The following is a 141,958-nucleotide window of genomic DNA, read 5'->3' on the forward strand; positions in this document are numbered from 1 at the left end:
ATGCAGTGATTAGCAATAAATCCATAATAAAAAATAGTTTAAAAAAACTAAAAAACGCGCTTTTATTGCTAATCGAACTAAAAAGTAGAAAATAAATTCTAATGACAAAGGGACCTATAATGAAGTAATAGCAAATCGAACGATCAGTCATAGTCAACTACCTCAGAACAGAATTATAACAAAAATTAAGATACAAATAGAGTAATTCAAATTAGAGTTAAAAGCGTGGGATGCTTGATATAGTAAATATTACAATCATTCTATTGGCAACTACTTATGTACAGAAGGTTATGAAAGTGAAGCAAAATGCATCCCACGCTTTTAACTCTTACAGTCATTCATACATACAACCCGAGCTAATAAAAGTGTGTTACGAAAATAAAATATTAATCCTGGCAATCCTAATAAGGATAATGGAAAATTTATCTCACATGTCTCACACTGAACTCGTTCTTCGTGACTATTTCGCCAAAAATTCCACGCATATCGTTCCGCAACCACCGTATTCGCCTGATTTCGCTCCGTGTGACTTCTGGCTATTCCCAAAACTCAAGAGACTACTCCGGAGAACGCGTTTCGAGTCGATTGAGGAGATAAAAGCTGAATCGAAGAAAGTGCTGATGGCTATACCGGAAATGGACTATTTGGCATGTTTCGGGGATTGGAAAAATCGTTGGCATAAGTGTATTTCATCGAGAGGGCATTATTTTGAAGGGGATGAAATTGATTTACAAGAATAAATAAAGATTTTTCATTTTACAACCAAATTCACCTTACTTTTTGCCCACAGGTAAAAAAAGAAAATATTAATCCTGGCAATCCCAATAAGGATAATGGAAAACTTTTATCAAATTATTGCATTGTCATCGGTCCTTGATATGTGTGCAAAATTCCAAGTCGATCAGATGTTTAGAAGCCAGTGAAAATTAAGCTCAAAGATTTCGTTACATACATACATACAACCCGACCTAATAAAAGTGTGTTAAAAATTAATTTACCCGTTCACTAATGGCAGATTAACTGGAAAATTTATAATCAGATTTCAAGACTGTTCTGAAAGGTTTTTCTCCATTGAAATTGGTTTGGTGGAATATTTTGGTGCTTTTTCTTTGTTTGAGGCTAAGGGAAGCAATATTTAGTTTAATTGCGTAATTTGCTGCTAGTAATAGACAGGTGGAGAAAATCCGCAGCGAAATTCGATATTACATTTTATAATAAGCAATAATAGGCCTAAGTGTCTAAGTAGACAAGCTTTTTCCTGTAATATAAATGAATAATTCAGAACAGAGAAGCATGTTTACAAATGAATATTTCATAATCTCGGATTTCGGGAGAGAAATTTTGTACGGGTAATATCGCTTTTTAATTATTGATTGAGAGTTAGATATTCTAGTTATATTATACATATATGAACCTATTAAAGCGTTCGATAGTATTAAGCTTGTTTATTATAAATGGCGTTTACTGTTTATATAACTCCCATGTGTACAAATGTGTTATATGAATGATCGTAAGTCAATGTTCAAAAAAGCTACTAACTACATATTTCGCATTTACCCATGTATATATGTATGTTCTTATCTATGTATATGTATGGGTATTTGAATACAGGCTGCATATTTTGTTTGATATATAGAGGAAAGCTTTCGGCGGAGGAAATTGCTATGGCACTGTAAAAATGTGCACTTATTTTTCTTTTTTCTGCATTAGTTCGCAGCAATTCATGTAAACCGTACATTCTTGGCCACCATTTTACCATTGTTGACCGCACCTGGCTTTACAACTCCATTACAATGAAGGGGGCTTACACTATCAGATCGTTTTTATACGCGCGGACTTTTGCCCAAGGGTGCTGTAATTTTGATCACATAACGGTTTTGTGAATCTGCATAGAGGAATCTAGATAGGTACATATATTCATGCGTACGCTATTTGAGGACAGCTTATGAAAATTATAGGTTTCTAAATCGGTGCGATTTGCACATGTAGCGACGATAACTGCATGTCTCTCCATTCATTGAGTTAAATTGTAGTCTCCCATGTCTTATCTGAGAAAGAGAAAAAAAATAAATAATGGTTTTGGGAAGTTATATCCGCACATATGTATGCCCTCACCCTACCGTATACACCCTGTATGTTAAGACTAAATTTTCGTCCGAACTTCACATCCCGCAGGCTTTAACTTTCATTGTGTATGAGTTTATTTGATTCCAAACTAAATTTGACTAAATGTGCGCGGGTGCATAAAGCTGGATGCGGTCAAAATTTACACCTGCTTACTTGTTATTGAATATGATTTTAATAAAAAAAGTAGATTAATACTTGCAGTTTTGGACTCGAGCGTATTTCTCTTTATTTATCTAAACGTTATTTACATATTTAGATAAAAAATCTTCGCCTTTAATGTTTGGCAGCATTTTACATTGCCCTCAAAGGGTATACTCCACATCAGACTGCACTTGCAATGCGATTGCACTCGTAAATATTGTGCCACCAACATCCGTAAGCGAGCGCCTTTAAGCTCTGCCCACAAACGGCGTTTGTCCAAATATTCTTTTTGTTCTGGCTCAGCAGAACTTCTATTTTCAAACATTTTTCAATTTCATTTGTTTTTCTTTTTTTAGCTTTTTGCTCTTTTAATTTTTTGTGTTAGGCACACAAAGTAGAGTTCCTCGCTATTTCCGCTGATGCTGCCATTTTGCGCATTTATCATCCATTTTCTGTTCGGCTATTTTTCATTCGACGCTTTTGGCTGTCGACACTTTTCACTTTGAATCCCTTGATGGCGTCGTGGTCATAACACTCTATTTACACGATCAATACCCTCGCCAAGCGATATTATATGTATGTATGTACCGGCGCATGCAAGCAGACATGCCAATTGCGCATATATACCTACAAGTAAGAGTATTTACATACATGCAGCCATATGTACAGCAGGCAACTGTATCTTTCCTCTGCAGAGATTCTAATACTCATCCGTTCGAAAATGTTCAATGGTCGTTCATATAGCTCATTGCATTCAATCGTTTGAACAATTTGAATCCATGTGTAAAAATTCTGACCAAATGAATTTTGCGGTTAATAATTGTGAGTGATGTGCGTGCAATCTGTGGGTTTTGAACTGAAATGATTGAATGAGCACAAAAGCCAAGAGAAAAATCAAAAATCAATATGAAGATACTTATGTAATGCTTTTTGAGGACGCAATAATTTTATGAAAGTTGGGTATAGATACACAGGGTATTCCATTTATTTAAATATAATATTTAAAGGTAAGACTTAAAGTAATTAGTTTCCAGCTTAGATAAAAATAGAGATCTAGGAAGCGCGAAATCAAAATCGAGACCATTAAAAATTCTATTAACTTCAGTAAGATACAAATGGTGCATAAATTAAATAATTTGAAAATGCAAAATACTTTGGGGAATATTAATCTTATCTCTTACAGCAGATCTGGGCAATCATTGATACCACAGGGAATGCCATAGATAAACATCAGTGCGCGTATATTCCTTGGGGAAAGTCATTTTAAATACAGGGAGAGCCATATAGCGTTTGCTTTTTGAACCACCTATTTTTTTGAGAATGGTAACACAAATGACATGTCAAATGTGTTCATAATTTACTTAAACGTTTGACATTTACGAAACGGGACGCTATACGCTGGAACAAAATTGGGAAATATTGAAAACCTATTTCCAAAGTGGTGAGTCTTCTTCTTCTTTTCTGATTTTCACATCGGTGGCTACGTCAATAAGCAACATTTTCGGATTTGGGGCTCAGAAAATCCACACGTTACTGTAGAGAAGCAAATGTATCCACAACGAGTCACTGTTTGGTGCGGTTTTTGGTCTCGCGGCATCATCGGGCCATTTTTTGTCGAAAATGAGCGAGGAGCTGCGGTGAAAGTAAATGGCGAGCGTTACCGTGACATGCTCAACGAGTCGTTTCCAAAAATTGAAGAGGATGACATGGACGACATTTGGACGACAAAGTTACACTCGAACTTTTGGCTACCGTTTTTGAAAACCGAATAATCAGCCGAAATTCCGATATCAATTGGCCGCCTCGGAGCTGAGATTTAAGTCCGTTGGACTATTTTTTGTGGGGAGCCGTTAAGGACAAATGCTATGCGAACCATCCAGAGACGATTGATACTTTAAAACACGAAATCGAAGTTGCCATTCATGAAATTGGAGTCCAAACAATCGAAAATGTGCTTAAAAATTGGGCAATTTTGACCTCACAAGAGAATTATAAAGCGTTTGCCCTTTCAAGGATCCTGAAAGTCTCGCGCATAACGTCGCAGGAAGCCCCAGTTGAAATAAATCTCAGGAATAATGAAACTAATGTGAACAACTAAATCTGAAAATTCATTTACTGAGGATGAATGAGCTATAGAGATGACTGCCTCGAATTTACGGCTTTATCGAAGATCGCATGAAAACATTTACTGATATTACGTGACAATTTGTTTCTGTTACTCCATTCGGATAGGTTGTTTCAATCGCTTTGAAATAACGAAATATCCGAAATACAGGTAATTCTACTGGCAATTTTCAAATCCTCTGCATAGAGCAGAAATTTATTGTGGTTAAAATATACAGAATATATTATTTTGAAAATAACTTTTCGAATTTTTTAACTTATCGTACGTACCGGCGAAAATACCGCAATCGCCCATCATCTTCCATAGACATATAAAACCGTTTTATGAAGAAAGACCTGTATTTGTTTCCCTATAAAGTGCAATAGGCTTAAGGTTTTTTTCTTTTAGATAGGTTTTTCTCCTTTCCTTTCAATGACAGAAAGATGCAAAATTAACGAGATTTTTGGAATCATCCTTCATTATGAGAGATGAGGTACATTTCATTCTCCGCGGAGTGGTAAATAAACAAAATTTTCAGTTATGGGGCACTGAAAATCCCCGAGTCGTGCATGAGCAACCGCTGTATGATGTTAAGGTCACTGTTGCTATGATGTGTGCACTACGAACATTATCGGGTTTTTCTGTTTTGAGGATGACGAAGGTTTTACCGTAAATGTCAATGGCGATCGATATCGGTCCATGTCCACCGAAATTTTGCTGCCTTTCAACGAAGAAAATTGATTTTACCAGGATGAGGCAACATGCCATACGGCGCTGAAGACGACGAATTTGCTCAAGGAAATGTTGCCTAGGCGGCGCATTTCCAAAAACGGTGATTGCGACTGAAATCCTTGCTCACCCGATTTGACACTTTCCTGTGAGAAGACTTACCTGTACTGAGAGATGTACACTAAGAAACCTCAAATACTCCATTATCTGAAGGCCAATACTCGCGAGAAAATCGACATCAATGGTAACAAAAAGTTCCAAAATGTTATGAAAACAGTCCACATGGGCGTCCTGGAAATTGCCGTCTTCTTGATATTTTTGACCCAATAAATTGCATTATACAAAATAAAATAGTACACACAATTATACTGTATATAAATATACGTAATAAATGCATATTTAGATGGATTACAGATTAAAAACACAAATTAAACAAAATAGATCTAGAATTTATTTAGTTAGCGCAAATATTCAAATCGATACTCATTTTGATCAAAATATTGTTGGTAACGTGAAGCACTAAATTGCAGACATGGCGAATCATTTCATCAATTTTCACCTTCAATTGATCTAATGTTGCCGATTTTGACAGATAAACCTTATATTTGGAAAGTCCCCACAAATGAAATTTAGTGGTGTGAGGACTGAATCCAGTCTGTGACACTTCTATGACCAATCCCTCGCCACCTTTTCATCGAAATAAGCTCTCAAATCACGTTGATAGCGATAAAAATAATATTCCTCTTCATCCTCAAACTGCTCACGAATATTTGGAATGACATTTGACTACAGTCACACTGTAGCCCCAGGTAAATTTAAGTAATGTTCTTCTGTAACATGGGGATTTACTGTTGTCCAGTAACTGCAATTGTGGCGATTGATTGACCTGCATAATTTAAATGTTGCCTCATCATTCCAAATAATCTTGAAATGCCTACCTTTCGCGCCGCTTGCCGAACCGATATTCTAAAAATTACTCAAACAATTTTTATAGTGCTTCTTCTCTGTCCGTGGCCGCCCACAGTGCTGTGTGTGGACATCTTGAACAGTCTCTGATGCGAGTGATGACAAGTTAAGTAGGTGGCCCTCTCTGAAATTCCCTTCTAAGCCGTATTGCCCTTCCACTATGTTCTCACATTTATGCTAGTATTATAAAATAAATTTGCGTTTTTTTCTTAATCTTTTCTGGTTTTTAGTAGGTATGCGAAGAACTACGTTAGGCTTTTGTAGTCTTCGTCGAACCGTTTTTGTACTTCATTCTATTCCGCCTTCACAAACACTGTTCTTAGGTCCTCCTCAATTCAGAACTGAATAAATTGTTTTTATCACACGATCTTTGTTTCGAACTCGTCTAGTAGACCGTAACCTAAACCGATCTCTGCCGCTGAGATTCCTTAAACTTAAGTTGTCCTTGCTTAGTGTAAAAATCTGCATCCATCATCTTTTATTACAACTTGGACTTTTTTCATTTAATAGACCAGCGCCATTAAAATATTTGCGAAACTTAGGATTAAGTGAGATATTTATTTATACCCGTAAAATTATTAGGTGTAGAATAAGCTAAGGTTTAATTTTGCTTAGTCTTCCAACGCGCTTACCAAACTTTTATACCCATCAATTTACATGTGAGGATATAGACGAAGATGTGCAGATAAGAGACCCTTTCCCGAAAAAAGAAAAAAGGGAGTTAGGGTATGGAACTCGAGCAACTTGCTAACTGAAAGGAAATGCCTCCAAAAGATCTTCCAAAATGAAAAAATTAGAAAGGCAATCTTCATTTGGATTATGGAGAGAGCTAACAGTATGTATTTTCTCCTGCATGATATCCGTAGTGAAATTAGTAGGTGAGATGAAAAACCGAACCTCTCTTTAACCGAAGTCACATTATCCGACTATGAGAAAATACAAACATTGGTTGCGGCGGTTTTTTCTGCTTTGAAAGGCACTTAAATTCACAATTAAATCCGTTGAAAGAAAAACTAAAATTTATTTAATACAATCATTTATTTAGATAAAGAGTTAACATCCGAGTTGACTGACGAACAATGCGTAAGAGCGATAAAAGAATAATGATACTGCAAATATGTATAGCGATGAAAAAGGTATCGATGTTGTTGAAGTGAACTCAACAAGAGGTATATCGATGTTGTCGAAATGAACCCAACATACCGCCACCCTTGAACTATCATGATATGTTCAATATGTAAATTACAAAGGAAATAAATTCGAATACAAACTTAAACAAAATAGGAATTTCAGACTTTAAATAAGTTAAATAACTAATATACATTTTAGTTTTCTTCGGAAAATACGTCCCCTTGAGTTGGTAGAAGACACAGCTTAGGTATTGGGCGAGTAAATTGTCCGTTTGCGGTTTTTATCGTTACGACACGTACGTGACCATCTCTACCAGGATGACAATGAATTACTCTTGCGAGTGTCCACTTTGTTGGAGGAGAAGATTCATTAAAGACAGCGACGACGTCTCCTTCTTGAAAATTTCGTGATGGACGAAACCACTTAGCACGTCGTTGCAAGCTAACGAGGTATTCGTCTCTCCAACGGCGCCAAAAGTGTTGACGAATAGAAGAGACCAACTGCCACCTTTGTTGCAGGGTTCCAGAAAACCCTTGACCCTCAGGTTCTGGAATTGCCCGCAATGGTTCGCCTACCAGAAAATGGCCAGGCGTTAAAATCGATAAGTCGCTTGCATCCGTCGAAATGTCGCATAATGGGCGGGAATTGACACAAGCTTCCACCTCCGTTAAGAGCGTACTAAACTCCTCATAGCTTAAAAGAATTTCTCCGAGGGAGCGTTTTAGATGATATTTTATGCGTTTGATTCCAGTTTCCCAATATCCTCCCATGTGAGGTGCGGACGGTGGATTGAATCGCCACTCAATAGCAGAGTCTGCAAAAAACGATTGAAGTTGGGAGTCTTGCATGCACTCTTGATATTTCTCACGGAGTGCCCTTTCTGCACCAACGAAATTCGTCCCGTTATCCGAAAACATTTCTTTACAATAGCCTCTGCGGTTGATGAATCGTTTAAAAGCGTTTAGAAACGAAGAACTTGAGAGATCTCCAACAAACTCGAGGTGCATTGCACCTGTGCACATGCAGACAAATGAAGATATATAACCTTTTACGGATTTAGCTCCTCTTCCATGCGTAAATTTGAACATATAAGGACCAGCAAAGTCTACTGCTGTACGAACGAAGCAGCGAGCGTATGTTATGCGGGACGAAGGAAGATCACCCATTGATTGTGTTGCGAGCTTGCGATTTAAAGCGGTACATTTTACACATTTGCGATAGATATTACGAATTAAGTTGCGGGCACCAACGACCCAATACCGGCGTTGCAGGATTACTTGCATTATACGGGGGCCTGCATGTAGCGTATAGTGATGTATATCCAAAACAACGAGTTTTGAAAGCGGAGAGTTTTTTGGCAGTATAACGGGGTGTCTGACATCATTTGCAACATCTGCGGATTTCAGCCGACCTCCAACACGAAGGATTCCAAACGAATCGAGAAACGGTTGTAATCGCAGCAAACTACTACGCAGTTTAACCGGCCTTTTTTCCCTGCAACAACGTATTTCATTAGAAAAATAGAAATTTTGTGTATACCTTATTAATCTTCGCTCGGATTCCAGCAACTCCTGACAATTAGGAAACCACGTTTTTTTGTTATTGATTCCAAGCGAGCTAGAGCGGGTATTGTGTACAAATCTCAATACATAAGCGATAATTCTTCTTAATTTCGAATAAGATGAGTATTTTGTGATGACCGACCAGTGAACGTCAGTAACTGCGATACAAGCCTTAACTTTTCGTAAGCCTATTTCGGTTTTATGCATTATTTGCGCGGGCTGCTTCCAGAACTGTTCCTCTTCGCGTAAGAAGTCAGGTCCGAACCACCATAACTCATGATGCATAAGTTGAAGCGGAGATATACCTCTGGATGCGCAGTCCGCAGGATTGCTTTCAGAGCGTATATGGTTCCAGCACTCGGGAGGCAGGACCTCGTGAATATAGGCGACACGGTTTGCGACGAATGTTTCCCATTTATTAGGATGTGCTTGCAGCCACGCCAACGTAATGGTGGAATCTGTCCATGCTACCAGTGGACAGCAAAAATCCTTCCAACTTTGCATGACGGCCTTGACCAATTTTGCGGCGAGATGTGCAGCACACAACTCGAGGCGAGGTAGCGTTGTTGTTTTTAGCGGGGCAACTTTAGTCTTTGATGAAATTAAGCCGATTGTAATGTGACCATCCCTATGTACAGTGCGCGCATATATGACTGCGGCATAGGCGCGCTCGGAAGCGTCGGCAAAAACGTGCAACTCAGTAAATGAGCCTATCGTCCCGACTCCAACCCAACGGTTGACCTTAAGTTCAGATAAAAGTTGTAATTGCGAACGATGATCAAGCCACACCTTGCCTATCGTATCTGGTACTGGGTCGTCCCATCCAGTGTTGGAACGCCAGATGTCCTGAAACAACATTTTCGACCTGATTGTTGCAGGTGAAAGTAAACTCAATGGATCAAAAAGTTTGCTGGCATCGTCCAGAAATGCTCTCTTAGTTAAGACGTGGGGCGGTTCTCCTAGAGAAATGAAAAATGTAAAATAGTCCTCTTCCATATACCAAATTAGTCCCAGAGCATGTACATTGTTGCCATCTACGGTGTAGTGTGATATGTTCTTGGATTCTCTAGCGATGGTCTCATTTAGCTCTGTACAATTTGACGCCCATTTTCTTAACTCGAACCCACCTTCCCGTAGAATATCGGACACATTTCGCTGCAATGCTTTAAGTTCCGACTTGCTAGACGCACCAGTGAGAAGATCGTCCATGTAAAAGTCTTTAAGAATTACGTCGACTGCTTTCTGAAAAGTATTGGAAGATTGTTTCGCGGTTTGTTGCATCGATTTGACAGCCAAATGCGAGGCGGACGCAATTCCATAAGTTACGCGTAGCATGCGGTAATCTGTAATAGGTAGAGATGGGTTAGAGCGCCAAACAATTCGATGTAAGTCGACATGTTTAGCTGAAACACAGATTTGTCGATACATTTTTGCAACGTCTGCAGTTACTGCGAATTTGTGCATTCTAAAGCGCAAAAGTATGGAGTACAAGTCTTCTTGTAATTGAGGACCAACATAAAGCGCATCGTTGAGGGAATTCCCCGTTGTGGTTTTAGCAGACGCGTTAAACACAACTCGCAATTTTGTCGTAACGCTGGACTCCTTTACGACAGCATGGTGTGGCATATAATATTTCGCATAGTTCGTTTTAGGCACGACCTCCATATGACCCATTTCAATTAATTCCTGCATGAATTCGTTATAGCGTGTCCACAGATCCTGATCACCGGCAAATCTGAGCTCCATGCGTAATAAGTTTCGTACGGCGAGACTCCTTGATTCACCTAATGGCACGTCGACCTTGAGTGGCAACTCCACTACAAAGCGTCCGTCCGGCTTCCTAATATGAGTTGATTCAAAATGTTCTTCGCAGTACCGCTCCTCGTGGGTAAGATATCGTGTTTGCGGCGCTTCTTCAAGTTCCCACAATCTAGCCAATGCTCTATCTAAATGTACATCACAGTGTAATGATTGTATATGGTTTGCGGGTGGAACGGATGTATCTACGTTTCCACACAACGTCCAGCCAAAGACTGTTTTCTGTATTATTGGCGTGCCAGGTGGGCCTTTACGCAGCTCAGTTAAAATGAATCGATCCATATAGTCCATGCCCACTAAGATGTCTACACGGCCGGGTTCCATGAAGTGCGGGTCAGCTAAGAACAGTCCCTTGATGTGAGACCATTCAGGAACGCTTAAACTCTGCGACGGCAAATCGCCCGTAATCTTTTGTAAAATTAATGCGTTGATGGGGTAGCATTCACTTGAATGTCGCGAAGAAAGGAATAACGTCGTTTCGCCTCTGCAACGGCCACCCTGAGAAGCGCCAATTCCCGTTACAAATATGGACGAAGATTTGCGAGCTAGACCTAGACGTTGTACGCATGCCTCAGTTATGAATGTGGCGTGAGAACCTGAATCGAATAATAAGCGAGCATTCTGCCATCGATCAGCAGAATCACGTACCTTTACTAGGGCGGTTGATAGCAACACAGCGTTTTGTGGTTTATGCATTGGGTTAACCTTGGAATTAAGGCAAGCGGAGGCGGATGTGACAGCGGTTTGCGGGAGCAAGCTAGCGGCGGGTAACGTACCTGCAGCGGTGCGGGGTGAGTCGACGACGTGGGAAGAGGTGGATGCCTCTGGCGAACTATGAAGCAATGTATGGTGGCGCTGCCGACATATTCGACAGGAAGACGCGCTATTGCAGCGTTCCTTAAAATGTCCGGTACTTAGGCAGTTTAAGCACGCCTTGAAATCTTTCACAAAATTGAGTCTAGCGTTTGCATCTAAACTACGGAATTTTTCACAAGAATAAATTCTGTGACCTGCGTTACAATACGTACAACGCGATTGATCTGCGGTGGCATGAAAAACCTTTGCCGATTTTCCGACCAATTTTTGATTGTTCGGTTTTCCTGGCCATGACTGGGTTGCCGGCGTTGATATCATCGATAATGAGCGACACCTTATTTCCAAAAAGGACGAAAGGTCTTCGAAGGTAGGAGGATCGTCGCTAGTGAGTGACAACTCCCACTGTTTGCGAGTTTCGTAGGAGAGTCTGGTTACAGTTTCATGTACTAACCAATCGTCCCAAAAATCCACTGGTCGCCCTAAAGCCTTAAGTTCCCTTATGTGTTGTTGGAATGCATTCAACACGTTCTTAATGGAGTCAGCAGTGTCGCTCGTCGATTTACGTATCTCTGCAATTGCCCGAAAGTGCGCTTCGACAATAACTCGCATGACTTTATATCGCGACTTTAGAAGATTCCATGCCTCCGTATAGTTGGCATCGCAAATTTGGAAACCGCTGATAATGCTAAGCGCATCACCCTTTAAGCAGCTACGTAAGTAGTGTAGCTTTTGACCACCTGACAATGAAGAGTTAGAATCTACGAGGGTAACAAAAGCGTCGTAGAAGGCGATCCACTCAGTGGAATTGCCCGCGAAGGATGGAAGTTCCATTTTAGGTAGTTTAATTGCTGCTGACACAGTGGGATGCGGATTTGTAGAATTCGCAACTGATTCGGTTCTACACTTCTGTACACGCCTAAATTGTGATAGCGCTGTAACGTACCAGGTCTCGGCCTGGATGCGCGCGGTCTGTTCGACATCGATGTTATCTGCACCACAAGAAAGCTCGACTTCATCTTGGGCTGTCTTAAATCGTACCCACTGTTCATTTAATAACTGCAGATAACTTTCGACATTTTCTAAATCTAACACAAACGCTTCGTCGTTGCTCTTGGTCATGTACCTTTTTATAGCATTTAGCGCGGAATCACGTGTTTTTACGAATGCGGACATTTTGCGGGTGCGGTAAAATAGGTTATGTTAATATAACGCGGTGTAGACTATATGGAATTAAATTATCGCGGTAATCCGGCTCGAAGGACCAGAAATGGTTGCGGCGGTTTTTTCTGCTTTGAAAGGCACTTAAATTCACAATTAAATCCGTTGAAAGAAAAACTAAAATTTATTTAATACAATCATTTATTTAGATAAAGAGTTAACATCCGAGTTGACTGACGAACAATGCGTAAGAGCGATAAAAGAATAATGATACTGCAAATATGTATAGCGATGAAAAAGGTATCGATGTTGTTGAAGTGAACTCAACAAGAGGTATATCGATGTTGTCGAAATGAACCCAACAAACATCAATATTAAATTTTACTTATTAATATTGAGTAAAGCCGTTAGCGTTATAAATAAACACTTTATAAATAAACTAATTGAACCTTGTCCGTATGACATTTGACCTGCTAAATCTACCATCGGTCATCTGCAATTATGTCAGAATTGTAGAATCACTTTCCTCAAAAAGTGTTATTTTGGGCTGAGTAGGAGACTGAGTGTTGAAGGATTGTCTCAATGAACAAAAACAACACTCTATTAGTCTCTCAGAATTGTATGACGCTGAGACATAAAATATAAATACGAGGATGATGATAACAATAAATGAAAGTATTTGATGCGGTACTTAATTTTGATAACAGAGTTTGAATGGCCAAAAGCAGAAGGACTTGACCCCACTTGGTATTTCTAAGCGGTGTGGGTTGGCTCTCAAAAGAAAAAAAATCTGAGCAGGTATTTTTGAAGTCTCGTTGATAGTTTAAGGTTGTGACATATCGGCTCGTAATCTAAAGGACTGTTTGTTAGTAAGGTAATTGAACTGTACTGTATTGGACATTAGTGATTATGTTGCTGTTAGGCAAAATTGTGTCTCTAGATCCGCCGTATTCAGAAGAAGCAAAGGCCATTCGTACAAGATATGACTATTCGCCCACATATCATCTAGGGCCTTCTTTCAGCTTGCTTATAAAAGCAATACGAAGAATGCTGAAAATGCTACTTATTTACAACAAATGAGGTTTTATATAGTTTGACCAAAGCTGCGTGATTACTGGGGCATGTAATTTCAGTTGTCCAGAGGCACATTAGTTTGCTAGCAACTCGGAGTTGGACAGAAAACTTACTGTTGCCTTGTCACGCATTGAAACTTAGTTAAGCCGATGGACTAAAATATATTACTAAATATAACACTGCGTTACAAAAACGAACTTTTTTTCTGTCCTATGTGTGTATCTGCGATTTTCATGTACACGTGAGAACTTTTTTTATGTATAAAGTATAGAGCTCGTCCACCTGTGTGAAAAATTTTAGATCAATTTTTAACCCTTTTTCCGTGATCCAATCGCGCTGAATTTCTGCAGGTAGACTCGTGGAAATGTTTTTATTATGTAAAATTAAAAAAAAAAATTTTATCAATTCTCAGATTTTGCTGAATTTTTTTCCTAAAAACAAAATTTTTTCTAAGTTTTCGGCATAACTTGAAGGGATTCCAAATTTTTAAACAACTTATTAACCTTTAATTTATTGTTTCATACAACACACTCTGTGCCGTTTGTGTGTTTGTTACAGTTCCGATCATCTGACAGTTGCGCTACTAGGAGACGTATACTTTGACAAATGTTTTAAGTTCTGTTGCGCGAAAACGTCTTTCTGTATATTTCATCTTACGAAACATGCAGTGCCCGACTCGAAATAACTTTTGTTACGTTTGTGGCTTATTCGCACCAAGTAAAAATTTTAAAAATATTACGAAAACAGTAGTTAATTCGTTTCAGAAAATATTCAAGACTACTTATGTTCCTTACTTGTGGTGTACTCCGGAAGTCGGAAGTAATGCGGAGTGAAATACAGTACGTTCTGTTTTTATGCGGTAGATACGTTCCACAAGAAACAGCATAAAAAAAGCTACTAGTTCTATAGTAAAACTATAGATACGTTTCAAATGCTAAAACCGCATAAATCTGAAATAATCGCATAAAAAAGGGCACTAGTCCCATATTATTACTATAGATACGTTCCATAGACCGCATGAATCTGAAATAATTAAATAAAATCGCATAAACAAAATATTGTATCTTTGAAAATTATATCTTTATATATCTTCCAAACTTGTAGGGTTAGCATTTCTGATGTAATCTGTGATGAGTTTTTGCTTAGCTGGTTTAGAATCTTGTTTATATGTACAATTCCCGATAGGTCGACATGCATTTTGTAATTTAAAAAAAAACCGCACTTTTTCAAAATCGCATAAAAAAAAGCCGCATAAAAACAGAACCTACTGTACCTTTCTTTTGATACCCATATCGGCATATCTCATGCAATTTTTGTTTTAATTTCGAACAGGTGGCGACCCTGTGAAAAATTGTCAGTGGCAACACCTAGGTGAAAAGTCTAGAAATGTGATACACTATCTGTGTGCCCAATTTCATTCAAATCCGTTAAGCTAATCCTGAGATCGTGTGGCTATACAGATATGCATACAAGAATAGCTCGTTTAAAGTTATAAAATACAAAAAAAAATAATTGTGACGTGTACATGAAAATCGCCGATACACGTGTATTTTTATTTATTATCCCCTTTCCGAAAAAGTATATTTGGTTCATAGAACAGAATGTGTGTAACGCGGTGTAATTAATAAAACTTGGTCATAGTTGCCGTTGTCAAGATATACCACTTACAAAATCGTGAAGATGATTCATTATTACAATTACAATTTGTTGAAAACTTATTTTTGGAATCAATTCAGCTACCAGTTTTTTCACTCCTCTGGCTTCGGTTATACACAAATAAATGCCATTATCGTTTTTTTTCTCAGATACTGTCTGCTTCATCAAAATAAGTACGCACATTTTAATTAAACCCATCGACAATATTATGTTTATTAACAGATTTGAAGTCGTTACCTGATTAGTGTCCAACCATTTGCTATAACCTCCGAAACAATTAAATGGGAATAAAATGACAATACATATGAATGGATAATAAAAAATTGCTGCACATAATTTGATAATAAATTTGGAATATGAGTTAGAATCGAGATAAGCACGAGTACCTGTTTCTGCTTTCATCAGCTGTCAGAATACTCGTAAGTACACGTTTTTGAAATTTATGTTCAGTTCAGAAAAATTACCGTAGAAAGGCTTCAATCCGCACAATCTTCACAAATTCCAAAGCCCCAAAATTTACGTACTGTACGACAAAATGGCAAAGCTCTTTGTTCTTCGGCTGTGATCATATAAACCAGCAACTTTTCTATTAAGTGGACACCTAAGGGACTGAAAAAGTGTGCGCTTAAGAGAGGTGCCCGTTGGGATTAATACATAATTGGCGTATACACCTCTGTGTTTGTGGTGTGTGTCTTGATGTTGTTGCACAAATAGAGGGACCATAATAGTTTTTATGAGTGTTTTTTCATGGCAGAAATACACCCGGAGCTTTGCCATTGCCTGCCGAGAGGCGACCGCTATTAGAAAAACGTTTTCACCAATTCAGTCGGCTACAGCGCCCACCCAATCCAGAGTCGTGTGAATTCTTTGAGGTATGTTAGAGGGATATAAAGGAATCGCTCGGAGAGATTGTATTTCTTATAAAAGTGCTGAAAGGGGTTCTAATTTCTTGCGTCAAATTTATGCAAATGTTCTTGTGCCAGCTTTCGAATGTCTTTACTAGTGATATAGCTACTAAAATGTAATGGTCCATGAAAGGCTTCTTTGGCCCTGTTGTAAGCGTATAAATTGCCTGCTATCCCAGAATGGCCAGGCACTCACATGATTCTTCTAGTGCTTTTATTTGATAGTGAGATGCTTCGAATGCCTGTCATGAGTGGTGTTTCGTTCGTGGTTGTTAATTGCGTCTAAAGTGGATTTGCTATCGCTGAAAATTATAAATTTTCTCCTTAGCTGTGAATACCGAGCAAAGCGTTAGCAATGATCTGACACCAAACTAGTTGTTACTACATTTTTAAAAACAATTCTTTCAATATTTATAGTATATAACCACGAAAGATAGTATCTGCAAATTACAAGCAACGAATGTGTGTATATATGTATGCTCATTACCTTCTATAACTGTCTGTATAAGCGGGTAATGCATAAAAATGATCACTTCATATCTCTTGGTACATCTTGGCTGAGAACGACCACCTGAAATTCTGGGCACATGAGCCATTAATGCGGAGAACGAAGCACAAAATTGATCGACGCTCGCTTGGTATCCGAGTCGGTATGCGTCATATTCTTAGGTATGCGATTTCGTAAGATATAAATTTCGTTTCGCGAGATAAAAGTCCGCGGTTAGGCCCGCACTTTTGCTATTATCAACTCATTTCCCGGTTATTATCTTTTGCTACTGGGACTAAATCTTTTTCGCGTATATACGTAAGTAAGCATTACTTGACTTGAACTTAAAAAACAAAATATTGGGTATGGGAATAAATTTCCTAACCAAAGTTACGAATTATTTAGACAATTAAACAATACATGATATTATGTGAAGTATGTGCGACTTAACTCCATCTTTCAGGCAGCATACGGATTTCTCTGATGAAAAATTCGAGTTCTTTTGACTGGATTCATTCATTGGCCAGTTTGTGATGCTCTCGTAAGAAGTGAACCGAACAGATGGTAATCCGAAGGTGCAATGTCTGGGCAATACGGCGGTTGGGGCAAGATTTCCCAGTTAAGTCCCTCTAAATATTTCTGGACCGATTAGGCAATGTGTGGCCTGACGTTGTCATGCGGCAAAATCAGTTTGTCATGTTTACCATCCCATTCCGGCCGCGTTTCTTTGGGAGTTCGATTCAAACGCATTAGCTGCAGTCGGTAACGATCGCCAGTGATGGTTTCAGATGGTTTAAGGAGTTCATAAATGACACCCTTCTGATCCCACCCGGCTCACACAATAACCTTTGAAGCATGAATATTTTTTTTCGCTGCGATGGACCTGGTTTATCTGGCTGGCTCCAACATTTTCGACGCTTTGGAATCACTCTTTACAAGTTGTGTTTGATTACCGTGAATATTGATCAATACACGGTATGTTTCAGCTGTATTTTCCTTTAAAAGGTAATCATGAAGCATGACTTCCCGCAAATGTCGTTTTTTCGGGACGAGCGTAGACATTTTTAACGTCAGATAAAAAATGATCTTTATGCTTCAAACGACTGTCAACCAGTCGAGTCACCAGTATAGTACTAGAGCGATCACAAAAATATATTTAAAAAAATGGGCGGAGTAAACAAAGAGAGGTTGGTTTTGATGCGGAAAATTTTAAATCGATATGCAAATTTTGTGATGCAATTTTAGGTAGAAGTGGAATATGAAAGTGATTCAATAGCGAATAATTGTAAAAATTAAAGTTGGCAGTTACAAGTACATACATATAGCCCATAAAGTCTGCATTCACCTTTCAAAACATATTTTGTTTATTTAATTCTCTTAAGTTACAAAAGCAAAACTAAAAAAAAAAAAAAATAACGAGATTCATGTTTACATACATAAGGGTAAGCGGTTGCAGTAACATGTAAATACAGGAACCAAAAAGTCTGCGTTCACTTTGTTTCTAAAATTATTTCTCGGTTTTGCTTATTTTTCATTCTTTATTATTATAATTGACCGGTTAGCTCAACGCGTTGTAAACAATTACAAGCAAATCGATATTTTAACATCTAACCCAGGTCTGGGCATCCAAGAACACTATCGGCCCGAGAAGTGCATAATCAACATGGAAAGGTTAACCCTCGAATTACATCATCAAAAATTGTTGAAAACGTAAACCAAAAATTAAAAAAAAATTATTTGTGGGAAGCTTCTAGAAAAGTTGTACGTGAAACTGGATACCATCGTAGAGTCGCTCCAAGAAAGTTTATTGCACTTGTGAACAGGCAAGAGCGCATTGGATTCGCTAATAATTAAATAAGTAAGCTTTCAGAGGTTTGGAAACAAGTCATATTTTTATACGAAAGTAAATTTTGTATTTTTGGGATAATAGGTCGTCAAATTGTATGAAGAGCGTTTGATGACAGACATACGTACTTACATGCACTCTAATTTTAGATTGCATCAAACAAAATTTAACCATAATTTAATTCCACTAAAAATTGTATTTAGTAGGTACTTAAATAGATATGTGTATGTGTGCAGCTATTTGTTACACATTTTATAAGCACGAATGAAATGTTCCTTCTATGGAGCGATGCCATCGACGATGAATAAATGGTAATGAATAAAAGCAAATAATGATTCTTAGCGTTGTAAGAAAATAATGGCCCAATGCAATGCCGTATAGGCGCACTTTCTGATCATCGCATACTGAATGAATCAAAGCATTGTTTATGGCTCAGATCACTTCAATATTCATTTGAGCATGATGACAAAACACTGTGGCTCGTAGGGGTGAAAAGGTAAACAAAAAACATTAAATAAATGAGATTCACGACCACAAAACTCGATACGGCTGAACGGAGTTGGGTAATAGAAAATTAATTTTCACGTTTTTTGTTCGATTTCGTTGTCCACATACCAAATTAAGACCACCTTGTGAGCATAAATAGCAAAGGCCGTGTTTTTTTACGTTTTTATTGAGTATCCTTCTTTGTATCCCCAAGCACAATGAATGAAACCCGATGGTGCGGGTAAGCAGAGGTTGCAAATTTTTTAAGTGCCGAAACAACAACCGCGGGAGGCCCGTTCGCTCAAACACATTATTAAGCATATTTATCTGTGTGTCTGTCTATGCGCAAAAGAGTGCAAAAGCAAGGCCAGGAAGGCGAGGACCTTCGTGCAAACAAATCTGTCAACATTAGACTTCTTGTGCGCATACAATGCAAAAGAAAAGAAAATTTCTGCGTAAGTGTTCTTAAATAGGTCTCGGAATCATTTAATCGGCTACAGTGAAGAAATGATAATCATCCCTTTCTACATCGATTCCCTCCACGTCAAAACAAAATAAGAAAAGGAGCAGAAAGCATACTCCCATTACCGAACCTCATGCTCCTGCTTTGTCCGCTGGGCTCCAGTGTTGTGGTTGCGTATTTTGCTAACTTTCAAGTGTTTAAATAAACCGATGGATTGACTGCTTCATATTTCTGTACGCAGCAGGCTGCGTTGTGGAGTAGACTAATTTTTCGAACCCCGACAGGCCGAACACTTGGTCGCCGCTGTTACAAAAGGGGCAAACAATTGGAACGTACCCTGTTGAAAGATTTACTCATGCAATGGAAAATAATAATTTCGCAGATGTTTAAAATGTTCGTGGCGTGTCATTTCGTTTGTGTTTGTGTTTGTGTTGTAAATACGGTGAATTGCCAACAAATTAGTGTACTCAGCAGACAAATCTGTCTGTTGCGCTGCGCTCGCATTGTCCGTCTGCAGCTATTGTCCGCATGTGCAACAAACACTTAACTCTTCAAATGCTTCCCTCTATTTGGCTTTGGCAGGAACCAAAATCGAAGAAATGCTGCCGAGTCTTATGTCAACATATCAATATATCAACGCTCTACGTACTACTTATTCAGAGCAAGGCAGGCGAGAGCGAGAGGTGAGAGAGTAGCTTGAGCGTGATGTGTAAATGGAATCCCGTGCCTTCTGTTTGTCCATTTGGCTAAGTCAATTATTTAACAAATGTGTGAAGAAAAGTGAAAGTGTGCTACTATGGGTGTTTTTTACAATGATTTTACTATAATTTTTTCTTTATTAATACACAAATTTGATTTTATTTATTGTTTACAAATAATTTCTGCCTCGTATGCGTCCTATGAAGACCTTTCGGGTGGTGACAGGCACATTTTTTCAGAGGCATCGAATGAAGTGAAGATTTTACGCGCTGAATGTCATGTCGGCTGACAAGAAGCCCGAATCAGTTCTTGTATCGCTCGGTATAGACGTTACCGGAGGACTTATCTTAAGTTTTGAAAAATTATATGTATCTGCATTGCATTTTTCGAAACCTAATCAGGTTTTCATCCATTCAAATTCTACAATTTTTTAATATTTTTAACTATAAGAGAATTGCGTTTTATATTTTGCGCTTTTGCAACATTACGTCTGATTCGATATTTTTGTCGAAAAGTTTAGTATTTTTCAGCGTAATCTTACATATAACGCTTTCATTTACGAGCTTTAATTTTTCGTTTTTCCGGCAGTTGAACAACTCATTCCGCCCAAATATGGTATTCACTCCTTGAAAATTTTAGTGTGATAATGAACTTAATTCGTTTTTCGACGTAGAAGCACCACTCTTAGCCACTTTGAAACGCTGCTGCAACGAGCTCCAACGGGGCTCTCATTGGTGGTTTTTGCAGGAGAAATATCGGGGAATGGTTTTAGTGTCAGAAACAATCGATACTGTGCGTAAATTGGTAATGCAAGCTCGGCATGTGGCATATCGCGAGATAGAAACATCCTTGTGCTTTAGGGGGACCGGCATACATTCAAGATTACATCAACATTTGGTCGTCAAGAATATTTGTCCTCGTTGGATGCCGCATTTTTTGACAATTGCTCAAAACAAGACTCCTGTCAATTGGTGTAAAGAAAAGCTGAAGAACTTCAGCAGCAGAAAATCTTAACATGTCGCAACTGTATCACTAGAGAAAGGTAAAACAGCCAATTCTAAGTGGTACAAAGCCATTTGTTTACTCCACGTTTTTGCAGAATTAACCGCCGAATACGAATCATCCTTCACCAAGACAATGCGAGCTCTCACGTATCGGCTCACACAAGAAAGTCTCGGAGCGCTCAAAAGATCGAATCATAGGTCATCCGTCTTACAGCTTTGATTTGGCACCTAAGTATTTTGATTTGCTCCTGTGCATCAGAAATGAAATGTGACGCCTGAAGAGGGTTTTGAAGCATTTAAACAGTTAGCTTTGGAGGTTTTCACTTCTGAGTGGCAAATGTGCTTAGAAAATTGTTTCAAGTGAATGCAGAAGTGTATTGACTTCCAAGGAGAACATCTTGAAAAACAATAAAGCCATTTTTACTAATGTTTTGCTGTGTTTACATTACTGGGCGCAAAACATAAAAGCCAACCCTCGTATTCCCATTAAGTCGCAACGTTTTTGATTCTTAGGGGATACAAAAACGTAGACGATTGCGAAGCGTATCTTAGCCAGCAGGGCTGGGCCGTACTTTATGAGGAAACTACACAAACAGCAAAAAACGGTGAGGTGTACGAAGTGAAGAAATCATAGCGTTACGGAACACTTCTGGTATCAGGTAACTAAGTCTAAATGTGACCAAATTTTTAAATTTACCCAGGAGTGGCCAGTTCAAGTGTTTCTGCGATGCAAATGCCCTGGTAATTCCACCAATTAAAGGTACAGCGCTTCGAAACAAACGTTTTCCCTTTCATCTCTCTGGTCAAGCTGCGCTCCGGGTTTTTGGAAAAGCGTATGCTTCTTCTAAGGTTACTATTGAAGTTGGCGTACCAGTGTCTTTTTTTATAATTTCTGGCACGCTTGGTTAAAAAATTTTTTTCTTACGTTTTTTGTTTAAAGAACTAAGACATAAAATATTTTTTTAACTCCATGCTTCAGCTCCGCTCCGGCTAAAGTCTTTCACTCTTTAGCTCTTTGTTATTTTGCTCCACTCCACTTCGAAGCCTGTTGGAAAGTATAACCAGTTCATCCTCGCATTGGTTTGGACATCTTTCCCCAAGATGTTTTAAATGAAATAAAATAAAATCGCCAAGAATTCTATTTTTAGCTATATTAGAAAGACGAAACGCTACCATTATTTTTAGAAATGTCATTTCGTTCTGAACATAGCTACTTGGACCGATAACGGAGTAGGGCAACCTGTTGTTTTCTGCCTCTATAGCCTCATAGTGGCTACTGAACAATTTCGTGCAAATTTAACCCTTAACACTTACTTGGAAGCGAAAAATCTGAGATTTTTCGTAAAATTCTCGTCAAACTGGTTTGAAAATGTTCTTCAAATTGCAACCTTTTTGCCACAGCAAATCTGGTATATGTATCTCGTCCAACGAGAGAGTTGGGCACTAAAGAGGAGTATAACGCATTGTGTATTGCAAGCGCGGTGCAGGGTGCTTTGTTTTTTATCAACAGTTTTTTTTTATTTAACGCTTGTATTTTCCAACTCTGTTTCAGAGTTAAGTAATTCATTGTTTTTAGCAACGAAGCCAGTCCAAGGGGGAGGGGTAACATGGTATAGTCTGTACCAATATGGTTTCCGTAAAACACGTTCCACCGCAGATGCTGTTACTGCTATTAAAGAGCATCGCTCACAAACGATCGAAAATTCTTCTATGGAGATAAAGAATGCTAGTCACAACGTGGGACATAAAAAACGCATTAAATACAGCGAACTGGAACAAAATCTCAAAAGCGTTGCAGAATTTCGGAATTCCAGTATACATTCGGAAAACTATCGCAAGCTACTACTTCTATTGAGTCCCGCAATGTGAAATCGATGAAGGCATTAAAAAGTACAGAGTAACTGGAGGAGTCATATAGAGCTTAGTGCTTGGCCTACTTCTCTGGAGCATAATGGACGATAGAGTCCTGTGCCTAAAACTACCTCCAGGGTCCTAATAGTGGTTTGTGCCTTGCATAACATAAAACGGAAGCAGTTATTTCCAGTAGCTGGAAAATAGTTGAGACGGCATATCCCATAGTAAGTGACCACGTACTTGAGTGTAAGCTGTACATCAAATATCTTGAAGTAGAGCTTTAAACAGCATCGAACATACGCCAGCGGTAAAGCCACGGAGGATGTAACTGCTGGAACTGCATTAACCGGACTATGATGAATACGAGAGATCGTAAGCAATCTTTTAGCAATCTATTTAGCAGTGTGGTATAGCAAGATAGATTGTCTTGTTATATACTGTTCCGGGGTCAAAGCAATGAGCTGCAGCTCCTTCGTGAAAGGCCGAGCGTACCTAGTACAGCTGACCAACCGAAAGACTGAACGGGAGCGAAGCATCCGTACGTGGCATGAAGAGTCGAAGAACTCTATGACCGGACGATGGACAAACGAATGATCCTGAATATCTCTAAATAGATAAATCGAAAACATGGACAGATATTCTTCTACCTGACCCATGCACTTATTGGGCATGGATGCTTAGAATCTTATCTGCATGGGCTTAAGCATGAGAACGGCTCGAAGTGCACGTTTTGTGACAACTTAGTTGAAGACGCAAAGCGTGTTTTCTTTATCTCCCATTTTGAATTTGAAAGGGAAGAGTTGAGTATTAAGCTTGGGAAGCCAATAATGGTTAATACCGTAGTCGATATTATGCTTGACTAGGAGAACATTAGTCCGCTGTCAGTAATATGGCAAAAATATGATAGTAACCACAAAAATGCGTCGCGCTAAACAACAGCGCAGATTTTCATGAAGAGGTAATAGGCCACTCTCCCTAGGAAACGGGGATGTGGTGGGTTTTTAGTGGGTGAGTAGAAAGACAAATCTCATACCTTTCGGCTTTCAATGCTTTTTGCCACCTCTATAATAAAAACATACATATCCAAGCAAATGCAAGTATTTACAAAAACAAGACTTGAAGAAATTTTATGAATGCTCAAACATTTTTGATTGTTATTTACAAATATCATTAAAGGACATGAGCGTAACATAAGTATTTTTTGTATGTTCTGAAAAAATGTAATTATTACGCTTGATTGAACCCTGCTCAACCTCAAGTACGAATACTGCCTACAAATAACAAGTACCAGTCAAATTTTTCCGAAGCGAAGTGCGGATGAAAACAAATTTTGAACACCCGTAAAGTGCGAAAAGTCATTCGCGGGGCGCGAGACAGTACAAGAGCTTTCGTGATATCAAGGCTTAATGTGACCTCAGTGTTTCTCGTGCTAATTAAGTTAAGTTTTAAAGTCTTCGAGCAGTATTAAGTTCTCTCCAAACTGAAAAGAATAAAGCCAGTTCCAAAACTTACCTCTGATCACAAAATGAGTCGGAAAACCTTTGCTCGTTACTATACGGATCGTTTTAAAATCTGTTAGTTTAAAATGAATAAAACAGCTTTTCAAAAATGTTGAAGTTTTTCAAATTTTACCAATTTTTTTAAGACTATCTTTTCTGGATTTAGTAAGTATTGAAGTGATTTTGCGTTTAGAGCCAAGATGCTTTTCAAAAATAAATTTTGGCAGTGAATCACTTGTGGTGTGGGGCGCTGTGAATTTATTTGGAGTCCCGAAGAATGCATAAGCATACTGTCGAATAAATTGCTGCCATTTCTTAATGTGCTTCTGGCGAAAATTTTGTTTTCCGGCAAGATAATGCGGTCTGCCATTTAACTCTTCGTACTTTGAGTTGGTTTGCTGAACAATGTATTCCCTTTCTTGAGTGTCCAGCAATTTCTCCAGTTCTCATTATCATGGGGAACGTGTGGGGTGATTTGATTCGAGCAGAGTATGGAGGAAATTAGCAGTGCTCTACAAAGGAAGAATTGAAGGATGCCATCCTTCATTCATGGAACTCTTTTAGCACGCAAATAGTGCAAAAGTTATTTGATTCAATGCTGGACATAATCTTTGAAGTTATTGGAAAGAGAAATACCACACAGGGAGAGCAAATAAAAATATTTGAAAGAATCTCCAAAGTCTGTTAATAATTTTGCAGTAGTTTTATTTTCTACTCTCTTCTTGTCTAGTACAAATGATGTTGTTTTTGTTGTTTGTTAAGTGAACTTGTTTCTCTCAAAACTCTTGTCGAAATAGTGCTTGTAAAAATATTTTCTCTAAAACACAATCAAAAATTGAAGTAAGATTATTGTGCGAGCAAATCATGTTTGATTGACAAAATAAATGGGACAACGCGCCCAAAGGCGTAGGACATACCGCTGCGTCCCGAAACTGCTAAATAATCAGAATGCACCTTGAAGTATAATTTTATCTATGTAAATTTTTGAGTGGCGCGTTTACTGCAAGGTTTTTTTGTTTTTTTTTTTTGGCGGTGAGGTTGGGTTAAAAATGCCTTCGCACCATATAGTAACCGTCGCTACTACGTGTGTGGTAATTCCACTAAAAATATCCCTCCTGTTCTCTTGGATTTTTCCCTCCACCCCGGGACTGCCTCCGCATTGCTTCGAGGTAGAGGGCCAAGACGGCGTCCTAAGAAGGACACTTACTTACTCACCCTGCGTCCAGGGTCGCCTGTTTTGAGAAACCTATGCTCAATGCTCTTCAGCATAGCTTTCCATTTCGCGCTTCTTTTTTCGGATAATATCCTCCACAAAATTTGCGACGGCATTCCATTTTTCTTCGTCTATCATCATTTTCTCGATAATTTCTTCAGGTGTAAATACACAAATAGCTCGCTGCAGACCTGTTCTCTCTACGTTCCACCTCTCGCATTTAAAGAAGGTGTGTTCCGCATCATCATACTCAGTATCTCCATATATGCAGTTTGGTTGGCTCACTTTTCCCATTCGCCACAGATACTTGCGAAAGGACCCATGTCCGGACAAAAACTGTGTGAGGTAATAGTTAACCTCGCCGTGCTTCCTTTCTACCCACTTTTTTAGATTGGGTATTAGCCTCGCTGTCCATCTACCATACCTTTCAGAGTTCCATCTTGCCTGCCAAAGTGTGAATGTTTGAACTCTATTATCGGAGAAGTATGGTACTGGGATTCCTGTGTTTTTTGCCTCCCATCTCCGTTTACGCTCTTCTGCTAGAATATCTATAGGGATGGTTCCGCTGATAACTAACACCCCTGCTTCAGATACTGTTCTGTATGACGAAGCCACTCTGAGAGCACAGGTGCGTTGCACAGATTGCAGAATTTTTTGCCGGCATTGCACTTAAGCGAATCTGCCCATATTTCGCATCCGTATAAGAGAATCGAGTTCGTCGTGTCCGTTAAAAGTTTGCACTTGTTCTGCGTTGGACCTCCAAGGTTTGCCATGAGCTGCAAGGTTCAATTATGACGTGATTGTGATATTGTGGAAACGACGTAGAATAAGAAGTCCACCATGTTTTCTTCGTGCCAGCGGCGCAACCTCCAGGGGAACATATTGAATGTAGCGGTTGGAGGGGAGTTTTCAGCGAAAGCAGTTGTTGGCAACATGTTGAGTGGCTGGAAAGACAGAGACGATGCAATACCTGCCGATAGCCCTGTGGAAAAGGCAATACTTCGGTTAGCGAGTTATCCTGGTATCAGAGAACTACTTGAGGATAGTGCGTTATTCCAACATCCATTAAAAGAAAAGTTAGCGAATGGTCTCATTTCAGTTTAAGCTAAATTTTTACTCTACTTAAAGCATGCATTTTTATAATCCATACTTGCTGTACGCTTTCAAACATATATGCATATGCACATATGTATGTATGCAAAAAATATGCGCTTTTGTAGTGTTTTGCTGTTGTCCCCAAGCAACAGCATATCACTCCAACCGTACATCTTCATAGTACAATACAGTAAACACTTGAGAAACCAATTGAAATCGTGCTCCTAGATGAATGGTTGGTTGTCTGGTTAGAAATTTAAATGGTTGCAATGTTAGCATTGCCAATGTTCTTAGAACCCTAACGTTGGCCCATGCACATGCCCATCCTTCCTTATTCATGTAGATATGCACACACACACGCACACACTTTGTAATACTCGTATTAAAAACAGTAAAAGTAAAAACAAAAGCAAACGACAAGAATAAATATTTCCACGCATCAACTGATCCATAACAGAAAAAGTCGAAAAAGTAGTGGTGAAGGAAACTTGGTACCAGCATAAAGGCAAAAGCCAAGCCAAACAAAATGAACAAAGGAAAATGGAAGAAACCAACTTTCGTACTCGTAGCAACGCCATATTTGGTTTGGCTTTCTAAGTAGACTCGATGTGGTTGTTATTGTAGTCGTTCAAGCGAAAAGTTCATTGAAAGGGTGCTGTTAACTAGCCCAATATATATGTAAGTACAATTTTTCTGTGAAAACTAGGTTTTATAAGCATAAAAGTGAGAATGTATCTATAAAGTCCTATAAAAAATTTGTTTTTAGTTTCTAACTTAAACTAATTGCTGTTGATAGAGTTTGCCATCGTCTACGAAGGTTTTATTAATGTCGCCTATGAGCAAGTTAAAATTCCAGTACTATCTAATTTCTATTTTAATTACCTTTTCTATTTAACAAACATTTTTCATTCCTTATATTCACATAAAATATAATATGTGAGTAGTATTTTTACAATTTTTACTCCAACTAACTTTTGTAATACCCTGTATTACCACCATTTCCTACAGTATATTTCTGTGCTATTTATGTTCTGCCTTTGAGACCACAAAGAAAAAAAAAATACGAATAAAAATTGAACAAGAACAACATAGCGTTGGCACGAACAAAAACAAGGCCACCATTTTTTCTTTTCAAAAGAAAGTGTCGTCCACTTTGTTTCCAAGTTAGCGAGGAAGTCTGCCTTCTTTTCACTGTTTTTTGCATCTTTGCCCATCCCCCTAAATGTTTTGCCTGCCCTGGCTTCCTCACCCGTTGGCACAGACCACACAAACATTCGTCACGCCAGTCACTCACCACTCAGTACTCGCCAATGCAGTCATTGCACAGAAAAGTACCATGAAGTTTGTTGCGGTAAGAAGAAAATACATTTAAAAAAAGAGCATGCTTTAGCTGAATTTATGCCGATTTTACAGAAATGTTCCCCTCTTGGAAGTTCCGATTACACAAGCGCCAAAAAATTTCCCAACGAACTCGGCAAATCGATTCTCTGCTCTCACTTTGGCATGATTGAAATGCATGGCAAGATAGAGAAGCTTCAGCCAATCAGCGCCCATGTGGGATGTGACCTCCTCTCCATTTCAACACAAGGAAAACTTAATCGTGCATGAGTAATTTCCTTTATGGTCACAAACACACTCACACAGCCATTAGCAGAGGGAACATTTCACATATACTCAAATGAGGGTTCAGATGGTGTCCGTAGTTGAGTAATAATCACTGGGACATGCGCATTGCGGGGATTAAAATAGCAACCCCTACATATTTAATGATATCGCATTGGTTAATCAGTATTGCCAAATTTTGAAATTTCTATTTTTTAGTTAAGCAACGATTTTTAAAAAGTTAGTTAGTAGCTCCTTTTAAATAAGTTATTCATGATATGCTCTTTTTTAGATATCTTCAAACAATTATACTAAAGTGTAGAAAGCCCCTGCGACCGCCAGCGTTGAGTAGCGTTTGTGCGTGGCTACCCTTCGGTTGGTCCGTATTCGAAGCTCACTGTGGACATGAAACATGAAGTGATAATAGCCGTTCGGACCTTCCATTTGTAAGTCCACATCAAAAAGCACACCAGAATCGGAGACGATGCTTTGCCTAACAAAGGGTTGTATGTGTGTATATGTACATAACATATGTAGATCAGCCTTGCAATAATAATTTTTTGTTTTAAATTTTTTTTTAAAAGCTGCGAATAGGATATTAAGAATCAGCCAAAGCTTACAATCCTTGAATTTTATAAAAAAGAGCTTTTGTCTCAAAGGCTTCACAATCGAAGCAATTAAAAACCCGTGGATGTGTATGTGCTTTTAAACACTAATGTTTTTATTTAACGGGTGGTGCATGAAATTTCATGTGGAGAAATTGCGGAAACCCTGTTTGAGAATTCGGTGGTTGTTCCAGTGTTTATCAGTGTTCACGTGTTATTATTGTGGAATCATAGTTGGTGCTTGCGCGAGTGCAGGCAGTTGCTTTGTAAACATTCGGAACGCACTCGAAGGGTTGATCCACTGACATTTTTCGCATGCTGTATGGTGCGGAATTCTCAGCGCTGACAATGCCAACGGGCGGCGAAAGAGAGTCATTGGTGTTGGCAGTGAAATGTTATGATTTTATCGTCTGCCAAATCACATGTGAACTGACAGCGGACGTTGACGGTTGTGCATGTAAAAAGAGTGAATGGAGTGAAATACCGAAATACTAACATACATATACAAAACATAAGTAATAGTTGTATCATAATTCATATTCAAACTACAACAAAAATATATAAAAGAAGAATTAAGTGTCGATGAAGTGAAAGCCGCCCGCGATAACCCATGATGTGTCAGAATTGAAAGTGTAAAATATGTTTAATTGCGTTTTAAGGCGTACTTTTTAAACCAAACCCAAAGCAAATGCAGTCAATAAGTGATTAAGTGATTCGTAAACAACCAACAAAGAAGACAACCCGTTGTCTCAATCGAAAATAGAAACAGTTGTAACTCTTTAAAGACAATGCTTGAATTCTATCCAATGCCCACAAATTTAAGTCGTGGCGCTGGTTTTTATCCTCACCATCAGAATCATGGAGGCACGCGTACATTTAATAATGCTCCCAATTCGGTCGGGACAGCAATTAACGCACCTGGATTAAATAGTAGCAATTGTGGACAGCAGCAACTCCAGCTCCAGCATCAGCATCAACATCAACAAAAACAATTGACTGCCTCTCCGACGCATGCAACATGCGCCCCAATTAATAGAAGCAACAGCAGCACACCCACAACCGCAGCTACTTCCACGACAACGTCTACATCCACAACGGTATCCGTATCGGCGTTGGCATCGGCATCGGCATCCGCGTCACCGACCGAATCTGTAACGGCTTTCACCGTAGCCACAAGCGAAAAACCAACGGTGGTAGCCCCTGAAGTCAATTCCAGTGCAACACTTGCAACATCCGTACCCGCGTGTCCCTCCACACTCTCCTCCGCACATATTTTAATGATACCCACATCCATATCTACATCGTGTTCGTCATCACCTTCGTCGTCGTCATCCTTAATGACCGTGTCAGCGTCAGTTTTAGCCCCAACACCGGCATCTTTAACACCGACGGCAATGACGACGGCGACTGAGCTGTCTTCTGGATGTAACGGTCGAACAGGTACACACAATAAGGCGTACTTTTCTTTATCAAAAAACTTATGAATATTTTAGAATAACAACAACAAGTTTCCGAAAGAGTATTTCTTAACATTCAAAGCAACGTTCAAACTCATCGTCTTATGCATATTTTCAAGAATCCGCGTAAATATTCGCACCTTTGGAAAAGTTGTAAGATAAAGAAAATTATTTCAATGCAAACAATAAATATGCGTTTATTAGTTAAATCAGAAGGATGTAGCCGAGCAATACATTTTTCTCAAAGCAACTGCATTGTGTCTCATCTTCTCCATCTGTTTGTTTAATTAACGCCTAAATACACAGAGGGAAAAAATATTTGTATTGCAATTTCTAATTTTTTTGCTTCGAGTTTAAAAAACCTCAAAAATCAGCTGGCGCAAAGTGTATCAATGCTTTGATTTACGGAAGTCATGCGATTTGATGATCCTGATATCCAATAAAAAGTGGCCCTTAAAGCATTTCAGCCACCAGTGGGGAGGCATATTTCGAAATTATTTTACAGGAGCTAACGAAGTCTATTAAATTGATCCATTCTTAAAGTTATAACAGGAAAGAGACTTACTTGCCTATGGCAAAAATGTTCACTGGCAGCTAGTATTTGTACTAGTCGAGTTTACCGATATTTACCTTGCACAGTAGTTTTTTACAGCACTCAGTTGGAAAGAAAAGTTTAACTGTACTCTCGTCTCAAAGGGTTTCTGCCTACTGCAACGTCCATTGACTGTTCACTAGGGTTAAACATTTTAAAGAGGTCATCATTCATTTTAATATTCTCTAAATAGACGGCGAAAATGGTACCATCAAACTGATTGCTCATACTAAAGAGACTGTGGTAGTTTCTTTGATAACCGGCGGCCTGCTAAACTAACACCATATAATGTGTCACAGTTCTTCTGGTCATGGGATATATGAAGGCTGCAAAAGGAGCTTCTCGAGCCTCTCTCTCGATATTTCGTTTATTTCAAGTCTAAAACATAATTATAGTTTTTACAGACCACTAGCTAATTTGAGATAATAGCTAATATGAGCTTAAATTACTACCAATAGTTAAATAGGTAATTGAAAAAAAAGAGTTTAAAAATTCTTAAAACTCATTCCTTGACACGCAAAAGTCGAGCGGAATACAACTCATTGTATTCTCTTAATTGCAGCAGTGCACGTATAATGCGTGTTAAGCAATTTAATATGAGTTCTAGTAGGGATATGAAGTGAATGCTCCGTAAAGGGGATGAACAATTAATTTCCCCTTTAGTTACACTAAAAAATACAGTGGGAGTATAGACCTTCAACTATCTAGAGACTTTAAGTGAATTAAAATCAAACAGGAACTATAGGAAAGGATATGATTTGAGAATTTCGACAAAAAGCTTTTAAGAAAAACCTTCTGTACACGGTCAATTCTCTCAATTGCAAATTGGTGGCAAGATCTCCAGATAAATTGCATATTCCAATCTAGAGCTAATACAAGAGGTAAAACGTAATTTGAGAGTGTAAGGGTGCGAGAACTTTGAGCTATTTCGCCGTATAAAATCTAAGATTGAGTAAGATGTAGATACAATAAAAATGGTGTGACCATTGAATGAAAAATCGGAGTCAAAGATCACACCTATATCCTTTAATTCACGAACAGAATTAAGTAAAGTATCTATTAGCATTACTAAATATAAGATGATTGAAAAACATTTTAAGTTTTGGTGAATGTAGCATGAAAACATGAAAACAATAGACATGCAAGAGCTGCTACACCTGCGAGCGTATTATTTTCCGATTTCAACATACGAACGCCCTCAATATTTTTAATCGCAAAAAATATTTTCAAATCGTCATCATATAGGAAAAAATTGGCAAACGAAAATCAGGTACTAATATCATTACACAGAGCGAAGAGTAAAATAATTAGAATAAAGAAGTGGTGCTTACACTTCTGGTACGTGTTTGCCCGAGCTCCTCCTCCTATTTGTGTCCTGATGTTGTTCCACAAATGAAGGGACCTACAGTTTTTCTTTTTCTTCCTTAAAGTCCTTTTATGAGGAGCTTTTTCATGGCAGAAATACACTCGGAAGTTTGCCATTGCCTGCCGAGGGGCGACCGCTATTAGAAAAAACTGTTTTCTCCTTTTTGGTGTTTCACTGAGATTCGAACCTACTCACTCTTGAATAGTACTCACGCACCAATTCTCATTCGGTTACGGCGGTCGCGACGAAGAGTAGAGAACCAAAAATTCTGTCTTGTGCACACCTGAAGATGCAATGAAAGATTCCGAACATTCACCCTCAATCACTACCACACATCGTCTATCGGATAAATAAGAAAACATAGGTTGGGGCTTAACCGGCTACTGGACAGAAATTGCTGCCATGAGACTCAAATAAGTCCCAGCCCCTATTGCTTCAGCTTTTTGAAAGACAATGAGTTTGATTGAAATATTGAGGGCTGTCTCCTTCTCAGTAACTTTGCTTACCAGGCTTTTGACACACTTTATTAACACCCATTATCCGCTTGCGAGATTTACGCTTTTTTCCAAACTCAAATGCAATGTATAGGTATGTAATATATGGTTCTAAATTTTAATTATTCTTAAATAAAATTTGAAAAAAAAAATCATTAAATAGGAGTTTGAAATATTTATAAATTCAATATATTGGTAATAGTCGGCATAAACGTTTTTGCATGTTTTTAATTATTTTTTGCGTATAATCTGGGCCAATTTTCGTCCATTCTTCGTATAACCTTTATTTTAGTTCCCTGGAAGAAGAAACTAGTCTCTGTCGCTCACGCCGCTCCAACTCGCCTCACAAGTTTTCTATAGGACTGAGATCGGGTGATGAAGGAGGGTAGCAATATTTTTTGGGCAATTATAGAGTTACCATTTTCGCACAAAATGAGTTTCATACTTTGGGTTAATATCCTGATGCAGTTAATAACTAATGGTGCCTTAATATATTCAAATATATTTCCTTATTCATTCCAATTGTTTCTGAGAAATTCTTGAAAATAATTTGTTATATTAATAGGACTATGAATAAGTTCGTGCGGTTTTACAACAGATGGCGTAACTTGATTATTATTCCATCGATCCACATTTCCAAACATTCATTGGAGAGCTACTGTCGTAAGGCACAAACGTCAGTATAAGTTTTTTATTTGAAGCGTAAACAACAATATTTTTACCACACTTGAAAATGTCGAATTTCGTGCCAAATAATGTGTTTTTGCGGGGAATTCTTCTTCATTATTTTAATATGAAGAAAAAAGCAGCCGAAAGTCATCGTATCTTGGTGGAAGTTTATGGTGAGCATGCTCTATCTGAGCGAACGTGCCAGAAGTGGTTTGCACGCTTTAAAAGTGGTGATTTTGGCTTGGAAGACGAAGAACGCGAGGGTGCGCCGCCAAAGTTCATGGATACCGAATTGGAGGAATTGCTCGATCAAGATCCGGCTCAAACGCAAGAAGAGGTTGCAAAAACTTTGGGAGTTGATCAATCAACCATTTCCAAACGTTTAAAAGCCATGGGAATGATCCGAAAGGTAGGCCATTGGGTGCCGTATGAATTGAAGCCAAGAGACGTTGAACGCCGTTTTATGGCATGCGAACAACTGCTTCAACGGCACAAAAGAAAGGGTTTTTTGCATCGAATTGTGACTGGCGATGAAAAGTGGGTCCATTACGACAATCCAAAACGTTGGGCAACGTATGGATACCCTGGCCATGCTTCAACATCGACGTCGGCGCAGAATATTCATGGCCTGAAGGTTATGCTGTGTATCTGGTGGGACCAGCTGGGTGTTGTGTATTATGAGCTACTGAAACCGAATGAAACGATTACGGGGGATGTCTACCGACGACAATTGATGCGTTTGAGCCGAGCACTGCGAGAAAAACGGCCGCAATACGCCGATAGACACGACAAAGTTATTTTGCAACATGACAATGCTCGGCCACATGTTGCACAAGTGGTCAAAACATACTTAGAAACGCTCAAATGGGATGTCCTACCCCACCCGCCGTATAGTCCAGACCTTGCGCCATCCGATTACTATCTCTTCCGATCGATGCAACATGGCCTGGCTGACCAGCACTTCCGTAATTACGATGAAGTCAAAAAATGGATCGATTCGTGGATTGCGGCAAAACCGACCGAATTTTTCACAAAGGGAATCCGTGAATTGCCAGAAAGATGGGAAAAAGTAGTAGTAAGCGATGGACAATATTTTGAATATTAAATTTGTAACCATTTTACGTCAATAAAGTTTCAAATTTCGAAAAAAACCGCACGAACTTATTCATAGTCCTATTACTTGTACAGAGCAGTGTGCAGACTGTAAAAATTGTTTGGTACGTAAGCCATAAAAATTGTTGGGAATTCCAAAATACTGCGCTAGATTTTTTTATTAGTTTATTAAAAGTGCAACACTTTAGAATTTATTACTAATGAAAACAAAACTACGCATAGGAATACCAAAAACATTGATACTTACTTAAAAAAATAAAAAACATGCATATGCAAGCTTTTGATACCGTAAATGACAAACTACCGTGGCTAAAATTTTAATTATTTCAATTTTCATTATCGGTGGTAAACCTAAATAGCTTATATGTATATCATATTTCGGTCGATGGCCAAGACGTCAGCAAAAGCAATACAATAACTAGATTTCTTTCCATATCCAGAGCAGTTCCTCAAGCGCTATTCTCGGTCCCTTACTGTTTGTTTTGATATCAACTATCTGCCGAAGATCGTTTGAAGCGCAATAAAATGCAAATATGCGCTGATGATTTTCAATTGAATTTGAGTTGACCTTTTCATCATGGAACCTATGCATAAATAACTTACACATTGACTTCGACCACGTCAACGAGTAGGCCAGTAACAATGGGTTGATCTTAAATCCAAGTAACAAACAATGTATTGTTTTTAAAAAAAAAAAAACATAATTTTCACCTTAACGTTTGTGAAAAAGTTTTATTGAACAGATCTGTGATGCCATGTGTTTATGTAACTAAGAACCCGGGCGTACTATTCCACAGAATAATAAGATGGGATAATCATGTTTATATCACAATTGGCATACATATATGGTCAACACAACACCTCACACCAACACCCACTAGACTACTAATCGCGAAATCGTATGTGCTTCCAACGTTGTATGATGTCGAACTCTACGCCACAGTGATAACACAGGTCTGCAAAAAAATGGGTTTGGAATGTTCTATAAAAGTGTAGTGTCATTTCCGAAGTAATTTTTTGCGTAGAATCCGAATCCGGGGTTTAAATTGCTCTATCACGTCAGGACTTTGAGATATCCTAACCTAAAAGTGCAAAAAACGCTGTTTTTGCCCACTTTTGAGGTTATGTAGCTACGAAGATTTTGCTCTTCATAAAAAAGTAGACAGGGTATTTTAAATTATAAGTCTTCCTCTTTTAAATGCCGTTGAGTTTGCTCAAATATCTTAATTTTTCACTGAGATATCGCATTTTGAAGTCTCCATGTTTCTTCCTTCGAGCGAAATTTCTTACCGGCGAGCATTTTTTACGTCTGCGAACAGCCAGTAGTCGCTGGGAGCCAAATCTGGCGAATTCATATCGTTTTGCCTTTGCTCCTTTAGTGTGGTAGAACGCTCTTTTTTTCAAGTGAAATTTAAAAATTTGCAACACTACATCGGGATGAGCTCGTTTGTAAATTGATTGTACAATATATTATTGATGTATATTTAAGCTTTATAACCTGTGGGGCTCAGTGCGTGCTTAGTGTATGCTCTTAATTTAACATGACATAAGTTATTCGAGAGATGCGGCGATTTGCAAGGTAAATGAAATAATAAACAAAAATTCCAGTTTTCTGTGTAAAAATTATGCGTTTCATGACTATTTTTTATTTCAAATCTACTTGATTGATACTGTAGCCGCTTAAGTGATTTTGGTCGAGCTTTTTATTCTCTTGCAAACCTGAGACATTTTCTCTAGACTTGTGTAGGTATTCTAGTTCAGATTCAGGCCTTTCTATTTCTCTACTACGGCTGGCAAGAATTTCATTGAATATTTTCAGAGACAGAATGCATGGTCTAACCAATGCCACGAGACCAAGCCACTGTTAGAAAAAATAAATCTTCGTTGGATTTTAGGTAGACATTCTTATTGAGGTTATCAAATAAGCGAAATCACCAATACTTAAATAGCTCAAAATACATTTGTCAACTGCGTCTTGTGTGCTAATATGGAGGTGCGTGATTGTGTTACCTGTTTACTTGCTCGACGACAGAAGATACATTTTTTTGTCCTCATTCGCCACCAGTCGCACCCACTTTGCTTCTTTACCCCATAAAGAGCAAGTGGCGAGGATTTTGGGGCTGATGCCAGCAATTGTACGAAAAGGTGGTACCTGAGCGATTTACTTACTTTTTAAGCTCAAAACTTTTTTTCCGCATAAGATTAAAGAAGTCGCACGCAGAGTCTACTCGTTTGAAATTTTGCTTGATATAAATCTGCTCCGTATTATAATGTAGGCCGCCGTACCCGAATGGACTTAGTGCGTGACTACCAGTCGGAAGTGCAAAGTTTCAAAACCTCAGACATGAAATTCCAATTGCTGGAAAAGGTTTTTTCATATGGCAGTCGCTCTTAGGCAGACAATGGCAAACCTTCGAGTGTATTTCTGCCATGAAAAAGCTCCTCATAAAAAACCATTTGCCGTTCGGAGGCGGCGTAAAACCGTAGGTACCTTCATTCCTCCAATCAAACACCCAAAAAAGAAGGAGTGTCGGCGCCAGTTATATGTATATACACATATTACAATGTAAATATGCATATATTATAAATCTCTCATCATGCCCGTTCTATCGTATGGCGTAGAAGTTTGGACGATGACAATATCCGATAAGACGTCCTTTGAAGGGCTCAAGAGAAAAATTGTGTAGAATATTCTTGGGCCTCTTAATTTGTATCTACCTATGTAATAGTCTGTAAGCCTCTTGTTTCTTGATTAAATAAAAAAAAATAATCAAGTCAAAAAGACGAAATTCGAAGATGAGAGAAGACTTATTAATATAAATTCGATTCAAATATAGCTATCGGATATTCAAAGATATGCTTGGATCAGTTTTAAAAATTCATTTTCAATACGTATTCCAGATAATTTTCTTCTTTTATTTGATTTCGAGTTGGCATTATTGTAGTAATTAGCTGGCGCCCATATTTGTCGAATGTGAAAGATAGAAGTATCTGAGTTCGTTTTCCACCATGGATACAAATCATAAATCACCATTGATCAGTTTCATTCGGAAACAGTTTGAAAACTGTAGAGCTCGACATTGTAGGTCTACCTACTAATTGATCTACGAGTATATATACGTACTTTTTATTGGCACAGTTTCCAGTGTGAGATGTAAAAGTAAAAAATTACAAATGGACAAATTTCACGCGAATTTTTATTATAGAAGCAATTTAAAGAAATAAACCAAATGCAAAGCTATGGTAATGATCATATTTTTTTCGAATGAAATAAATTTTAATTTATATAATCAAAAAATAAATATAGCAGGAATAACATCAAGACGTACGCCCCAAATAGGAGGAGGAGCTGGGCCAAATACCCAAAAATTGTGTACGCGCCAATTATAAGTATATATATAGCGTATATGTATATCTATATGGCGTATCGGTTAATAGCATCCCGAGGAAACCCTCACGGACATGCATCAAAAAAATACAGAACAAGTATTTTTTCCAATAGCAGTTGATCTGTCGAAAATAGTACCTAATCATTTGAAGTGACTTCAACTTAATCGTATAAAAAAAACATAGATGTAAGCAATTCGTGACATGGGCACGTGTGTCTACGATTATATTTAATGCCCATTGGCTCCTACGGCATTTGGCCTAATCTAAAAACATTCGCTTATTTTATTATTTATGTGCAAAAATAAAAGCAAAACCCTAAATACCTCACAAATTGTAGCTATCTGAAGATATCCCGCTAATGCACATGCACATACATCCATATATATACTCGTGCATGTGTACGTGTGGGTATGCATGTGCGGCCGTGTGCGCTGCTGGGTGGAATGCGACGCACGTAAGTTGACCACGAAATTATGCCGACAATGAACCTGAAAAGCACACACACCAATTATATTTCCATGCTATTGGGCAGCTACTAAAAAACTTACTTACACACATACTTAAGTATATACATAAATTCATATATGTGCATGTGTAGGAGAATCAGGCATTGCAAATAAATTCTTCATACGTGTGCTATTACATCGGAGGTGCCCACATCCTTCGGTTGATATCAAATGCCACCTTAAATTTTTGAAATAAACACAAATTTTTCTTACTAAATTCCATTTCCATAAACTCCTAGAATTTTGCAAAATTTGCCAACAATGCCAGAGAGCTAGAGAAACGCCTGCAGCTTAATAAATACTCTTGCATACATACGAGTGTAGGCTTGGCAGAATTAGTATGCATACGTGCATATATTTATTCATTTAAATACACCTACGTATTTATGTACTCGTGTATGCATATTGAATTGCATGAGTTAGATGTGCAGTTATGTAAGTATGTATAAGTGTACGCAAGTACGAACATATTAACTCATGCACATGTCATTTGTCGCAGCGTTGTGCCTAACCACAAATATTCCTGTTGACATGTGTGGATGCACATGACAGGCCATCGCCAAATTCACCTTGTAGTTGAGTGCGTGTGACGCCCCTCCCTGGCACCAAAACACATGCCACCCGCATATGCTACCCTAACAAACATTTCTCAAGCCTGAGATACCAGCGATATCCATCTTATTGCGTTTGACTTGCTACATATTGAAAATAACATATAAGTTGATGAAAGTTTTGGCAACTAGTCTACTATTTTAGATTTCAGAAATTGCATATGGATTGTTTCCCATTTCCAAGAAATAGGATTAAAAATATTTTTCAACTTTCAACTTAAACACTCCTTGTTTGCTTTTTGATATTTAGGAGAAATATGGCAAATTTTCATGCAAGGGAATTATTTATATGGAACCAAAGAACATTTCCTCGCAATTTTATAGAATAAATTATTCTTTGTAATTATTTCTCTCTACCCCACCATAGCCAGCAACAACAAATGGTGGCACATGTTTACTTTAATAGGGGTTGCTCCTCATATTGCAAAACCTCCGAATGCGTTTCTGCAATGATAAAGTTTCTTACCTAAACCAGCTACGGTATACCAAATTACCGGTGTCCGGACTATACCATTTTTTTGGTGAATTACATCTACCACCGTAGGTTTAAAATCTATCGTATTTTACAACTTCCATTATTAATAAGTTTTTAAAGGTTGTAATGAATAATAAACGAATAAAAAACGTGATAAACTTAAAAAAGTGGGATTTTAGAATGTATGTAAATCTACCACATTGTTTTAGAATCTCCCGCCTATCTACCGCAAAAAAAAAAATGTGAGTCATCATACTGGCTTTATAAAATCTATAATTAAAGCGTGCAGACGTGTTTTTGATCGCTCCTGATTTTTTTTTTTGTTGATAGCCAACAGTTTATACTGCTAAAGTGATATGCTTGTCAGATAGTGACTCTACATTAATTTCATAACAATAACGAGCTTTCATATCAGTATTACCACAATGCCCTGCGTATGTGGGCAAAAAGTTGAGCGATCGCATCCTAAAGTGCAATGTACTGCAAAGTGCAAAGATTTCTTTTCATTTGGATTGCGTTAACATATTGCCCAAGGCGTGTGTTTATAGAAAGGCTTTGATATTGCCGAGCTATGTTGAATTCTTACTCAATTCTGACAAACTGTTTTTAGGTTCTTCTTGCGCTGCTATTCGACGCGAACCTATTCGCTAACCTATCCTCCAATTATATTAGATGAGAGTGTGAACCAGGATTTTAATAATTATAAACTGCCTACGGTAAATTCATTTGCGGAACAACAACAAACAACGTTGAACCCATAATAAATGAGATTGCTTCTCTTAGAACTTATAATGCGCATATGTTTGCTGTGATCAATGCACTGCGTGATGATAAAGAGCCCTTAATAAGCAAAACTGAACCTCTTCAATCAGAAATTCACTCGCCGCAGAGTAAGCTTCGCATTGATGAGCTATCCTCTGCAATTTCTCTGAGTGTTGCGGAAGTGAAGTGTTTGCGCGAAAATGCAGTACAAAACAATAACTGTATGTGCATAAATCTACAGCCTAATGCAAAGAGTCAGGTGGAGAGCGTTACTGCTCCTGCTTTTACCGCTGACTTTATTCACTCAACGTCTTCTGCTGCTATAGTTAATGCAAAAGGCTCTCTTACTTTGCTGCTGCTGCTGCCGTCGCCAAAGATACCAATAATTCGCCGACTGCGGAAACTGCATTGTGCGCTGTTCCTGACTCTCGCACTAGTGTAACTACTAAGAGCTCTGCCGTTATGTCCAACATTGGCCAAAATCAGATTGCCTGCTTCAAACTCGTTAAAAAGATGTGGATATAAACTCTTTAAAAAGGATTAACTTCAAACTAGGAATCCCGCCGTCTCTTTATGATCAAGTTATGAATTCTGTGCTCGGGCCTGCGGACATTAAAGTACGCCCCTTTAATGTTTTTTTTCAAAAATAAGACGTACCGCAAAAAAGTATCCTAGCTACAAGAGCTAGCTCATGCCCATATTTTAATGAGTTAAAGATATATATTATTTTCAAAGTATGAGAGGTATGCGTATTAAGTGTGATGCTATACATATGTATATGTATACTCGTAGCGCCCATATGGATTTTGATGTAATAATTTTCGCTGAGACATGGTTGAATGCAAATTTTTATGACAATGAATATTTTGATTCAAATCTATATAATGTCTTTCGCAAGGATTGTACCTCTTTGAGAACTGGATGCATTTTGGGTGATGGCGTCCTAATTGCAGTTCATCGGAGGCTATGAGCAGCTCAAATGGCGGCCGCCGTAGCCGAATGGATTGGTGCGTGACTACCATTCGGTATTCAGGGAGAACGTAGGTTCGAATCTCGGTGAAAGACTAAATTTTTTTCTAATAGCGGTCGCCCCTCCGCAGACAATGGCAAACCTCCGACTGTATTTCTGCCATGAAAAAGTTCCTCATAAAAAATAAATGCCGTTTGGTTTCGGCTTGAAACTGTAGGTCCCTCCATTTGTGGAACAACGTCAAGACACACACCACAAATAGGAGGAGGAGCTCGGCTAAACACCCAAAAAGGGGGTACGCGCCAATATATATATATATAACATATACATATATGATTCTGACCACATGTTGGATCAACTGTGTATACGCGTAAAAAGTTCAACAGATTCTTTGTATATATTACATATGTATATAAAGTAGGTACATACAGATAATATTGTATTGCTTGCACATAGTGATTTTATGGATGATCATTTATGTGTTTTTGGTGACTTTAACCTTCCCAATGTTATGCGGTCAAGTAGCTTCTCGAATCATGGTCTTATTCCTAACAATGTTACCTCTGAACTGGAACTTTACTTTATTGATAATCTTATCAGCATTAATTTAGTACAACTAAATAGTTTTGTGAACAAACTAAACAGAATTCTAGATCTCATTTTTGTCAACGAACAACTGTTAAATACTACCTGGGATGGTTTCTTCTCGGATTCTTTTTCAGCGTTTAAGTCTCATGTTTTCGAGATTCGTTTAGAAAATATTCCTTTAATTCGAAAAAAGCCTTCCAAACTTCCGTGGTACAAAAAGAACTTAGAAAGTTAAAAAACCTATGAAATAAGCTATTTGAAAAGTTAAAAAAATCAAAGGATCAGTTGTCCTAAAACAACTATAAGCAGTACCTCACGTAATTCAAGTGCTTAAATAAATTTCTTCGCAATAATTATATTCTAAGTATTGAAGACAGTATTAAATCTAGCCCTAAGACTAAGAAATCATGTAGTAGTGGTCCATCTGCTATTTGTTATGGTAGTAATCTGCTAACACGCCATTAGCGGCTGTGAGTCCTTTGGCAGAATTTCTCCAATCTAATTTCGTTCAGAATGATAGTAAAGATATCACTTTTTAGATCGGTCTAGAAATCAATATTCAACTCTGAATTTTCTTTCATGATGTCGAGCTTGGAATATTAAGCTTAAAACCCTCCTCACAGACTGATATCGATGGGCTTTCTGTAATATTACGCAAGAAATGTCTGGCAGTTATTTCACTTTTAAAAATTTTCACCTTTCGTCGCTGACTGGAATTATCGCCCAATTTCCAAACTGTCAACAATTTCTAAACTTTTTGAAACCATTGTCAGAGAAAACAAGTCCTTTGCCACTAAAAGCTTAATTTCGTGCAATCAGCATGGTTCCGTCACTGGACGGTTCACAATGTCTAATCTCGCTGTTCTTAGGTAATATTGTATTAGAGCCTTCTCAGCAGGGCAACAAGTCGACTGCATTTACACGGATTTTTCCAAAGCTTTCGACAGAGTCTCTCACAACATTTTACTACATAAATTATCTTCACTTTTGTTGCACTCTGTTTTCTTGCCATGGTTGAAATCCCATTTATGCGGAAGGCGTTGTGTGGTCACAATTGATGGTATTTCCTTTGAAACTTTCGTTGCCTGCACTGGAGTGCCTCAGGCAAATGTTTTAGGTTCGCTACTCTTTACGTTATTCATAAACGACATTAGTAAATGCTTCTCATTTGCTAATTTTCTGTTCTGTGCTGACGATTTAAAAATATTCTCAATTATAAATAGCACAACTGACGTTTGCAGACTTCAAGCAGATAGACAAATTGGTTATGTGGTGTCAAAAATCTCAACTTTCTTTAAATATCAAAAAATGCTATCATGTCAATTTTTCCAAAATCCATATTGCCTTTCATACTTCTTATAGCATATCCAATATCGTACTTCAATCTGTCAATGAATCTATGGATTTGGGTGTAATTTTTGACAGTCGTTTCTCATCTAATAGCCATATTATTTTCATCTTATCAAAATCATTTTCTGTCTCAGGCCTTAAGCGATGGAATAGCTGAAATTTGACGGACCCTTTTACCCTGAAATTATTATTTACTGTATTCGTTCGCTCCAGGTTGGAATATGCCGCCTTTATTTGAAGGCTATACCATACATTTTTGATTGACAGGATCGAACATGTACAAAAGGTGTCTTTGATATTTATACCAAGGTCAGTAAAATTTTCTGATCCTATCCCATCTTATACATCACGTTTGCTTTTGATCAACCTGCAGTCCTTGGAAAATAGAAGATCAATTCTGTCTCTCTCGTTTGTTTTCAATGTTATTAAAGGCGACATTGACTGCCCCTTTCTGCTTCAACGTATTAATTTTCTCACACCTCCCAGAATGCTTCCTAAAGTTCTTCCTTTCTATTTAAATAAGTTCAATACCAATTATGCTCGCAAGTAGTCAGCCCGAAATTATGTTTTCTTGACTTCTTCAAATAAATAAATAAATAATAGTTTACCCTGGTGAACACCAGAGTTCGGCCCAAATGCATTGGAAGAGATTTTCACCAATATCAGCAAAACTTTCCCTACTTCACAGGTACGATTTAATCCACTGCAAAACAATCATAACTGAATGAAATCCTTGTTTGAAAAGTTTAATCAAAAGAATATGAGAGAGATCACGTAAAAGGCTTTTGAGAAATCCGTATAGATGAAATCATCAATCATCAAAAAAATTCAGAGGTTGATTATAATACATAGATCTTCCAGTTACGAAGCCATGCTGATGAATACAAATTGCTCACGATTAAAAAACAGTTTATTTCTGATACTTCAATTGAAACTGCAGATAGCAGCTTTGATATGGGCCTATAATTTCTAGCTTCACTTTTATTACCATTTGGGAACGCTGGGGTGGTTAGAGTTTTTTTCCAGTCATTAATAAATAGAGATTTGTTAAAAAATTACTAACAATGGTTTGATTAACGTCGATTATTAACAGAATAAGAGAAAATACATCGATATCTGTCCATGGGGACATCTTCAGATTCCTATTACCCTCAGTAAGAACCAAAGAGCCGATGTCAAGTGAGGAATTTGCTGCACAAACCCGGATGTGGATTTATTAGAAACACCTTTTTCGATTTTATGAAGCTCCGAAAAATTGTCAGGTTTGGCTTAATATAATAACATAATTTTTACACCGCGAATAACTCATAACACCTTGTATCTTTCGATAAATTAAACCGTTTGAAATACTTATTTCTAAGGTTCTTTAGTTCTCTCGAATACTTGGGACATATTTTAAGCATAGATTAAACACAATAGTGCTCTCGAGAAATCAGCAACGAAAACGGAAAATACATTGTTTAAAGTCACGATTACTTTTAAATGTTATGCCAAAACTACGTTTATCTTTTTGGTTAACAAAAATATAAATTTTGTGACAAAAAACAAAAATGTCTTTAATATTATACATATATATAAGGAAATTAAGAGTCTTTTTAATAAGAATTGTTGAAAGTTCGGATTTTGGGGCAGTAGACACGTCGAATTAGGAATACTATAACGAAGGCGGTACAAATGGCGAACGAAGAGCTTACTCCCGAATTTGCACAAAACTGAGTTCTTGAACTAACAACAATTGTAATGAATATAATTCAATGTTCCATAAACGATTGAAATTATATATTGAAAATAATTTTAATTTACAAGGAAAAACTTAAAAGCTAGTTTTCCTTCTTTTGCATTAAACGCAAACGCTCCGTACCAGATTTGGACAGACACTTTTAGAAGCTTCCGAAATAAAATAAAAAATCTACTTCAGATTACCTCAAAATGGTCTAAGGTGACCTTTTTATTTAGAATTTTATTAGTTCTGATTAACCGAAACTTATTATAAATATGAAATTTTTCTAGAGTTGCCATTGCTGTCTGAATGTCCTATAAATTACTTTTGGCAATAAGGAACTATGAGTTTTATTTGAAATAATAACTTTAACAAAATAATTCATGAGAATTTATTGATTATTTTAAAGAAATAACCCGCGTTTATCATTTCGATTTTTAAAGATTCTTAAAATGTTCTAGAAGAACTGGAAGGATGTTCCATTGTAAACACATAATATTATTGTATATTTTTATGTTTTTTCCGTAACGGCTGTAGTGGTGGTGTACGGGTATAATTAAAGCTTCACATTTCCTCTTTTTAGGAGAAAGATCCAAAACGGGGAATAATCTCATCCATTGTATTTGCAGCCAAGAGGCAGAATGACCCATGGTATTTTTTACTCTTCTTGTTGTTGACGCTTCTAGTGATTTCGTTGAAATAAAATCCGGCTGCGACACTCATTTTATCAAAAATTTATTTCTTCTTCTACACTTTTCTAACAATTAGTAATAATTACGTTTGTGCTATTATTTGATTATCATTTATTGGCTTATTATGCAGTTTGGAAACGCGTCAAAGAGGGCCACGCGCTTTCAAGTTATGCTGATATAATTTCTTAAAACTTTTGACTAGAGCACTTTCGTAATTAATACTGAATGAATTTCATATAACGTTGAAATCACAACCACCAAGCAATGACTAATTTTTGACGATATCGTAAAAATGGCATTGAATAAATTTAAATTAAGTAATAAATTTGTTTGAAATAACTGATTAATTCGTTTTTTTTTTTAATTTTGAATAAGACTGCTTTCATAATATGTACAAATAATTTCTTTCCTGCTACTTCATTATTAATTTCTATGGTTCCGTGAAGGAACAAAGGGCCATAGCTGTTTCTGAGATCAGGTTGTTTTAAGATTGGCCTGCCGCATCCGATTCTGGTGCAGGGGCTGCCAGCTGATCCTCCAGACAGGAGTTCAGTTGTCTGCGTTTCTGCATTTCCCTTGCGCAAGGTTTTAAGGTTATACCGCCTATGATCGGATGACAGAGCCTCGTAAGTTTGAAACGGGCGTGAAGGTGAGATTGACATTTCGGAAGGATAGGCTATGTATTCGCGTCACCAACCGCACTTTCTCATTTTAAGTTGGTAGTTAATGGGCTACTATACGATGTACAAAACTGTTTCATTCTTATTTTAATGGTAGATATGTCTTTGGAAATATTCGAGCCCCCGGTATGAGTTCGATCATGTGCTTCCTACGCCTTTACACAGCCTTATTCTACTTTATCCTGCCACTTTTAACTCCTTTCTCAAATTATAAAAATAATTATGTACGTAAACGAGCGTAATGCAGAATTTTTAATTTAAAACATTTTTTCAAAGATAAGTAAAATAATTACTTCCAGACCAACGTAGATTCTTAACCATTTTTTAATTTAAAAATCTGAATTCAAGTAATTTTTCCTTGCCTGCTGAGTGTCTCGTTATTAAAACAAAACTTTTAGGGACCGCAGTGGAGCTGGACTCACACTAAACTAAGGCCGCCGTATTTAGAGCTTCATTGCTGTAATTTTAGAAAATATTGTTTTAATTCGCACTTCCAAAGTATCCGGTATCAAAATAGCCTTTCTTAAGCTGCGCTCTTCCCAACCCCATTATTATTCGTTAGCCATTAAAAGATAAAAACATTAGCAACAAATCGGAGGCGAAAGATCTGCTCTATTTTGCAGGGGAAGAATATTTTTGTTAGCATTTATAAAATCCAAATTCTATAGTTATCGCTTAGAGCCATTTTAAGTCTTAGCATGAATAAGCGTATGTGCGTGTATGTGTATGTTTTCGGCATGGGTGGCTATAGGAAACTATACTCTATGCACACTACAAACATAAATAATAGACCAAAAACAAAAAATAAAAAGTATTTTTATGAACAGCAGTCAACTTTTACGCGTAAATACATATGTACACACATTTGAATTGACTGATTCGAAATGATACTCATTGCCTATCGTTCGTCCCCAGTCAGTCAAATTATGCATAGATAAGCAATTTATCATAATTCGAGTACCTCACTGTCATGCTGTCAACCGACAGTATTTGTTTTTGCTATTTATTCATAATATCACAGATAACCTGTTATCAAAGAGCTAATGTGTCTAATAGGCGCTTTGGCAGATATTGGATATAATTCCGTCATTTGCCATGCAGCCAAGGATAGCAAACGTTTCGATGGTTATATAGAGTTATAAACACATATAAAATTTATACAAACATATGTACACATGTTTTTACATTTCCACAATTTAAATATTACATTCTGAGTTTTAAATAGCATTCCGAAAATGCATCCAGCCGAAATATTTGGACTCCAACGCACAGTCATGTCATAGCATAACCTAATATATTTACAGCTGATTTGCTTTTATTGTTGTTGCTTTGTCTGTTTCTTTACATTCTGATTGAAATTTTACCATTCAAACTACCAAATTCCCAAATCGCAAAAAAATGCTTGCAAATGTTGTTTTTTCTCTAGTGACTTCACCATGTATCGATTCGCTTTGAAATATTTGAAGTTATAATCCGTTAGTTATGCTTAGATCCAGACCTTTTTGAATAAGCAATAAGTTTTGTAATAGATCCTATATTTTCGTATTACTTTGATGAAAAAAAATATGTACAGAGTTCCACTTCTATTTACTTCTTCCTGAAAGCAATTTCACTTGTTCATAGACTTATCAGCAGCGCTCTTTTTAAGTTTTTTTTTATCGAACGTAGTGATCACAGTTGTCTGTACCAAACCTGATCAAATAATAACAAATTTGTAAAAAACCAAGCAATGACGATTTATTTGATGATTGAAGATTTTATTGTAATTGTAATTGTAAATGTCATCATGCAAAAGAAAAACAACTCGATAACAACAAGAATCATATCCTCCTAGGATACTTTTGCGATTTAACTTAATTATGTTATGTTTGAGTAGTGACAAGATTGAATGAGTAAAATATAATAAACAAATCCGCTATGGTGTGCGCCATAAAAATAATGCCATGGAACGCGGAGAGTTCTTGTTGCCTTAAACCAAAAACCACTTCTATTACAAGACTTATTTTATATAAGCAATAATATATGTTATATATAAGTATATAATATATATAATAATGTATGGTATATATATATGTATAAATATGTGTATAAGTATATATATTTCGCGTTGACACTCTTACCTTGGCTGAGCTCCTCTTCCTGTTTGTGGGTTGCATCCTCCGAAAAGCAGATGGGTTTTATGAAGAGCTTTTCCATGGCAGAAATACCCTCTGAGCCTTGCCCCTGTCTGCTGTTGTCGCTATTAGAAAAAACCTTTTTTGTCAATTGGTAATAGTAAGAATAGTAATCACGCACCAACCCATTCGGTTACGATATAAGTTTTTCTCAATAAAATATTAAACAAAAACCACAAAAGCTTGTTTATTTCATATCATCTCCATATATATGCAATACAAAAAAATGGAATACATTCTTTTATATTCTCGCGCGCACTTGTGCACGAGGGTATTATAATTTTGTTCGCATAACCGTTGTATTTACGTCATAAACACATCCATATATACCAAAATGGCCAGAATGATGAGAGGAGTCGATTTAGCCATGCCTGCTGATCGTCCCTGCTCACGTTAACTCTTAATATGTATTTTTCATTGAAACTTGATAGACATATTTCTCCTTGTTCAAGGCAGTTTGGTGTTGGAAATGGGTGAAATCGCTCAATAGCCACGTCCACCTCCCGTATAACGGTTAATTTCTAAAGCGGACAAATGTGATATTTCTCTTATAAATGAAGCAAAATCATTCAAATTTAGTAAGAGTGATAAAATCATCTATGAGTTTGATTGATTAAAACACCAGAATGTTATATAAAGTTCGGTTCGAATGTAGCCTTACCTACTTGTTCTACTTGTCAATGAATGCTATTGTTGAGGAGGGTACGTGAACTGCTATAATTTTTACGCAGATCCGAGGAGTTTGAGCATATCATCCAGGGCGCTGGGTGATAGTAGGAGTGAGCTAAAACAAGCGGCTTCGAAAATATTCTCTCGTTCTTAGTTTTTTATTTAAACATTTATTTGTTTTAGGTGTATTTCTTGTACGATATTACGGATTCCGGTAAACAAAAAACTCAAAATGCTTACTATTAATGTAATTTTTTATAATTTATGTGTTTATACACCACGAATTTATTTTCTATTCCTGTATTTATAGGATACCAACGAGTAGTTGATAATCCACTAATAAGAGTGCCTGTCATACGTGTTTTTTAGCGGTGTGTGCATTTGGATTTTTAGAGCTCGCTTAGGGATCTGGTTTTATGGCTCATGTAAACTTCATGTGTATGTATTATCGCAGTTTTGATGTATGTATGTATACCTTTGTATGCATTAGTTTATACATAAAATATTTGTGATAACTTTATGATATTTGTGTTATCTTTGCTGAATGTATGGCTGCAGGGAAAACCTGTACTTAACCTACTTATTTGTATAGGTAAAAACTAGTGCAGTGGTTCAACTATTCAGCCAATATAGCACAAAATAAAGTCACATTTCGCTTTACAGGCATAAATCTAAAAATAAAAACCATGGTTTCGAAATAAAAGCTTGTCAAAAATATTAGACCAGTATCATCATCATAATTATGTTTAAGAACTCGGCGTATATTATGCCTATATATGATATTATGCCATATCTGCCTAGAACTACATGCTCGAGCTCCTCCTCCTATTTGTGGCATGCGTCTTGATGTTATTCCACAAATGGAGGGAGTCGCCTCCGAATGGCAGATAGTTTTTATGAAGGGCTTTTTCATACAGCACAGAGAAATACACTCGAAGGATTGTCATTATCTGCCGAGGGGCGATCGCTATTATGTGGGAAAAACTTTTTCTATAATATTATTTGATTTTCATGTACGGATATTCGAACCAACGCACTTCCGAAGGGTAATCACGCACTAGCCCATTCGACTACGATACCCGTCATAATTTCATTTATTTATTTATAAATTAGATATAATTATATAACAAAATAAGGCACTATATGTAGCTACCAATGCTAGCGGATATGACGTCAACACAAGTGCCAATTGCCAGGCATTGTGCAAATATTACCCAAAAACCGACGTAAAAAATTCACGACGAAACATATTTTGGATACGGAAGACGTAAATTAACCAGAACGAGCACATACCTCAATCGTTTGAATAAATGTTTCATAATCAAAGACAATAACAAAATGCATTGTGGTTTTTGCTTTTAAATTTTAAACATTAACAATAAATCTAGTGCTGATTTCTGTTTACTACAATTGTGTCTCTATGCTGTGTAATGAAAAAATTTCTTATGTAATCATTGTTTTAAGAGCTGATTTATCAACAAGCTAATTTTGTAAGGCTTGCTTTATGACATAACTTTGTGAGGTTATGAGAATCCCCTAGGTGTTAGTGGTTTAAAAGAGATATATAAGCTAGCTTACCTATACACGATTAGAGGATGCAGAAGGTGACGCCTTTCGAAAACCGCTACTTTATTTTAGGTGTTTGACAATTGTATGCACGCGCAAATGTATGTGTGCGCGATTTATTCTTTATTATTTGCTTTCTACTCACTTTTGTATACTCTTCCCCTTCTTTTTGTTTGTTTACTATCTGTGCTGGCGTCACGGCGCATGGGAAGACGCAATCTTTTATTATACCACTCTTGTTATCTATGCTTCTGAACAATGTTCAATGGAAGTCGATTCCACTGACCTCAAGCAAGAGTGCCACGACTTGCAACTACTTTCCTTGTTGTTGTTGTTGTAGCCCTGTCAGTGTGGTGTCATCACCGATCATCATCGCCTAACTCTTCTAACGGCAGACCCAGGAAGCGTGCTGTTTCGACGGGTTGGGTCCAGAGGAAGAGGGGTCTTAGGTGGGTGTGTTTGAGAGGTGGCTAGTATCGTGAGGTGTGCTTCATATGCTGCACATCTATTGAGAATGTCGGGTATGCCCATTGTAATATCCGGAGCGTTGAGCCAAAGTTACGGGCGTCTCGCGAGGCAGCTGAAGCTCTTTGTCTGCAACAGGTCGTGGTTGGACTGCGATAACGGCATTCGGGTATTGGGAGTTTAGGATGGTGAAAATCTCCCGATGAATACCGTTTAGCGTCTGTCTATAGTGTCCGGTCCAGTAATTGCAAAATGACTGGCCTAGGAGGGGGCTTAGGCTCATCAAATGCCTGGTTGGTTGATTCTTACGGTAACACCTAATCTGGAATTGCTTGCTGACCATTTTGCTCTGCTCCTTGACCGGGATCATGAAATACTCATTGTATAGGTGTTACAGTAGAGATATCAGGAGACATCCCGTGGCTCTCCTGATTGCAGTATTTTGACAGGTTTGGACCTTTACCCACTGCGTATCACTGGTGCCAGGCCAACAAACGGGCGCAGCGTAACTCAGAATCGGACGGTCAATTGCTTTAAATGTTGCCAGCAACATTTCTTTGTCTTTGCCTCATCGACTTTCACCCTTAGCTGTAGTTTGGGTCGTAAAAAGAATCGCCGTGAAAAGTGAGAAAGGCTGGCGAGATAAACGTTCACCTTGGAACTCAAGTCTTAATGCCATTATTGAACAATCGTCAGCATAGGAGACCATTCTCATATCAGCCGCTTGTACTTTCCAGAATGACTCGGGTTTTTCCCGACCAAGAGCCCTCACCCCAGTAAACTAGTGCACTGAACTTCTTTTATTTTCTCAGTATGGTTTCAGAGCGACTATATTTCTAAGTGGCCAACTTTGATTCATTTACCTTCTGTACCTCAGAAATATATACTTTGCTCAGGAAGTTAGAATGGGGAGATTCTGATCTTAATTAAAACTTTCACTGGATTTTAGCAAAAGCGAAGCATAAAGTTAAAGCAATCAATCTTTTAAACATAAAAATCCACAACATACTGATAAAATCGAAATTTCATCTTTCTATCTATTCTCCTATATTTACAGATGTTGGCCAGGTGAAGTGTGAGAAAAATTACGAAATTTGTGAAGGTTGCGGACGAAAGATCCACGACCGATATCTCATGAATGTCGGCGAATCGAATTGGCACGAACACTGTCTGTCGTGTTGTTATTGTGGCATTCAGTTATTCAATACCTGCTACGTACGCAATTCAAAGCTTTACTGCAAACTCGATTACGATCGGTAAGTAAAATGCATTTTTCTTCAATTGTTTTGGTTTTGTACTATAAATAATCTTAAATAAACCACAGTTTTACTTATAAACTTTGTTTTTTTCATTGGTGTGCATTAGATTATTCAGCATCAAATGCACCGGATGCTGTCACCCAATTCTGCCTCACGAAATGGTCATGCGACCGATCCCATCATTTATTTTCCACCTGCCTTGTTTCATCTGTTACATCTGTCGACTGCCTTTGCAGAAAGGTGAACAGTTTCTGCTCCGTGACGGTCAACTATTCTGTTGTCGACATGACCTCGAAAAGGAAATATACTTGGCGACAGCTCAGCATTGCGGTTATGTGGGCTTGGACGACGATGATTTAATGCGACCCCGTGACGGACGTCGCGGTCCGAAACGCCCCCGCACAATATTGACGTCACAGCAGCGAAAGCAATTCAAGGCTTCGTTTGACCAATCGCCAAAGCCTTGCCGGAAGGTGAGAGAAGCTTTGGCGAAGGACACGGGCCTATCCGTGCGTGTGGTGCAAGTATGGTTTCAAAATCAGCGCGCCAAGATGAAGAAGATCCAGCGGAAAGCGAAAAATGGTGGCACAAGCGGTGGCGGCAGTACAGTGAACTCTCGCAGCGGCGATGAAAAGGATGCAAATAAGGATGAAAAAGATATAAAACAGGAATGCGGCATATCGGGAGTGGAAAGCGCTTACTTGAGTCTAGGCGACAGTGGTTTCGGAAGCCAACCACTCAATCCAAATATACCTTTCTCCCCTGATGGTACATACATATACATATATAAAAAAATTTAGTTTGTTTGAAAATATAATATTTATTTTTTCTCTTTTATCTCCCCAGATTACCCTCCCAATTCAAATGACAGTTTCTGCAGTTCTGATCTGTCTTTAGATGGTAGCAATTTTGATCAATTAGACGATGATGCTGATTCCTTGTCGTTGAATAACTTGGAGCTGCAGTCCACAGGCTCTTCGGGTAATCAACATTCCAACCCACACGACATCATCGCCAATCTCAGCACGAGCCTGGTCAATCCGATTGATAAACTGTACTTGATGCAGAATTCTTACTTTAACGCAGAACAGTAATTGTAATGGATTGGCCGATCTAGAGCGCAGGATACGAATTTATTAGCATTAAGATACAATTGGGAATGTTGATGGGAGGAGAAAATCTTTGTTTGACAAACTGACTTCGGGCTGCGTCCCAAGAAAACAAGTGTGGACCGCGCCAGTTCCTCCCAAGAATCAAGAGGCAATTAATTATTTATATGCACAATACTTACACACATACATATATATATTTAAGTTAAGATCCAGCAAACCAAAATAATTAGGCAGATTCTGGCATGTTGAATACACCTGTAGTAACAACATTTGTGATTTAAAATTTAAATTTTATCTAAAACAGATCTTATTATTGTTAGTTTTAAATAAATAAAAAACAAATTTGAAAGTTATTTAATATTTACATACATATGCGTAAACATATACGAGTGCATAAATGCTTCGCAGGCGAATCACAGATGGTAAGATTGTATGATTGTAAGATTCTTTAAGTTTGTTGTTTTTTATTTCCAGTTCTGACTATTTAAGAATAAAAGCTTTGTTTTTCAGCGTACTGAGGCGCCCTACGATGAAATTTTAAATCTTTTCGAAAGATTATCTATCACAACAACACAATGAGTGTAAAGGAAACAAAAGGTTCCGAGTTCCGAAAACCGTTACTTAAAATTTCCAGGTTTTGACAACTCATGACGCCAATGAAGCAAATAAACAAACAAAAAGTACAGAAGTTGCTTGCTTGTAAATATTCAGTGGAAGACATCCATCGGTAATATTTCATTTTTAAATGAAACAAACTAATAAAAATTAAATGCCGCGTGTTAAATTGTGAAAGCAACAATGATAACAAAACCATAGATACAGTTTGGTTTGCCAATGAGTCGGTGGCAAGAAAGTGTGTGTGTGTGTGTATAATTTCTTGCGTTTCGCAGTTTCACTTGTTTTCTCTTACACTTCCCCTGCCTTTTGTTTTATCACGGCAAATGGAAAAGTGAAATTGTTGAAAAGAGAAATTGATAGCTGGTATTAAAGAAAACTATTTATTTGCCTTTTTTTTCAATAAATAAAATTGACTTCCTAAGTATTTGTAATAGCAATATTTCGAAAACATCCTTGAAAAATTGTAAGATTGTTTTGTTTTCATAGCAGAAAAACCGATGTAGAATTGCTATTATTTGGTTTAAGAAAGCCGTAGATACAAAAAAATATTAATAAATATACGAAAGGCTTTATATGGCAAAAAAATAATAATAATTTTAAACATAGTCTAATTTTAGTTAATAATATAGTTTTCCGAGGATCTTAATATATATACAAGGTGAAGTCCAAGACTAGCGTCATAAAAATATTTTTGATGGAGCCATATTTTTAATGAGTGAGTGCGTTGGAGGTTACATCCCTAGCTGACTTCCAGTGAGAGCTTGGTGACATTCGGTTCAGTGGAAGCGAAGTTATTGCGTCTAAAGTGTCAGTATGTTTGTGTCATCGGTACACAAATGAGTTTCGAACAAAGAACTAATATCAAATTTTGTTTTAAAATCGGTAAAACGTTTACCGAAACATTTGAATTGATGAAACAATTTATGTCTATCTCGTGCCAGAGTTCATGAGGGGCTTACATGTTTCAGAGATGATTGTGAGGACATAAATGACAATGAACATATGGCCCAAATCAGTAATCAATAAAATTTATCAAAAATGAACCGAAATCATCGTTGGAATTCATGGAATTGGAGTTGAATATCTAGAAAACATCGATTTATCGCATTTTAACTTATCATTTGGGCTTACGAAAGGTCTTGGCATGTTTCATTCCGCACAAGTGAACCGTGGCCCAAAAATTGCTCAGAACTCAACATTCGGAAGGCCTCATTAAAGGAGCGAGGAAAGACAAGATTGTAACTGGTGATGAAACCTAGTGTTTCCAACATGAACCTGAAACTAACCGTCAAAGTGCCGAATGGAAGGCACCAGGCGAGCCACTACCCAAAAAATCGCGTTTGGGGAAGTCAAAAATCAAGTCGATGCTCATTTGTTTTTACGATTCCAAGGGAGTTGTCCGCAAGGAGCTCATGCCAATGGGCCAAACCGTCAATTTTCTATCTTGGCGTTTTGAAGCGTTTGTTGCATAGCATTCGTCGAATTTACTCTGAATACCGCGAAGCAGGAAGCTGGCGCTTATTGCATGATAATGCACTATCTCATCGAACCATCAATCACTCACCGTATTCGTCTGATATGGCTCCCTGTGACTTTTACCTATTCGGAAAATTGCGTTTGGCCATGAAAGCTTTTAGATCGCAGAAAACAGTGTATCGGGGCCAGAGGGCACTATTTTAAATAAATAAACTCGAAGTTATCAGAAAAAAGCTCCTGTCGTTTCTATTTCAGCTCATTCTTGCTTATTTTGGACTTCTCCTTGTATAAGTTCCTATGGTTCGACGAGGGCACAAAGGGCCATAACAAGTTTCCTCCATTCGCTTCTGTTGGGCGTTAGCCACTTTAGTTCGTTCCAACTTATTTGTCCTTACTATTTCCGTTCCTAATGTTCTTCTCCAGGTTAGTGATGGTCTGCCTCCGTGTCGGTTACCTTGCGTGTGTACAGATCGAGTTTTACCGATATTTATTTCAAGGCCTACTTTCGTTGCTGTTTCTTTTACTAGCGTTAGTTTTTTCGACATATCGGTAAAAATGTGTATCATAAGGCATATGTCGTCGGTATTATCGAGACGTCCATTCAGTCCCCATGTAAGCCATTTGTTTCGTGCGTCGCTTTGCTCATAGCACAGTCCTGCACAATGCTGAAAAGGAGTGAGGACAACGTGATGTTTATTGGCAGCTCTTTTTTAAGCCTCACACGGCAACTTGCGTTGGTGTACAGTGCTTTTACTCCATTACGCGCCAATGCACTCCAGGTTGCATCGTGGTGGATCGTATCGAATGCTTTTTGCACTTCGAAAGTTCGCCTTTTTTGGGTAAGTTGATTATAGCATAGTGGAATGAGAAGGCGAAAGTGTTACTGTTAACTATTTTTAATATAATTGAGATTTGAAAGGTTTTTTGTAAGGGATTTTAGAACACCGACTTTATGGACACCACACTGAGTTTTGCCCACATAAAAATTGAACACACCACACATATTTCACCTCAACAAACAACATAGTTCTCAGCTCAACATTAAACTAATTAGATTTTTACTATTTTCTTATTTTTGAAGTAATAAGCGTATAAATAAAATTTTTTACACAAAATTTTTTTGATTATATTAAAAAAAAGTTGAAGGAAAATAAAAAAACTTAAACAAAAATTGGCGCCGGGAATTTATTTATGTAGCGAGGATTAATACACAGTGCATTTATTTCTGCGACTGCGTGGTGAACCAAGGTTTTGTGATGTCTATATACAAATGCATGCGTCTCTGCGACGACCTTTCCTATCAAATCAACGTTCTCTACCGGAAGTAAATATTAAAGGCAAATAATCTCAATATATTTACGTACGTTCTTTAAAATACGTTCTTAGCTTTCATTCCTTGGATAAAATGAGGTTTCACATGCCAGTGGTGCTGTAATCGGTTTCCGCGTTTGCGTCTTGACTAAAATCGTAGCAGCCATAGAACGTAAATTTATTGACGCTCACTTTAATTTCCGAACACGTAAAATAAATAAAAATAATTCTATGAGAAGAGATAGAGGGGCGTAGTTTGCGATGCTAAGGCAAAGGGTACACATATTAAATCAAATAACGTGGACTTTTTTTTTTCACACCCAGCTTGTATGCCTTTACGCTCTTTGCTTTCATGTTGCTACGGAACGTGTGATATGGCAGCACAACCAGATCAGCTGTTTTATTCTGTCTAGTGCCGAATACTCAGTTTTGCTACAACCTCTGTACACATTTTTTCAAATGGTAAGTTAATTTAACTAAAACTAAATAATATTCTATACATAAATAACTAAATGTCAAATTTTTCCCTTGTCTTTAGCTGTTTTACTCATTTTTCAAGTCCCTTGTGGGGAAAGACGTTGTAGTAGAGCTAAAAAATGACTTGAGGTATGCCTTCTACAGGTTTGTTTACAGGCAATTGCTAATTTTTGTTTTTATTGCAGCATATGCGGAACATTACATTCTGTGGATCAGTACTTGAATATTAAACTTACCGATATTAATGTTACGGACCCTGACAAATATCCGCACATGTTATCTGTGAAAAATTGTTTCATTAGAGGCTCTGTTGTTCGATATGTTCAATTGCCAGGTGACGAGGTAGACACACAACTTCTGCAGGATGCAGCACGGAAAGAAGCTGTAGTTAGTACAAGATAAAAGTAGTACTTAGAGTTTTTTATGCATTTCAAAAATCAGTTCAAAAATAATTAAAACTTAAATATTTAATATTTCCTTGCTCTGTTGAATATGAGTGGTTTCATCAATTGCTATTATTTGCGTATGCCATACTAGCATGGGACCGTTGCGGTACTTATTGGACCGTTGTTGTTTTTGTTGTAACATCATAAACATTCCCCATACATATACGGGGAATGCTGCTGAAGTGACAGTCCTTGGCCGAACATAAATCCGCGTCGTTCTGGTTACGTAGATCCGACTGTCGTCGGAACGCTTATTGACCTGCAATCTATATCGCTTCAGGAATAAAATATCTGAAAACAAGTGAGTGGTTGGTGCGTGATTACCATTCGGAATTCACACAGCGGATGTTGGTTCGAATCTCGGTGAAACACCACAATTAAGAAAAAGTTTTTTCTAATAGCGGTCGCCCCTCGGCAGGCAATGGCAAACCTCCGAGTGTATTTCTGCCATGAAAAACCTTCTCAAAAAAATATCTATCGTTCGGAGTCGGCTTGAAACTCCCTCAATTTGTGGAACAGCATCAAGATGCACGCCACAAATAGGAGGAGTAGCTCGGGCAAACACCCCGAAAGGGTGTACGCCCCAATTATATATAGTATCTAAAAACAAAAAAGGCACGAATCGTTCATGTGAACCTGAAAATGTCATACGCCCCGTGAATATAAGCTGTTCCTTTATCGATGGTATTCTTAGCAGCAATAGCTTCTTGGAAGGAAAAGTTTTGAGTCTGTGTCCGCTTCGTTTAGTTGATGGGACGTGAGTTATGGAGGATGGTGAAGCACTCTCTCTAAAGGTTTGTTCTGAGATCCCTGATAAATAGGTTCTTATAAGCATGATGTAATGCTTAACCGAGATTATAAGTGAGTGGGTTTTAAGGGGCATGTGAAAAGGTGGTAAAAGTCGTGCGGGGTGCCTTCACATGCCGGACATATGTTTGGTATGTCGGTGTCAATTATGGATAAGTAGGGGTTTAACCTGCTACAATATTCACGTAATTGTGCCAGTGCTATGACGTTTGTGGAATGCCTAATTCCAAAGAACGACGAGGAATGGACAAACCTGGGTTTTCTTCAACACTTTCGGCTACAACAGCAATATTTTCGGCTGTTTTTGAGCAACGTGTACGGGTTTTATTCTTCACATCGCTAACTTGTCCCAACAGCTCGAATTTTTTCACCAATTTCTGTATTACGGTCCGAGAAGGTGCTCACGGTGACCCAAAAATGTTCGAGTTTTCAGAACCGTCTCTGCCAAATTTTCACCATTTTTATAGTGAGCTTTAATAATTTTAATGCGTTGTATAAGTGTGTATCGTTCCATTTTTATTAATGGCGTAGTTTCTACTTGTCAAAAATCAAAAAATTACAGCTTCTAAAGTGACATCTACCAAAATAGCGGCTATTGAAAATAACACCTGTTATTGGAAAACCCCTAAGAATGTTCTATCACATGCACTACAGCTGATCGTTTGATGCATTCACCAAAATTTATAAGCAAAAATTGTTCGGCCTAAAACTGGTAAATTCTTATTTTACTACAATAGTTTTTTGAGCACAGGATCGATTTCCAATAAATTCTGTATAATATGATAAAAAAAGGTAAGTCCTGACCAGTAAGTGATTGCAACTATAATTTCACACGCCCATGCACGCTTTTGACGCTGCTTTCCACCCTTGTTGCGTCTAAATGCTTGGAAAAATTGCATAAAATGTTAATTTATTTGGTTTTTAATGCTTTGTTTTCATGCTCTAAATTTTACTTACCATATTCCTTCATCTAAGTATCGCTGCCGCTTACCTCTCTTCTTTATGGGTAGTTGAGAAAGTAAAACGAAGAAAAATTTTTAAGTTTCTGAAATATTTCTTTTATTTTTAGCCACATTTAAACGACATTAAACTTATTAAATAAATGTAAATAATTTATAACTCATTTTATTTCACATCATTTAACAAATATTAATAGGTTTTATTTGAAACGTACGAATTACAAACTCCGAAGGTCTACGTTTGTTTATAAAAAGTTTAAAACGTTCAAAAATTTCTCAAAAAATTGGACTTTTTAGCAGCTTGTTCGGGATCCACAACGTTTCAAACAATTCCAAGTCAGACAATTTGGTAGTCTCTTCGACAGTAATCTTCTCCCACTCCTCCCACTTAACATTTTTCAAGACCTCTTTGATTGTAATTTGGTGCTTTTTTACATTTTTTTCCAGAAACGCTCATAAAGGGCAATAACTTTTCCCTATGCCGCAATGTTGTCTTGTCGAAAACAGTATTCATTTGATAGGCCCAGCATCTGGGTGTCTTCCTTTGAATTGAGTATTAAAATACCAAAAAAAGCGAACTTATTCATTGTTAAATCAATAAACTGCAAACATCTCACGTCACCAGCTGTCATACACCCCACTCCAGCATCCAGCATCCAGCATCCCATCTCCATCAAGTCTCACGGTAATAACATTTCTTTATTCCGCGCTCTTCCAGATTTTTTCTTCCATTGATATCAAACATACAAAACTTGCTTTCAACAGCAAAAAAAAAAAAAAAAAAACTTTTTGTCGACAGCTGCTACGAGAGTAAACAAGGAAGATGATGAATTTGAATTTGCACTGATCCTATCGTTAGAAATGCTATGGACACAAAGTATTTAAAAATAGGAGCGCAGAATTATGATACCTAGTGTTTTTCGAGTTCGAGTATCAATAAAGCTTTATCGGAGTTTAACCTTTTGACTCAAAGCTAAATTGAAAGCCATTTATTCATTTGCAATCCACATACATAATCTCATCTCAAATGTAATCATGTGAATTTATTTGTGCGTAATTTCAAATGTCTATGCAATGTCAAATGCCCTTTAATTGCAAATGTCTGTACCATATTTTATCATAGACATCAGTAAATATAATATATGACATACATACATTGCTGCATAAAAATAGCTTAAGCGCAACAGGTTAAATCGAGTTGTGCTTAATTTTCAATAAAAAAATGTCAAAATACAATAAATCTAAAAAATAAAGCGTATGCGCAGAAACATTTGTCAAAAATGGTGACCATGTCAGAATGTCATTAGAAGGTCATTGATATCAAGCCAACAACAAGTTGCGTTTCAATTTCCGCAAAAGGAGAAGCAACTATAAAATGAAATAAATATCCGACATCGCCAAGGGCCGCACTCCATTAGTCGGAGGTTATGAATCGTAAAGCGCCATTCCGCCCACCAAATGTCTTCGCCTCACATACGAGAATTGTGCATTAGATTCTTCTCCGCCTTTAGGTTTAGCGCAGCCATATTATTTATTGTTATTTTCGTATTCGTCGCAGCTGGCGAAGGTTATAATGTTTTTTAACACCAGTACTAAAAGCAAGAGCCGAGTAAGTGAATGAGGTGAAATAAATACATACATACACACATATGTACCCATGTGAATTCATGAATGCAATATTTTACGGGTATATTGGAATATTTAATATATATGAATAACATATGTGCTATGTTTATATGTGTGTATGTGTGATATGTGACGTGCCCATCGAGCTGTATAATTAAATTGCAATATTTCTTTAAACGCGATTGAAAATACATAAATAAATACGTATATGTGTATATGTAAGTACACCTCCCCATATAAAATTTACCTTTTTTTTATATTTCGAATGCGAAGCAAATAAAAATGTGTAGCACACATTTTCTTACAGCCATTCCCAACTAAACTAAAAGATAGATAATATTGGCGTGCATTATTATATATTACCTATACCTTTTTTGTTGTTTACGAACTTATTTATGTATATTCAGATGTTTATGAATAACTACAGCATTTCTTGTTTCTGAAAATGTCAAAATTGTTTTGTTTGCTTAAGTTGGGACGCAATTTTTAATTATAGCTGCAGACTTGCCTTTTATCATCAATAAAATATTTGATTCGCTGCAATAGAGTTATTTTTTCTCGGGTCAGCTCCGTAAAACCGTGGAGGTTCTGTGTGTGGTGCCGGTTGGCTGCAACGGCACATTTTGTGAGGTGGAGGCCGTGGAAAGCATCACGTGACCGTATGGACCACTCCCTGTATGCCTTAACGCCTGAGAAAATCTGCAGGTGGCACCAACTGTTGCACTGGTTGCATCTAACCGATTTGAGTTTGGATGGAGCCGTCTTTGGCATGTGCAGCAGAAATACACTTCCTGGCCAGGGTTACGCTCAATGCCGGTCCTGAAGAGAAGTATTGGGAGCGGTCTTGCTGCATGGAGCTGCTCCAGTGACGACAAATGAGGGGTATGGTACGATGCAGTGTTTTTGTTGCTGTAGCAGCATAAACATTCCCCATACATGCTATATACGAGGAATGCTGCTGAAGTGACAGTCATTGACCGGATATAAATCTGAGTGGTGTCGGTTACGTAAAACCGACTGTCGTGGAAACGAGGTGCAGGTTAATTTACGGGCCGGCAGCCTTTGGTCGGGAAAACCCCACATCATTCCGGTACGTAAAACCGGCTGTCATGGAAATTACCATTAATTCGTCGTTAGTTTCTTTGTCAGCGTGCAACCTTTTCACAACTGTGGTGTTAAGAACATCTCAAAATGTCCTAACCCTTCTGGTCTTAATATAACGGTAACATTTAGTCCTGTTTCTTGACTAATATGTTGTAATGCTACTCACCTTTTTTTAAAACTTCTTTCCCACGGCAGTCGGTTCTACGTTAGCGGAACGACGAAGATCACCGGCACTGCTAACCTTGAAAATAGTTGAAAAATATTTAACTCTGTTAGGCAGTTGAAAAAAGGAGAAAAGTTAAAAAAAACTTTGAAATTAAGCATAATTTGTCGCCGCGCATAATTGGTTAAAAGAATTTTACAAACAAACCACGAATATGCTTAACTGGACGTCACCCTTTTCCGTATTCAAATACTGCATTCCTTCATATTCCAGCGTAAGAGGTTATATTTTTATGTAAATATTACCTAATGCTAATTCTAATTAAAATAATATAATACAATTACAATTAAGATAATATAATATTAAACATTACAAAATTTGTGTAAAAAACGTATATTATTTTGTTAAGTAGTATTAAGGGAGCTTTAAAGATTAAGCTTTTTTCAATCAAGTGTGATTTTCAGTTTCACATAATGCAGTTAAGCGAGGTGAATGGTATTTGCGCGTGGATGGACTACATGGCAAAAGAGGCATACTTACAGCCGGGGGGGGGAAATTATCCACCCAATGCAAGCACAAATTCACTCGCACTCTCTGTAAAAAAAAAAAAAAATTGTTGCTATTTTCTGCATACATTTACTTCGATGCCGGAAGTTAAAAGATAAACTTTTCAAAAGTAACATCATTTCTGACGCATGTACTCATTCACACTTTACAAGTTTTAATCTGCTAATACCTAAGAATTGTGTACGCATTTGATTTTCAGTTAAAAAAATTCGATGTTTGTGTAAAGTTTGCCTATACAAATTCAATTCACACTGATTATACTCGTATGTATGTATGTTTTGATATGTATACGCTTACTATTTTTGGACACGCACACACATATGCATATACTTACATCTATATATATGTATCAACATCTGTATAAAGCTTAGCACTATTTAAAACCAAATTGACTCACACTAATATTTATGTACATAAATATACAAACAAGTCCTATTTGATAAGTTTGCTAAATATTGTCGAGGAAAGTAAATACATATTTATGTACTTAAAATGTATGTATGTACATGTGTAAGGAACCTGCTTTTAAAAGAAATATTTCGTATGCAAATGGCACTTATACACTAGACACGCTCTCATCCGTGCCCATCTTATTCTTATAGCTATTCACACACACAGTTCTAAGAAAGTCATTCTCGGACACAGGTGTTCTTTGTGGGGAATGCAGACGATTACAAGGCGAAATTGCGAGAGTTTCAGAACTTTTTGCGAGTGAATTGGTTGGCTTTAGGCTCTTGTAGCAGTAGATAACTGTACTTTGTGTATCCGTTACCCGTTTTGTATCCTCACTTTCATCCTTAATTTCGTCCATATCATTACGTGTTAAATTTGTCGTCGCTGTTTGCTGTGAAAACAGTGAACTTCGCTCTGAACTCGAATTGAGTTTATGCACAATGGCAGCTGTGGAACTAATCTGTAGCAGGCTGACTTGCTCCTTGGAATTGCTTCCATTGCTGTGAGTTCGGTAGTAGCTGGGCTGACGGTTAACGCGAGTATGGCGTCCGCTGCCATCGACTTGTGTAACAGCCGTCAATATGGACGGAGTCCGCTGTGAGTCCGCCCTGAAAACATATGTACATATGTAAGTTTTCATTTGCGTACAAAATTTGTTAACGTTTTTTTATATACAATATGCTAGGGAAAACTCTAAAATACTTAATAACGGTCAAGGTGAATGCTCAAAGTTTTCGGAATGGAAATTATATTTCAAGGTTGACAATAATAAATTATTGACTCTCCCGGATGACAAGTAATGCACGTAAACAATGTATTTAATTTGAACAAAAGTTCACTGAAATCTCTTTAAAGCATTTAATGAGAAAATATTTTAATATTATACGTTTTAATATTGCAAGTATTAGTTTTGTGAAAACCTGACTAAATTTATATCCGTTACCTTATCAAACATTTTAAATTATTAAAGAATTAACATCAGGACTATTAAACTGAATGATTAATCATAAAATAAATCGAACTTAATTGGGAGGTGTTATTGTTATTATATTGTCTTCCGACAATTATGAATACATACAGTTTTTTTAAACCTGCAAACAAAGTCGGTCAGAATCTACGCTGAACAAATACTGGGACGGCTCCTTCACAGTACTCCACTTCGAACCAGGGTAGGATTACGTTTCTTCATGAAGCAAATAATTTGTAACAATTGTTACAAACCATCAAGTTGTGGTGTTCATGTTGCCCACAACCGTACCAGTAGGAGAAAGTGAGAGATCAAAATGACATTTCATTTTGAGGGAAGTTGCAAGTTTTTACTGGATAAATTTTTACTTGTAAGAATTTGCAAGTGAGAAAAGCAGCTGCTCGCAAAGTAAAAATAAACACGAATTAAAATTTGCGAATTGAGTCAAAGTTCTTAGTTTAGATAAAAATGGAGATAAATTTATAAAGTTTATTTGTATTCATATATTAAATAAAAATCGGCCAATGATATAAAGATACATACATATGTATGTATGTATGTACTTTTGAACCACAGCTTCCAGGCACCGTGCTGCAGTTTGGGAAATACAAATCGAATGCATTGAAAATATATTTTGAGTGTTTATGCTTGCATTTTATGGTTACTAACAAATTTGGAGACATACATATATACGTACATATAAGTACATACATACATATGTACATGCATAGAGGGAGGCAAGGAAAATATGAAGAAAGCTGTGATTGCCACAACAATACTGTTGCTAGTGAAATGTTCTTCATCTGACAGCGATGCTGAAATGGAACAAATAATTGTAGACAAAATAAAATCAAGTGATTCTAAGGTGTTGGTAAAACTTGCAAATGGTTACTGGTTTTGCGTTCATGCACATTTTTTGATATTTTACTCTTTGAGAGCGAATTGTAGTAAATGAAGTTACTGGATAATTGTTACATGAACAGACCTATTATTTACACTACCGTAGATGTAGTTTACATTGTTAGAAGGGTAAGCTAAGCTTTCACAACGTGGGTGTACAACTTGGGTATAGACGTTTTGATATTCGTTAATCTTTTTTGGTGTACAAATTTTGTGCTTTCCTATTTAAGCTCCATCTATAACATACCTATTTAGGCTGCACGCAGTATGACCGCCCTTTTGGCTGGCTTTTCGCTTCATAGGATGTAGATGGAAGGCACCGTAAATCAAAGGATTTACCAAGCTATTTGACATACCAAAAACGAATATCGCTGAGACAAGTCCTTCGCTGAGCTGAAAGTTAATTTAATTATAAGCCAAATAAAGGCAGCTTCTTTAACATTTCGATACCTTCTTGTCTGGGTTGAGAAACATTAACGTAACCATCACAATATAATAAGGTGTCCAACAAATGAGAAATGCAATTATTATCACAAATGAAATACGTAAGGATTTCATTTTCGCCTTATGAATGATTCGCTGTCGATTTGTCTGCATGGAATTTATAGTCGAATTGGGTACTAGTTTTGGACCCAAAAACATTTTTTCGCTACCTGTAAATGCTGAAATTGTTTGCGCAACTTCTATTTTTGTGCTATTTGCAGTAGACTTACTTGAAATCGTACGAAATGTAGACGCATAGGTGACGAAGAGAATGCATAATGGTAGCAAAAATGTGAAGATCAGTGTAAACGTAGTATATAATTGTTCCTGCCAATGGGCTGTGTAGAATCCATGAGTTACACATTGATGAAACTCCTCTACAAACGGACCGCGTGCCAAGTGAAATATGAAAAACTACAAAATAAAAATATTTATATTTATATTTATTTATGAACAAAGGCAAATACACATGTTCGTTATTCAAAACTACTACATACCAATCTTATCTCCACGTTTATGTGCGTTGTAAATTTTGGGCACATACATACATGAACACATATACGAGGGAGCGTTTTTAGCTTCAGGAAATAGGTATAAATAGAGGTTAAATTTTAACATGGGATAGTTCAACTCAGCACTTCCTTACGCCTTTCGTAGACCTCTTTGTTGAAGGATTGGCGGATTGGAGCATTGCGAAAATGCACAATTCTTCTACTTTTCTTCCCGTACATGTACAGGGCATGTTTATGCTGCCACAATAACAAATAAGCTTTAAGTGGGGAATGTTTAGTATTTTACCCACTGATTTTGGGATGGTGGGCGGAGGGGAAGTTTTCTGTAGCATTTTTAGCTCCAGATATCCAGACAACAAAAAACAGGAAACAATTATATTTGCTATCAAAAGCGCAAGAGTGATTTTCATAGTGATTTTATTTAATAAATTGTTTAAATGTTTAAGTAAAGCAATAAAGAAGTTAAAATCAATAGTATAATGAGTTAAGTGGCTGTGAGCATAGAAATTTATTATTAACCACATGCTTTACATCGGAATAAAGTAATTAATGCCTAATGCGTATTTAACCGCTTTGCCAAAAAATGCATTTGTCAGACTCAGAATATTTCATAAAACAGTGATTAAGATTTAGTTTAAAATTAAGGTTTGGAGTCTTATTGTTTAATTTTTTTATCGCGTCACACATTTGGACACAATAACCCGAGAACATTGGGTAATTAACTAAATCGTACCCAACTAAGTCCTTCGTAGTCGTGGATAGTTCAGCTGCATACCTGAAACTGATCCTCATATATTTTCCTAATTGGAGTGCCTCATCTCCTAATCATTTTTTTGTTTGTTTTCGTTTTACATGGCGGATAGTGACATATGTAATCTTGGCCTAAAGCTTTTCAGGGGTAGAATACAGCATAGCGCCTATAGGACAATGACCGGCTGTGATCATCTTTGTGCCATATTTAAGTGAGTTTGCCCTTGTTCGAACATACTGAGAGACATATACATTTGTACTTCCCGGCGGAAATTCTTATATAAGTTCCAAAAGTCAAAAGCGTCACTTTTTGAGATACTACTAAGGTGATTCCCATATTTGCCAGGTTTCACACGTTTATTTCTCGTACAATTACTTAGCGAATCGCTCAAACTCCAATGACGCGAATTTGAAAGCGCTCCCTCGTATGCAGGCACATAAATATGTAAATGCTATTACAAACGTTTTGTAGTGTAAATAAAAAACAAGCTGAAACGCATACAGACATAAATTGGCACACGTAAAAGTTATCAAATATCGGATTTATGATGCTTACACTTTATAATACGTGCACCGTTATATTACTGCCACAACAGAGAATAAATTATAAAAGTTCTGGCACATGTTTAGAAGAGCAATTTTTTCGAAAGGTGGAAACAGGAGATTCAAAGTATTTTTAATAAGCAATGCGAAGGAAAATACTATAAAAAATCCGCATGCCCAACAAAACAATTTCACTACATACATATGTACATACGTACAATCTGGAAGCGCCCCCTCATATTATTGTAGTAAATTTAACTTATTTACGAGTATTCGTAAAATGTATATTTGAATTCAACAATAAAATTTGTTTATGCATGTGCCATAGTAAATATTGTTCGATGAACTTATTTTAGTGTTATTTAAATTTAATACTGTTTATTATTAATGCCGGCAATAACCTTCTACATTGTTAAATTAACTCGTGTTGGTACAAAATACCCTAAAGTCGATTTAGCGACTTCTGAGTAGAGGATTTTCCAAATCATCTGCAGAAAAGGGAACATTTGAGAAAGAGTTCTGACTGTGGCTTCAATAATTTCACAATGGTGGCTTACATATTATTTAGCATTAGGCTCTTATTGTATTATTTAATTGCAAAGAGACATTGCACTCACCTGAGGAAGACTTAGGAGAAATGAGAGTACATATGTACCGGCAAGTAGTCGATAACATCTTTTTGCCATGTTTAACGATTTCATCGGATATTTGACCGCAATCCATCGATCCACGCCGATCAAGACCAAAACATACGTTGACAGATACAAACTGAACATTTGGAAGAGTTTGACCAATTTACATGTTATTTCATCGGCCAGCCATTGTACAGTATAAAACCAGGCTGCTTCTCCAATAATACAAAAGCATGTCACGAGTAAATCAGCAATTGATAGATGAAATATCAGAGAATAAATAGCACTCCAACTGTGTCGTGAGCTGCGTCGTTGAATTCGCGTTTTATAGATATTCCACATGGTGAGCACGTTCCCAAATAACGACAGCACAGCCATTACAGTTAACACATACACTTTGATCATCGTCGACTGGGAGAGTTGGGGGGCGTGATCCAACTGAATACTATCATTCTCGGCAAATACTTTATGCGTATCCACCAACAGTGGGAATAATGTGACATTATCTGAGGAATTTGTTGATATCGTAAAAAAGACCTCTCCCAAATGCGGTGAGGTGGCAACTGTGTCCATTGCTGCAGGAAGTGTTGAGTTCGAGGCATGTTTGGCGAAATTTTCTCGAGCGTTAGTTAAATTTTGTAAAAAGTTTCGCCTAAAAACTTCCGTTAATGGATGCGAAATGGAGCTTTCCACAACACTTTCACTGTCCATTTAGTGCGTCTATACAATTTTATATTTGTTATTCTGATGAATTATATTCCTTGAAAAGTTCCATCTGTTGTTTGACTTTGTAAATTTGTTTTAATATTTACGGCCGTAAGTGACCGTCACTTTGACTAGATGTGTTTTCTTTACGCTCCGTTCAATTTCCAACTGCTTATGTTTTTTTCAATCGTGATCATAAGTTTTTTTACACGATACACTGTTTTAATTTCTCTACTCTGTGTGGTAGTTGGTAGTGACGACTTCCTAATATGAGGTTTCTGTAAATTAAAAACACACAGGCCTAAGCAATAACAATCTGATATACAGAGATGGCAATTGCATTTTTCGTTTGCCACCAGTTCTGCACTCCACGATTGAGGAGCCAGAGAAAAGTTTAAATACTCTGAGCAATTTTCTAAGGTCGCTAAGCAGTGATATTATTGAGAATAAAAAAATCTTATTACCTCTCTTGCTGCGAATAATGTTCCCTTAATGCGATCAAAAACTTAAATCTAAAACAAATGCTGAATGTTCAAGACGTAGAGTCTCTCACTCTCCGACTTGCGAGCTCTATTGGAATTGTTCCTGCTACTGTTATTGTGAGCCCAACGGTTGTTGGAGAGTGCCATTTTCGGCAGCTGAAGATGCTGCAGCTGCCAGTGCTAAGCGTGGTCAAGAATATTAGATTATAAGGTTGCGACATCCGTGAGATGTAGCCAGTTGCGTAACAATTGGAGAAACAAGAAAGCAGCAATGGAAATGAAAAGCAATACGTAAAATGACGTAATAATTTGGCCTTTGTGTTCATTTTATTGTGTGTATTGTTGTACAGTTTTTCATAAGCAAATATGCCTTACAACGCCGTACTCATTCTTGTTTATTTGTTACGTTACAGCAAGAATTACTCCTTACTCACCATTCTTGACTTCTAAGAATGATTATGATTTGATAGTTCTTTTGGAAACATGGCTAACTTTTTTTCATGGCTAACTAATTTTTCGATGTAGAATTTTTTAGTTTAAAATTATACGTTTTTTGCAAAGATCTTTACCGAGGCAGTGAAACATTATGTAAATTTCGAGTACCAATTCGAATGAAAGTGTATTAGGAGATTTTAATTTGAATAAAATCATACGGAGTTATCTTCTAGTGGGAATACTCTCACGCCGAGGAATGCAAATATGTTAACTAAATGCATCAAGTTGATTGTTGTTGTTGTTGTTGTTGTAGCAGCATAAGCATTCCCCTTACTTACATACGGGGAATGCTACTGGAGTGACAGTCCTTGGCCGGATAAAAATCCGGGTCGTTTCGGTAACTTAAAACCAACTGTCGTGGAAACAGGTTGTCCAGTTGGTAGTTTTTATAGCTTACAATTGGTCCAAATTAATGATTTGGAAATGTACTAGATCAAATCCTTGATCTTATTTTCGTTGCTAATTATTTGCGGCCGTCGTAGTCGAATGGGTTGATGTTACATTGAAATATAGTCGACGTGGTTTTGCTCTAGTAAATATTTTAATTTCAGATTTTGATTGGTAAAGTTTGTTGCGTTACCGTAATCTTGCGTGGCTTTTTGCATTTTTTAAAAAGCAATATTTCGGATATCCCAAATAACAGTATTCGACATTTTAAAGTTAAGGTGCCTTTTGACATAGAAAAAGGTTAAAGAAACTTAAAAATCTGCGCAATAAAGGTCACAATTTTTTAAAGAAATCTGGTACCCTACAGTACAAGCATGAATACTTAAAGTATGTAAAAGAGTTTGATTGCTTGAACAAACTTTTATTAATCAATATGTTTTAGGTCTTGAAAGTAAAATTAACTCCAATCCGAAATCTTTTTGGAACTTCATTCGTTCGAATCAGCCATCAGCAACAACTACATTTCCAATGTGTTACTCCTCTTCGTCTTATGAATCTGCTAATTTATTTGTAGACTTTTTTAAGCAAATTTTAGCGTTGAAGATTAATGGAACGATGATGGTGTTTTATTTTAAATGGCATTATGTCGTGTTTGGTTTTCTATTCATTAGTGCTTGATACTGATGATATTATGCGAACTCTTAAAATTTCGCAGCAACGCGAAAATCATGAACTTTAATCTTTTTTTCAGGTGGTTGTTGTTGTAGCAGTTCATTAGCCTCTGCCAGAGCGGTGTAACTACTAATCGTTACCGCCTAACTCATCTAACGATAGCTCTCGGAAGCGTACAATTTCGGCAGATGGGGTCCAGAGCAAGAGAGGTATTAGGTGAGTGGGTTTGAGAGGGGATGTTGAGATGGTCAAATTGACTGCTTTTATATTGATATTCATAGTCAAAGCTTTTGACAGAGTACCCCATTGTGCATTACTGGAAAAGCTAGAAAGGCTATTTCCCTTCCCACGTTTTTGTTACATAGTCAACTATTGTTTATATTAGGCCTCTTCGATTTTCCAAGCGTTAGCAATTGGCGAATAGATGAAGCAACTGGAATAAATAAGCATGTTGGTAGCGTTGGAAAAGAACTGTACAAAATTAAATTTTTCCGGAAGCACTTACTGAGTATTAGTAAGACCGCGTTCAAACAGGGTAGCATTTGTTGCTTCAAGTCGGTACTTGTGATGCTCGTGCTTTGTCAACACTCCCTGTGGTCGCGTTCTTCCTCATGTTTTTGACTGTAGACGAAAAACTAACAATTGCAAGGTGCATGAACACAACAGCTACATCGAAAGAGAATTCGGAAAGTTAAAGCAACAAAAGTCTTCCTGTGTGAACGCGGTCTAATAGAACAGTTTTATGAGGTACAGGCATACCCGCTAGTGGCAAATCTTGTTCGATTACTTTGTTATAGCGAGCAGAGAAGTGTCGGATTGGAAGCGTCTATTGATCTAGTAAATCAAGGCGAATTGAGTACTGAAGGTGGCGCCATTAAAAACAGTTATATATATATACAAAACAAATAAAGGAGAAATTACAAGTTTGTGAAAATTCAGAGAATGGCTGGGTCATATTGTGATTTGTGAGATTCAAACCAAACAAACTAATGCAAACGAAGTACCACGTGTTAAATTGTGAAAGCCTTAATTATAACAATACTTCCAAATGCCGTTTTTTGCGCGTTTTTGCTGATGATGCCGCGGCAAGAATGCACTTGTATGTGTGTGTGTACAATTTCTTGTGCTTGGTAGTTTCCATTGCTTTCGCTTTATTTTTCTTCCTTTTTTTTGTTCATCGGCAAAAGTGACACAGAGAACGTTAAATATACGTTAAATTAACGTTCTCTGCCTATCTATGCAAACTAAATTTATGTCATCAAATCCGACAGTAGTTGCATATGTACATAGGTATGTACGACTAACAACATGTGTTCTGTATCCGTAGCACCAAACTATTTCTATTTGGTAATTAAGTTCTCAGCACCAGATAATTCGAAACTAATTAATTAAAGGAAATAAGAAGGAGGCTAAAATAAACGTTCATTAATTAAAAGAAAAAAATAAATGCTTGAATGTATAAACGAAAGTCTAAATGGTGGGCAATGGAATGGAATTGAGATAGATGCAGATATAGGCATATGTACGTACATGTACCAAAATGCTCAAAATGGTAAGAGGTGACGATCTCGTCAGGTCTGCCCGACCATGCGCACAATAACGCGAGCAAATTAGTACATTTGTATATTTTAATCATCTATTTCTTTGTAATCATCCAAAGTTTTCAAAATAAAGTAACCCGAGATGTCGTTAAAGCCACTTGGTTGCACCCGACAATTGCACGCAGTCAAAAACGTGACAAATCTTTGTGCTGCTAAGCATGCGAAAATGCTGATACCCCATCTCTTTGCGATGAAGCAATATACACAAGAAGACTGAACAGGATTAAACCACTGGACCTAGTGGTAAACAACGCCTAAAAATTCGTGAATTACTAAAAACCAAAAAAAATATTATTTGTTAGTTTTAGTTAACTAAGTTTGATAATATGAAATGTATTTATTATTTTAACATAAATTCCAGTGTAAGAAAAAAACAAGCTGCGCTAAAACAAACATTGACATTTTAATCAAAGCATCAATAAAGTTTGAAGTTAATATTTCATTTTGGGGAAAAAGTAATCCATTAATTTATCGGTGACATTTCACACTAAACAAATTCTTTTGTTGTTGTTTATTTGTTCCATTCAGTTGCGAGTTACAGGGTGTTAACAATGGAAGTCAACAAAAAGAAAATTCGGTACATTTTGCCGTTTTCCTCTAATAAAGGCGAAAATTCAAGTCAGGCCGTTGAAATTGTGAATGGTGTTTATGGTACCGATACTGTAACAGATAATTACACCAATACCTCACCCTGCGTCGTGGTTACGTACGAAGTGAATTAAGATTTTCTATAGCAAACCACGTAAAGATCGAAGATATGTTCCAGGGTTACGAAAATACTACTTTTTAAAAGAAAATTGAGCAAAGTAAACATTTAAAAATAATATAAAATTTTATTACATAAATACATAAGCCAAAAAAAAACGTTTTCAATTAAAACAAAATAAACTATTCAATTAATTTATGAAAAACAAAATTAAAATTGATGTCCATTGTGGCTGTTGTCGTAAGTCGGCTTTCTTATACACAAAATTGGTCCAATATTTGCTGACAGCTTTTTTTCAACATAAAATAAATTTTCTTGCAGCAACTGATATTCGTAGTTACGGCCTGGGACACTTGAAAACTCCTTCCGCTACCAGGATCGTTTTTTAAAAAACTCTCGTCAATCATACACATCGCTTTGGAAATTTGTTTGGTGGTTAAATTTTGTTCTTTGGAGATTTGCGTTGAATGGTCACTGTCATCTTGTTCATTAGCAAATTGCAATTCCAGTTGTAATAGTTTTTCATTAGAGAATTCTTGGTTGTGCGAGGTTAGCATTTCATTTATGTCACTCTTCTCCATACCATCAAAATTAGACTCTCTAACTAAATTAGGAATTTCTTGACGAACAGCTTGGTGTACCATCAACTTCTGAGGCGCATATTCGGTGAACACATTCAGGCCATATTTGCGCCAAACCCCATTCTTGAAGAAGGTTTAATCTCCTCCCACGAATCAGAAATAATTTCTATGGCTTTCATAATGTTGAACTTTTCCCAAAACTCTAGCATGGTAGGATTATCTTGTCCGCCAGTCTCACTTAAAAGAAGTTTAAATGTTCGTTGAAGGTAATAACTTCTAAATACATAAATCGTTTTATTTTTGTAATTCTACCAGTAGCGACTTTCCCCTCATTTGGCTAAAAAAAGTACACGTGTACCTATGTAAAATAAAAATAATTTAACTTTGCCAATAAATAAATTGAGAAAATATTTACCTTTTTCGTAACCAGAAACAACACGTCAAAATTTATATAAACTTATTATTCTCTTAAAAAAAAGCACATCACACTACGTAATTGAAAGTGAACTCCAAAATTAGCAAAACAAAGTTTTAAAATTGGGTTGATTTGTACTTAGAAAGAGATTCCCAGAGTTTTGATGGCTTGGCGCAATTAGAATCAAAAGTGTTGCGTCTTTCAGAAAAAAAAGAAAGTTTCAAACAAAAAAAATTAAACACTCGAGCCCAAAACAACGCAATCTCGAAAATCAAAATTAGTACTAATTAAGCTGCGACGCAACTTCGAAAAAACGGAAAGCGAGGTATTGGTGCACGTGTTAACAGCTAATTTTGGTTAAAGCCTCGCACAGGCAGGTCCATCGTCGAAAATGTCGATACAATCACAAAAAATGTCGATATAATCACAAAAATAGTCGCAGTTGACTGGCATGTTAGTAGTCATAGCATCGCACAGGAGCTAAACATCGACCTTAAAACAGTTTTAAACCATTTGCGCAAAATTTTTAAGCAAAAATAATGAATTTCTTTTTCCCCAAACTAATATTATATTTTATTTTGTAAAAAATCGTGATTTTCCACAAGGCTTTTTAGCTGAAAACTGGCATGTGATAGGAAATTTGGTTTTATAATTATAATACAATAATAATTATTTGCATGAAACACCAAATAGCTGCGCACTTTGGCAGGCAATGACAAACCTCTGGTGCCATTGAAAAAACTCCTCTGTCTAAAAAACCATCTACCCTTGGAAGACGGCGTAAAACTGTAGGCGCCACAAATAAATAGGAGGAGAAACTCGACCAAATACCCAACAAAGGGTTAAGAACATATTAATGTTACAACAACAACAATGGTTGAAACTTATTAATGGTTGAAACTTATTAATGGATTTAGAAATGGCCCGTATGATGTTCATGTTGTTTTTATTTTAGCTATTAGCACATACAAATTTTCTAATTATAGGCTCAATAAACAATTTGCAAAAATTTATAGGAGGTATGAAAGTTCAATTGAAATGCAATCTCTTTGAATTGGCACGAACAGAGCAAAATAAAAAGAAAAACAAATGTTTTTTTTTCAATGAGTTGTATTTGCATTGTTCGAATGTATGTATTTATTTCCACGTTCAATTACAATATATGTAAGTAAATTCACATTGTTATAATAAAAGTTTAAGTGCAATGTGTATGTCTGTATGTAAGCAAACAATTAAATTTAACTTAATATATTTTAAAAACCACTAATATTTTTATCGATGTATTTAAGCAATCTTGACATTATCTTTCCCGGTTTGGAAAATCATTACAGAAACGGTTTAAATTATTGGGAGATCATTGAAATAAGTCTCAGAGCCAGTTAATGGCAATTACATGAAATCGAGTTAGATTTCCCATATAAAGCTAGAATGTCTGTTTTGGGATTATTTCTATTCATATTTTCAAATAATTGATTCAATCATTTAATGTGTGCGATATACATATACATAATATATATATACAGTACAATCGTGATAGTCCGACATTTCTTAATCCGACACGTTCGGTAATGGATGCAATTGACATTATTTTATTTTGATCAGTCGTAGCAGAGCAGCAGAGGGGGATTGTGTTTTGTTTCCCGGTCACAACGTATTTGTCATTGAATATGAACGAGACCAGTTCTCTCGCGATTTCTGACGGTGTTGATGTGATTTTTTCTGTCTTTTCGTGTCATTAAATGGAACCTTCGGTAGTCCGGAATATTTGATAATCCGACAACGAGTCGGTCCCGTATGTGTCGGACTATCACGATTGGACTGTACTAGGTTCTCAATAAGTTTTTCGGTTCGATAAGAAAAACACAATTTTATGGTTTGAAATGCACTTTATTATTCAGTATAGTCTCTGAGCATCAGTACACTTGTTCCAACGAGATTCCAATTTATGAATTACATCCCTGAAGTGAGAATCTGGAAGAGCTGAAAAATACGCTTCCACAGCTGTTATGACCTCATCATTTGATGAAAAACGCTTTCCACGCATGAATTTTTTTAGGTCTGGAAACAAATGGAAGTCGCTAGAGGTCAAATCTGGTGAATACGGTGGATGCTCCAACAATTTCCTCTTTAATTCATGGATTTTAGTGAAAATACTCTTTGACACGGTGCATTGGCCTGCTTAAACGGGGTAATTTTTCACGAATTTTTTCCTTCAACAGGCGTAAACGGTTACAATAATATTCAGAATTTATTGTTTCACATACGTTCATATCGAACCGCAAAACTTATTAAGCAACCTAGTACAGTGGCGAGTGTTACAAAAATAACAAAAAATTCGATTTATATAAATAAAATAAATGATTTGCGTATACTCTATTAGGTGTTTGGCCGAGCTCCTCCTCCTCCTTGTTGTTGTTGTTGTAGCAGCATAAATATTCCCCTACTTATAAGGGGAATGCTGCTGAAGTAACAGTCATTGGCCGGATATAAATCCGGGTCGTTCCGGTAACGTAGAACCGAGTGTCGTGGGAACGAGCTCCTCCTATTTGTGATGTGCGTCTTGATGTTTTTCCACAGCATAAAACTTAATATTAATATTTGCCCACAATGATGCAGTTTATACATTTTCGCATGCTCTCGACCAGCTTTTCAATAGTTGAGTGTGAAAGATCACGTCATTCTTTCTGAACTCTTGGCCATAGTTCGTCGACGTTCTTTGGCGTCATTTCGTAAGATGTCGTTTATTTATTTATTATTTGCAATTTCCCTTGATGAGCGACCATTTCCAATTAATGAATCAATTTCATCTTCAACATTTTTATCAATCTTTCTCATTGCGATTATTATATGAAAACAATCGTTTTAATGTGAACAAAACAGAAAGCTTGACGCCGAAGCGGATTTATATCCGGCCTAAGACTATCGCTTCAACAGCATTCCCCGTATATGTAGGGGAATGTTCACGCTCCTTTTTTATTTTTTAATATTTTGTAAACTTGAACTAATACGCTTTATTTCTTAATAAATGAAGCTTTAAACCTGAAAATTTGATAGCATATTTTTCATAAATTACTGCAAACATTTAGCCAGTTCTGCTCGCCATTGTATGTAGATAAATTAACATCACAAGCTGTAAAGATTGATTGATTTGCTTATTCTGGCATCCGAATTAATGATATGAAGTATTTCCATCCGCACCGGGAATTATTAGTATCTGCGAAAATCTATAAACATAACGAAAGCCACCCGTGCACATTTTAGTAATATTGAGAGGGGCCTAAACAATGAGAGGGGCGGTGGAAATATATTCTTAGTCATATAAAACGAGGACGTGTTTTTATTTTGTAATAATATTTAATATGTTGTTTTTGTTGTTGTTGTAGCAGCATAAACATTTCCCGTGCATATAGGATACGAGGAATGCTGCTGAAGTGAGAGTCCATGGCCGGATATAAATCCGGGTGGTTCCGGTTGCGTGGAACCGACTGTCGTGTGGACGTACCAGAGTACGCTGCTCGAATCATAGTGCGCACGAACGGACGGACAAACTACTTTCAATATACTTGGTATATAAATACTCATGACAGAGATAAGGGATATGGCAAATATCGTCAATGAAAAAAGAAACGAACGAACAGCTGATGGATGTGAGCAAATTTGTGTAATAAACTTTTGCTTTTGTTTGTGTTCTGCTGAAAGTTGAGGAAAAATACTCAATTTAGTGTTTTGAATTAATGAAATATGTTCAGCTCTGCAAAAATTGATCTGCATGCAAGGCGTTTGCATATTTCATAGAAATTAAAATATCATTTTTAAACCGATGGAACCAACTAAAATTATTAAATTATTTAAATTACTGATTATTTCGCTTTACGCGTTGTTTGCAGTTGTAGTTCGTCATCATTGCTGAAGTGGGTTTCGATAAACCGAAGAGGGTGGCGGCGGATTCACCCATTAAAATTGCTCCTCCTTGAATATATTTTACTGCCTGATATTGAAAATCTGAGAGTCGGTTGTTGCATGACACAGCAACTTCTGCTCCATATGAGAGAGACATGGAATCGTCTAAATTAAATTCAATGTTGTTATTGGCTTGAGCGGGGAAAATGTTTAGTGCATTAACAGTCGATACTCAGTAAGTAAGTTTATGCCCATTATTAATGCAACAATACTTACATTCTTGCCCCACAAACAAAAGCCAGCATTTGATAATAATTTTTGTTTAAAAATGACGGTTACCAAAGTGTCGTGATCTCTTATAATTCGGTCAGAGCATATGATTTTAGGTTGTTAAATCCAACTGCCACGTGAGCAAAATTATACCTTTGAGCACTAGTGCGCGGAACAATTGTGGGTTTGATTAACTCTCGATGAGTTGGAATGAATTGGCCACCAAGGTCATTCGATTTTACCCCGCTAGACATTTTATCTTGTGTAGTTTTTTAAAGCCGCAGGTTTACGTCAAGAAGGCGCAATTCAACGATCAGCAGAGTCATACAGCCTTGGCGGACATATGAACAATGTATTTGTCCATGCATAATGACGCACATGTACCTTTAAAATAAAAAAAATATATTTTCCTAATACTTTTACCTCACACAAAACTTGGTTTATTCCATTTCGATCCGCTCTTATTGGAAAACAGTGTATAAAAGGTGATTGATTGCTCGTTTCATCTGGATTTAGTTCAACAGTTTTAATCAACTATCTACTTGTTTGATTTCTCCTAATGTAGTTCTGAATAATTTTGTTGAAATATTTACACTTTATATATTCACACCATTTTGCGAAAGAATCAATGAAAAAGAAGAATATTCCCATTTCAACTAGAGCCTACCGAGCATGTAAACCCTCTTGTCCAAAAAACAGAACTTAATATGCATCGCGCTATTTTTAGAATTTTTTGTGTGTTTCTTTTTGAGGTCGGTAAACTTGGTGCATCTTTTACCGAATCGTGCCATATTCTGCAATAAAGAATATATTGATGATTGTTTATCCCCGACGCAAATCCACATAGTTAGTGGATTAAACACAGAAAACATCGGAAGAATGTGTAATTTCATAAAAAACAAGAAGAAATCGTCTGTAAAAATTATTGAACAGGAACTGAGAACTCCTCATTGGCACCCTGCAACTATCATCTATTCTTAAAACTGCGTCTGGCGATGAAAGGAAAGCATCATGGATCGACTGAGTCATAAACCCACTGTGATCACCATCTTAAACAATATTCCTTAAAAGGGCGTAGATATGTAGTTTTTTTGCTGACTTGGAAAGCATGCAAAATTGTGTATCGATGCACACTAGCGCAATAGCTACATACTCGTATATGGGACATTGAATAAACACTTTTTTGCAATAAAGTAATCACAGGCGAAATCTTTTTAACTTTCGGCATAAAGGAAGAAAACAAACATAAGAATAAAACATGTTAAAGGATTTACTTCGACATTTTATTGTAAGTATTTAAAGAATTCAAGGGCGTAAAAAGAAAGAGATGTATGTATGTAAATAAAATCTTACGAAAACAATATAAAGTAGTACAGTACAATCGTGATAGTCCGACATTTCTTAATCCGACACGTTCGGTAATCCGACAACCTCTTAACGTCTATGGATGCAATTGGCATTATTTTATTTTGATCAGACGCAGCAGAGCAGCAGAGGGGGATTGTGTTTTGTTTCCCGGTCACAACGTATTTGTCATTAAATTTGAACGACGCCAGTTCTCTCGCAATTTCTGACGGTGTTGATGTAATTTTTTTCTGTTTTTACTTAGTGATGGCATCGACGTCAAACAAACGTAAACATACAACACTTACGCTGAATGATAAATGGGCCCTAATTCAGCGATACGAGCGTGGTGAAACACCTCTTTACCTAAGTGGGATCTACGGAGTCGGGCGAGCTACTATATATGACATAGATAGCGCAAAGATAAAATTGAAAAGTTCGTAAAATCTGTCGTAAGTCAATCGGGAAACCGAAAAACTTTAAAGAGTGGTGAATTCCCAGAAGTTGAAGATGCATTACATGTCTGGTTTCAACAACAAAGAAATAGGAACACACCAATATCAGGTGAAATTTTAAAGGAAAAGGCGAAATTTGTTTATGGTAAAATTTTTAAGAAGGATGATTTCTGTGCTAGTGACGGCTGGCTTGACAATTTTAAATCCCGTTTCGGCATACGATTTCTCCAAGTGAGTGGTGAAAAGCTTTCTGCGAACGAATCACAAATCGAAAATTTTAAAGCCAAACTCAGAGAAATAATTTTAGAAGCTGGCCTTACTCCTGACCAGGTCTATAATGCAGATGAGACAGGTTTAAATTGGCGTCAACTGCCGACCAAAAACTTTGTTTATTCCTATCAAAATGTCAAGTTTAGTTCGAATGAGGGACTACCGCGTGAAGACTTAGAAAAATGGTTGTTAGAGGCAGATCTTAATGCCGGTTTCACCGATGACGAGATAATTGAAGAATTCACGGCAGCTCAAAATTACCCGGAAGATACAGGCCGCACAAATGACGAGGTTGAGGTGTCTTCGACGCAATTCACTGTCAGCAGTGACGAGGCCACTTTGGCTGCTACGACACTGCTACGCTGGTCACAAGAACGTGGTGTTGATATGGAAACTGTACTCCAGCTTAAGAAGGTCCAAGAAAAAGTGATTGCCGAGTCTTATAAAAGAAAAAAAACAAAAATGTATTCTCGATTACATATGTTAAGTAGCTCATTTCGCTTTCGTAATTCATATTTTGTGTTTCAACGTAAAAGTTTTTACATATGTATTTACAATAACGTATATACTTACGTTCATGTTTTATATTAACTGCATATGTATTAAAAAATTAAAAATTTTGCGTGTAATTATTTTCTTTAAGTTTAGCAGTTACGTTTTTGTTCCCCAACTAAAAGAGATATTAATAAAAAGATTATTTTTGCATTATGCATTTTGATCATAATTTTCGAATTAACATTGATTAAATGGAACCTTCGGTAGTCCGGAATATTTGATAATCCGACAACGAGTCGGTCCCGTATGTGTCGGACTATCACGATTGGACTGTAGTTATATTGTATGTCATATAGCTTTTATGTCGTAGCATTGAATTTACAAGTGACGGAAGGGCAATTGGACGAATTTTGCCCATTCTAATTGAATAGTTTTTTAAGGTGCAATAGACTAATAAAATGTCGTTCGCAATTATAAACTTTGTTGATAAAAATGCTACACAGGTTCTCCATTGGATTTAGGTCTGTACTAGGTTAAGTTAGGTTGATATGCTTGCCCAGGGAATGTGCACACTTGGACGAAGAAAGATTCGTCCTTTGTGATACCATTGTGAAGGAGGTGAGGTGAAAGGGAAAGACCGATGGGATGCAGGGAGAGGGCGGGGAGAGGTGGTGCTGGGATGGTTAGGAGCGTGCGGATTACGGTCTGTACTAATTGCAGGCCACTTCAGTATAGCGATATTTTCCGACGCGAAAAACTCCTTTGGACGTCCAAGAATCATAGTAAAATTATACAAGACCTCTTCGTAATTTTCTGTGTTCATCTTATGCGAAATAAAACAAAATGGGGTTTGCCACGACAGCTAAGCTCACCCCTCGCCGTAAGGGAGCTACCGTGGATATATCGGGACTCGTTTGTCGTGACTCGAAAATATCTCTCCAATACTTCTGACAACCATTATCCCCAACGAGATTACATTTTTTTTTCGTTTCGTTAAAAATGATGGATTGTCATTCATCATCCCAGAACTTATGATTATCGGCGAATTCGAGTATAGTTGATTTGTGACGTGGTGCAAACTTCGGTTTAGCCAGTCGATCATGATTACATTCGAATCTTCACTCAAAATTTGCTGTATTCTTTCATTTGCAATATTAAGAAAAAGTTCACATCTACTTTGGTTAGGTCTGATGTTTTTATTGATTACACCTATCTTCAATCTTAGGCTTCGGACCAATTCTTTTATATATCGATCTATATCGATCAGGATTTTTCAAAAAGTTGTTGATAGTATTTTTATTTCGATTTACTTTTAGCGCTATTTTGCGAACTGAGACTCCCGATTCAATAAATTTCTGCAAAGCTCAAACGTAAGACTTGAAGTAAAAGACAAAGTAATTTGAGACTGCCGCTATTTCGTGCACACATTTATATACTTTAAAACCAATTGAAGAAAATATTATGCACCTATTTTAGAAGAAAAATCATGAAGCTGGTTTGTGCTTAGTGTAGACGGCGAATATATATAGGTATTTATTAATAAAAAAATTCACAAAATATTTACTGCTTGTTTCTATATGTAAAAAATCTGTTTTTTATCATAGTTTGTTTTTAAATATATGATGTATCAGTAGCTAATTGTGTGTCAGTAGCTAAGCAATGCTTTTAAATATAAAGGCAAGCTTTACTAAGTATATGGTATTCACCTAAGTGGCAACATAATCTGGGTACTAATTTTTTTTCAGCAAAAATTTCGGTCGCTGTAGCCGAATGGGTTGGTGCGTGACTACCATTCGGAGTACGTAGGTTCGAATCTCCGCGAAGCACCAAAGTAAAGAAAAGGTTTTTCCCCAATAGCGGTCGCCCCTCGACAGGCAATGACAAACCTTCGAGTGTATTGCATTAAAAGAGCAAAAACACTAAAAAGTACTTCTAAGTTAATTAAATAAAATCATCAGTAAAATTATTTTAGTTTTTAAATTTTTTCACTTCTGTACCTTTCAAACTATAATAATAAAATATAAACTTAGGTCCCAAAATATAGAAACCTGGCAACGAAGTAGCGAATGCATGGACTAGAAGCTGCGACTTCGTTATTAATAGGACCTGAAGGCTTTCATGCTATAGGACAACATCATATCATCAAGGAGGAGCTTAGAATCGACTACAAAGACTATGAGATCTAAGCTAGCACCAAACTATGGGGCTAAGTCAGGCGAAGTCATTACTGGGAGGCATAATCAAGAGAGGTTCCGACAATTCATAAGCCTCTTTAAGGAAACACTGAGAATGTTTCCGGGCATCGCCACATCTTTCTGAACAGGCCTGGGATATGGGCCACTAACTCCAGTCATTTCTGCGCCAAATTTCCGAAAAATGTAAACAGCTTCTTCTCGAATGTGATGGCCAAGAAAGGCACATACGATCAGCCTAACCCAATATTAAATTAGTCTTATTGAGAAAGCTGGGCAGGGACACAAAAAACCGTGAGGTAGAAGTGAAAACCTCATTTTCAATCACATATGGTGTAAAACTGTAAATAAAAAAAAATTATATATACAAGGTGGCACAACATTAATTTTTATTTAGTAAAACAGTTGCTCAAAAATAAATTGGATGATTAATTTTGCGCCACCTTGTACATACGTTCCACATAACATATTTTATATCCACATTTGATAAATAGCCTTTAATAATTCTCAAGCCCATATCAAATCGTTTTCAAACGCTTGGCATAAAAAAAAGAGTTTCGTTTTCAAACTTATTCTCAAATAAATATTAAACCTAAATGATCTCTATGTGCATGTGCATAGTATACACTCAGATTCGCAATAACCCATACGCGTCTGAAATGAGTTACAGAAATTGTATTAATTGCAAAGCCAATTGCTGGGATTACTGCCACCTTCGCTAGTGAATCTGTCTCCGTTTTAGCACCCAGGTTGTGGTAGAAATTGGTCAGTACACCTTCATTCATGCCAATGGTGATGCTATAACTTTCATTTTCATATTTTGGTTACGTTACACTTTCTTGGGAATTCAACAGGTATGGAATTCCTTTGAGCTGTTTTTAAGTAATCACGCGAATGAAGATGGTGTAAAACATTTTTTCCCACGGCGGAAATTAAGTTGTACATTCATTTTCATGAAGTTTTCTCTAACGTATTCTGCGTTGGCAAACTTGCTCAAGCTTTTAAAATTGGTGGCATTTCTAGGTGTCATATTATTCGCGTCATGCATAATTCGCTTAGTACTCTAAATACTGTAAGTATCTAAAGCGGTTTGATATACACACCTCAGTAACAAGTTTCCCACCATCCCTTATGTCAAGTTGTACATTTCTTTCACTGTTGAAAAAATTTAAAAATGATTGTACTCTGCTCCCAAATGAGTATTGGAATATACTGCATGTATGCAGCATAGGAAATATATGTAGGTATATACAATGATAGATAAATGTGAAATGTATATATACAGTCTTGTCTAATGAAAGTGGGCCAGCAAAATTTAAGCTTGGGTGTATCCTTTTCGCAATACACGTTGTGCATTTTGTTAGTTTTGGAAATAAATTGTTGCTTTCAGAAAATGAGCTCCGGGCTTGAAAAAGGATTTGAAGCAGTGTTCCTGTGTACATTCCCTATAGTTCTAAAAATGTCACGTGTGTCAGCAACAAAATATATGAAGAAGTCGAAAACATTCATAAATAAATGGGTGCAACGGTATACCAAAGTAAGAAATGTTGACGACTTTTCCGAACGAGGCCCAAAAAAAGTGAATTTTTTGGCATACGGCACACTAGACAGCGCTAGTTTACTGGGGTGACAGCCCTTGGTCGGGAAAACCCCGATTCATTCCGGTAACGTAGAACTGGCACGATAATGGCGTCAGGCAATGACATTGATGGCCTATGCTCCAAGGTTAACGAAACCTCGCTTGCCTTTCTCGCTTCTAATCTATACTTTGCCCCACTAAATCCACGGCGACTCTTTTTACCACCTGGACAAAGGAAGTCAAACTGTAACTTAAGGTAAAAGTCGCAACAAGGTAATCAAATCGCTTACCGATAGCACTTGGAGCAAAGACAAAGAAAGACTTGAAAGCCGATAGCAACACACCTGCTAGGGTGTTACCGCTGTCTCACCCATGCAGACACCTGCTCGAGCCTGAGCCACCTCCCAGGCATGTCACGAGATCCAGGACAAAACAGACCGACAGCTACTGGATCGGACAGTACAGACACACAATCAACGACATTCATCCCGACCCCCGAATGCCGTCATCGGAGTCTAACCACCACCCATTGCAGACGAACAGTTCCAACTTCCCCGAGAGTCCCGCGTAACCTTGGCACAACTACTGGATACTGTAGCAGGTTAAACTCCAACTTATCCAGAATCGACCCCGACATACTAAACATACATATGTCCGGCATGTGAAAGCACCCCGCACGACACTAACCACCTTTTCACATGCCCCATCAAACCCACTCATCTAACACCCCTCTCCCTCTGGACCCAACCTGTCGAATTTTACAAGTAGACAACGATCCCAAGTATCGAAACCGAAGGTGTATGAAGTGAAATCACCAAAATGCGATTGAAGTGTTGACATGACCTTCACAGTCGCTGAATGCCAACTCCAAAGAGTTAAGCAAAAACTCAAAGGAAAACAAGTATGGCGCTCAAACAGTAATCAAGACAAATTAGGCTAATTTTAAGCTGATTACCTCCACAACTTGCGCAGGAAGTAACACAAAGTAGGATTTGAAGATGTGGAGTCATTATAGCTAATGGTGGTGTCTATACATTTTATTGAATATATTGCTTATAATAAATGTTACAAACCCATACAATGCACTTAGCTAGAATAGAAATGTTCAAATAAAGGGTTTTCCAATAACAGGTGTTATTGGTGAATGGATTGCGCTATCGAGAGATGATTAACGATTTTTTATGGCCGGAATTGAATGGTATTGATCTGGACAAGGTTTATTTTCAACAAGATGGCACTAGGTGCCATACAAGCAACGAAACCATTGATCTTTTACGGGAAAATTTTCCGGACCCTGTTATCTCTCGAAGAGCTCATCACACTTGGCCACCGAGATCTTGTGATTTAACACCTCGTGGCTTTTTTCTTTGGGGCCACGGGAAAGAGAAGTCTACGCCAACAGTCCAGGGTCCATTCAAGACCTCAAAGATGGAATTCGTGAGGCTATCGAAGACATAGGGCAGCCACTTTGCAATTCAGTTATGGAAAATTTCATGAAAAGGATATTGTCTTGAAAGCGTGATCGTGGTGGTCATTTGCCTGATGTTATTTTCCACTATTAACGGCATACCTTCCTCTTTATAAGGAAATAAACATCCGATCATTTATATTAAAAAATATGATAGCATTTTTATTTGAATATCAAAATAACACCTCTGTTTGGAAAACCCTATAGTTTCCAAGTTATGGCGGACACGCTTCCATTAGACAGACTGTGCATACATACGTCTTCATTTAAGTATCTATGATCGTTAAAATATAATTTTATATATAAGTAACTTCATCCTTCATTTGTACTTGCAGTATTCACTACAACTGATATTCATCATAAAATCATTCCATTTTGTCTAAGCCATGAAAAGTTCGATTTGGTATGTAAAGTAGAATACATTGTTACAAAATTTAATTTGCCACATATGTATGAACATACATATATACGTTATATTTACATATATTGAAGTTTCGACATTACTTTACAAACATAGTAACTTTCAAAAGTGAGCTAAATCGTTTTATGTGATTTTATTGGCATTCATTTTTGGAAATACAGAAACTTATATACTGACTCGTATATGCAAAAAGTTTCATTGATTTTAAGTTAGCGGAAGCAAGCATCCCCTTGTAACGATGTGTATTATCTACATGATTTGACGGGATATTAAATTATTTCAGACTGTTCATAACCTTCAGCGGCTGATGTTGTTATTGTAGCAGCACCAACATTCCCCATACATATACGGGGAATGCTGCTGAAGTGACAGTCTGAGGCCGGGTATTAGTAAATCCGAGTCGTTCCCAAGTATGATAGAATACGTGTCAACAAACAAAAGCGAATTACTTGCTTGTGAACAGGAAGAGTACGCGCAAACTATAGAAACTTCCAAACACAAGAAATTATACATATGTACATAACCAACATTTTTGCGTCACCCGCATAAAAACAAAAAAACTGCATTTGGAAGCTTTAAATTATTTGCGCTTTCACAATTTAACACGAAGCACTTCGTTTTCATTAATTTGTTTAGTTTTAATCTCACAAATCATGTAATTTTCACAAACATGTAATTTCTCCTTTATTTGTTTTGTTCGTTTGCTTTGTATTGGAAAGGGACCTGACTTCAGACTTGTCAAAATCGCAAAAAAAGCAATTAAGTGTTTCGGGAATGCGCCACTGTTAGTACTCAATTCGCCTTGGGTCGTTCTGGTTACGTAGAACAGACTGTTGTGGCTGCGGCTGATGAAAAAGGTTACTTCCTTATGTAAGTAGATACCTCGTGCAGGATTTTTCGAAAAACTTTTGTGTCAAAAGTATGAAGATTGGTATAATAGCCTTTTGGGTTAAAAACAGCGTTATAAACCAAATTAATGGAGGGTATTGTTAAAGTCATTGGAATTTGCAACAAGGGCATTTTCAGATGAAAAACATGTACCAATTTAAAAAATAATTCCTGTTTTGGATTGTCTAAGCAACTAAAAATATTACCTTGATCATTTCTGAGACATTAAAGATTTATTGCTTTCTGTAATCAACCGTCGATTGGGGCTTATTGAATACAATACCCACAATGGATTGACCACTCTTTTAGATCCTCAATTTAAAAGTATTTATTTTAGGGATGCAGTTGCTTCTGGCAAAGTCATATCAAACAATGAAAAATTGATTTTTTCCGATCCAGAATCTGAATGAGACGAAATAGACAAGTACGACTTTAGGGAGAAACACAAGGAACTCGCTTCAGATAACTCCAAACGTAAATTCTTTAGAGGGGTATGAAAAACATAAACTTTCTAACTCAACCAAATTTCATTGGCATCCTCTGCCCGTTGCGAAAGGCGTTTCATTATTACACAAAAACACATAGACCGCCTATCACGTAAATATTAAGAGAAATTGCGTTTTCGTACCCCCGATAGTGATGAAGACTATTTTTTCTTAGCCCTTTAAGCGTTTTGCTTTATATTGAAAATGCGCGAAGGTGTGCTTAATTATTTTTAGGCGATGGCGAGTATACTCGGCGGAAATGTCTTCAAAGTGTTAAGAGGGATTTAATTGAATGATTTAATTAAGTTTATTCTAAAATGCGCTAAAATTATAAATATATAGCTTTGTTTAGCACATTTATTTCTCTTAAGGGGGAAGTCTACTGTGAATTTTTCAAAAAATCGATTTTTTTTTTATTAGCTTAAAAAATACTTTGAACCCTCTTAAATAAGGTACAATATGTGTTACAGCTGGCTAAATTTTTCTTCGTTGAAATTTCGACCTTTTCCCGAAGCGCTCCAAAGCTTTAAACGCTGAAAACTGAAACTTTAAACGCATTTTTCTCGAAACTAAGTTTTTGTATACGGTGTACACGATATCTCGAGTTCTGATAAATGAATCAGCTTAAAAATTTAATTATATATTCTCTGTAATAGTGTCTCTCGTCTGACATAGGATTTTTTTGATATCGTTATTTGTTAAATTGTTATAAACAATAGTAACATCAATTTTAGGCAAAAAAAAAGAAAAAAATTTCAAGAACTTTTTTTTCAACGCCAAAATTTTTTATCGACATAATCCTACGTCAGACGAGAGTCAATACTATGTATATGATAACAATATTTTGTTTTTTTGTTTTAGGTCACCGAAACGTAAGATTTCATGTACACCGTTTAGGCACCTAAGAAAAGCGGACCTGCGCTTGCAGAAGTGCCACAGCGGCCATTTTGAATATTTTAACTTATAATTTTTTTTTCAAAAACTTAAATATATAATAAAGATAAGAGTTTAAATAGATTTTATGTACGAGCAATATTTTGTTAGAAATAAAATCCGGAAAATAAGCCTGTTTTTTCCCTTGTCACAGTAGACTTCCCCCTTAATACTCGATTTTGCTCGACATGGAACAAAAAATGCCATCATTTCATATCGAGCATACTCGAGATAAACGCTTAAAAGGTTAATATGCTAAAAAAAATAATATAATTGGCGCATGCACTTCTGTTAGGTGTTTGGCCGAGCTCTTTCTTCTATTTGTTTGGAACGGCAAATGTTTTTTATGAAGATCTTTTTCATGGCAATACACTCGGAGGTTTGTCATTAGAAAAAAACTGTTTCTATCATTTGGGTGTTTCATGCACGGAGATTCGAACCTACGTACTCACGCACCAACCTATTCGGCTATGGCGGCCGCGTAGCCTCCGTAGCTAAATGTAAAAATGTTAGTTTTTGAGCAATTCCCTTTGAGAAATTAACAAAAACACAAAAAAAAACATTTCTGTTCAGTGATAAAAAAATTCTTCTGGTATTTATAATTAAAATCGTTTTTCTCGATACTTGAATATATGTGTCTCAAGCAAAAGTATCTATTTGAAGTATTTATCGAGTCATAAAGTTCATTGCGACCCATTTTGCATATTCAACAAGTTCGCGTTTATATGATCCACAAATCAATTCAGCAGTCGAAAGAAAATTAAAACCCATTTATCTCAAAATCTTAGTTTTTAAATGCTTTCACAATTATTATTAAATTATTTACACATATTCAGAAGGGACATGATTATTTTCATTTTTTATTTGTTTATATGTATATAGTGATGTAATGATGAAGTGACGTTTGAATAAAATTTTACAGCAGAATCACTTGACATTCCTTTTCCACAGCTCTGTGGCCGTTATGCCAACCCTTCTATACAAAATCATTTACTCGAGCACACTTGTAAGCACATATGTAACGGGTGATTTTTTAGCTATTATCTTTTTAAACAGTTGGTTTAAACAGCTGACGCACGTTTCGTGTTTTGTTTCACTGTGAAACATCTTCAGTTTGGTCTATAATTTAACCATGAATCGTCTTACAAACGAACAACGCTTGAAATCATTGAATTTTATTATAAAAATGCGAGTTCTGTTAAGAGTGCGAACTGAAGAAAATATCGCAGTTGTATCGGCCAGTGTTAATGATGACCATCAATTATCGATTCGTCACCGTTCGCAGCAATTGGGCCCCTGTTACTCAACAACGTGGAAAATTATGCGAAAGGATTTAGGTGTGAAGCCTTTCAAAATACAGCTGGTGCAAGAATTGAAGCCGAACGACCTACCTCAACGCAGAATTTTTGGTGAATAGGCTCTTGGAAAATTGGCCGAAGATCCACTTTTTTATCGAAAAATTGTGTTCAGCGACGAAGCTCAGCCAGAAGAATTGCAAGAGCTCCCAATGTATCCAGAAAAGGTCACAGTTTGGTGCGGTTTATGGGATGGAGGTATCATTGGACCGTACTTCTTCAAAGATGCTGCGAATCGTAACGTACCTGTGAATGGTGAGCGCTACCGTGAAATATTATCGCACAGATCGTGCGATATAAGACCTTTAGATTATTTTTTGTGGGGCTATGTTAAAGCTCATGTCTATTCAGACAAGCCTGCTTCAATTAACGCATTGGAAGACAACTTTAAAGCATTTATATGTGAGATACCGGCCGAAACATTGGAGAGAGTATGCCAAAATTGGACTAAACGGATGGACCATTTGAAGCGCAGTCGCGGTCAACATTTGCATGAAATAATCTTCAAACATTAAATTATATGGACTGTACTATCGATTTAAATAAAAATTTCACGCATTTTTTCTCAATTTTACGTGTGTTTTTTTTGAGAAACTTTCCTATAGCTCTTGAAAAATCACCCTATATATGCATGCATACTAGGGATGCTAGTCGCGGAACCCCGCTGCCATAATAATAATAATACAAGCTAGTCTCGGGATCCCGGAAAATTCAGTGTCCAAGAAAATGGTGCCAATTTACTTATACAATATTGTGCAAATGGACTTGAGTTCAAACCTGCAGATATCGAGTAACAATAAACGCATTTATTACTTTCAAAAATTCATTATATTTGCATTCTTATTTGTATATTTTTCTGAGAATCCTAGATTCACAGTTAGTGGAACTTTTTGCTTTAAGATTTTTCTATATTAATAAATATGTCGTTTTTAAAATCAGTTCATTTTAAATTCTGAATGGTTTTATTTGATGAAATGTTTATGTATTCTCAGTTTTTGAATTTTCACTCATATTAAAAAAGAAGTATCCCAAGATGAGTACCGGCAGGAGTCCCGAAATCCCGAGCTTACTTTAAAAATTTTCCAAAACCCCGGGGTCAAAATTTCCCGCTAAATTGGCATCCCTAAAACATACATATCGCACTTGTTACGTTAAAGCGTAACAACTCAAAATTTCCAAATTTTAGTTTTTTACAAGAAAACAATGTACAGTGGTCATTTCTACCCACTGTAAAAATCGTTCAGTGGTTTGTCTAGTCTTTCGTTAAAAAAACCGTTATGACTCTCTCTTTGTTTTCAGAATGACTTCTTTTGTCTCAACTAAAGAGTTACATTCTTAGTTGTTTCCAAGTGTTTGAACAAATTTGAGTCACATAAAGTGTAACATTTTGAATTGTGCCTGTTTCCAACCAAACGGTTTGTTTAAAATATACCACTAAGTGCATAAAAAAAATTTCAGGAAAAGAGTAACAACTCAAAAATTTGTTATTTTAGCGCAACTACTAAACAAATAAGAATGAAACAACCGTTATATTGTTTTTAATGATATTTTCGTGCAATTACATATTTTTTTCCTTGTAATATATTATTAATATTTACGGAAACAGTTTTTCGTCTCTACTGAAAATGTTCAGATTTTGAGTTGTTACGCTTTAACGTAACAAGTACGATATGCAGCTTTTTAATTGAGATTAGAAAAACATTTATACAGTTTGCGATCGCGAAAATGAAAGTGTGGAGTGTAGGGGAGCGCAGGTTTTCGAAATGGTTTATATGTATGTATGTATTGTCAGTTAATTTTTTAGAGCTGGTGATTATCAGCGCGTATTTTATTGAGCTGAAAAATCCGACGTATCTTACCAACGTTGTTTCATATGTAGATGGTTGTGAGTTTTTATTTAACACTATTTTTCGTGCACACACACATACACATGTACACACGTATAAGTATATGTATTAATGCGCAATTTAAAAATAAAAACAAAGGAACTCCAAAAATTTTAGGTGTATGTTTCAAGACCGTTTCGGTCGCTATAACGATTCTTTCGAATATTCCACTTGTTGTTTGTACAGTTGGAAAACGCTTTGTCGGCTTAAACACATAGTTAGAATAAACTTGTATTTTTGAGTTTTATTTATTAAATATGCTTATGTATCAACAAACATTGGTAAAATTATTCCACATACAATATTTGCATACATATCTATATGTGTACGTACTTGAGTATGCAGATATGTATTTATTTCTACTTGTTTCAATTTGTATAATTTTATTTGAAATAACACACGGCACTCTAGCCATATACGCTTGCACCACGACTTTTTCATCGAAAATCAAACGGTTTTTCGCTTTGGCGTAGCTTTCGAATATTAATTGCATTCAACCCATTCAAACACCACAATATAAATCTAAGTAATTACGAACTAAATCTGTTTAGTAAGTCAGTTTATATGGATATTTTCACTTAGGTTGTTAATGCCTGTGAGTTATTATTCATGTTCGGATATTATTTTGAGTATTGGTATGTATGGATATCACTTTCACCTATTCGTGACCTTTGGCTTATTAATCTTCGAACGACACTTGCACACTTTGCGTTATGTTTGCGCAAACGGTTTCTAAATATTTCGCATTCTGTCCAATATCAGTTTTACTCGACCGGTTTGGCGGGCTTCTTTCCAACAACTGAATTCAATCGAAATGACTGAATGAAAGCAATTGAATTCTCACTTGAGCAAACAGCGAAAGCAAAACTAAAGAAATACATTCCACACACACGGAAAGTTTTCTCTGTGTAAGCTCGTTTAGTCACTGTGAATTGGCATCAGAGCAACACGTTCATACAGGTTGCGGGTGGATGAGCGCTTCCTGATTCATTCATAAATCAGCGAAATTCCTGCTCAACCAAAATAGGGTCCACACTCCGTTTCAAGTGTGGATTGAAATCAGCGGCGCGCATGTTAGTGTTTGCTACAGACATGTCAAGCGATACTGTTAGCGCAGCAAACTAAGTTTTCCTTGCCTACACCAGGGCGTTTGGTCAATGTCACAGGAAGAAAGCAGGGCATTCCCTAGCGTATACACACACATATTTATATTAAAGCTTTGCCGAACAAAGAGTCAGTAAACGCATCAATAAAAATCGAGTTTCTGCTGGCGTCGCATTTGTGTCCGATGGCAAATAATTCAAACAAATTACATAAAATGTTTCCATTTCCTCTTTTGCTCTGATTATTCCCGTATAATACCCAGTGGGTACTAACACATTAGTGTTGTAAATTTGACATCGATTTCTTACATAGGTACATACATACATATATAAACGCATACGAGGGAGCTTCATACGTTCCCATGACAGTCTGTTCTACGTTACCGGAACGACCCGGATTTAAATCCGGCCAAGGACTGTTACTCCAGCAGTATTCCCCGTACATATATGGGAAAGGTTTATGATGCTGCTACAACAACAACAACAACCCTTTTGCCAAAAGTGGTATGTGTTTTAGTTACAAAAGTTTTTAATGCAGCCAAATCAGAAATGTGCGGCATATTTGGATGTGTCAGAGCACAGCTACACCTGTATATGTAAACAATGCACACATATATGAATAAAAGTATAATTATTTAGTTTGTTCTAATACCCATGATTCAGTGACCACATATCTTCTTACGGCTATTCTTCGGATATGGATAACAAAATGTCAATAATGTCGAAAATGTTGCTGTTTTCATCTGAAGGCCAAGCTATAAAAATTATATAGATGGGATTGAACGTGTCCGAAAAGATTTTCTTAAACATTCTTTACGTTTACTCAGTTTCCATAATGCGATTTCTTTATATAAATCTCGCTTACTTTTAATGAATCTATAGCCTTTGGAAATAAGCAGATCAGTCCTCCAGTCTGCTTTTGCTTGTGATATCATCAGGGGTGACATTGATTTCCCTTTCTTTTTAAAAGCAGTAATTTCAAACATTAGGTAAGTAATTACAAAGAGTCACAACAAAAATTATTTTGTATGAAAGTGTCAGTACTGACACCCCATTCCCACTCAAACATGTTGTGTTTCTCATTTTCTCATTTCTGCCTACCTACCTACCTTGCCTTTTTTAGAATCCCAGTGAAACGGATTGACGGAGAATTGTTGCTGTGTTGTGAATTCGCGTCCAACAACTTTTATCTATTTGTCATTCATTCCATTCTTCTATTCTGTTTCCCTTGACGTTCCGGATTTAAAAAATGTTTCTGTTGCCCGAATGGCACCACCTTGCATAGATTCGCCTTAGATCTTTCTGAACGGCCAAAAACCAGAAATGTTTTTGTCCCAATTAAAGGCCCATATTTTGTATTGTTGGAATGATTCTGAAAGAAAAATTGATCCTAGTCTTAATTTAATCGAAAATATATAAGCTTTGAAAAAACCAATTTGATTTTCAGGTTCGACATACACTAGTCCACTCAGGAACAACATGTTTGGCAAAATCCAGCCATTTTCCTCTCTTTACCAACTTGTTTGTATATGGGCCCGCAGCACTGTGCGTCCTTTATTATTTGTGTATGCGAGCAAAAACTTCATTGCTCGCCTCTACAACTCGTCGCCGTTTCTCTTTTTTTCACACTTCATACTTCACTTTTGTCACACTTTACAAAAATGAGTCACACAACATGTTTGAGTGGTAAACGGTGTGCCAGTACTGGCACCTCACCTCTAAAATAATTTTTGTTCGGGGTTGTGACTATCTGCTATTACTTATTCAATGTTTGAACATTTTCATATTTGCCCCTATTGGAGTATACCAACATACCTCAGCGTAATCTTTGTAGTTCTTTAGCTTTTTATGGATGTGATTAGAATTAAAAATTAGAATATTCAAGTAATGCACCCCTTGTTCGAGGCTTGAATGAATTCAAATTAATCTCGATGATCAACTTGATTTTTTTCTTTGTAGATAGTCTGTAAGAAACTTTTTGCTCATAGAAAAAAAAAATAAATAAAAGCAATATATACAAAATTATTAGCTGTGAAATCTTTTACACAGCCACCACCTTTATGGTTTGTTTCGTCATTTTGAAGATTTAGAAATTTTAATTGATGCACTTGAAACCAGTGTTTTCTTTAAAATCGAAATTGTTGGAAAAAATGCAGGACCTTATCGATAACTTTTAATCAGTTCTTATTCAACTATCACAAAAAGCAGGTGCAGTAAATTGACTCTTTGTCTGGCCTTCAATCCACCAGTCTGAGAGCGGTTGTATATTAGCCATGATTGCGATTTAACTACAAGTACGAGTATATTTTGATGGCACCATCTCGGAATCAAAATTAACAGTTTCACCTGCAGGGCATACACGTTGAACTACAGTAGGTGCTTGCATAAATTGCATAATTTTAAATGTATGAGCATATCCTTCGAATACAATTTCCATTTTAAGTTTTAGCACAATTTCTCGTTTGTAAGCAAATTTTTTGCTTCCTCTCTAAGTGAAGTGCTTTTTCCGTTGCCTTTATTTTTCTGGAATTTGTGTCATTCGTCCATTCCAAATACACAAATTCTCTACTGCATTTACTTCTATGTATTTTGTGAGTAGGTGGGCTGGGTTATTTTGCACCATTCGCCTACCTACCAATACCCCTGTATATCCATGTCACTGCTTCGTTGACACAATCCGTGTTCTAGCAGCTGCAATATTTATGTGATATAAAAAGGTGAGAAAAATGAAGTATGTAGCTTCGAAGCTTCCTTATCTTTGTTCGTTGGCATCTCCGTTTGACCGTGAAGAACTTTAATTGGTAAACTCACGCGAAGTACCTATGTATATAACTACGAGTATTTAACCTCGTATTAACAACTTTATTATATTATGAATCTTGGATCGCGAATTTGCTCATAGCAAATTTCCTATATGTATGGTATGTACGTATTTATATCAGCGTGACCGGTGCTTTATAAATATTGTCGATTAGAAACAGTAGGGCTAGAGAATAATAGGATAAAGGACTCCCAATCAATACTCTATCATAAATTGAAGTACTATTTATTGTGTATTAATTTAGCATAGTCGTTATTGTAATTTATCTTTAAGCGCATTTTACTAAAAAATATGTATTTTTTGTAATTCTTCTTCTGTACCATTTAATTCTAGGCATAAATAAATCCCAGCCTTGAAATCCAACGTAGAATGTCTCTTTCCAACAAAAGCTACTTTGGACTAAGTAAGCAATTGAGTAGTAGAAGTGGGCTTATGCAAGGGGGCGTGCCAGCGCCAATAGATGTGATACATGTAAACATATAAAGGGGCGTGGGTCCGCTCTTATCTATGAAATTTAGAATCAGGTATAACTTTAGAGCCATATCACATTTCAATTAATACTCTACAACAATACTGAGCAAAGATAGCCAGGAAACCGTGATTAAATAATAAAAAAAGTTAAAAAAAAATATATCTATACCAGCGGACCCAACAGACTTCGTTCTGTCAAATAGATTTTGAATGTGACAGTTTATATTTCGACCTTAAGACGTTTTTACTCTGCTGACCATCACACACCACCCTATCATCATGGTGCCGGTTCTGTTCAGGATAATTAAAGAAAAGGGTCAGCTCGGGTGACCTAAGTATCTTTGCTTCCACGAACTTTAAAACGTATATAAGTATTTTCAGTAATCGCTTTATTGTAAATCAAGTGAATCATAATTATTAACGAAAATCTGTTTTATTTTTATTGTAGGGCTTTATGATGGTTGGTTCATTTTCAATTTACCATTACCCGTCATTCAGCGATATTTTCACTTTTCGTTAAAATGGAAGACTCGAAACTAGTTTTCCGCCCCTGCGTTTTTGTCTAATCCTACTCAAATAATGTTTCACAACCGCCCTAATATAAAGGAATAAATACATATACACATAGCTTAAAAATACCACATTATGGAAATAATAGAACACATTAGATGAGTTAAACGCATGTCTCAAGTAGATATGTAAGTTTGTTTGCGGTTCACTTGAAATTCTCCGAAGGACCTTGCAAACCTACCTTAGGAAAAATGTGATAAAATGCTGACGGCGACAATCATATTTGTCTAATTTTTCCATTGATTGCAGCATTATTTTGTAAATTGATCTTATTCGGAAACGAACTGAAATTCAGCAAAAAGCTTTCTTTTAAAGATGATTTCTTATTTGAAATTAATAGCGTTGAGAATGTGCGTATATACCTACATTCATATCTGCAGCCCAGTATTTAAGCGAGTATATTGTTTTCGTGTGTGTGGAAGTTCTTTTTACCGAACAGATATTCTAATTTCAAAGCGAACATTTATACTTTCAGCTCACGTAATTATTCGACCCACGCGTGTGGGTGTGCATGTCCGTATGTATCCATGTCTGTCGGTTAGGAAATGGGATTTAAAACCAAATATCACGAAATTGTGTGATACTTACGGGCATTACATGCACACATACTTGCATAAAATATAACTGTTGTATTGTATATTGTACGTCCTTGCAAATTCTTCATATGGCTTAAAAGAATCCTGTCTGATGTCTCACACTTTGTGACAAAATGCATTAGAAACCACAAATTTGACAAGTGCTTTAACAAGATTGGAAGTTTCTTAATATTTAAGGCATCTGGCGCGTGTTTATTCTCAGTCAAGGATACTGAAAAAATGTGACTGTGAACACTGGTTGTCTCAAGGGACGAGCGTGCGGATTAAATTTTCCTATGCGTGTGATTATGGGCATCGCCGTACAGAGTTTCCTAACGGTTGTACGGTGGATATTTCGAGCGTGGTTGTCTTGAAAGGCTTAAGCGGTATACTTAGCCTACAAAAGGGAAAAAGACAAAAGATGTAAACTCTTCATTACAAGTGCAATTTCGAAAACAATGGTAGCTCTCGTTGTTGGTGTTGTTATTGCAGCAGCTCTATTAAGTGCTGCCTAAATCGTTTGGCAAATTGAGTATTGCAGACCCAGCAAATTTATTGTTTCGTCGGTGCAGGCCATAGAGTAAAGGTTGTTGATGTGAAAAAATGTAAAGAGCTTCTTTACATACAGAGCATAGGAATTCAACATTACATAAATTTATATGTAAATCGAAAGTACTGTGGACGAGAAACTATTTTTATGAAGGTTTCGTATTACCTGGCCAAGATCGTCTACTATTTGAAATGAAACGTTAACTATCACTTAATATTTTATATTCTATGCCGGCTTCGAACCCGGAAGCAATCAATCATGCTAGATTTTTCGGGTTATTTATATTGGAAAGAGCACAACTCCAACAGCGCCAATAGAAAGAATTCTCAACTGGCATCCAATCAAACTTGTAGTAAAAAACTCAGCTAAAAGATCTGCTCTAAAACTTAGGATATGAGGACAATTCTCACAGAGGCTTTCTGGTCAGTTGAATTTGGTATGGCTTAACTCATCCAAGTTATGGAACAAAATGGATGAAAGAAAGACATATTGTATTATTCATACAAAACTGACAAAATTATGCTAAGAACTTGGAGTACGAAGACTACAAACTTTTTATTTTATCACTCTCCATAAAAAACTGGAAAATATTGGCCCCTATTATGAGTTGTATTCGATCTTCGATATTCGCTGGTTATCGAAGATCGAAAATCGAATGTCAATTTGGTATTATGAGCGGTGCAACCCTATCGAAATTTTCGTTGTTTACCGAATTTAGAGTCGAATGCAATTTTGCTTTCGATCGTGTAGCGTATAGTGGGAAAACTTGTTAAAGTGTAAGTTGTTTGCGATTATTTATGGTTTTATAGTAACCAAATAATAAATATATACTAATTTTGTTAATATTATGCAGGGCGAAAGTCGTGAGTACCAAACAACAATTAGAAAGACGAATCCACAATTCGCAAAAGGGATTTGCACCAAACTTCAAGCAGCAAAAAAATGGGAGGAATTTACAACGGAGCTGAATTGCTTGGGACCACCAGTGAGAACGGCAGCAAAATGGATTAAGCTTAATAATGGTTTTTTTTTGTGATGTTTATAGAAATACATTTTCATATTTTTTTCGAATGACGAATAATTGAATAAAGAAAATTTATAACAAAAATAAAACAGAAAGTGTGGTGTAAAGGTTTCTATTTAATTCTTTTTAGATTTTTCTATAATATTCTCAAAATTTCATTTCTTATGTTTTCTAATTCTCCGTTATTTGACTCCACTTCAATATCTTCAGCATCAACGTACACATTGGGTTGAGCAAGTCCTAGCATACCTTCATTACCAATACTCAATTGGTACGATCCCTGAGCACAAACTCGCAGAACTGTGGCTAGCTTTAAAATATTTGGAATCAATTTGGCTCGGGTGCACTGCTGCAACTGGTTTTCTGTACTGGACAGTAGGTTCACAAACGGCTCTTTAGATAATCTAAAGTTCTTTAAAAATCTGTAAGGAAATTTCTGTAATATTAAGTACGTCAACACATTTTGAAAGCTCTAAATTTACTCAGTGGAAGCCATTTCTAGGTGGTTGGATGCGTCCCTCAATTGCTTCCTACTTCTAGCTAGTTCCACTAATCTTTCATCGTCCGATGAATCGTCGAACCACAACTCCGTTGTACTCATTTTCACAAAAAATACTTTTTTTACCTTTTAAAAATAATGTTAGCAAAGAATTTCAACACAATCGGTTTTTCTTTTATTTTGATTTGCTGTATCAGCTGAGAAAAAATTATCTATTGTAAATGCGTCGAGCGATCGAAATTCACAATAGTCATATTCTTCAACGAATGAGCACCATAATACCAAATGAAAATTCGTTCAATCAGCACTTTCGACTACAGTCGAAGATCGAATGTTGCTCATAATAGGGGCCATTGATTGGAGTACTGTCTCACCAATCATCACGCAACCAAAATGAGATTGGCCGACAGCGATGCTTATAAAACAACGAAGCGAATGCTAGAGGTACCGCGGAGTGCCTACTTTGCCACTTCCCTGCTCATTGTAGCACTCGTCAAAAGTGCCTAGGATCAACATATTTTTCATCCTTAACTGATATAGCTTACAAACGTCTGAACAGCTTGCTAAAACTTGCGAAGACATGCATTCAGGATTATATAGAATAATAATTTAATCGCAAATGTGTACATAACACTGGTAACACAGCGGGCCTAGAGGTCTATATATAGGGTTATTCAATAGGTGCGCTTCAACTTGTTTCCGATAGGGAGGGCGAACGACGCAATATTTTTTATTTTTCGCTTGTCATTTGTAAACTTCATTAGTATACATTTCATCATGGAACGCTACGCACTTGAGCAACGATTGCAAATCGTGCAAATTTTTTATGAAAATAATCGTTCTGTTGCTGCTACTTTCCATGCTGCTACGGTCCATTTAACAAGCCGTCCCGTTTTGGGGTTATGTGAAGTCATTGGTCTACAGTAACAAGCCGGCGACGATTTGTGAGCTCAGAGTCAATATTGAACGCGAAATTGCTGGAATTTCGGCCGATTTATGCAAAAGAGTGGTCGAAAATTGGGTTCAACGATTGCACTTCGTAAAACGTGCACGCGGTGGTCATGCAAAAGAAATCGAATTTCATACTTAAATGTATATGTTCAAACTCGATAATAAAAAAAAAATTAGTTAAAAAAGTCAAACCGTTTGTGTTTTATTCAAAAAAGTTCAAAAGTTGAAACGCTCTTACTGAAAAACCCTATATATATATATAATTGGCGCGTACACCCTTTTTTGGGTGTTTAGCCGAGCTCCTCCTCCTATTTGTGGTGTGCGTCTTGATGTTGTTCCACAAATGGAGGGACCTACAGTTTCAAGCCGAATCCGAACGGCAAATATTTTTTATGAGGAGCTTTTTAATGGCAAAAATACACTCGGAGGTTTGCCATTGCTAATTTGGTGTTTCACCGAGATTCGAACCAACGTTCTCTCTGTGAATCGAACGATCAGTCATAGTCAACTACCTCAGAACAGAATTATAACAAAAATTAAGGTACAAATGGAATAATTCAAATTAGAGTTAAAAGCGTGGGATGCATTTTGCTTCACTTTCATAACCTTCTGTACATAGGTAGTTGCCAATAGAATGATTGTAATATTTACTATATCAAGCATTTGCTATTACTTCATTATAGGTCCCTTTGTCATTAAAATTTATTTTCTACTTTTTAGTTCGATTAGCAATAAAAGCGTGTTTTTTAGTTTTTTTTAACTATTTTTTATTTTCTACTTTTTAGTTCGATTAGCAAAAAAGCGTGCTTTTTAGTTTTTTGTTTTTAACTATATTATTTTTTATTATGAATGAAAATTATTGTTATCATTGCAGTCAGAGAATTAATGATTCGATATATTCGTGTTATATTTAATTCCTTTCTTATCGACTGTGAGTCTAAAGCTATGCAGTTATCGGCCGTGATAAAGAAGTAATCGGGATAAAGAACTTATTTCGTGGAGGGAGCCTGAGAAACGGCTACCCCACTCCTGAAACGGAGAGGTAACAACAAAATATACCGACATAATCAATATGTTACATACTTTTTCCCATATACATAGATCATTGACTGAACGTCGAGCCTTGTTTTTCTGAATGAAAATTATTGTTTTCATTTAGTCAGTGATTTATAGTCCGATTTAATTGTGTTATATTATACTTAATTCCTTCTTTACCGACTATATGTCCAAAGATAGGCCAGCATTGACCTTGACACATTATAGATACTCTCAGCACAGAAAAAGGAGACCGTGGATTATATTGACACAATCAAAACGAGATGTAAAGTTCCAGTTTGGGTTTTTTTAGTTCATCTTTGTTGCGAATTGTACTTTAATCGATAAAATTTTATAAATGAAATTATGGTAATGATAAATTCCTTCTTTATTTGCCGAAATTTTGTTCCGTAAAATAATTTCAAAGTTTATGTTTTGATTATTTTATTGTAATTAACAAAACTACATCTTATATGAAAATTATTTCATCTTATATGAACATTGAACAGAGTAAATTTGCATGTATGAGACTTGTAGTATCTACGCATGTGTAAAGACTATACAAAGTGAGAATGCAACTACCCTGAAAACGTTTTAGCCTTCTATTCGTACTGCAGTGCCGTGCGCCCGAGCAAGTTCGAATTCGAAAGAGTAAGTCGTAGACTCCCGAAATCAGTAAGAGCAACTCGGAGAGTGCAGGCATGCGCAGACCGCGCGTTAGCTCTGTCTTTCTTACTCTTCTACAGAAGATCTAGTAAAAAAAGAAAATATTAATCCTGGAAATCCTAATAAGGATAATGGAAAACTTTTATCAAATTCTTGCATTGTCATCGGTCCTTGATAGGTGTGCAAAATTCCAAGTCGATCAGAGTTTTAGAAGCCAGTGAAAATTAAGCTCAAAGATTCCGTTACATACATACATACAACCCGAGCTAATAAAAGTGTGTTAAAAATAGGAGTGAGCCATTTAAATTATTTATTTTATAATCGCGAAACTGTAAAGGTTGCATGCAGTCTTATAGATAAACTTAACACCAATTAACCATCATTTATTTTTGTTAAGCTAATACATAAAATTAAAATAATAGAATTTAAATTTAGGTTCTTTCAAGGCTGTTAGAAAGGGAATTGTTCTAACTGCCTTTTGTAATAATGGATTCGAGAATACCCACTACGGTTTTTTCAGTATTTTAATAAATAGCGAGTTATTAGTTTTTAACTACTACGTAAATGGCGGGATGAAAATCGACAAAACACTAGGATATCCCAGGCGCTTACACGCGTTTTGGGTGTTTGGACGAGCTCCTCCACCTATTTGTGGTATGCGTCTTCATGTTTTTCTACAAATGGAAGGACCTACGGTTTGAAGCCGACCCCGAACGGCAGATATTTTTTATGAGGAGCAGAAATACACTCAGAGATTTACCATTTCCTGCCGAGGGGCGACCGCTATTAGAGAAAACTTTTTCATTTTAGTGTCTCATGCACGGAGATTTGAACCTACGCACTTCCGAGAGTCATGCACCAACCCATTCGGCTTCAGCGACTTCCTTTTGCATTTACCCGTTATAGTCCGACTTAAAAGTGTATTTCGTCAGGAAGTTGTACTTGTCTGTACTGTTACTCCCCCTTTCTGGTCTAGAGACGTGAAAGTTGAAGGCGTTGGAAATGAAGAAAAACAATCGGTATCAACAATATTATGTATAGGAAAATAGTTGTTATTCTTCATTTACAAAAAAAAAAATATTTTTTTCAATGACAATAATAAAAAAAATATCTCCCCCTGACGTGACACATGCCACTGGCGTAACTGATTGGGCTGCTCAGGTACGTTTGGAAGAAGAAATTCGGTGATTATTCATCAGGAGATATGTCGCTATGGTTGGTAGCAGATTTACAAAAAAAAAAAGTGTCTAGAGATTTTTTGTCTGTTTATTGGAAAATCAAAAAAAGGATTTTTTCTAGTTCTTGCTCTTAAAAAAATAGAAAAATTGATTATAAAATTATTTATCTGCTACGCGCGGGAGCCACAAGTCTACTCAATAACATATTAAAAATTCAAATCAATCGGTTCAGTACTTTTTGAGAAACTACCAACGCCAACTCGGAAAAAATAGTTTCGAGAAAACATGGTTAACGCGCTTATAACGCATCGTACTCCAAATCGGTCTCGTTTTAAAGGACTGCAAGTATATTTTTGAAAGTATAAACTATCAAAACACGACAAAAAAATCGATTTTTTCGAAATTCTAGACCAGAAAAGTGCCTTAATTGAGTTAAATTATTTTTATTTCAAATCGCTGGTTTGACATGGTTTCTTTCAGTGCATTACGTTAAAATTTATTAATTGAAATTTCATTATATTTTCCCAGTGTTTCATCTCGCATGAGCTCGGCTTGGAAATTAATTAATTTCGGCAAACATTTTCTTTTACTATTTTTTTTTTAATTAAGCTTTCTTCAGGCATGACTTGGAGTTTAAAATCATTTTAACATGAAACTTTTCTTATTTTGGCGACTTTTTTAATTCATTCCAGTTACCTGACATATATTGGTTTATTTTTCTCCCAATAGGTCTACACGATCTCGAGGAGCCATTTTGCGACTTGAAATTTATTATTTAACTGGAAAGCGAGTTATAATTCAAGGCAAATGTACAAAAATGTGCGCGCAAAATTCTATTGCCAGAAATCAATTTTAGTTTTATTGCGGCAAGAAAACAGGAACATACAATTCACAGACAATTCAGTTTTGACTTGCTAAACGGATAGCTCTCAAAATCACCAAAGGGATATTGTATGCGCCGTAAAATATGCAATATTTGACTGACACAACTGTTATGATTCGAAACGTCACGTCCTTTACTTATGTATTGTGTGTATGTATGAAACCACTATTGCTCGCAGAAGCTCAAACTGACGAAATTAAAATTGAAATAAATTTGCCAATAACAGGCGGAAGAAATTATTGAAGCACTACGCATTAGAATAGGGCATTTTGCACAAGTAATAAAAAATATGTCATTCATAAATGTGATTTTTCATAAATAAAAAAATAAATAATTGGCGCGTACACTTCTGTTAGGTGTTTGGCCGAGCTCCTCCTCATATTTGTGGTGTGCGTCTTGATGTTGTTCCACAAATGGAGGGACCTACAGTTTCAAGCCGACTCCGAACGGCAGATATTTTTATGAGGAGCTTTTTCATGGCAGAAATACACTCGGAGGTTTGCCATTGCCTGCCGAGGGGCGACCGCTATTAGAAAAATGTTTTTTTTTTTTATTAATTTTGCTTTTACCGAGATTCGAACCAACGACCTCTCTGTGAATTCCGAATGGTAATCACGCACCAACCCATTCGGCTACGGCGGCCGCCGTGATTTTTCATATCTTATCGAAAAAACAAAAACCTGTTTCGCAGCTTTCAATATATGTATTTGTAAGTATCTAATTTTCGCAATAGTAACATATGCATACGTAAATACATATAAATATTAACCTTTGAAAAGCAATTCAACGTCAGCCAGGTACTTTTTTAAAGTTGTATAAGCACTCATGCACATATCTAAAAGTATGTGCATACATACCTGCGTACATAAAACCTCATATATCTGCGCACACATCAATATTAACACACATTCTTAATCTTGTTTATGTTGTTCGTACAAGAATGGAACCGCCTTTGTTATGAGAATAAATAGATAGATTTATTTTTTTTTTATTTTTCTGGCAGGTCTTTTTCTGCCCTTGGCGTGTTATTGCTTCTTGCGTTTGATTTTTGTTCTATTTTTTTTAATTTTATTTTTTTTGTAAGTTTCGCTCATCATATTATCCTCGTTACATTTGTTTACAAGTGTCTATTGTATAGATACCAGTATCTCGTGTGTAGCATCAATTCAGCATCCTAAATGTATACTACACAAATACCAACTTGAATATTTGCCCGTTGTGCAACTGAAATAACAATTTAACATTGCCCGAGCAAATCGGCTTTGACAGCTTCACAAAACTTTTGAACTTCAAGGATGTGGGGACACTGAGGGGAGTCGTGTCCGAACAGCTATCAATAAAAGGTCAGAAATCAACAAAAATTTGACGTTGATGATTAAGAAAAAGTCTCAGTGTTAGATTTATCATACAATGTTCAAGTCTTCAAAGTCTGTATTGATATGGGAGAGGAGACGAGAAAAAAAAACAATACACACACGAATCCTTTCTTCGCATTGGACATAACAAATAGCAAAAATAAAGTCAAAACAAAAATCCAAATACTCGGGTTCAAAAAAAAAAAGTGTTAGACGTGTAAAATTTGACCGATTACAACAAAAGAAATAAAGAAAACATATTTTTTAAGTTTTTTAACCGTGTAAATCGGGCTTCAGACTTGCAGAAAACTTTTTCTCCCGAGCAGCTTTAATGTTTAATGTGTTGGGATCCAGGTGGCAGGCTAGCACAAACACGACCACCCCTGGATGGATGTGTAAGTATATACAATATATACATACATATATATATATGCATATTTAATTTTATATTGACGTTGTATGTTAATGAATCCATTTGCTCATTTGTTAGCTTTGTTGTGGTCAACTTATTTATGTATTATGGAGAGCGCTAATTTACCAACAAAAACGAAGAACAAGTATTAAATGAGATTTTACTCGTGCGACCCCTGGAGGTATGCTTTAAAATGCGAAATGATTATGAAAGAATACAAATGGGAGCCCGGTGTTAATAAAAATAAATTGGTTTATACTTTTATATATTTGTACGCGCACGTTACCAACAAATAGCATGGGGAAAACCACTATTCTTACCACAATTCTACAAAAAATGGTTTTAATACGTTTATGCGCATGAAATGGCCTTTGTCCATAACATGTCTCAATTTGTGAATTTTGTTTAACAATTTGCATAAATTGTTGACAATTTTTTTCGCAAACGATATTGACAATTTTCTACCATATAAAGCATATGCTCGGAAGTCTATTATATGGAAGAAAATGCTCAACACTTCAGGGAAACCCCAACAAGTATTTGAAGCCACATGAAACTTGCACTTTGTTATACTATTGTTGAAGAGACTATAAAGCTGCGTACCTAACATTTTTGGAAAAATCTAAAGTTATAAGCTTTCCCATATTTAATATTTTTTTTAATTTGCTAAATGTTTGTGAATTTTGTACAAAGTTTGTAGTTTTGTTATGGAAGCAAAAAACCCAAAAAGAAGACAAAAATAGTTGGAACTTGGTCACTCGTGGCATTGCTATTATGTTGAGCACATAAATAGGGACAAACATACAGCTGAGGGCAGAGAAATAGCGCATTTCCCCACAGTAACATATCACGATGATTATTTTTACTGGATGATCTACTAAAATGGTTATTTTTGCACAAATATATTTTTTTCTTTCAGTTTCAAAAACAAAAACGCAAGATAAATAACAATTCAATATCTATATTTATAAAGAGCTCGAAACATCTGAATTATTGTATAAAAATACAAATAAAAACACTATTCTTCTTCCTATTTCTTGACAGGCACACTTGGTGTGAGTTTGACAGGCAGTCAAGTGTGTGATGGTGTGACTGGTCTTTTTCCTTGACCGTATCGGCGGGTTTGCTATGTCAAATTAGAATTTTTATGTTAACATTAAAGACAATAGAATATCGACAAAAAGAACAGTATAGAAAATAATACCTTTGACTTAGGAAATTTACAATAACAGATATTTTTAAAATATTTCTCAACCATAATAATACTTTTTATTGAGAAACATCTGAATTTTTAAGTCTAAAGAACTGTTTCATATGAAATTTAATAATTTTTTATCATAAAGACGCGTTTTAGAATCAGGTGATCTCAGCTGTGCGCATTTTTTGACAACCATCTGAGTGTGTTTTTACTTTTGGATCTCTACAATGATCTGAATTTATCATATTTTGAACTGGACACTGAAATAGCGCACCTTTATCGATCTGCAACAAAAACAGAATTTACTTTTTTTTAATTGGTGAAGTTTGCTTATTTAATTACTCACCCGATTAGTATTTTGCCGAGTATTTTTTAAGTATTTTTAAAAACTAATTTAACACCTGCGAGGGAAACTTTCTCTCCAAAGGTGTAGGGTTCCCTGTTTCCTGTACTCCTTGCCTTAGTTCATTGGCATTTAAATTTTTCTTTCCAGCCTTAGCCTGAATATCATTCCACAAATGTTTAATGGGATTAAGGGCGGAGTAAAATTTTTCTTTGTAGTCTTTCGAACGTTCTGTTTATAAACGTATTTTTGTCTGTACGAATGCATTTGGTGGCATTGGATACCATTTTATGTAAACAACCTACTATTTTTGCAATTTTTGTTTGGTAATTTTTTTGTAAAGACCATAAATAATTTTTTCTTTTCAAGCAGTGAGATCCTCTTTCCATTTCCGTGCCCAATACCGAGTTTAAGGAAAAAATTATAATTTATCTACTGAATATTCAACTAGAATATTTCGTTGTCCAACGCAATATTATGAGTAATTTCGAGTGAAACTCGGCAAAAAGTAGCATTAAAAAATTTACTGGACTTATTGTCCGATATTAGGGAGTAGTGATTCGCAGCATAACATTAGAATAAAAATGTGTACGAATATCAGTTAGTATTCCTAGAAATAGCACAGGAGGCACTATAAGTGCGCTATTTCTATGTCCTTAGCTGTATATAAATTTTACAAATGGTGTGAGATCAGAAACCAAGCAACGACCAACGACCTTCCTTCGTTTGGGTCGTTTACTGAGCGAATATGTATAAGTACATATTCAGGTCGTCCCCTGAAATTCATATTAGTGTCCATTATTAGATAGGGACCTAAGTTTTTCTAATATCATACAAACTAATGTAATCTTTTGAGTCTTTTCGCTTGAAAGAGCCCAAAAAGGCACTGGAGTACTTCAAACCTGATTGATTGCCCCATTGTAATTTCCTAGGAGTTTCTTCCTCTACAGAATTGTACAACTTTATTCTCAATAAACCGCAGATCATTGGACGATCGGCACAAATGCAGAAAAGCTAGTTCTATTCTTTAATCCCCTTGCAGAATATATGGGGACCTTTCAGAGAAAAAGATTTTTCTCTCTCTTTAAATGTCTGTAAATGTCCGGGTTTGGCAGCCAGATGATTAAGGTCACTGGGTAGTTCTTTCTTTGACCGCCCGGGGAATGCTCCAATCTAATCCCTTCAACAGTATCAAAACGGCGCTTTGGTACTACTTTAGGAGTGCCGGTCTGGTACTGCAACCATTTCACCTACTCTGCAAAACTCTGGCTGAAAAATGCTGTATTGTAAAATTCTAATTGATAAAATTCTTTATTCAAAATTTTGAGAATCCGTACTTATTATCCGTAAAGTTCTCAATATTTTTAGTACAGAAGTTTATATCAAGGCAATATAGGTATTACAAAACCAGTGTTAATTAAAAAACATTTCGTTCTACCACCACCCCAAAATGTCATTTTTGTGTGATTACTATTTTAAATTGGTGGCAACAGCTTTCGTTTGATAGCAATATTGTAATACGCAGTTTTTTAACCAATTTTTAGATAGGTGGCAGTCCTATTAAAAATATCTCTATAATAAATTGCGCCTAAATAGCAAAATATGGTACTGTCCATTTGGTAATATTTTAATTTAATTTAGTTTATTTAAATAGTGTATGTCTGTATTAATGCGTTCTCAAACTCCTTTCATTTTACACTAATACGGAAATATATTCTTCTAATTTCTCTCTAACCACGATTTTGCCATTATATGGTAACTTTTCATGCCTCCACTGGAAAATTGCATGTATAATACTTGTACATTTGTATGTGTGTGTATTTTTCACAAAACTCATAATTTCGTATAATGGCAAAAATGCCAATACCTGCCATCAGCTGTTCACTCCGGAGTATAATAAAATGTGCTAAGCTGAGCGGTGAATTGTGCTTCAGCATGCTGTGCGTCAAAAGGATTTAATATTTTCATTTCAGATGAAAATTTAAAAATAAATTTTAAATAGGTGGTCGCCGTAGTCGAATATGTTGTGCGTGACTATTTACCATTCGGTAGTGCCCGTGTTCGAAAATTCGGACAAGAAACACCAAATGAAAGGAAAACGTTCTTTCGCCGATGATATTTCTGCCCTAAAACAGCTCTTTCAAAAAAACAAAACCATCTGTTACAAGTTAATTCCGTTATAGATATACCTTATAATACCTTTTTTTATGAAGACTTTTTCTATTTAGTCTGAAAAACACTTGGGTTTCCAACGAAACCTCAGTTATCGAGATACATATCTAAGCCAATATGTGAATACGTCGAAAAACACACATCATTTAAATATACTCCGTTTATTCAATTTCAACGAAACTTTTACCGATTTTAAATTAATTATCTTCCTATTGCACAAATATCAATTTCGATATTTCGATATACATATTTGATAAGATCAAACCATTTTACATACTCTCAGGCGGAATGCTTTGAAGAACAATGGGATTACATAACAGTTAGTCAAAAAGAGAATAATGCATCGCTGACAAATGATATGCGACGTTGGATCCAAGAGAAATCGGCGAATCGAAAGCATTAAAAAGCATTATTAAACCTTTTGGCTTATACAACTAATATTCTTCAAAATAGGACCCTTGAGCGTCAATACACCGCTGGTAGAGGTCCTTCCACTGCAGGAAATGGAGTCGAAACGCCTCCCCTTCAGCTTTCTTTTCAGGCGCGGGAACAAGAAGAAGTCCGGAGGGACCAGGTCTGGGCTGTAGGGAGGGTGGGGAAGCACCGGAACCTCCATCTTGGCCAATGCAAAGGTGCAGAGGAAGGCGGTGTGCGCCGGCGCATTGTCGTGATGAAGGGTTCAATTGTTGACGAGGTCGGGCCGAACCCGGGCGACGCGGTTTTTCAGCCGAAGGAGCACTTCTTTGTAAAATGCCGCGTTTACAGTGCTTCCTGGAGGTACAAACTGTTTAGCTTTACGCAAAATTTGATCGAGTATCGTTGCTCCAACGACCGATGCATTTTCGCCACTGCAAAATCCTAACAAACTTTTAAAACAGCTTTCACGCGCGGAGCGATGTTGACTGCACCGCTGTTGCCAGCGAACTGGGACCGGTTTCTAGTAGAAGGGGAAGGTCCAACGATTGGACTATCATCGTGTTCATCATTATCATTCACGACCAAGGTGGTGTGGCCGTTTTCTTCCTAGTACAGGACACTTACAAAGAATATTTTCTGAATTTTCAGTGTTTCGGCAGTCAATTCCACGTTACCGAAATGGCGTGGGCATATGGATATCTGGCCGAGACTGTCACTTCAGCAGCATTTACTAAAAATGTAAGAAAATTATTTTATTAAGTTACAACAAAAACACTCTCTTTAAGCTGTTCCCATTTTAAAACTAATTACATACACCCTCGAAGTCAGAAATTACAGTTCGCAGGTTATTTAAAAAGAAACTGCGCCTCATTAGTTCATCCAATTGAAAAACCAACTTGTTTCAATTACATCTCCAAGGCCAAATGTGAGTCGCTTTTTACGAGCAAATGTAAGTTGTGTTGTTTCTCCAAGTTTTCCATTCTGAATGACTTCAGCAATTAGTTACCCTCGAAACATGTTTCTTTGTTTTTTTTTTTCACAAAAAGATGCATTTCGTATGAAAAAATCCAAAATATTTATTATCCAAGAATTTTTCTCGATTTTCCTCTGTATTACAAGACCTTCTGTCTTTGTTTACCATTTAACAACAAACAATTTACAATAAAATTATAGAAAAAAATATTCACTAATAGCAAGATTAACAGCTCGTGATGCCAAAGCTACTGCGCTTAAATCCAATTTAGTGAGGAAAAAACAATGAATGCCGTTGCCTAGTACCGAATTGAAAGGAGAGCCTTAGCAAAGGTTGATTTTTGTAGTTTTATAAAAGGTAAACTCTTTCAAGGCTTTTAAGACAAAACCGGGAAAACAAAAAAAGGGGAAAACGCATAATATTTTGAACCCACTCAAATGAAGCTGATTGTATGTATGTGAATATGTATGCGGATACATTTTTTATTGGAACACATTTTAACGGAAACATAATAGAAAAGTTATGATTCCATATTCACCCAGCTTTAAAACAATGAGGATGTACATATGTATGTGTGAAAATGCAACATTGCGCATCCAACATTTTACTACACATAAAAAGTATCAATTTATTTACCCCAACCATATAAGCCCATTCATGTCTATGCTTCAATCGAATTTATTTATGCCTAAAAAATGAAAAAGAAAACAGAAGATTTTCTTTGTATCAAGTAACTTGAATATTAGATAGGTTATGTATAAGTACTATAATGCGAATATGTAATATACATACATAAAAAACATAATTACAATATTGTGCATAACTTAAGCAATTTTCACCCACATAACGAGAGGTTAACTTTTATCTTTCTTTTAACGGGAACTTCCCACAAATCATAAAACAAGTAGTGTGAAGGATGAGAAACGTTATCTTAACCTTCCGAAATCCCTTAATAATTATAATTATGCAGTAGTTCTCAAGTCATAGCTCTGATCTATTTAATATAGGCAGGTTTTGTTCTGAGAACGTTTTCTAGCGTTATGAGTCACCTAATCAGGGACTATCACTTCAGTCTTTAAACAAATTCATTGAAAGTGTAAATGAAATCCTCAAGGAGAAAAATAACCAAAGATGCGTTTTGAAAAGGTAACGTCGTTTAATGCACTCTTACAGGTATGTTACTATGCTGAGACAATCACTTAATTTCAGTCTGAATGAGAAGGGAAACAACTGCAATAAATGTGGAATGTATTTCCACAGCCGCCGTAGCCGAATGCGTTTATGCGTGACTATTATTCGGCATAAAGAAAGTTTTTTCTATTAGCGATCGCCCTTCGGCAAAATGGTAAGTCTCCCACTGTATTTCTACTATGAAAAAGCTCTTTATGGAAACCAACACAAATAAGAGAAGGAGCTTTTAAAAAAGAGTGCAAGCGACAATTATATACTTATACATGCAGATATTGAATGATAGAAACAAGATTGCATGCATCATAGATTGCGTAACGTCCCATCAATACAGGTGCATGAGAGTGATGTGGAAATGCGAACAAGAATGCAAGAAGAAGAAAAAATTACACAAACAACACACGAATAAATTGCGACGTCGCACACACAGTGGTTCTGTCAAATTCACTGACAGCAAAGTAGCGGTATCATGATCGGCACGCCCTTTTTATTATCTCCATCGCATTAAAGCAATCGAAACTATCTATTAGTTTAAAAGGAGCCACTATTGCAGAATAAAACTTTTTTCCCAACTTTTAGAAATGTTGTTATTTGATTATTTGAATTGGTGTTGCTAACAGGTGGCGCAAAATTAATCAATTATGGAAAGATTTATAATATTTGCAAATATCGTCCTACGGCATTCATATTTGACACTTGTGAGCTAGACAGCTGCAGCAGCAAACAGACAAGCAATGGAGCACGTAAGGGTCAAAATAAAGATTTCCGTCATTCAAAATATTTTTTTTGTTTAGTAAAAAGTTGAATGGTTAATTTTGCGCCACCTGACTAATTTTGCGCCACCCTTTACATAACCTAGCGAATTGTTATCAGATAGGGTTGAAGAGACTGTAATGGAATGAGTATTGTTTTAGGAACTGCAAATAGGATAATTTCGTAATTTCAATTTATTAACTAATTGAATTACTTTCAAAAAATATTGATAAAAGCGAAAGAAATTAATAAATCACAGAATTCGAAATATTTCAATACGCAGTGTGATATCTTCTAACGGGCAATTCTATTAAATGGACACTTCTCATGGGCGGACATTTTTCCTAAACCAAGTCTTAGGTATCTCAACAAATTACCCTCTCTCGAGCGGATAAGAGTTGACTGATGGTGTGTGTCCGCCCAAGAGAGGTTTCACTGTGTTATGCAATAGACGACTTGGATTTTTTTTACCTACGACAGCCTTCGTTCGTATCCTGACCTATTGACAGTAAACAAATTTTTTAAGCATTTTAATTTTTAAATACTTATTCCAAGGCAGACTATGGATACACATACATACGAAGATTTCGAAGCGGAAAACCTATTTCTTACATGATAAATGCCCGGATTTACCAATCAATTTTAAATTTATAAAACTGTATTGACTGCGCTAAAAATATTAAAACTTCATTTTGAAATTGTACAACTCTAAACAACTGCCTAATATATTTAAAATTGATTACTAAAACCGGGCAAAAGTTGTTTAAGCTTTGTAGATGAATTTTTGACGTGATAACGTCTTATAATTCGATCTAGTCGGCTGCACGCACGAAAAAATGTGTCGTTACCTTGCTCATTAGTGTTACCTTGCTCATTTGTCGTTACCTTGAATGAACTGCAAGCGAAAGCGCGGAACGAACAAAGCAAACGAACGGCAACGTTCGACATCTTGCTCTCTCCTACTTAAGTGAGCGTATATATGTATGTATATGCGCATATGTACATATACAAATTCACGTATTTGTATTTGCATATGCCTTCTTATTGATTATTATTAATTTGATTTACTTGAAGAATTTAAAATAAAGCCAAGTTAGTTAATAATACCTGTTGTTTTAATGTTATTATTATTAATTTTTTTTATTATATATGAAGGAAAAAATGGATGGTAATATTTACCATATACCTTATAAGATATCTCGTATACTAATATATGTATGTATATAAACATGCACATACATATACAATTTCGCGCAATTTTCAAAAAGAACAAATCTATATTAAAGATGCATACAAATCATATGGACATATCAAATATACGAATCTATTCCGTATGCAAGCAAATGTAAGCTAATGTGCTTGAACTGCAAGCGAGAGCGCGGAACGAACGACAAAGAGCACAATCGGCCCCCGCGTTCGGCAACGTTCGACATCTGGCTCTGTCCTACTTGAGTGAGCATATAAGTTAATGCAACATTTATTCATATTTCAATATTTAGTCAGCATATTTAACCAAGTTCGTTGTACTGATTTCGTATTTCAATATTTAGTTATTTCATATCAGTTATCATATTTCAATATTTAGTCAGCATATTTCATGACTGCTTACATTGCAGCTAAATGCTTATAAATCATTTATGCTTACTTTACTGTGCCAAATAATAGAAATGCTGATCAATAAATAAATATGTAAACCAGCATAAGAAATGCTGATCAACAAATAATTATGTAAACCAGCATAAGAAATGCTGATCAATAAATAAATATGTAAACCAGCATAAGAAATGCTGATCAACAAATAAACATGTAAACCAGCATAAGAAATGCTGATCAACAAATAAATATGTAAACCAGCATAAGAAATGCTGATCAATAAGAATCATGTAAACCAGCATAAGAAATGCTGATCAATAAATAAATATGTAAACCAGCATAAGAAATGCTGATCAACAAATAAATATGTAAACCAGCATAAGAAATGCTGATCAATAAGAATCATGTAAACCAGCTTAAGACTATTTATAAGAGGTATTGCAATTTTAAGTATCAGTGTAAAAAGATAATTGAATGAATAAAGAGCTCAGCTCTTAAATATTTTTTAAAAACTAAAATAAATTTATAATTTATTAACTGGCGCCCGAGCAGGGACCAGTAGTGTCAAAAGGATCAGTCGGTAAACGTCCCAGTAAAATTGCATAAGTCGGCCTAAAGTAGCCCGCCGCAATCGGTAAAAAAAAAAAAAAAAAAAAAACGAGTGTGAAAATAATAAAAAAGAAATTATTTTCTCCGCATAAGTCGGCCTAAAGCAGCCCGCCGCAGATAATCACCCGTAACCGCAGGACAACCGACCGAGACCCATAACTTTAAAATCGCGTAACTCGGACTACAAGGATAGCCTGCAGCGAAAAAAAGGAGAAGACATCTACTGGTCCAACCAACAAAAAAATCCACGGGAAACGAGGCACCTGAGTAGAGCAGCAAAAGGGGAGTGGAAGCAAACACTAGCCGCCCGAGGTTCCAGAAAGGATGATATTCCTACTAATAATGTAAGACACACTAAAATTTTTTTTTATTAAAATTTCATTAGAAATATATTAAAATTAGAATTAAGAAGTGAAAGTGATCAAAAAAAAAAAAAAAAAATTCAATAACTAAAACTAAATTTACATACAAAAGTGAAAAAAAAACATATCAGGAAAACTGAAACTTTAAGTAATTGATTAAAATAAAATTAGTTAAAATTTGAAGAAAAAAAGAGATTAGATTAGAAAATCTGTAAAACATCCAGAACAATTTGGATAAATTAAAAACACAACCAAAGCATAATAAAAATAAACGCTCAACTAAAACATTAGGCACTGCTTGGAAATGACTTGCAGGAAGCCCAGATTATGACGACTTTAGAATCTTAAGTGAAAAAATCAATAATGCATTGGAAAACAGTAATGATCAAATAATTATAAATAGAGTACTAAGTGAAAGAATAAAAAACATTACAGAACAATCTAATAAAATACTAAGTGCATTAAAAGATAATGAAAACATACAGCATAATGTGGCTGTTAATATTAAGTATAAGCTAGATATAATAAAGGAAGATATTGCTAACATAAATTACGCCATTCATTGGGCAAAAACAGGCACAGTAAATTCTTACATTTTTTCAAATAACGAAATAAATTTAATAAAAAGTATTCATGAAAATCAAAATAACCCCTTTAATAATATAGACGAAGCCTTAGAATTTTCTAACGTTAATGTAGCTTCAAATAACTCAGTAATATTATATGTAGTAAATATTCCCTTAACCAATAAAAATACATGCGAATCATTACTAACCAATAAAAAAGGGAAACAAAATAAATAAAATACAATTCGAAAAAATTTTAATATGTGAAAATAAAATATTTGGAAAAAGAAATGAGTGCGAAAAGCATAACACATTAGAAATATGTAATGATAAGGACATTATTGACATAAGCAACTCCTCGTGCATACCAAACCTACTCAACAGTCATCCAGCTAACTGTACAACAATCAACAACCAACACGTATCCGCAATAGAAGCCATTTTACCAGGAATACTATTTTTAAACCAATACGAAGGGTCAGTCACATTGGACAATGAAGAAATGCGACTCAATGGATCATATGCGATCCAATTCCAAAATTACACAGTTATCATCGACAACCAGCAATACATTTTCAACGGAATAACAGCAAACAACCCACTTCCTGCTATTCTCCAGCCCAGCAATACAATAAACCCAGAGGAAGAAATTCTAAGTCTTGAAATGATGAAGGAATTGCATTTAAAAAACCTTAAGCACATTGAAGAAGCAAAAAGAAGAACCTTAATATCAACAGTAACAAATTTTGGCGTATCCAGCCTATTACTAGTTCTAATAATAGGGCTAATGATGAAATTTAGACCAATAAAGGAAAATAAATTAATCGGAAAATACGTAAAACAAATACCATTGGAGAGAATGAAAACTACACAAGAAGAGGCTAACACACAGTCAACAGAATACGATGACCACACGAATAATACAGCACCATATTTCAACTACAACACGTAACGCTCGAGGACGATCGCTTTTAAGAGGGGAAGAGTTAATGCAACATTTATTCATATTTCAATATTTAGTCAGCATATTTCATGACTGCTTACATTGCAGCTAAATGCTTATAAATCATTTATGCTTACTTTACTGTGCCAAATAATAGAAATGCTGATCAATAAATAAATATGTAAACCAGCATAAGAAATGCTGATCAATAAATAAATATGTAAACCAGCATAAGAAATGCTGATCAACAAATAAACATGTAAACCAGCATAAGAAATGCTGATCAATAAGAATCATGTAAACCAGCATAAGAAATGCTGATCAACAAATAAATATGTAAACCAGCATAAGAAATGCTGATCAATAAGAATCATGTAAACCAGCATAAGAAATGCTGATCAATAAGAATCATGTAAACCAGCATAAGAAATGCTGATCAACAAATAAACATGTAAACCAGCATAAGAAATGCTGATCAACAAATAAATATGTAAACCAGCATAAGAAATGCTGATCAATAAGAATCATGTAAACCAGCATAAGAAATGCTGATCAATAAATAAATATGTAAACCAGCATAAGAAATGCTGATCAACAAATAAATATGTAAACCAGCATAAGAAATGCTGATCAATAAGAATCATGTAAACCAGCTTAAGACTATTTATAAGAGGTATTGCAATTTTAAGTATCAGTGTAAAAAGATAATTGAATGAATAAAGAGCTCAGCTCTTAAATATTTTTTAAAAACTAAAATAAATTTATAATTTATTAACTTATATATGTATGTATATGCGCATTTGTATATAAATTCACATACTTGTATTTGCATATGCCTTCTTGCTGTGTGCATTGTAATGAACCATTTCTCTGTTGAGAATAGGACGATGATAGAAAAAGTAGGAAATGAAAGGGAGTGTTTCGAGTGTAAAGTGTCTTGAAAAAGGCAAATCGATGATGTTGCCTCTTAGTGTTGTTGACTTATTAACGTCTGATGCACAATCGAAATTGAACATATCTTTCACGAATTTGATCAATGTTTCGTAATTGTTCACGTTTGTGTAAATGTAACTTGATCAATTCCATTGCGATTCCATTTACCTCCTTCTCTATATCCATACAAAATATCTATCAAACAAATAAAATTAAAATTTTGTTTTGAAAATTGCAACCATTCCATCAGTATTTCCTTATGACGTTGCTACGTTAAACAATCGTCAGTAAACCGACTTTACAGACAACCTCTTTTTTGGTAATTGACACCTCTGAGTCATCTCTAAGTAAAAGTTATGCAGATTATTTAAATGTTTGTGCATATTTATAATGCTTAACCCTTTTATTTGTTCAAAAAATGGCATTTATGGCTGCAGAGAAAAAAGTGCATTGGCTTTGCACAATACTGTATATTTACACATATTTACATACATACATATATTTCGCATTCACTTACAACGGATTAGGAAAGGAGACACTGTGAACTTATTCTCACCGATTTCTTGTGATTCGTTCAAACATTTTTATATCCTCGATGCCATAGGCACTTTTGTATAATACAAAGTAGAAATGTCTATAAATATGTGCGCATTGCTTAGCAGATAAATGTAATGTATGCACAAATGTTTTCGCTGGTGTACAAAAGCGGTGTATAAATAGACTTGTATGCCTTTTACTGTAATTCATATACGCATACATAATTATGTATGTATGTACATGCATGCATATTTAAATATGTATCTCGCATTTTTATCCTTTCTAAATTTATGCGGTTCAAATAAGCACTTTTCGATTGCAAATTAAACTCAAGAAAATTATCAAATCTGCTCCAGGCTCTCGGACCCTCGGTCGGCACCCGTTGACCTTAATCGTCTAGTTGCCAATCCCCGAACATTTACAGAGAAAGTGCTCAACAGTCTTCTTCTCTGAAAGGTCTCCACAGCTTCTGCAAAGGGTATACCTGGCTTTTCTCCGTGCGTGCAGATTGTCCAATAGCCGGTAAATACAGCTACGAGTTTGGAAATTGAATGGTGTAGAGCCCCCAGGACTTTTAGGGGCCAAAGAACTTTCGAAATGGCACACGAAGAAATGGAGCTCCATATCTTCTGAGCTTTCCTGAAAAATAAGTTGTGCAATTTCCCTTTAACAACAGTCACGGAATGCCGATGGCCGGGTATAAGACCTCTGAGACCAATTCAGTTGACGGCTTCATGGCAAGCTCATCAGCGATTTCATTTCCCTCTATGATTCTATGTCCTGAAATCCAGATCTGACAAATGTTACCTGTTCGCCCAAGAGATTTGATTTCGATTTTGGCTTGACTATCGAAAAAAATGTTAAAATCTCCATCGCTCTCACGCACCTCAAGCATTTTTCAGGCTTGCAGGATCGCAAAGGCTTCTACCTGAAAAACACTAGCAGTATTCAGCAGATTTAAGGAAATAGATAAATTGGCTGATTTAGAGAAAACCCGTACTCCGACTCCGGATTCCATTTTAGAACCGTCAGAGAGGTGGCAGAGAGAGAGAGAGACAGAGATGCAGAGGTACAAACTTCGTCAATAGCAACTAGCCAAAGAATAGGCGAAAGTACACCATCCTCCCTCGTCGACCTGTATACGAATCTAGTCACTTTATCCCCTTCTGCCACCGCATTAACTGCCCTATAGGTCAAATAGCAGGGATGAGATCCAGAGGCAGATAGATCCTTCCCACACTATTCTATCTAACGCATCTATCATAGTATAATTTCCGACATCAATACAGTAGAGTTTCAGACAGTAGAATTTCCGGAAAAAGTGTGTTTATCAGGATAGTCAAGGTTTTTTCTACAGATTCAGCCCATCTTCCCTTTTTTCAATAGCTCTGCAGTAATGGTCCCTCGAAAGGATCTTACTATCCACCTATTAAAACAGAGAAAAACTTTGATTTTTTCAAAAGAATTCAGACAATATTGGCCAAATTTTCAACCAGAATCTCGTCATTTGCGCTTATAGTGGTAGACCGTCGACATCGGAAAGGGATGAAAACATCAATAAAGTGAAAGAAAAGTTGATCAAGAATCGCAAATTAACCATCAGAGAGCTGGCAGAGGAGTTGAACATTATTTATAGATCCATTCAGGATAATGTAGTTAATGATTTGAGTTTGAGCCGTGTTACAGCAAGTTTGGTCACGATTGGATTTGAATTTCATCCAAAAAAGGGAAGGCATTCACATCGCGAAAAACATGATTTCCAAGGCCGACCCAACGAGATGTAGGTTTATGGGTACGACACGCAATCCAATCAGCGGACGAGTGAGTGGAGAGCTCCGAAAAAGCTAAGACCAAAAAACCACGTCATTTTCAGTCAAACAAGAAAGTTATACTCACGGCTTTTATGGATGCGTATTCTTCTTTAGTACAGCAAGATTTAACAATCTTGCCGCTTGGAGCGTTCAAAACAAGCTTTCACTTAATATACATATATTAATATAGTTGGCGCGTACACCCTTTTTGGGTGTTTGGCCGAGCTCCTCCTCCTATTTGTGGTGTGCGTCTTGATGTTGTTCAACAAATGGGGGAACCTGAAGTTTGAAACCGACTTTTTATGAGAAGCTTTTTCATTCTGACATATACTCGGAGGTTTGCCATTATCTGCCGAGGCTTCTTACAGACTACTCGACCAAAATTTTGCTATGTTAAACTTTCTTTTCCATTCGAGAATTGCGACCCACTACATACTCAAAATAGCAGCATATACGAATTACTTTTAAGTAAATATATGTTTCTAGTCTGTAAGGTTCAGTAAGTAAGTGGATCACCTTAGTGATGTTTATTTATATACAGTAATTATAAGAAGTAACAAACGTAGTGGATCACCTTAGAGATGTTTATTTATATACAGTAATTATAAGAAAATATGCGATTGTGCACATTTGTGAGATCTGCCTTTGTAAACAAATTGACGAAGCTGTGCATCTGCATCAACGTATCAGTAAAATTGATAATAAACGAGGATAATTTGAAGGCAGCCTGGCTTACATGGCCAGGCACTTATTAAGACTTCGATGCACAGATGTAACCCAGTGTATTATATAAGTACATACATACATATGTGAGTTGGGACAAGTCACGTATTTCTTAGCGAACAATTTACACCCTGCGGTGGTCGTAAAACGCTTCGACAAATTAACCGCAGATAGCAAAAGAAAGTTTTATGGTGTTCGCGGAAATTCTTTTACTAACTGGAGAAAGTACAGAGGACGAAACAGTACGTGCATACATCATCTGTTTGTACTTTGTGCACATATGTATGTATGTGTGTATACATGATTATATGTATTGAATGGGACGTGCTTACATACAGGCCCACAATCAGATTTTTTTCGGAGAGGGTATTGTATAAAAGTTAAAATTTAAAAAGAAATAAAGGGAAAATAAAAATTCCATAAATTTATATTATTTAACTCGCCGCTTTTTTTTTGCAAAATTTTCTCTCTAGGTATAAAGAAGCTCTTGTGACATCGCATATCTCAAACATACTTCCTCTCACTTGATTAAATCCAAATATTTTTCAGAGTCGTAAAAAAATAGTTTTTACCAATATTTAAATTATGCTCTAAGAAAAAAATGATTGCTAAACAAGTATTTTTTATCGATGGTAGTGTAAAGTTCAAATCTACTTTGCCTGCACAAGATAAAAAGTGTTATTTTTGTTTTGTCCCGACAACTAGCAAGTATAGCACTCAGACAACATTAAGCCCATTGTACTGCACTCGGGTTCCCTTTTTACTTACCTTAAAATCTACCCGACCTTCGAAGAAATCTGAGTAAATCTTGTGGTGTCAAGCAGTGCTGCCAGTTTAGCAATTTAGTTGCTAGATCTGGCAACTTTTAAAAAAATTTGCAACTTTTCTTTATAAAATGCTATTAGCCACAAATCTAGCAACTTTTTATTTTTTCTTAGCAATTTTAGCAATTTTGTTATAAAAAACGCAAATTTTATATTTTTCTTCAGAGTTTTTTCATTTTTTATACCTTTTTGTCATCGATTGCACAAATTACGATGAAAGCGGTTCGCAAAGATATCGGAACATGTATTTATTTCAGTGGTTCGTTTATATGAACAACTTTGTTGTGTATGGTAACTCTTTGAATTTGATAATATAGATAATATAGAAATAATGCAACTGGTAAATTTATTTTCTGTACAAAACATGCTAAAAGTTTCAAAAAGTAAAGAAATTTTCAAAGTATTAGAATATTTTGAATGTAAAAACATTGAAAATATTCAATTGCAAATTGAAAAAATTAATTTTATAAAATGGGAGTTTGTAGAGGACACCAGCAAATTTTGGACGGAAGTTATTAAGTACAAAGACGCTGGAAATAATAATCCGTTTAGCGACTTAGCGGAATTCGCCTTAAAAATTCTTTCTCTGCCGTGGTCGAATGCAGAAGTTGAGCGGATATTCTCACAAATGAACATCGTTAAGAGCAAATTACGCAACGCCATGAGCCTTAAAACATTAAATGCAATAATGTATATAAGGTAAGACTTAATTTTGAATAATTTTCCCCAAAATACAAATGGAACATATTTAACTTCGAATATTATTACAGATATGGACTAGAAAGACATGGCAAATGTTGCCATAATTATGTCCTGCCAAATGAATATTTGAGTCAAATAACAAGCAGTGAAAAATATTCTGATGTATGTGAAGCTGACGAGCTAGACAATATTTTAAGTATCCTTTAGTTTAAGACTGATTTAGTTTATAAATTGATTAAGTAATGAATTTTAAATGTAAATTGTTTGGTTTTTTTTTTTATTTTAAAGTGTTTTCAGTAATAATTTCTACGTTTCATTAAATAAATATGTACATTTGTTGAAAATTAAGATTTTAATGGCTTAGCAATTTTTCTAGCAATTTTCAGAAAATTTTTAGCAACTTTTAGCAATTTTTCTTCAAAAATCTAGCAATTTTAGCTTGGAAGATTCTGGCAGCACTGGTGTCAAGGAGCAAGGTGGTCGCTTCTTAACACATCAGTGCCAAAGACCTCAAGCTTGATTCGAGCACAGGCTTGGCAGGCGCACCATTTCATCCTCCTCTCCACATGCTGGGCAGAGCGCATTGTCTGAGATGCCTACCTTTTCCATGTGCTTTGCTCATAGAAAGTGGCCCGTCATCAGTCCAACCAGCTGCCCTTCTGTTAATAACAGGAGGATCCTCGACAGTCTGTCGGATATGACAGATAATATCAGTTTTGTCCATCTGCAGCTTCTCTCAGCCTGCCAAGCTCGCTTGCGGGCTTTAATGGCTGCAGAAGGGAGTGACAGAACGGGCTCTGAGCCAAAGAAGTTGGCCTCAGAGCCCATCCTAGCTAAAGAGTCAGAGATCTCGTTACCCGCGATACTGTCCACGGACCCATCTTAGCATCAGGATGTTATGTCTACCGACATAGTTCAGCCTGGACTTACAAGACTCGAGTGTCCTTGAAGTGGTTAGAGGGCTGTCTAAGGTCATGACAGCTTGCTGTCGTTGCAGGCACATCCAGATCTGCATCTCCACCTGTTTTCCTCAACAAAGTTCATTGATACTCGAATAACATACACCTCCGCTTGAAATACAGAAGTGTACATTCTAAGTAAAAAGCGTAGTTCTGTCCCGCTAGATTCTACGTGAACACCAAAGCCATAACCGTGCTCGGCCCTGAAGCCATTCGTAAAAATGCGAAAACAGTGTTTGCGGGGCTCATTTTCAGAGTTTGACCACAATTGAGCATCTGGCAGCACCGCCATGTTATCTCTTTTCAAATACGAGTACAACTCCTGATGGCATGGAGTCAAGGGGCATAGAGAGAATCGTTGGATCGAAGTCTATGCCTTCTTTGTTGTCCAATGTCGCCAATGCCGGACAGGAGCCGTACCAATTCCCATTGTGTTTCAGCCTGCAGATGGCTTTGATGACCTCTCCTTGGATGAAAACATCAAGTGGTGGTAGACTAACTAGAGCATGTAATTCCGGACCTGGAGTAGTCTGTAAAGCTTCGGTGCAACAGATGACCACAGTACGTTATAGTCTCGATAAGGTCCTCGTGACTTCCACGAGAGAGTTTACTCATCCAGACTACTGATGCATAGGTGATAATAGGTCTTATCAAAGCTGTGTAGATCCATAGGATCTTACTAAGAGAAAAACTCCACGTTTTCACAAAAACACACTTGCACTATCAGGGCTTTGGATGTTTTATGACTTCCAAAGGAGCTTACTATCGAGGATTACTCCAAGATATTCTATATCTTTGGATAGCATATTGCGACGTCTTTTAGCTTAGGCTGAACGAGTCCATCAAGATTCCTCCTTCTGGTAAGGAGGACAATACCATTCTTGGTAGGGTTTGCCGATAACCCATTATTGTTCTTCTTAATAATGTATACGACCATCATCCTTCACAATTAATTAAAAAACGCGACTGAGAATAAAGTCATAAAGTGATTTGAGGTAATTCAAAGAACTAGTGTGCAAAGCTATTTTAGTCGCTTGAAATAAACAACAATCGACTGTTTGGGAGTTCCAAGATGTGCCTAATCCAAAAAAGTTGTTCACTTTCCAAGAACGTCGAAGCAAATGATCACCTGTTTTTCGGTATTATTGATCATGTGGCTGTATTGGCATTAGGCAAACATAAAAATGTCGATTTTGAATGGTTTACAACCATTTGGACAAATTTATTGTTGGCCGCCTAAAACTTGGAATTGATGGGCCATCTGCCGTACATTTCCGATTTGGCCGATTTCTTTTTTAACCAATGACTTTTTTTTTGCTCCCTCACATCCAGAGCAAACTTCGTGGTCAATGATTTTCGGAGCCAGAAGAAGCGGTGAACCCCACAACCCCCCTTGCTTGCGCGCATGCTCTCACACAAACATATGCATGCAGATTTACAACGTAATGGTATCAGTTACGAGAAGACAGAATGTGTTGCACATGTAAATAAACATAACTACATATATATGTATGCAGCAATGGACATAGAAATAGCACACTTGTAGTGTCTCCTAAGCTATTTCTTCTAAGACTAACTGATATTCGTACAAATTTGTATGCCAATGTTATGCTGCGAATCACTACTCCCTAATATCGGACAATAAGTCCCGTAACTTTTTTAATGTTACTTTTTGCCGAGTTTCACTCACGTAATATTGCGTTGGACAACGAAATATTCTAGTTCGATATTCAGTTCTATTTCAATCATAAGTTAATTAAATTATTTAATTTTTTCCTTAAACTCGGTATTGGGCACGGAAATGGAAAGAGGATCTCACTGCTTGAAAAGAAAAAATTATTTATGGTCTTTACAAAAAAATTACCAAACAAAAATTGCAAAAATAATGGGTTGTTTACATAAAATGGTATCCAATGCCATCAAATGTATTCGTACAAACAAAAATACGCTTACAAACAGAAACCTCGAAAGACTACAATTTTGCCTGCGCGAAAAACTACAATTCAGCAGGACAAGGCCATCGTTAAGAAAAGTAAGCGTCACCCTTTTAAGTCCTCTAGGGCGATTACGCGGCAGCCTGAATATATCAACTACGACTTCATGAAAATTTGTATGGGCGTGGCACCACAAAAAACCGCAGCAGTCGAAGAAACAAACGAGGAAGAAAAAAATGTTATTGTAAATGTCAGTGAAGTATGGCACGGAGTACAGGAAGCGTGGAACTCTACTCCTTCGGAGAGATGCCAAAATTTAATAGAAGTTTACCTGGCAGGTGTGAATTAGCTTTACAAAATAATGGATACTCTTCAAAATACTAATCAGGTGAGTAAATAAATAAGCGAACTTCATGAATTTGAAAAAATTAATTTCTGTTTTTGTTGCAGATCGATAAAAGTGCGCCATAAGTAAAAACACTCTCAGCTGGTTGTCAGAAAATGCGTACATCTAAGATCACCTGATTCCAAAACGCTCTTTTATGTAGCATGGTTGCTTAAAAAATAATTAAATTTCATATGGAAGAGTCTAGGGAATGACGTAAAAATTCAGATTTTCCTCAAAAGTATTATTATGGCTAAGAAATATTTTAAAAATATCTGTTATTGCAAATTTTCGAAGTCAAAGATGTTATTTTCTACATTGACCAAGCGCTCACACAATCGCACACTTGACTGTCTGTGAACCTAACACCAAGGGTGCTTGTCAAGAAAATGGAGAAGAATAAAAAATAACCGTTTTAATAGGTCATCCAGTAAAAATAATCATCATTGCGCTATTTCTCTGTCCGTAGCTGTACTTATATGTGCATATCAACCGCCCTGATGAGCCCGGGGAAGGGAAAACTAATGCATACATATGTATGTGTAATACTAGCAAATCCTCGTCACCAAAGCTTAAAGCTAAGCTGTCGTAACGCCTATAAACTTATTTTACTTACATACATAGTAAATGAATTAGTTATTAATAGAGAGTAACTTAATTAGTGAAGATCTTTCTTTTAGAAATTCAAATACCTCCAAATACACGAAACCTTGCGTCGGCCTTTCTCATATTTTATTAAACTGAAAGAAAAACCGTTTCATTTGTATATCCTAAATAAAAAAAAACTGTATTTCCAACACTTATGTACATCTTTCTAAAATGAAAATGGCATTTGAAAAAAAGTATCGTCAATTTCAATAGTTTTATAAAACGCAAAACGGTATGAACCTTCGTCTTAAAGACCTGTATTAGAAAGTTCGAAAGAATGTATTTTCATCCATTTTATATTTATATGTTTCTTTATGTTATCTCTATTTATCTACCGGACCGCTCTTCTTCTTACAACCTAAAACCAGCCGTCAAACTTTCCTCCAAACCACCTTTTCGCACACAAGGCAAATAATAGCAATTTTTTCTGTTAAACTTTAACCAGCCTCCAACGCAGCAAAAACGAAATATACTACCCATCGTTGTTTGTTGGTAATCACAAACATAATCGTTAAAAATCCGAAAATTTTCACAAAAAAAATCATTCAAATATTTTTTTTGCTTAAACCACAATGCAACAATACAAGATGAACTTTAGCCTCAAAGTTCTGAGCTAAATAAGTAACCTTAGATTTGAAATTCATATTATTAAAAATAAAAACATGTTGCCAAATTATATCTTGAAGTTGTTCCACACATGGAGCTCTTCCAGTTGTAAACCCACTATGCTCTTAAAAAGAAGTTGCACGAAGACTTTCCTGAGATCATTTTGTAATGTTAAGTGCTCCCATTGCGAAAATATAGCATCACATCTCAATGACAATTTTCAGTAAAGCTACCAAAATAAAAAGAAAGCCACCAAGTAAGCACGAACTTAAAAATTTGCCTATTTTAGTAACAAATAACCAATTATGGTAATAGCAATCGTTTGCATCTAAATATTCAAAAATGCTTTTGTTATTTTATTTATTTTTGCTTTTATTTTATTAATTTATTTATATGAAATATAATTATAAATATTTACATTACAGGAGTAAGGCAACTAGTAAATGTAGCAAGTATTGGTGATTCTTTGCTGAGTTCGGCTAATGAGATATCCGATCTTGGAGTAGCTTTTGGTGTCAAATTTCTTTTTCACAGTCAATTGAATTCATTTGTCGCTTTATCTCAGACTTCACTGATCTACTAGATTTGTATTCAAGTCAAATAAAAATTCGTTTTACTAATTCATTATATTTCTGCAGGGTACATATACAGTGGTCACACAATTTATTCGTACACTCACTTCTAGATTCATTCTGGAATTAGAGAACTTAAGTCAATAACGAAATATGCCACAATTTTATGCAAAAATAGTATTCGTACATAGCCATATAAAGAATATTTTATTAAAAAAATAGTAGAAAAAACGTGTATTCGGACTTTTTTGGGGTACCTTTAGCTTTAATAACTGCTTCCAAACATCGGTGTATACTTTTTACCAATACCTTGGTTTCATTAGCTGCAATTTCCTCTCACTCAACACATAAAGCTGTCTTTAATGACGCTTTTGATGGTATTTTGTGCTTTCTCATTCTCCTTTCTAAGAACTCCCAGACATGTCCAATTGAGTTCAGATCCGATGATTGAGGTGGAGTTTTAAGCTGCTTATAGTGGTAAATAAGCCATTATTGCACGAGATAAAATGAGCGATTTGGGTCATTGTCTTGTTGATACAAGAACCCTTTAGCAGTCAATCCAAGTTTAACGGCACTATCATGCAAATTATTGTTCAAAATGTTTAAATTCAGATGTTTGACCATTTTATCATCAATAAAAACCATTTTTCCTACTCCAGATGCAACTATGCACTCCCAAACCACTGCTTAACGTCACCTACCTACATTTTATATTTTTCATTTTGTTTTGTATCTTCTTTTCGCCAGACTTTTAGAGGGCGATCTAATCCGGAAACATTAAATTTCGACTCATCACTGAATATGACGTTTTCCCAAAAATAATCTGGCTCATTTATATAGCGTTTGGCGAACTTCAATCTCTTCTTTCTGTTAATATCTGAAATGTAGGACTTGCAACGTGTCACTCTGATATGATAACTAGCGTTATGCAGACCATTTCGATCTGTTTGTGGGCTTACTTTTTTAGGCAAAGACTCTTGAATATTTCGGCATAGTAACGTGGAGGTTATTTTTGATTTTGCGCGACTGATGCTACTTTGTGGCGTTCCTCGCGTGGAGTCGATATTTTTCGCCTTCCGACTTGGTGGTAATTAGCTTCCAATTTACCAGTATTAACGTAATTAACAGTAACACTTACACCGTAGAACAGTGGTCGCCAACCCGTCGATCACGAGTTACCGGTAGCTAGCAAAGGCAATTCTGGTAGCTCGCGCTGCTCACGTTGCAAAAAATCCAATCCGACAAACACGACGCGAATTCGCTTCTCTGTTCTAGGGTCGGCTGGAACCGAATAGCATGTTCGAGAATTTTTTGGCTTTATATATACGCAATGCACGTCGACATTGCGCTCAGTTTAATACTGAACCAAGGTGGATTTATTATAGGTGACAGCATTCACCCAGCTGAATTTTTCGCCGTAGGTATGGCTTACGTCAAAATGATATGCTTTGTTTGTATGTATTGGTATGTTTACATTCGTATGTTTACATTTGCGATTGTACGTTGACGTGATGCTTGGACCAAACGCAACAACAAATACATGTAGGGGTTTACTTATATGTGGTTGCTGTCACCTATAATAAATTCGCCTTGTACTGAACGGCATTATCAACGTTCTGCGTGCAGCGCTTGGGTTAGAGTTCGAAACATTATGGCAAGCAGTAGTAAGAAGGCGAAGACATACCATTTCCATTCGGAATGGGAAGAACAATACTTCTTCACAGAAGTTAAAGGCAAAAGAGTTTGTTTGTTATGTAATACATCTGTGTCAGTTCCTAAAAAAGGAGATATTGAGAAGCATCATAAAACCGTACATTCGAATTTTGAGAAGGCATTCCCGTTAAATTCCGCCACCAGAAAAGAAAAACTGAAACATTTAAAAATCCAGTTAATTGGACAACACTCAATATTTTTGAAAACAATCGACAAAAATAAGGCTGCAACTGAAGCATCTTATCGTGTTTCCCAGATAATTGCACAAAAGAAAAAACCTTATGAAGACGGGGAAATCATAAAACAAGCATTTTTGGAAGCTGCAGATTCTTTATTCGCCAACTTTAGAAATAAAGACAAAATAGTGTCTGCTATAAAATCTATGCAACTTCCTGCTAATACAGTGATGAGGCGAGTAGAAGTAATGAGCAATGATATTTTTTTACAGTTAAGAAGTGACTTAGATAACTGTATTTATTTTTCACTGCAACTGGATGAATCAATAGATGTAGTTGACACCTCACAGATGGCCATATTTGTCAGGATGGCTTTTAGTGATTTTACAATTAAAGAAGATCTTTTGAAGTTTATTCCACTCAAAGGACATACTACTGGGCTAGAGCTGTATTCTCATTTAAAAAATCTCATCTCTTCTGAGAAAATTCCAATATCAAAAATGGTAGGCCTGACAACTGACGGTGCTCCAGCTATGGTGGGTTGTGATAAGGGGCTCGTGGCGCTATGTCATAAGGATGAAAGTTTTCCACAATTTCTTAGTTACCACTGTATTATACATCAGCAAGCATTATGTGGAAATTTTCTAAACTTGAACAACATTATGAAACTGGTGGTGAAAATTGTGAACAAGATTAGAGTTCAAGCGTTACAAAGAAGATTATTTAAAACCTTGGCTGATGAAATTGACTGTCAATACGGAGATCTACTTCTTCACTCTGAAGAGCGATGGTTAAGCAGAGGACGAGTGCTCAAACGTTTCAATGATGTCCTGCCTGCTATACTCCAATTTTTCAAAGATCGCGATGAACCGATTCCTGAACTGGAAAATTCGACTTGGCGCAGAGATTTTGGTTTTCTTGTGGGCATTACAGAGAAATTAAATGAGTTTAACTTGCAGCTTCAAGGCAGGGATAAAGAATTAGCGGAAATGATTTCTGATATAAATGCATTTATTACAAAACTTGAATTTTGGGAACAAAACCTAAAAAACCGCGATACTAAGCATTTTCCTATTCTTTCCGAAAAGATATCCAAAAATCTATTGGAGCCCTATGACAGTAAATATCATATGGAAATAGTTTCTAACTTGAAGGAAAACTTCAAAAATCGTTTCAAGGATTTCAGCAAAATTGCTTTAGTGACGCAATTTGTTGTTTCACCCTTCGGCCATTGATATACAACAGTTTGCAACTTGTGTTATGAACAACTTTGGCGAAGACATTGCTGTGACAGAAATGGAACTGGAATCTTTAGGTTCAAATACAAAATGTTTATGGACTTTAGTAAGTAAAGATAAGTATTCAGTTTTATGTCGTGTTGCGTTGAAAGTGAAAGCGTTGTTCAGTTCAACTTATTTGTGTGAATCTTCTTTTTCCAATATGAAATTTATTAAAAATAAATACCGCAATCGGCTTACAGATATACATTTGGATAACTGTATTCGAATGACTGTATCAAATTATACTGCAAATATTAAAAAAATTATCGATGAGTCATAATGTCAACCTTCTCATTAAATATGCTCTTTATCTGCCCATAATTTATTTATATATTGTAATAATGTACTATTACTGTTTTGTTGTTTTTTTAAGTCGCTTGTGATTTGCCATTATGACTGCAAAAAATTTTGTTACGATTGATAGGTGTGAACATGGATGTAGTTATGCATAAGTATAAGCACTATAAGTCATAAGTTTATTATATATAGAACGTATATTAGTAAAATAAATACATGTATTGTATGTCGAATATAACTGTGTATTATTTAATTTATGTTGGTTTGTGCAAGTAGCTCGCTGTTTATATCAAAATCTTGAAAATAGCTCAACACATTGAAAAGGTTGGCGACCACTGCCGTAGAATGTGATTTAAAAAATAAAAAATAAATAATTGGCGCGTACACTTCTGTTAGGTGTTTGGCCGAGCTCCTCCTCCTATTTGTGGTGTGCGTCTTGATGTTGTTCCACAAATGGAGGGACCTACAGTTTCAAGCCGACTCCGAACGGCAGATATTTTTATGAGGAGCTTTTTCATGGCAGAAATACACTCGGAGGTTTGCCATTGCCTGCCGAGGGGCGACCGCTATTAGAAAAATGTTTTTATTAATTTTGCTTTCACCGAGATTCGAACCAACGACCTCTCAGTGAATTCCGAATGGTGATCACGCACCAACCCATTCGGCTACGGCGGCCGAATGTGATTTGCCTATTTTTTTTTTACCGACTTCGCGAAGATACTTGTTTTCCAAGTTTCCAAATTAATAAAAATTTTACGCATTTCTAATGGTAAATCCGAACTTCGTCCCATTTTGTGACTTTCAATCGAGATATTACGCGCAACTCAAACTGAATCGGCGATTAAAACTAAAAAAAAACCCTACAATAATATTCAGAATTTATGGTTTTACCAGTTTGCAAGTAATCTACAAACATAAATCCTTTCACATCCCAAAAAACTGATATTGACACCTTCTTGGCCGATTTCCGGTCACGAACTCGTTTCGAAAACCTTATCCGTTCGAAACCGCTCTAAATGTTGCAGAGAAAGCCGCATTCGAATTTGTTTTTGTTCCATTGTTAGTAAATGCGGCACCCATTGTGCACACAGCTTTCTGGAACCCAGTACTTCCATCAAAATATTGCTTACACTGCCCAATGATATGCCTAGGGCTTCGAACAAAATCACTTTCAGTCACTCGACGATTTTCGAATACGGTATCTTGTATTTTTTTTACGATTTCTGGTGTTGTTGGTGTTTTAGGACGTGCTTGACGTGGATCGTCGTCAGGGCTTGTACGACTGCACTTAAATTAAGCACCCATCTTTGTACTGTACTAATCAACATTCGTTTATAAATTTCCTTTGCTCTCAAAAAGTAAAAATCCAACCTCTGCACGATACTTGATTTTTCCCATTGTAGAAAATACTGAGACACGTCGGTACTAATTGGCTTGTAATCAAAGACTGAATTGACAGATTGCAATGAAACTTCACATGCGTTCATATAAAAAGTGTACCAACATAACAAAAAAAATGTAGGCTATTAGCAACGACCTCTCTTATCTCAGCCTGTGAATCAGTGTGGAACCAGTTAATTAGTGCTATACCACTTAAGAAAGTAGTTCATAATGAACACTAGTATGACTTTTTTAGTCAAATACCAGTTCAAGAACTCAAATGCTTGCTGAGTAGTTTTAGTTTTCAATGCAGGGATTTCTTATGCACTTAAGCATGGTTTTGAGTATGTTCGAACTGCAATAATTGCAGCAATGCTACTTTCTACGAAATAGCGCCAGGTTATGTCTGCTAACTTTAAAATTTAATTTTTTTATTGTTATTAGCGCAAATGAAACGAAGTTATTGCTCAACATTTCCATCTACAATATTGCGACAGCTACTCGCTGAGTATCAGCAACAGGCCATCAAAAAAGCAATAGGGTTGCAATATCATATTGATGTAATTATTGAGTATCGCGAACACACCCAACTTATGCAATATTGCGCCAGCTAATCAGCTGAGTGTCAGCAACAAGCCATCAACAAAGTAACAAATGCCGCGAAGACACCCTTAGTTACATAACAAACAAAAGCACGTGTGTGTATGTTTGTGTAAAATGTTTTTTCGCACATTTTCGAAACCTCCCCGAAACCTTTTCGATGCTCGTACCTCGTATATCGAGTAATTCAAGCAGCACTTTTGATTGTTTTGACATTTTTGTTGGCACTTTTTTTAATTTTACAAACTATTTATACAGAGTGCCAACGTCGTTGGAAAACAATAAAAATGCTGACAAACAAAATTGAATCTTTTCGTGTAGCTGCTCAAATTGTTCAAAAACTTGGAAATTTAAGGAGGTGAACAGTAAACGAGTTTCGTGCGAGTCTCAAAATACTCACACTGCTGGACACCGGGTATATGGGGCTTTAGTAGAGAGCTCTACAGAGCGAAACAGCACAGTGGCATGTTTGTATATATATTACTTAGTCCAAAACTTTATGTCCGTACAATTCCCGAAAATAAATTCAAAAAGTTTGAAAACATTTGCCTGTAGCGCTCACTACTCAGATACACCCTCTGCTAAAGCTCCCCACAAAAAAGTACATCTATCGTGGTGGACGAGTGATTGATGCGATCGTTGTGAATGAGTGTAACTCCAAGTGTGTAAGTTAGGCTCATTCACACATTTACTGAGCCAAAAGTGAGCACTTTCTACGTATCTTTACGGACCATTGATTTTGGAAGTGTTTTTGTATGATTTTTAAACGTCACTTAGATGTAAGCCAGATTAAACTCAGCAGGTGGTTTATAGAACAGACGAGGGAGCAATTTTATCGTCTAAAATTTGTACTAACTTCACACTCGTGAAGCATGTACTTGGATTACCGTGTAAACTTATGAGCATCGCCCCAGAAGGAATTGGCAAATTTTAGTAGAACATTGTTTTTAAACAAATAAACGTACATATTTTCACACAGACGATAGGGTTTATTTGACCGCCCATTCATACGAGAATTTGAGTCATCGATTGGCCACCAGGAGGCAGCACCCGTCACAGTTAATGGTTTGGGCCGCTGTAGCCACAGATGGGCGGTCTCCAATCATTTCCATCGAGCCTGGCGTCAAGGTAAATGCCCGTGGGCAGTTGGGTGGCAGACCGTGGACGTTTCAACAGGACTCCGCACCGTCTCACAAAGCTCGAGTGAACACATATTTTTATTAAACAAAATTCGAAAAAATTTATTATCAAACAAATATTGTGGAAAGGAAAACATTTTTTACAGACAATTTTTGCTTGAGTCCATTTTAACACATTCTCTTCGGGCACAAATATGTATGTAAATGATTAACATCATTATTTTCTAAAGAACAGTTATATACATACATATATGTATGTACATACTTTACTTGATTTCATCTCTTCTATTCTGGATGAAGTAATAACGGAGTAGAAAATCAAAAATATCATTTAAAACTACCAAATCATGCCAAATGAATACTCTTTCATTTCTCACTACTCGTTCTACTGCGCATAAATTTATGTACATATTTAGATAAGTATGTATATGTATATATAGATTTGTATTTAGACAGATGTATGTATTTATAATATTCAGAATAATAATAAAAAAAATTGAATACCGATTTCGGTACTACCCATTCCAACTAAAGTAATAAATATTTGCATTACTGATTGGAAAGTAAATCCGGAATCATTTCCTATTCTATGAAATTCTAATTGTACCTACTTAACGTGCAAACATTCAAATTGCTCTTACCCTAAACAAATCTTTAACCTATTTAGCATCACTAACACACCTTCATGCACATACACATAGTTATACATTTATGTATACGAGTACAAAGCATTAAAGCCATGACTGTATTGTTCACTTTAAAGAGAAATCAAAATATGTATAAATTTCACAAATAAGCGCCGAATAAGAAACTTCCATATACATATACCCAGCGACTGATTTATTTAGCATATCTGAAATAGGGTTCATACACATACATACCTACTTATTTTTTAAGTAATTGGGTGAGTTGAAATTTGATAGTTAGATGATCGTTAGCTGCGTTTTTTTTACCAGATTTGGTTTTTCAGTATATGGTTGTACATACATACATACATGCTTATGCATACTCATGCACATATTTGGGTGAAATTCTAAGTAAATCCTTAATAATTAATTTTTCGAAAGAAAAAGAAATTACCACCGCTGTGCTGTGTAAGTCAAGAGTCAGGATATAAAATTGTACGTTATTTTAAGCTTCCTAATTGTCAAGTCACGGCCGCAGTAGCCGAATGGGTTGGTGCGTGACTACCATTCGGAAGTCACAGAGAGAACGTAGGTTAGAATAACGGTGAAGTACCAAAATTAAGAAAAACATTTTTCTAATATAAAAAAATCTGCCGTTCGGAGTCAGCTTAAAACTGTACATAGGCCCTTCCGTTAGTGGAACAACATCAAGACGCACGCCACAAATAGGAGAAGCAGTTCGGAAAAACAACCAAACCCTATAGCGCCAATTACAATATATATATATACATATATATTAGGGTGGTCCAAAAATGCATGGGAAAAAATTTATATTAAAATTTTTATGCTGCCGCCCCCCATGAATGAAAAATAAAAAGACCCGTATATTTTTTTTTTTAATCTGACCATATTTAATGGTGCCGCCGGGGCTTTGAAATATCCCATGTATTTTGCATGGGAAAAAATACTTTTTCGTAGATTTCATGTAAAAACCTGGAAAATGAATATATTTTAACCGGATACCTCAGTTTCTCTTCATAATTGGTCAGGGAATAACAACCAATTATTAAATAATTAATTTTTATACGGGTCTTTTTATTTTTCATTCTTTACTATTTTGGGGGGCGGCAGCATACAAATTTTTTTTGGACCACCCTAATATATATATATATATATGTACATATATATAGCAAACGCAAATGAATTAATCAGCCTACTGTAAAATATTGCATTTTAAGTTTGATGATGTTTTAATAGACGAACCACCCAGAACGGTAGCTACTTCAGTACTTCGGCGCAGTTGTAACCATTTCAACTCAGTTACAATTAATAAGCTCGGTATTACTGTTTTAATTAAACATGAACATGTACATATACAGTCACTCACACGTTATTCGATACAAATACGATTTTTTGTAAAGTGTTCTATACATCAGGATGCGCCATCTTTTATGTCGGTGTGAAAACATTGAATAACTTTGAAAAATAAACAACGGATTTGTATAAGTGAGGTATTTGTATTTGGTTTGGTTATTTACAATTAATTAAAACTATTTTTTGAATACAAAATCAATCAAGTGGCCAACTTTATTAGCAATCACAAACTGCGATCTTTTTTCTGCGTTTCTCATCACCTTGTCAACCATTTCGGGTTTTATAGCGTCGATTTCGGTTGTTTCGGTGTAAAGCGATCCATGGTTGAAATTATACTGAATTGACGTATCGAAAACATGTATGTTGAAGTCGATCGGTTGGTAAATGACAAAGCTATTCAGCCTTTACATACCGACATAAAAGATGGCAGACCCTGTACAAAAAAGTATCCACAATACTATGAATTCATACAGAGAATCTATGCCGCAGCTGAAATGAACAGTTAATTTATTTCTATTTTTTTAATTTTAAGATATTTAGCACTGTATTGGGTATCCACTATTATCAATCATAGCTTGAAATCTACGTGGCATGGACTCAATAAATTTGTTTGTGTATTCTGGACTAGTTTTGTTCCACTCTTCATATATCGCCTTTTTAAGATCAGATTTGCCCCTTCTACCTTTTCTTCCACCTGTCTGGTTCCTTCCCTTCTCCCCTCCCCTCCCCCTGTATGGTATTAGAACGGGCAAATTTTGAATTTTTTGTTCAAGTGGGCCCCTCACAAGGGCAGCCATCTAACCTAACCCAACCTAACCTAAGAACAGATTTGTCATGGATGGTATATTTTCTCATATTTGTCTTCAAAACCGACGACTAATTTTCGATGACGTTCAAATCCGATGATTGTGCAGGAGTTTCAACCATGTGAGGACATTTATATATAAACCGTGTTTGAATTATTTGTGACTTGTGCTTATCTTGATAAAAACGAAAGTAATCTCTAATTTATAATAGCGCTTTGAACCAAATTTTCTTGCAGGACTTTTAAATAAACATATTTGTTTTGTGGACACTTTTTTGTATGATTTTTATGTTGAGAAATGAAATAAAACAAAATAAATAAATCATCTTCTTCTTCTTCTTAATTGGCGCGATAACCGCTTACGCGATTTTGGCCGAGCTTAACAAAGCGCGCCAGTCGTTTCTTTGTCGTGCTAACCGGCGCCAGTTGGACACACCAAGTGAAGCCAAGTCCTTCTCCACCTGATCTTTCCAACGCAGAGGAGGCCTTCCTCTTCCTCTGCTACCACCAGCTGGTACCGCATCGAATACTTTCAAAGCTGGAGCGTTTGTATCCATTCGGACGACATGACCCAGCCAACGAAGCCGCTGGATCTTTATTCGCTGCGCTATGTCTATGTCGTCGTAAAGCTCATACAGCTCATCGTTCCATCGCCTGCGATATTCGCCGTTGCCAACGTGCAAAGGTCCAAAAAAAAGGTCCAAATAAATCATCTGCATACTCTGTTTTTCTATATTCGCAAAATCTGTACTGTAAGCTGTGGGTGACTGTATATGTATGAAAAATAAAAAACAGGAGGATATCTTCACTAATTACCTTTCTAGGTTTGTTAGCTTATATGTAGATATAAAAATATGCACGTGCAGGTACAAGCATGTATTCGTATGTATGAAACTTTCCACGTATCCGAATGCTCGTATCTATCATTGACTGTAGTGACATGGCAGCGACAGTGGCAACAAATCATACTTAAAAATACTTCATTCAAAATATGTGCTTATAACCAAGAAGAACGCAATAAGATTTATATATACATATATTTATTATATGTATGTAGGTATGTATATGTGCCACCATTGTCGATGCAAAAATTATATAAACAAAAATAAACGATAGATGAGAAAACGATGGGAAGCAATAATCACCGAAGAACTTGGCGGAATAGCAAAGACAGACGGTGCTGTTAATGGGGACTAAGGACTCAATTCGGATTTATCTCATGAATTAATTGCCACTAATCCGGATCAACTAATAGACTTAATTTCAATAATTTAAGCGGATTAGGGAAATTTTCTATTGCAATATTGCTGAAAAACGGTAATGAATATCTACTTACATACATATATTGTGAATGGAAAATAATGAAACTTTTAAATAGAAGAATAAGAAAGTCGGGATGCACTGCTAGTTTGCACTAACACGTTTGAAATCATATTAAATGTTTCGATATTTTGGCGCAGTATGAGAAATTGCAATTTAAGATTTTTTAAAAAAATAATTATTTTTTAGTATGCGTATCTCGTATCTCTTGCCTGCGGTCCATCTTTTACTGACAAAACTATCCAATAAACAAATCAGAGATTTACTAATGCGCGTAACAACCGTTGTCGCACTACAATTTTAATCAGATTAACTGCTCCGGTCATCCGGATTAACGCCGCTGTCTGTTAATGCTTTAACTAAGTTATAACCAGCTCCTTGTACTGACCGCACGAATTAATAATGGCCTCTTTCTGTGTTGAGTTTTTTAAGTAGTAGCATGCATAAAAAAAATATAAGATTTCGCGGTAAACTGAAGAGTTAAAGCAACTCTAGTAATTTTACAAGACATTTTATATAAAGTTCAAAGCATCGAATAATTGCGTATTTCGAAAGTTAGAAGTGCTATACTTCTGAGTGTAGAAAACTGATTAGAAGCCTCCTAAAAAATTATACTAAACCTTTGAAGACAATATTAAAGCGAAGCTCAAAGTATTTTTCCTTTATTAAATTTAAAAAATCGAGGTCTAGCATACCAATTGCGATATTTTATAAAAATGCGCTAATTATGTTACTGCCGATGACATACTGGTAAACATCCCTAACACATTTGATTCCTTTCTATCTATCAAAAATGTGATTGCGAATTATAGACCAATTACTAAATTGTTTGAATCAATATTAAGGATATTGGATGGATGATGGCAGGAAGACCTACTCCGTAACAGCAAGCCCGACTGATTCCTTTCCAATTCAATCTGATCTTGAGCGACTTCAATACTGGTGCGTGAAGAATTGGCTTCTTCTTAAAAGGATAAATGTTTCCTTTGTATTAAGATCTTTAAATTTCTCACAGCCTTTGCCTTCTACCGGTATTTACTCTTATGCTTATCCTTCAGAATAGAAAACAATATTTCACTTGTTAATATATTCTAAAGGTCCTAACTCAGGCTAAGTAGGATACCTCTCAAGATTCCTACTAGGAACTTGGGCCCTAACTTCTCCTTATTCATAGCTAAATAAAATAATGTCATCTGCACCTATCAGACGATCTCTTAGAGACCTTAATCAAACTAACCGAATTATTAATATTGAATTATTAATATGAAGAATGTTCGACATCGGAACGCTACAATCGCAACAGGCAGCCAGATGATTCGCCACTCGACTCTCACTCCTGCTCTCAGCGGCTACTGCCCAACAATGTGGCATGCACGGGCAATAGAGCAGCACTTCCCGTTCTTTACAACCGACCATGAAAGAAGAATCAACTCCGAAGGAGCTGCCTATATGCCAGGATGTCTGAGTTCGGCATCCTTTGGCAAAACTAATACGGCTATGCAAAACATCGTTGATCCATACCCGTAGCACTGTCAGTGAATAGTGAAGGACCTCTACGAGCCGTTTGGTAACAAACGAGGTTTCAGACAAGGTTACTCGCTGTAAGTGACTTTTTTAAACTGATGCTGGAAAAGATCGTGCGGGCTGCAGAACTTAATCGCTGACGTATGACAATGATATTGGCATCATCAGCCTTAACAACTACGATGTTAGTTCTGCCTTCTTCAAACTGGATAAAGAAGCAAAGTGAATGGGTCTGGTGGTGAACGAGGACAAAACGAAGTACCTCCTGTCATCAAACAAACAGTCGGCGCACTCGCGTATCGCCACCCACGTCACTGTTAATAGTTATGATTTCGAGGTTGTAAATAAGAGACATCATTTATTCAGGAACAAGCATTAACACCGAAAATAATGTCTGCCTTGAAGTCCAACGGCTTCCCCGGTCCCCTCTCTTGTCAACAAGAGCTACTTTGGACTACATAAGTAGGCAATTGAGTGGTAAAGTGCTCTCTCGACGAACAAAACTAATACTCTACAAGGCTCTCATCATGCCCGTCCTAACCTATGGCGCAGAGGCTTGGACGATGGCCATATCCGATAAGGCGTCACTTGGAATATTTGAGAGAAAGATTCTGCGCAAGATTTTTGGACCTTTGCATGCTGGCGACATGCTGCTTCGTGCTCTAAAACAGCCGATACTGTTTTCATTTGGTTATGTTTCTATAGGGTTGTTCAATAGGTGCGCTTCAACTTTTTTCCGATAGGGAGGGCGAACGACGCAATATTTTTTATTTTTCGCTTGTCATTTGTAAACTTCATTAGTATACATTTCATCATGGAACGCTACACACTTGAGCAGCGATTGCAAATCGTGCAATTTTTTTATGAAAATAATCGTTCTGTTGCTGCTACTTTAAGAGCATTACGGCCATTTTACGGTCCATTTAACAAGCTGTCCCGTTTTGGGGTTGTGTGAAGTCATTGGTCTACAGTAACAAGCCGGCGACGATTTGTGAGCTCAGAGCCAATATTGAACGCGAAATTGCTGGAATTTCGGCCGATTTATGCAAAAGAGTGGTCGAAAATTGGGTTCAACGATTGGACTTCGTAAAACGTGCACGCGGTGGTCATGCAAAAGACATCAAATTTCATACTTAAATGTATATGTTCAAACTCGATAATAAAAAAAAAAATTAAAAAAGTCAAACCGTTTGTGTTTTATTCAAAAAAGTTCAGAAGTTGAAGCGCTCTTACTGAAAAACCCATTACTAAATTGGCTGTTGGCGCCAAGTTGCCTTATTTTTCGCGGTGACGATTTATCTGACTCTTGTCATAAAGCAGAAACCAGTGGCTTGTGGTTCGTGCTGATTATAAAGTCCCGGCCCTTTATCCAATGTCGAAA

At 36.4% G+C, this 141,958-nt stretch overlaps 4 protein-coding genes across 5 annotated transcripts; 2 read left to right on the top strand and 2 right to left on the bottom strand.

Moving 5' to 3' along the window:
* Nucleotides 1-8,422: 8,422 nt before the first annotated feature.
* Nucleotides 8,423-12,567, bottom strand: LOC128860779 (uncharacterized). Its single transcript, XM_054098517.1, has 2 exons — nucleotides 8,903-12,567; nucleotides 8,423-8,492 (listed from the first exon to the last, which is right to left on the bottom strand). Exons 1-2 carry the CDS (start codon nucleotides 12,565-12,567, stop codon nucleotides 8,423-8,425), a joined length of 3,735 nt encoding a protein of 1,244 aa, XP_053954492.1.
* A 16,908-nt stretch (nucleotides 12,568-29,475) lies between these two features.
* On the top strand, nucleotides 29,476-54,018 carry LOC128861447 (LIM homeobox transcription factor 1-beta). Its single transcript, XM_054099585.1, has 4 exons — nucleotides 29,476-30,480; nucleotides 52,407-52,605; nucleotides 52,715-53,376; nucleotides 53,455-54,018. The coding sequence occupies exons 1-4, from the start codon at nucleotides 29,829-29,831 to the stop codon at nucleotides 53,700-53,702; spliced, it is 1,761 nt and encodes a 586-aa protein (XP_053955560.1). The 5' UTR covers nucleotides 29,476-29,828; the 3' UTR covers nucleotides 53,703-54,018.
* Nucleotides 54,019-57,504: 3,486 nt separating this feature from the next.
* Nucleotides 57,505-58,075, top strand: LOC128861246 (U6 snRNA-associated Sm-like protein LSm2). Its single transcript, XM_054099224.1, has 3 exons — nucleotides 57,505-57,587; nucleotides 57,664-57,731; nucleotides 57,788-58,075. The coding sequence occupies exons 1-3, from the start codon at nucleotides 57,585-57,587 to the stop codon at nucleotides 58,002-58,004; spliced, it is 288 nt and encodes a 95-aa protein (XP_053955199.1). The 5' UTR covers nucleotides 57,505-57,584; the 3' UTR covers nucleotides 58,005-58,075.
* A 4,980-nt stretch (nucleotides 58,076-63,055) lies between these two features.
* LOC128861308 (gonadotropin-releasing hormone receptor) lies at nucleotides 63,056-93,279 on the bottom strand. 2 transcript variants are annotated; one of them, XM_054099350.1, is made up of 6 exons: nucleotides 93,169-93,279; nucleotides 68,500-69,497; nucleotides 66,308-66,491; nucleotides 66,045-66,247; nucleotides 65,842-65,987; nucleotides 63,056-64,335 (listed from the first exon to the last, which is right to left on the bottom strand). In XM_054099350.1, exons 2-6 carry the CDS (start codon nucleotides 69,223-69,225, stop codon nucleotides 63,831-63,833), a joined length of 1,764 nt encoding a protein of 587 aa, XP_053955325.1. In that variant the 5' UTR covers nucleotides 69,226-69,497; nucleotides 93,169-93,279; the 3' UTR covers nucleotides 63,056-63,830. The 2 variants fall into 2 exon arrangements, with proteins under 2 accessions (XP_053955325.1, XP_053955324.1); XM_054099349.1 differs by having other exon boundaries at nucleotides 93,158-93,279.
* Between the last annotated feature and the right edge of the window lie 48,679 nt (nucleotides 93,280-141,958).

The sequence above is a fragment of the Anastrepha ludens genome, chromosome 4 (genome assembly GCF_028408465.1).
Source record: "Anastrepha ludens isolate Willacy chromosome 4, idAnaLude1.1, whole genome shotgun sequence".
In the NCBI taxonomy this organism is placed as follows: Eukaryota; Metazoa; Arthropoda; class Insecta; order Diptera; family Tephritidae; genus Anastrepha; species Anastrepha ludens.

Coding starts and splice junctions, on each gene's coding strand:
- LOC128860779 (XM_054098517.1), bottom strand. CDS start 12,567: ATGTCCGCATTCGTAAAAACACGTGATTCCGCGCTAAATGCTATAAAA. Junction 8,493..8,902: donor GCAGTTACTGACGTTCACTG/GTCGGTCATCAC, acceptor CGCTACATGCAG/GCCCCCGTATAATGCAAGTA.
- LOC128861246 (XM_054099224.1), top strand. Junction 57,732..57,787: donor GAGCTAAAAAATGACTTGAG/GTATGCCTTCTA, acceptor TTTTTATTGCAG/CATATGCGGAACATTACATT.
- LOC128861447 (XM_054099585.1), top strand. CDS start 29,829: ATGCTTGAATTCTATCCAATGCCCACAAATTTAAGTCGTGGCGCTGGT. Junction 30,481..52,406: donor TGGATGTAACGGTCGAACAG/GTACACACAATA, acceptor CTATATTTACAG/ATGTTGGCCAGGTGAAGTGT. Junction 53,377..53,454: donor TATACCTTTCTCCCCTGATG/GTACATACATAT, acceptor TTATCTCCCCAG/ATTACCCTCCCAATTCAAAT.
- LOC128861308 (XM_054099350.1), bottom strand. CDS start 69,225: ATGGACAGTGAAAGTGTTGTGGAAAGCTCCATTTCGCATCCATTAACG. Junction 66,492..68,499: donor TTCTCCTAAGTCTTCCTCAG/GTGAGTGCAATG, acceptor TTTATTTTGTAG/TTTTTCATATTTCACTTGGC. Junction 65,988..66,044: donor TTCTCAACCCAGACAAGAAG/GTATCGAAATGT, acceptor ATTAACTTTCAG/CTCAGCGAAGGACTTGTCTC.